This window comes from Netta rufina (genome assembly GCF_964035555.1).
Source record: "Netta rufina genome assembly, chromosome: 1".
Taxonomy (NCBI): domain Eukaryota; kingdom Metazoa; phylum Chordata; class Aves; order Anseriformes; family Anatidae; genus Netta; species Netta rufina.
In genome coordinates, this window is record NC_140123.1 from 20,599,046 (window position 1) to 20,743,224 (window position 144,179).

Sequence of the window (144,179 nt, forward strand, 5' to 3'; positions counted from 1 at the left end):
AAGAAGCACAAAGACTTCTCTGTGAAGTTCTTATGGAAGTAAGAGAAACAGACAAGAATCTCAAATGTTTTAAAATGTTGTTTGTGTTTCCATGTCATCAGATAAAACATTCCATGAGTTTTTCCATAAAATATAAATATAATTTAATCTATAAATGCTCGGTTTTCTAACTCAGAGAAAACAAAAGTCTCAGGTCAAAACTAGAAGAGGAAATAAACACTTGTCTCTACTGTGTAACAGTGTAAGCATCACAGAAATTCAGTCTGCTACTGTTGTGATCATTGTATCATTTATATTAGCTGTGCTTTGCTTTTGTTGGTTTTATTATTATTATTATTATTATTACTAAAAGTTACTTTCTACTATTGAAAGTAACTTTGAGCAACAAATAGCTAATCTGTGAAAGAATCCCCAGGTATGGCACGTATACTGGTGGTGTTATTCATGGATTATGTAGGCTGTGGCTGGAAAGCTGAGGTAGTCTTCTGAACACGAACACAGAGACAGGAACAGAAGCATTTGCCACTAATATTAATAATCCACCACATTCAATTAAGAATATTATGCTATCTGTAATTATGGAAATTTCAGGTCATCTGCAGAAATAAAACTGCCTCCCTTTGATCCTCTTCCATTTGGTTTGCATGCCACTTTCATGTTGTTCTTAAATAAGATGTAGAAAGTAATTTAAATAAGAAGTAGAAAGTAATTAGTATTTAACAAAAATATACATATGCTGGAAATATGTAAGTGCAAAAGTTAATTCTTTGCAGATCAAACCTTAATCTTTAGATGACATTTTCAAGAGGAGAAAAAAGAGATAAACAGTGCTAAGTCAAGATATTTTTTTTTTGCCATTGACTTCAATGGAACTTATATGTGACCCTGAAAATCTATTGCTATCGCTAAAAATATCAACCTGATCTAGGTTGCACATAGGTTTTTCAATCTGTTATTTACAATTTACAGTTTGGAAATAGTTTTCTCTGTAATGTTGGAATACAAATAGTTATTGTCTACCACAAACATCCCATGTGTCATTAAGCAATTGTCATAGTTTCATTTTGAAATATGCCAAATATTGTATCAGGTGATAGTCATATTCTCTAAGTATTTATAAGAAAGGACAATGACATGGCTATAAATGCAGATCTTAATGCTAGTATTTCACAGTTTTTCAGAGGCTATCAATGGAGGTTGAATGCTCCATTGAGTTTTAATGGACTAGAGTTCCATATTAACAAGATAAAAAATAAAAAGATCATTTATGTGTTTTTTCCCGCTAAACTGAGCATTAACTTAAGCCCTATGTGATTAACATTATTTCAAGTTCTTCTAGATGAAGGAATCATAGAATTTCATTAAACCGTTACAAAAATTAACTTACATTTCATAGAATCTTTAAGGTTGGAAAAGACCACTAAAATCACCTGGTCAAGCCATCCCCCTACCACCAATGTCACCCACTAAGCCATGTCCCCAAGCACCACGTCCAACCTCTCCTTGAACACCCCCAGGGACGGTGACTCCACCACCTCCCTGGGCAACCCGTCCCAGTGCCTGACTGCTCTTTCTGAGCAGAAATGTCTCCTCATTTCCAACCTGAGCCTCCCCTGGTGCAACTTGAGGCCATTCCCTCTGGTCCTGTCACTGGTTACCTGTGAGCAGAGGCCGACCCCCAGCTCCCCACAGCTCCTTTCAGGCAGTTGCAGAGAGCAATGAGGTCTCCCCTGAGCCTCCTCTTCCCCAGACCAAACACCCCCAGTTCCCTCAGCTGCTCCTCACAGGCCTTGTGCTCCAGGCCCTTCAACAGCTCTGTAGCTCTTCTCTGGACACGCTACAGAGCCTTGATGCCCTTCTTGTGCTGAGGAACCCCAAACCAAACACAGGACTCAAGGTGCATCCTCACCAGAGCAGAGTACAGGGGGACGATCACCTCCCTGGCCCTGCTGGCTGCACTATTCCTGACACAAGCCAGGATACCGTTGGCCTTCTTGGCCACCTGGGCACACTGCTGGCTCATGGTCAGGCAAGCATTGATATAGCACCCCCGGATCCTTTTTCTCTGCACAGCTTTCCAGCCACTCTGCACCAGGCCTGTAGTGCTGCATGGAGCTGTTGTGGCCAAAGTGCAGGACCCGGCACTTAGCCATGTTGAACCTCATCCCATTGGCCTCTGCCCATTGACCTATCCTGTCCTAGTCCCATTTTCATCTTACTTCTTATGTGTAAATTGTAAATTTTCTTACTGATTCATATATGTATGTATAAATCTTTATTGGTATGTCAAAATCATATATTCTTTGATTTATTTTTTTTTTCTTGTATTAATACTGAGATTTCTGTATAATTCCAAACAGGTAACATGATTTGGGTAGGTTAGGTTTTTCTTTTTTTTTTTTTTCTTTAATAGACTTTACTGAGTCACTTTATACAGTTTATCCATATATCTTCCATATTTCTGATTTCTTCATTGCATCATTATATATGTTTGTTTGATTGAGAAATTTCAGCAGCATTTAGTGCACTGGACCAGGACTAGGCTTGCTTGACACATATTCTTAGGCGTGCCTCTTACTTAACTGTACAACTCCAAGAAAATCATCTCAGTTTCCTTCATTATATTCCATTTACCATTCATCTTTCTCATCTTTTTGAAATACTTTGAGAGAAGGAAGGTTGTTTTAGTACATGTGTATGGATTACAGTCTTGCATCGGGCCATACTTTGTTATTATATTGCCAAATAAATAATAATGTGACAAAATCAGAAGATACAGGTTCACTCCTCAGGTTTAGGTGAATTTTCACAGTCAGCAGTAAGTATAACAGTATTTTTTTTTAGCATTTAGTCAGGTACAGAAGTACATACAGTTGTTTTATGAGTTTACATAACCACTGTTGTATCAATTTCTTTTAGGAAACCAAGCTACTTCTCTCAGCACTAAAACAGAATGCTTCCCTAATTCTCCTCTGCTGATTGTCATCATATACGGTCTGGTCTTCAATGACACACAGTTTCAAAATCAGCTGGAAAAAAAATGGCATAATTTCACACATTGCAAGCAAGCAGTTGCATCTGAACCAGAACAGCTGTAACGTGCGATTTGAAGGAGCATCCTAGGAGAACCCTGAAAAGTGGATTCATGACCTTTGGCATCTTTTTTTTTTTTTTTTTGAAAAAGAACCTTTTATTCCATAAGATTCTCAAAAAGTCTGATGGAGTGAGCTTAAAAGTGTATGTAAATACTGCAAAAAATATAAATAAGTTAGTGTGTTTAGATGGGTGTCTTAAATATGGCTACAGATGTCAGAAGGCCTGGGACAAGACTTTGCCAGTTATTCTGCTTGCAGATTTATGCATGCATTTGGATTTTTTTTTGTCTGGTTCTAGTTTTTAACTCAGTTTCCTGCTGTTGAAGGACTTAAACATTTCTATTTATCCAAGGATCATCTATTGATAAACTGAAGCTTTTATTATATATTACATCATAGTCAATAAGCTAGTTTGGGGAGTTAAAGACTTTGCATGTTACAATATGTATGATTGAAGTCCCTTCCATCCAATTATTTTGTTTGTGGGAGGGAGCATTGTTTTGTTAAATGTAGCAGGAGATTAGCTTTAAATTAGATTAGGTTAATGAAAGTCAGCCGTATAGATAGGGATGTTGTGTTTAATTGGTAGTCCCAGTGTTGGAAGACAGCACTTGTTGTTATAACATGTATCTTTTGGATGTTGAAATATGTGTAATCAACTCACATCAAAATGTCAAACTACAGCAGGTGTGTCATCAAAGTATTCGTAAGTGAGACCTATGACTGATTATTTTTTTAGTAATGAATTATTTTCTGCGGCCAAGCTTCATTGTGACATAATTGACTCATTTAGTAGGCCTTCTTTTCTTTTTATTCATGTCACTGTCTCCTTCTCATTGTAGAATTTTGTGTAAATTCAATTTGTCCATACAAAATATGAAAATGAATTTGTAACATTTTTTAAAGATACTTCTGAACCAAATCCTAGAAGTTATGTGCATGCCTAGTCAGTCATCACCAACCTTCTGCCCTCCTTGTTCCTTAAGATGTTTTTAACTGCAGTTTGTTGTACCACTTCCTATAATACCGTTTGTTCTGCAGCCATTTTTCCCTAAAATAGTGTTCACTTCTGTGAGCAATCCCAGTAACCTCCGATGATTCATTACATTCAACAGGCTCAAACCTGTCAGTTGTGACCTCTAGCAATTATTCTTTAAAAATACCCAATGTGCCTTGACAAAAGCAAAGCAATCAGCAAAACAAATGTAATTTTGCAATAAATATTACTCATCTTTCTGCACATTGTTCATATGGCACTGGAAATGATGAGACCATAGTTGTGTTCCATAATGGAAAAAGGCTTTTGCTTTGAAGCACCCAGTAGAAGATTGAACCTGTGCAAGAAATAGCTTGGCCCAGTGTAGGCAGCCAAAATCAGTGAGCTTATTCATGCATGTAGAAATGTTGAATAACAGTTCTCAAATTCAAACCAAAGTGATCCAACTACATAAGGGTTTTTTTTAAAGTAGTAGGTACTACCATTTGATCACCGACATAGTAGAATAATATGCAGTTATACAAGGAGAATAGTTATACAACTAAAAACTGAAACGTATATATTCAAATAAGAATAGTTTTGAATAATTTCTTTGGATGCTTTTGTACATTTAAGAAGAGTTGAAATATTATTTTTCACTACATTTGCATGAAGAGATGTGTGCTTCTTTGTATATATTTTGTAAATAGAAAAAAAAAAATCCAATGTGCATTTCATTGTATGGCAAGATATTTTTAGAACATGTGGAGATTTAACTTTTCATTAATAACAGTTCTTCAAAAAGCTTTGTTCAAAAATGTTGCCAGCATCTGCCACAGTAAGTATGTTTCCCATTGGAATTTACACTTTGTACAATTGTTTTTGTCCGGCAACTCTAGATGAGATGAAACTACTCATTTCTTCAAATGAGTGACAGATAGCTTGAGAGCAAATTGGGAGGAAAAATGAAGACAGTGTTTTTAAAATATATATGTATATTGTGTATATACTTTTTTCCTTAATTTAACCAAATTGGTCTTTTTTATATTGCCTGTGGCAAGCAGTATTGTACATGCCAATAGAAAACATACACTACCACCGCATTTAGACTGCCCACATATCACATCTAGGGGCTTACAGTGCTGTTTTAATTACTCCTTTTAAGAATGTAAATTAAAACCTTGTATAAATCATTTTGTAATACTTTTTTTTTTTTTTAACTTGTGAATAAACTGTTACATGAATCAGTCGTCGCTTGTCAATTTCATATTAATAATAGCATTCTATACAAAGTTAGTGGTCAATTTTATTATTTTGAGCAGAATTCCATATCGATTTAATTTTATTGAAATTACAGAACAATTTGGTACCTCTTGAAGAAGCAATGAGTTAACATCAAGCTTTAGAGTGACAATACTTCAAAATATTTTCAAAGGTTTTCTTCTCGAGAAAGGACAAAAAAAAATGGTGAGCACCACCTTTAACTGCCTGTTAATGTCTTCAAAGACATTGGTTTTCTTTTCAAAAAGAACGCCACGTACTCCACACAGTAGACTGCTTCTGACAGGTGATGTAAATAACAAGTAGCCGTACTTTTGAAACAGAGAGGGATGCCCCAACCGTGGCACCTGACTACTACCAGCAGAGCATCTGCTTGTGTTGCACTGCAGCAGCAAAGGGTGGTTTCAGACCTTGCTTGAAGAAATAGGGAATATTGATGGACTAATTACCAAGGATTATCTAGGCCATTTTAGAGCATTTTCCAGAATGTTTACATTTAAACAATTAAGAAAGGGATTGCATGGTTTGACAAACAAGAGTCGTGAACTCAGAGGAATGAATGTGAATTGATAATTAATACAACGGTGTGATTTCTAATGGCAAAGACATAAGAGGCAGTGACTGGAAGCTGAATCTAAGTAATAATGATAGGTAATATAAAGTCAGGATATTTGTGGTGGAGAATGTGTAGCACTATTGGTTTTATGGGAAAGTGTGAGATAAACTGAGAGCTGCACTGCCCATCTCCTCAGAAGGGACCTGTTGCTTACTCCAACAAATTTCAGATTAGTTCTTATCTGTGTATTTCTATTACTTTGTTACTTTCTCAATTTTTTTTTAGTCTTAGAGTTCCTTACAAAGCCTAACTAAGTTTTCAAAAGAGGCTTTTTATTTCTTAGCCATTTATAAATATCTTCATGGAGAGAATATCCTTGGAGATCTCTTGGAGGCATGAGCCAGTCTCTGGCAGGCGAAATTAAGCAATTCCAAACTGGGTGTAAGGCTCGTACTTTAACAAGTGTAATTAACATGCAGAGCAGTTAGTGATGGATAGCATGAATTCTGTACCATGTTTTTTAAGATTCACGTTAGCTTCAGCAAAATTTATGGGTTTGATGTGGAAAGCTGAGGGTGAATGTCTACAAAAGGCTAAGCCATGCTGAGACCCACAGCTAAGCTGAGCAAGACAGGTGCTTCGGCTGTATATAAACACAAAGATGTCCTACAAATACTGACTGTAACATGTCTGGGGAAAAAAAAAAAAAAGAAAAAAAAAAAAAAACAGATTTTGACTCATCCTTTTTTCCTGTACAAGGCTGGTCAACAAATTGGTCTGGCCATGTAATGTGCAAGAGATGAGGAAATGGTCTTTACAGGCCACGATAAATTGATAAAAGCTGTAAGCAACACTTCAGTGGAAAGGGCTTACGCTAGCGTGCTCCAAATAAAGGATCCACACAGTCCTGGGATTGCTTGAGCTACTTCTGTTATTTATTCACTTGGCTATTTTGGGATGATAAAAGTTTTTAGGATGATAAAAGTTTTCCAGGTAGCAGAATGAAGATCACAGACGTAGCTGGCAAGCGTTGAAAAGAAAATATTAAAACCAACATCAACAACAGGTAACTGGAAAGTTAGGTCACAGCAAGAGGGTCTGCCAGATCCCAAGCAGCCAAGTACCTGTAGACACTTAGACAAGCAGTGAAATCAGAGCTTGTACACAGTGGAAAGCACATCAAAAAGCAGATCAGTATTTCAGCCGGGGAGATTGACTTAATGGAGGGGATGAGATAACTGAAAAGCCCCGTGACGCTTCGCAGGTCTGCACAAAGCAGCAGGAGGTGTGTTTATTGCTGCTGTACCCCTCTGCACTGATAAAGGCAGCTCCGTGACTCCCAGCATGCCCAGGATCACAGTGGCATCACCCTGCCAAATATAAAAATGAAATAAAGAAGAAAATCAAGAGAGAAACGGGGATTGAAGCAGGTGTTTATGTTATTTGCAAGCAAACTACAAAACAAACTGTGTGTGTGTTCTTAAGACTATCACACACATTTGATTGTATCAGATATAACACAAATGTCATCAGCAAGGCTACACTATTTTAATCCACCCTACCAAAAGAAAGTAAATAAATAAATAAAAATTTTCCTGCTTGCATTGCTTTCTAGTGCAGCGATGTTTCCTGCCCTTTCTGCAAGGTAGGCCAAGCCCTTAATCCAATACCACTCATCCTCGCATGAGTTTAAGATCGCATGGCTTTCCCCTTTGTTGTGGGCTCTTTGAGGGCCTTCGGTTTGCATTCCTGTGAAGTCCCTCCAAGCAACAACCTTCATGCCTTTAATTAATCCTCTCGCTGACTGTGGCGGTGGAGGTTGAGCTCGCTACCTGCAGCACATTCCACTTCAGACACTGCTGCTTTGTTTCGGCAGTACACAAACGAAAAGCACTGAAGCGAGCGAGCGCTGTTCCCGGAGCCACGGAGCGGGCTGAGGCTGCGTACTGCACAGCCATACGATGCCCACTCTGTGCTGGCGGGGTGCAATTTCATCCATATTTAGTTTTGGTGTGAGCGCTGGTAAAACCCACTGGCTCCCCACATGGCAAATGAGCCCTTTTGATGACATCTGATAAAGCAGTGCTTGCAGTAGGGTGAAATAATGGGGGCTGGATGTGGAGCAGGCCTGCTGCCCTCCACAAGAGCAGCTATTGATGGGATTAGTGGGAATGTTTCCTAATAATATGCTGATGGGGGGGGGTGGCTGGTGGGGGCACACTGTGGCTTTTAACTGGTGGGTGACACCACTTCAATGGAAGGTGATGTTGAGGAAGATTTAGCTTTTCCCATCATCTGATTTTTTAGTCCTTCCTTATCACAGTTTAATATTGTTGGTCAGTCTGATAAAGGGGAGTTTGGCTTGTTCAAGAGGTTATAAATGAGATTTTTTCTAAAGCACAGGTGGAAAAGCACTCACAAATAATGCAGCTTGCAGGAAGTTCTCTCTCCGAGCCTCAGTCTTTGCGACGATTTCTGTTGCTGCTGCCCAGCTCCCAGTTTCAGTCTGTGGGTGGACAACTCACCTGCTACGCAGCATGCAAAAATTGTCATTATTGTAGGCTCAACATATCAACCTCCATTCTGTAATCAATTAACTGGCAGCACTGAGTTAAAGCCTGGAAAAAAATGAAACTACTATAGTTCAAGAAATCACATTGATTTGCCCAAGATGTGTATCAGACAGTTCATTGGAACATAATGGTAAATATAAATACAGAATATCCATGTGTTCATAAGCATATATTCTACAGTGGAATAAAATAATAACCAATTTAAAAAAAAAAAAAACAAACTTGCAATTTTTTGCTCTTCAGTGGGAACATACCGGAATATTCACTGAGTAAATGCAATTTCTCCACCAGCATCAGTAGCATCTGAAGACCCTGGTCCATAGGAGCCATCTGAGACGGGGCACACAACCCAGGTGAGGCTGATGAGCACCAGGCAACCCCCCCATAATGGCCAGTGAAGGCAGAAATGTGTATGGCTGCATTCACCAAGTGACCTAACAGCCCTGTCTGCACACACCCAGAGGCTCCCGGCCATCATTTTCACCAGGTCTCTACTGACAATTGGATTTTAAAATCCAAAGTAAAGGCTGAGTCCACAGCTACCTTTTCCCTAACTTCACGTTTACTTAAACTTGCATGAACTCTGCACCTGCCCAGTGCAAATATGTATTTGCAGGAGAACAATGAATTAGCAGAATAGCAGCATTTACTGAACCATTTCAGCTCATACATTGCAAATGTCCTTTCTTGTGTACTTTTGCTGACTCTTGCTACATAAGGTAGCAGAGTTTAACCTGAGGAAATCCACGTATCTGTTGGGCAATTTGGTTCACTCTGTTCCAAGGGGAAAAGAAAGTTGTTGGCCAACGTGATGCCATTCCATGTTGGTAGACCCAACAGCACTGGGTCCTTTGTCATCGATACCACAGATTCAGCTTCACCAAACTTTATTCCTAAGGATGTTCAACAATAAAAGCTAAGGGGACCCCACATCTATTCAAGGGGGAGAAGAGCTTTCTGACTGAGATGCCAAAATAGACATATAATGGTCTACCAAATAAAACTTGCAGTATGTTTTGTCAAAATCCCTCCCCCTTTTTTTTTTTTTGAAGTTTTGAGATGACAAATTGAAATAAATAATAATAATCCTTGCTTGAAAAAATATTTGCATGATGAAAAAATGCTGTGGAATCACATACAAGCATTTCCTCTGTGAAGGTTTGTGCGGCTACCCTCTGTGTTAAACCCTAAATAATTTGAAACCCTCAATATTAATTTAAGATCAATCTTTAGCTACATTTTAAATTTCAGTTTATTATTATTATTATTACTATTATACTTGAAGAGGACTAACCTATTCATGTGGATGAAAACTCCCCAAAATTATTTTCACACATTTTTAACTAGCAGGACAGACAGACTCAGGCAGACAAAACTTTAAGCCTTTCAGATGATAAAACACCTATTGTCTTGATGGGATAAAAAGAAGCAAGCCTGTGGGTTCAGCTCACCCTTGTTATTTCGAACAGGCTCTGAGACCTGCAGGGAAGAGCTCAAGAATGCCATAAGTTACATATCCTGTGGCTTTCAACAACAAATAGATAGCGTTTGAGTTTACTCAAGGCATTGGCAAGTGCTGTATGAGAGATTCCCAAAAATATCTGTCCACCAGATGATGCTTCCTAATGCTCACAATGCCATCGAGCAGGTCTTGTTGCAGTTACAACTAGAGGATTTCTTTTCCTAGAGCAGAAGCCTTTTCATTTCCTTTCTGTTGCAGCCTGCTACGTCCAACCCGCACTGCCAGTCTCCCAGCTGTGCAGAGACCAGCTGTAAAGGAGTTTGGAAACCAAAATACCCCTCAGGATGCAACACTGCACCTTCTGCAGGTGTATCACTGTTGTAATTGAAAGCTAGAAGCAAAAAGGAAGAAATACCTGTTAGTTGGAAAAAAAATAAAATAAAAAAATATATATATATACACATATAAAATTATATATATATATGAGATTTCAAGGCTTTATATATATATATATATATATATATATATATATATATATATATATATGTAAGATTTAGGACTCTGCTTTCTGTTTGCTTACTCACTTTGCCTGTAGTTCAAGGTTTTCAGCTGCTGCAGCTCTGAGGATGTGCCTGCAATCCCCACACGATCCTAGGGAGCAGAAGTTACCTTTCCATCTGGCCTTGTTATAACTTATCTGCAACAGCTGAAGGAGGTGTAAATGCCAGGCAATCTCTGTTCTTTCCCCAGTTACCTCATTCTGGGGGGGACAAAAAAGGATTATCTCTATTTAAATTTTGCTTGTTAAATTACTTAAAAGCTCCCCTTAGTGAGACTCCAATTTTATTTCCTCATGGAATAGAAAAGTGCCTTATCCCCAGGCCCAGGAATCAGGCCAGAAACACCAAAACATCCCCAGCCTACGCCAACAACCCATTCTACAAAAAAATCTGTCCTTGTGTCGTGGTTTATGGGCAGTTCAAACAAAAAAGAAGGCAGCTGGAGACAGGAGAAAATAACTGCGCAAAGATTTACACTGCGGAGACACTCAGCAAAGCTCCCACTTGGGTGTGAAGGTTTTGCCAAATAACCTCGGGCCGCTCAGGGGGAGGCGAAGGAAGGAAAACCCCTCTGATTGCTGCAGTTCTCCTGCCCCTGGTGCATACCTGTCACTGTAGCTCCTTGCTCTTGATGGAGACTCGATTTTGTGAAGCAGGCACACACAGCACTGACCCCTCGTTCCTGATGCACCTGGGTTTGTCTTTGCAACCCCCACCTCCTCCTTTAGGGCTCTTCCCCATCATTCTGCTTTATTCGTTTCCCTGTCACTGCTTCCATTTGCTGGCACTGCTTTGCCTTCTTTTCCCCACGTGTGTTTCCCATTCTCCTGCCTCCCCTAGCTGGTCCCCTCACCTATCACCACCTGAAAGCAGAATTTAAAGCAGGTTTAAATCATGGGGATTTCATCAACCTGGGAGATGTAACACGGAGTGCACAGCTATCTCGAAGGCTTTGTTCTGATGTTGAACCAAAGGAAATAAAAGAAGGAAACCAAAGGAGATACAGGTGCCCAGTGGCAGTGTCAGCTGCTCCCTGTGTGGAGCTCTTGGAAAAGCAGTCAGTGTGAATGCAAAACTGACCTGCCACGAGTCCGGCTGGTTGGGTTCATTCTCCCTACATCAAAAATGAATCTAACAGCTGAGCTTAACAGCTTAAAATGGTGATTTTTAAGCACTGGCCTTAACCGGGATTTTTGTTCTCTGTGAGAACTAGACTTGGGGATTTTGTCACAGCAGCCGATAAGAAAGAGCCAACCAAACGGGTTCATAACAATTGCCAGTATTTTACTTACCATAAAGTGCTGCAAAGATTTTTATCTATTCCAGCAAGGACATGAGGGAATTACAATGGAAACAAAAACCTGCCTCCCGTTTTTGTCCGGAGCTGTCACTTTCTCTTCCCTGAAATAATCATGCTGCAAAATATTGCAGCAAAATGAACGATTGTTGGCATCAGATCTATTTTGTGCGCTCCTGATGCAGCGTTTGCCCTCATGCAAGGAGCAGGTGAGCCAAGTGGCTGCATCCACCCATGGCTGGGATGGGGCCGTGCTCCTGGCTGCCTGCTTCAATCCTGGGTGGTGAGCACAGTCCTGCTACTGTGGCAGCCCGCTGCCTTTTTGCACTTGGCAAACTGTTCTGCTAAATTTGCTCAAATCCTTACAGGGGGTGAGTGGGGCTCGTGCAGGAAGCAGTCTGTGGTGCAATGTGCTGCTGCGTGATGAAGCTTGGCATTAAACAAGTGTTTGTGCTTTGGTGCGTTTGGCTCTGGCTCTTTATTAGGTGATGGAGTGGGAAAGTGCAAAGCAGTTTCAGTGAGTGAGCCCTTTTGTTAGCACTGCTCCTCCACTTCCAGCAGCTGAAGGAAGTACTCCTGGGTGCAATTTGCAATCTGTAAAAACCCAGATTCAGATAGGGCTGGAAACATTGCTGTCACCAGCTCCAAGCTCTTGCAATACCATCCTGCATTAGCAGAGTCGCTTCCTCTGGCTTGGAGTCACAGCTCACGACGAGCCAGCTGGCAGCTCTGAGGGCAGTGAGGTCTCTGTCGTGCCCAGGGGAGCAGCCAGGGCTGCAAGGGCACTGCCAGAGCTGCAGGAGCTGGCTGGTGGCAAAGCTGCAGTGAGAGCAAGTGTGGGTGTTGGAGCTGGTGTACCTGTGTAAGCCCAGAAGAACATATAAATCACAAGGGCTTAGCCTCACCCAGGAATCTGGCCCCACACCTGGAAGCCAATTTGCAACCTGTGTACTTGGAGTAGTGCTGTGAAACCAAAGAGGTGGAGATGCCCTGTAACAGCAAGCAGCCTGTGTTAGGCAGCATGACTGCAACAGGGTGGCTGCAACGAGAGCAGGTCAGGAGCTGGTCCTGGTTTTGCTAGAGCCACCTGCAGGACTTCCCTGGGGACCTGACATTTTCTTTTTCAAGTTTATATATATATATATATATATATGGATATTTGTGGGCATTGGGATTACTACTTGGCTGGACAGCAGACACTTTTCTAACTAATGGAGGTGTCATCAAAGGCCGAGGAAGAGTACATTTTCCAGTTAAAATATGTTGAGCTGTGAAATGAAACTGCTCTACTAGCACCTTCACTTTCCCTTCACAGAGAGGGACAGGACAGCCTGTGGCTTCACTGATGACAGCACAGCAATCCCCTGCATCCTGTGCATTTTGTCTTCCTTTTTAATGCCACCTGTGGCTTTTCTACAGGTGGACCTGAAATTAAAGCCCTTGGCTAATGAAAGTGCAAGGGAAGGGCTGAGTCAAGCACAGCAGCCCTCTCCAACTTGAATTGAACCACCACTGATTGCCTGATAACACTGGCACTGACAGGGTCACGGCAGGGCTGGGGTTGGAAGGGGAAACCCCTGGTGCCCCCCCTGCCCAAGCAGGGACACCCAGAGCAGGCTGCCCAGGCCCACGTCCAGGCGGCTTTTGGAGCTCCCCAAGGAGGAGACCCCACAGCCTCTCTGGGCAGCCTGTGCCAAGGCTCCGTCACCCGCCCAGTACACTGAACACCAGCGCTTTTTGCCTGGGCAGACGACAGCTGTACAGTAGCCCAAACAATCCCTGGGAGGTGCTGCTCTGTGCTGGGAGGCTAGCAGGATATCTGTAACGATGCTGTGAAACTTGGATCAACGACCTCTTTTCTTTGCCTGTGTTGCCACTACAGAAACGCTCACACTAGATGTGTTTCTGGTGCTCTGTTCCATGCCTTCCCCGATATTTTGGACATGTCCCATTACCAGCCCTTTCTGGGATGGTCAGTATCCGGACACAGGGCCACCACACACGTCTGTACTGCCAGCTGAGCTGCTCACGCTGGGTGCATCTGCAAACTCTGTGGCTGCTTATTCTTCACGTCCTTTTCTATATTTAGGAGATCTTAGTGTACACAACAAGCAACCAAAACATGGGAAGAGCAAGCCAACATCAACACGAGTCCTGAGTTCAGGAATCCCTTGGGCCTGCAGCTAAATGATGAGGGTGCGATGGCAGCTGTACCCGCAGTGATTCTGTTCCCAGGAGCAAATGCTTATACCGTGACTTCTAATGGCATATTCAGTTTGGAGTCAGACTCGGTGATTCTTGTGGGTCCCTTCCAGCTTGGGATAGTCAGGTTTACCGCCTTGGGCAGCACTTTTGAAGTCCCACTCACAGCAGAAGTGACTCAGCCATTGGCAGCTCTTTATGCTCCCAAGTCACTCGAAATCTCCTAAATTTAACAGGATTTCTGCTGACAAACCCAATGCTCCTGGCCCAAAGCCCAGCAGGAACAAACTCCACTGGTCCCAGGGACCTCTGGGTGCCACAGGGAGGGTGAAACAGGAGCCCTGCCATGGGGAGCAGGGAGCTCCCAGCCAGGAACAAGCACAACAGAAACACTGAGGGAGCCTTGAAGCAAGAGCTGAAGCTCACAGCTCCAGTGCTGGGTCCTGCGGAGCTCCACAAAGGAGGTGCACATACGGGCACGTGAGGTTTGTAGGTAAATGGGATTTCTGTCCCTGCCTCGGTGAGGTTATCTGACCCTGCTGCAGGTAGACGTGGAGCAACTCAGTCACTGCAGTGCCACTGAGCTGCCCTTTTTGTAGCTTCTGGTGGACTTTGGCTACAGTAGGATAGCTGCAGAAGATGTTAGATGCCAGTGAAGAACAGATTGCTCATTTTAACAACGTGGTTATTAAGATCTAATTGTAAGAAAGTCTCCTATTTTAATGAAGTACAAAGACACTAGAGTATCTTTTGCATTACCCAGATGGAAACAATTCCACTGAGTTCCACCCATCCTCACAGGATTTGGCTGCAAATGCTTCTACGCACTTATGAAAATTATGCAACAATTCAGCCACTGAAATTAAATTCTAGCGCACATCATCCCACACACATTCATGAAAGGGGGACTCTATCTTGCTCTGTGCAGAGACATTGACACAAATCAAATATTTGTCACATAACAGCACTATTTTCACAATCAAATATCGATACCAGATCCCTGCTGTTAAAATCCAAAATTTTTCTACAAGGCAAGCAGGACTCCCTAAGTCCCATGATGACACCCGAGACGCCAGCCTCCTGTGCTCTGGGGCACTTTTGACCTGAATTTTGACTGGCGTTTCTGAAAGTCAGATTGCAAACAAAAACTTCTTTGATACTCTGTAGGTTGTTTGTTTAACATTTTTAATAGCACTCACAGCATCAGAGCAGTACTAACGAAGAGAGAGGTTACAGACTCGCCTCTCCTTGTGCCGATATTTGCACAAATAGCACTGCATAGCAGGGTGCAGTTTTTATGGCAGAGGTAGGCAAAAAGCAAATACAAGGTGGGGGGATGAGCTGAGCTGCCCTGGGAGCTGGGTTTCACCTCGTAGAGCCTCAGCCTTGCTGGAGGGGTTGGGGAGTGGGGCCATGCGATGCTGAGCCTGCAGCTCCTGTCGGGTGCTGCCATCGGTCACCCCGCCACCAGCCTGCAAAAGTCCACGCTCCCTCCATAGCTGTGTATTGAAAGGGATGACAGAAGTGTGCTGGCCGAGCAGAAACTATGTGCACAGGGAATGGTGGTGCTGGTGGCTTCCAGGTGGGATTCCTTTTCAGGGCATGTCAGCCTACATGGGCTGCGTTTACCTGAGGGATTTCCTGCAAACTGGGTATTCCTGGGCAGGAAGGACTCTGATCCTTTCCTGAGTGGATTCTGAAAAGAAAATAAATAAAATGTATTCAGAGGTAACCTAAAAGATTAACAAAATACAGGTTTTGGGTCAGTGGAAGTAGCAACAGCTTAAAAGGGAGGCTCCAGCGCCGCCTCATGATTTGGCATGAGGAGGCCTTTCCTGTGACACACAGGCAGGAAGGCAAAGCTTCTTGCCCACCTCATCACTCGCCCTGACATTTAGAGAGAGGGAAATGAAATAAGACATTTAGAGGGAGATGAAACAAAATCCTAGGACGTTGGCCAAACTGCCAGCTCTGCCTTCGTGTGCCTCCTGCTCTCACGTGCACGCTGCCACCGCCGCCCATGATGGTGGAAAGATGGCCAGCCCAGCTGGTCACATCTCCAGCAAAGCCTCCTGAGAAGTCACAGCAGGGCCACACCAACTGTGGTCCCTCAACACCTCACCAGAGCAGAAGGGTCACAGGATCACAGAACTGTAGGGGTTGGAAGGGACCCCACGGGATCATCGGGTCCAACCCCCCTGCCAAAGCAGGTCCCCTAAGAGCTGAGGAAATGTGGACGTGTGGTGTGTTGGCAGGCCGAGAGCACTGATGGACCATCCTCTATGAAGGGCTGGGGCACCAGAGGGTCCTCACCTGCCTCTGGGCTCTTTGACAGAGGAGGCACTTGGAGCACAACCTTCCTCGGCCCTGACTTTGTGAGGATGTCTCCATCTCCATACCGCCTGTCTCCAGAGGCCCATCAGCTCCTCTGTGACTTTCAGCTCTTTGACAGAATGGATTCAGAAAGCAGTGGATGAAACACAGACAGTGCAGGTTCGAGCACAGCTGCCTGTCCCATTTCTGCAGCAAACCAGCCTAAAAACCAAGGTGAACAATGAAAAAGTAAGAGGAAAGCTCAAAGGTCCTGTTTATTTAAACAAGTCCTGCACATTTCTGGGCTGGTTACACAGAAACGACCTGTTATCTAGGATGTGGTGACTGGAATTTGAAATGCTTTCAGTCGGCATAAAGGGTCCCGATAAAGAGAGAAAGAACTACGATAAGAGCTGAGCTTTTACAGCCTCACAGCATCACAGGGTGGCTGAGGCTGGCAGGGACCCCTGGAGGCCTCTGATGCCACCCCTGCCCAAGCAGGGACACCCAGAGCAGGCTGCCCAGGACCACGTCCACAGCAGGGCCACCACTTGAATTGTGATAGGCAGAAAGAAGCTGAAATGAATCTTTTTTTTCCTTCTAAATGAAGCAGATAAAGCTGGAGGTGCAAGACAGGATGAGAAACATATATGGAGCAGAGCAAGAAGAAAAAAAAATCAGAATAAACCAAGCAAGACACAGGCTTCAGAGCAGCTGGACAGGTGCTTCTGGCAGACCCAGGGAGAGACCTGGAAAATGTAACAGCTTCCTGATGAAATAAGGAATGTTCAAGAGGTTCGATGTCAAATTAGCCATTTCCCTGAAGACAGCCAGACAATGCTTTTTTTTTTTTTTTCTCTCACATATATCTGAGACAGTCAGAAACCAAAAGAAAAAACAAAAAGCAGATTTTGTTGGAAAACAGAGATTACAAACCAAACAAACTACTTAAACCACCTTGTCTTGGAAATTTGGCTTTAAACAGCTGATTGAATGAAAGATAACTAATTTGATTAAGTAGAACAAGTTATCTAAATCCCTGTTTAGGGAGAACCCTGCCAGCAAGCCAGCACTTTGTTCAGCAGCCGGCCTGCAGTGTTAGAGGGTTTCAGCAAGAGCTGTGCTGCAGCACCTTGCGCTGCACGAAGGACAGGCTCAGGGGGCTGGCAGCAGGCCAAGACGAGACAAAATAGGAGAAAATAAGAAGAGAAATTTCCAGGACGGTGAGGGGACAGGTCTGATAGAGCATCACCCCAGTCGAACACATATTTTTTTATATTGTTCTTTTTTTTTTTTTTTTTTTACCCATCCCTGACAGCCAAGTTACCAAACCTAACAGTACTGCCTCTTCCTCGAAGCGTTCAATTACATCTCCAATTCTTACAAGCTTTAAAAGGTGACAAGTTCTTCCTTTTTTAACCCCACAGTGACCGTGCACACTATTTGTGCAGCTGTTCAGAGGCAGTGAGCTGTGATTTAAACTTATTTGTAATGAATGGGATTTAGGCTAGTATGAATCACCTTGATAAGACATATAATTGGTTTGTAGAAGTTTTAGTTTCTTATAAAGGTTGCTATATTACTTGTGTTCTCTAGGGCCTGCTTATAAAATGACAGTGTTACAACTGTATTCTTCTGAAAAGAAAATGTAGACAACTGAATCACATCTGTACATAAAGAAAGGCACTTTAAGGCATTCAAGTCAACTTTACTGCCTTTCTCATTTCCAAAATCCATGAGAAGAATGAGATCACTTCTGGATCCTGCAGCTCAGCTCCTGGGTTACAAGGACAGATTTAAATGACCTTGGGAGAAAATGCTCGACAGGCATGAACACTGCAGGTCTTTAATAAATTCACTGGAGCTTTGGGAATTTATCCTGGAAGAAGACTTGGCTTGTACTGAGAAGGGAAACGTGAGGCTGGGGGGTTTCACCTTCAGGTTTGGGCAACCTGGTCTGGTGGGAGGTGTCCCTGCCCATGGCCGGGGAGTGGAACAGGGTGAGCTTTAAGGTCCCTTCCAACCCAAACCATTCTGTGATTCTGTGAATCAGAAGGAAGAAATTTGGGGCTGCACTATGTGACACCAACAACTCGTTCTGAGTTTATGAACATTTGTTCTTTTGTACAAATTTTGAACAATGGCAGTCGGCTGCAACTGAGCTTTCGGTAAGTACTTCAGAAGGGCACTGTTAATAAACAGACTTTATTTCCAAGCACTGCCCTGCTAACCTTCCTAAAACCCAGGATGTGCTGAAGATTAATGAAAAGCACCTTCTGCAACTATTTTAATAGTGTTACATGATAAAGTGTATTAACATACAAACTCACGCATATGACAGGCAGGAAAAGCAAACAATGGTGACATTTGACTACTGAAGGAATGGTACCTTCAAAAAAAAACAACCCAAACCCACAACAGTAAGTTTGGTGCTTCCAGGTGTTTTGAATTTAAAACAGGATTCCTGACACTGGTATTTTAGCAGACTATTATTCTGGACCCTTTCCGTGCCACCAGTCTGGAAGAAAGCGGCATGGCCAGCTCCAGCCATCTGCAAGCTGCCCCGCAGCCCGCTGCGTGGCTGGGGGGGGGGACACACCCCACCAACTTTCCCCTCTGTTTGTAAAATTATGCACCAGCAGAGCACCGACCAGTTACTCTGTCAGATCTTTATCACCGCTTTGCTTCTGGGTTAAGTATTTTGTCTTTTAACAGATTTTTTTTCGGATGCTTCCTCCGAGCAGCAAGCCGTGAGGATTTCCTACCAGCTCCTTTTCCAGAGCCATCTGGGGAAGAGCAGCCGCAGCAGGCTTGAAAGATAAACAAATCTCTGCCGGGGAAGATCAGAGGGGCCGCCCGGCCGTCCTGCCGGGGCTGATTTATATGGCCTTATCTTTTATCTCCTTCCCCTCCTCCCCGAGCATGCTAGCTGTTCTCCCACGGTGCTTCTCCCCGGGAAACCCGCGCGCTTGCTTTCTGCAATCGTTCACTTTCAGCTCTCAAGTTGTCTTCTGATTTTAATGTAATCTTCCTCTTTTGGCAGGCGGCGAATTTGCCAGGGTAAGGCACTCACTTGAACTTGTTCCCAACACCATGTAAATAAATCCCTGGCTCTGGGAAAAGAAAATCTCCCGTACTTTGCCCGGAAGCTCTCCGAAACGCCAGATGCTCAGAGCCTCCCACCTAAGGAGCAGCGAAGGAAGCGCTTTGGCTCCCACCACTTTTCCATCTCTCATTGACCCTTTCCTAGCCATGAAACCACGAGCAGAATAGGCACACAGCGACTGGGGACCTGCCACCTTCGTGGCACAGCTTTCCTCCAAAAACACTCCATCCAGAGCCCTTAAGGCTGGGAAGACGACTGCCCACTTGACTAAGGCTTTGGGGCTTCTGTGAATTAATCTAAACTAGGGTATATTTTTGAGCAAAATTGTCCATTTCTGATGGGCATTTCTCGTGGTGATCAGCCAACCCCAGCACAGTCCTTTGGGTGTGCTGCAGTGCTGAGGTACCCCTGCTGACAAAAAGTAAACTAAAAATTGGGGGTAAATGCTTCCAATTTCAGCTATTGCCTCAATAGACACTTGTTTGTCAGACTGATGTCCAGACTCACATTTCTGCTTCTGTAACATGACTTAGATATTTCAATCTTCTGATAATCTGAAATGCATCCCTTCTGAGCCACCAACATTGCTGTTACAATGACCCATCCTCTTCATTTCCACCTTAGTATCATGTACAATACCAAGATCCATTATTTTGATAATAAATTCTTTTTTAATTTTTGTACACTGATTTATGCTTGAGCCACTGTACAAAGTGCTATTTAACATCTTTAGAATTAGGAAGCATTTTATCATCAGACAGTAGGAATTCTTCTATCTGGCTTTTCACTGAAGACAGACAGAAATATTTCTGAACACCTCTGCCTTTTTTTGTTAGTGCTGTAATTCCCATTTTAGACTTACTGGTCTGTAAATACATGCAGGAAGAAAACCCTCTTTTAGTCCCCCTAAATCTGTATCACGGAGGTTATTTTGCTTCTGTATCAACCGTTTTTCATGCCTGGTTTCTAATCTATATTCAATTCTTCCTCGCTCTATCTCCTTTCTCCTCCCTGCCCTCTCTACTTGGCTGCTTTCCTCTGCTCCTCTCGTTTTGCCGATCGAGAGAATTCCACGCTGCACCGTGTTTACTGCACCAGAAAGCAATTATTAAGCAAGATTTCAGTCTGCTTTAGGTGAATCGGAAAAACAATCACATCAAACATGGAGGGGAAAAAAAAATAAGAGCATAACTGACACCTCAGACTATCAAATGTAATCCATGTGTGTTTTTCCGGTATGTCTTAATTGCATGTTATTATCTCAGAATTGCATAAGGGTATAATTTCCTCCAAAGATGTTCACTACTTATTTTCTATAGCAGCTAAAATCCAAAACATAGCACACTTTCAGATTAAAAGCATGACACTGAGTTGCAGGGTTCTAAAAGCCGCTTTTGGACGGCCAGATCAGCAGCCCCAGTGGGAAAGTAAGGAATGCTGGAAAAGGATTACAGTGGTTTTTACATTTAAGAGGAGTTACACTGCTGGTCACAAGAGAGATCTCACATTACTGAAAGTACACATATTTGCTGAAAAATAAAAGTCTCTCAGAAAGAAAAGGAAAAAAAAAAAAAGCATCAGACATTTGAACAGCTGGAAGCATTTTTAGAAACTACAAAAAAAAAAGGAGAAAAAAATCATTTAGAAAAACATTTCCCTTTCTGTAGTAAGCATCGTAGTGGTGATATAATGTGTTCTCAAGAGGCTTAATCACGTCTACTGTTCAATCCTCAAAGGTTATTTCATAAAACAAAAATTAGTGGAGTCAACAGAGTTTCTTCACAAAAAAAAAAAAAAAACCTGAAGCTGTCATTCTGACTTATATTTATTTTCCTACCAGCTCCCACCTTTGTTAAATGTCCCAAGAGCTATGAATCTGTGACAACAAGCTAAAATCCAATTTGTTCTGGCAAAAGACAATGTTTTCTTCATTTCTTTGCCTCTATCTGATTTTTGTATTAGGGAGATGTTGTCTGATGCCACTCTGACAAAAACTTGAAAGGAGTGCTGTTTACAGAAGGATCAAATGAGACAGTGAGTTAAGGAAGTAACAGGGGCCACAGGCATAAACCAACGACTACCATATATATTTTGATAAAGTATGTAAACTCTAGAACCAACATCGCTTCAATTTCTTTCGAATTAAAACCCACGGGCAATCTCTTAATTTTAAATGCTCTACTTATTCTGCCAATTATGAGGCATTATTTTCTTTACAGTAATGCTCCAAGGCTCACGCCGGCATTAGGATTTCCTTTTCCCAAGTTCTTTTTGTCACAATGAATCTTTTATCATCCGCCAGCTCCAGATAAACATTATTGGCAGTTTGCTCGGTACAGAAAACACAAAACCAACAACACAGGACTCCCCTGGTGACACCCTTTAATTCCCACACGTCCACTGAGTACTCTATCAAGGGCTGCTAAACTTACCTTTAAGAGTTATTGTTTCCTCTTGTGAACCTACCATCTTCAAAATATGTTTTTAACTCACACTTAAGCTTAAATTTGTTTAGTTTCTTTATTATTTTTTTTAATCACTTGGATTACAGGGAAATACCCACCTAGTTTGTTAAACCAAACTGTTCCCTCTTAAAGACCCACGGCAGATGCAGAACGCAGTCAGACACAAAGCATGGAGGCTTGGTGGTGGCACATCTGAAAATAGGTCAACTACTCTTTAGTCAAAACATATTTAAAACATCTAAAATCGGTTCTAATAAAATGGCAATACTGTTCATTGTCACGAGACAAATTCCCACCATACAAAAACAAAGTGAAAAAATTGGTTAAAATATCAAACAATGTCTAATAGCACAGATTCTGTTAAAAAGCAGTGCCCAAACACCTAATCAACTCCCACCCTCCTTATTTATCTCTTCCCAAACATCCTTTTTTTTTTTTTTTCTCATTAAAGGTTTGTATATTTATTTTTCCCTTGTTTCTCCTCCAGCTAATTGCCCTCATCGCTCAGCCTTGGTTTTGTTGCTCCTTTCACTTGCGCTTGCATGGACACATGAAACTTTTTGTGTCAATCTACAGACAAGGTTGTCTTCTAAAAGACAAGACTATTACTTTAGAGAAAAACTTACCACATTTTCCATTTCAGAATTTACTTTGTGAGAAGAAGAAACCCTCACTGATAGAGTCTCCTTTATCACCCACTATGTAATGTGTAACCTTCAGCTGCTCCAGCTCTCTGGAGCTAAATGTACTGGAAAATATCTTTGTTTCAAGTGAGTTTTGTACCCCCAGACCTGCCTTTTGACCGCTTCCCAACCCTTGTCCACTCATGAAATGGAAAATCCATGTGGACAAAGATGCAGGAACAGATTCAGGCCCCAGCTAAGCAGCACATTTTGCCAACTTATTTCCACAGTATGTTCCCTGCAGTGGAATCACCAAAATGCCTGCAAATCCATATTCACCATATACTTCATCCAGTAAAGCCCTTAACATAACGTACACAAACCCAAATGACCACTATGGAACAAAATAAAAAGGTAGAAGGACAAAAGCACACAGTTAATGTTAAGCACACAGTTAACTTCTCAGAAAACAACTGCGCTCTTCCTGATGCGTGCGTACTGAAGCTCAGTGGCAGATCTGCACAAGGTAAGCCTAGGAACAAGAAGTTATAACTTGGCTGGGTATTGTAGACACTATGAATTCAATAGCAATACCAGTTCTGTGGCACCTTGCAAACTCCATTCTTCCTCCCAACAACTTTGTGCACCTGCTCCAACCCTACAGAAGACCTGTTCGATGGCTTTGTATAACAAAATGATACTATTTTTACTTGCAAACGTGGCCATGCACATACCTATTGGATCATCACAGCATGACTACTTTCCATGTCATCTTCCACTGGGAAACATTTATGGGCTTCCTCTTTACCTCCTTTCTCGTTTTCATGTTGCAAGGTGTTTTTTTCCTTCCCATCCTAACATTTTCCTTCACATACCTGTATGACTACAGCTTTTCTTTTCCCATCTTTTTGTTCCCTATCTCAAATCATTTCTAGTTTTCCACTGCAACGTTCTTTCCAATTTCTCTTCTCCATTGAGAACACAATTTTCTATTCCCCAGTGCAGAACTCCCACAAGGAACAACAGTTAAGAAAGGTTAAAGAATACCCAGGCACGTGTGAGAAGGACCCATGCACATAGTTATGGGTCATGACACTTGACAGTTATGTGCTAACACTGAACCACTTTGTCTACTCAAAGACTGTTTGCACTGCTCCACCCACCCTGAGGATGAGTTCACTTCCCATTTAACCATCTGTTTCTACAAGATCAATTTTTTTACTGGTACATATTATATTCTCAAATTCTGTGCTCCTGTGGAATGGAAAGCCATCATCCCATCATCTTCATAAATGAAACCAGGTGATCCAATGAGATAATTTATTACTCTTCCACCAACATGGATATTCAAACATGTACAAGTGCTCACCAAGAAGCAAAACCAGTCACAACAACATTGTAACCACAATTAAGATGTATGTAATCTTCCGTAAAATAATTCAGTTCTGTTCAATACTTTTATGAGTCCGTGATAAAAGTTTCGAAGTCCTGGTCTAAGTCTGAAACAAGGGCATCCACAAAATCTTCAACTGAAGGCGATTTCTGAAGCATACCTATAAAACCAAGACAACAGACTGTTAGCAAGAACACCTCAAAAGATTAGCCAATGATAAACTAACGAGCTTTTAATGTCACAACATGACAGAAAGGGTTACTGTGTTTGTCAAGAAATAAATGCAATTATACCATACAGGCAGTAATTAATTTATTCAAGCTACCTATTACATGTTATCACAGAATTGACAGGTTTAAGATTGTGAACTTTTTTTTTTTTTATCACTACAATCTTGCTTAGGTTGAGAATTATATCTGTTGTAAAGGAATGTAACCAAGACACAGGCTAGATGCAGTCATTTCCAAATGGCTGGAAGGAAACGTTGATTGAGAAGGATCTAAAGCCTTATCTACTGAGTCTCTAGCCTGGTACAGCCAGAAAAAACAGCATGCTTTCTCAAAGTACTACACACCTTAAAAACATTGCATTTAGTTTTTGAAGTACAAGCATCTCTGAAATACATCACCAGGCATGAAACATACCCAAACACATCACACTTTCAGTGTGCTGCAGTCGTAGTTTGCTTTTTTACAGTACAAGGATTTACCTTTTATTAGGAATATTCACTAGTATGTTAGCTGTGTTACATGGCTATGGAATAACAGACAGGGAAATGAGCACAATGAAGAATCATGTTCAAGTATTCTGTCAGCTAATTCTACAAGCAGACCAACCAAAAATCTCACACCTTCCTCCCCAGCATCCCAGTTTTCAGAGAGCACAGGAATATCTCATGTAAATTATTTTCAGATGTTTCTTTGTAACAAATATTACATTAGTGTTGGGGCTTTTCACTGTTATTAACATTTTCAAGATTATATATGGAAATTTACTGCATTACTTGTAGCAGGGGAAAAAAAAACAGTATGGCTGCCAAATAACGTAGAATTTAATCTTCGTACTTCTTTGATGTGTTCTGTTCTTTCTGTTCTTTCTGACAACTGCCAATGTAAATATAACCTTGTTCTACCCTTTCTGATCAGCGTACCTACGGTACATAATTTTATATTCTTTCACATCCTCAACAATATTTGCTTTCAGTGGAAATTATAATTGCTTGCTGCTAAAAGACCGGAATCTTTTACTAAAGCACAATGATTCAAAACCCACCAGGAAACAGACCGGCTCGAGGTAGTGTTGTTTGAGCAACTGAAGGAATTTTCTTGCTGACACCTCACAGAATCCCATTTCGATCTGTTTTAAACACGTTGCGAATGTCAACACCAACTGCCACGACCCAGTAGGTTAACACTGAGCACTCAGAGGAAGACAAATCTCGTACTAGATATAGGTTGATTGAAATGCTGCTAACTGAAGTCTGCATCAAGCGATTTTCAAAATGAAGGAGAACAGAATAAATATCTCTAAGCACTCGGTAAACTTGTCATCTGCTCTAATGGTAGTAAAATTGCTGTGGAATTTCTTCCAGTTCACAATGAAAGATCACAAGCAACACGTAGGGCTGAGAAACAGATGTGTCCCATACCAGCTGCTAACCTGTGCTCCCCAGAGCACTGCAGGCTCACTCTCCTGGGTTCCTGACTGGGGTGGCTGGGGGACACATATCTTTGCTCCCCAGCAGCCTTAACAGAGATAAACAGTTTAAACCCATAGTATTTTCCTGCAGTTTGCTCAAAAGTGGAGAGAATGCCTTAAGGAAGCGATGCAGATGGCAGCTCACTGGAACACAGACTGACGTGCACGACTACTGGAGCTTCGTCCTTCATGGAGATGAAGTGGTCCAGTCCCAACAGTGCAAATCATTTTGCCTTTTTTTTTTTTTTTGGCATCATTTTACCTCAGACATTTACATCTCAACTAATTGGCTCTATTTCTAGAGACTGAACAGTAAAAAGAAGTTCGTGACTGACAAGCACCTGATCTCTTTCAGAGGCCTACTTTATAATGAGATGAATTGTGCCTACGAAGCATCTATTTTTTTCCCACAGCCCAAAAAAGAAACCTAGATGACCACCTTAGGTATAAAAATGTGAAGTTAGGTGAAATGATTTCTTCCCTGGAGGTATTTAAGAGATGTGTGGACATGACTCTAAGGGATATACACGGTCTAGTGATGAGATGCGGTAGGTCAGGTTGATGGTTGGACCTGATGATCTTGAAGCTCTTTTCCAACCTAAATGATTATATGAGCCTTTCAATTTTTAAGATGTTCTATAAAAGAACCATTTTTCTACAGCCAGTATGCCCTTTTCTACCAATATGGAGGGATGACAGTAGCGCTGTCTAGGCAGTATTTTTCATTGAAGTATAAAAATGGCCACAATTCACACAACCTCCACCTCTGCAAACCCCAAAATACATTAAAAAAAAAAAAAAAAAAAAAAAGAAATCCAAACCTTCAAATACTAAGTTTGTAAAAACCAGTTTGGCTGGATGACATTTAGCTAATTCTCTTGACACTCTAAAATTTATTTTACTGTGAAGAATTCTTAAAGCCCCGATTATCAATATGTCACAAAAGAAGAAAGGTTAACATTACATAATGCTCAGTTCTGAGGTATGGGAAGAGACAAAACTGCTGCTGGGATTATCTTTGAGCAGATTTAATGTCCCTCTTGTATAAAGTTAGCAAAACACAATAAAACCATTCCATCCCTGGATATTACAAACTGAGTAAAATAAACATAATTAACTACAATACAGTCGGACGTGCAGCCAAACACAGTCTTACCAAATCTCACTCAAAACTTGCTGCAAACTATATTTAGTTAGTCTCCACATGGTTTGTTTTAATTAAGTAGGAGAATTCAAAGCCTTTCTGGCAATAGTGATGTCAAATGACCTCGTACCCAGTAGTTCCAGCTGTTGATAATACAAACAGATTTCAGATTTCTTGCATTAGCGGTCTACTGCATTGCTATTTTCCCATCACTGACATCAAAAGCAGACACCAGCAGAATTTGCTTTTGAAAGGGAAGGACGAAGAGTAACTGAGGTCATCAGTGAAGAACTTCTGCAGTAAAATAAGCATGCCCTTATGAAATAAATAACTACAGATTTCAGAGCAGACAACTCCATAAGAAACAGACACTGATGGTATTTCCGTGTTTTAACCTCTTACTCTACCCAGCTGTGCTGAGAATGGTCCACGTCTCCCTTTAAACTCCATTAAAATATATCAAAGTAGGATCAGTATGTGCTCAGCACTTCGGTGTGAATGATTTAGTGAGATGTCCACAACGCCTGATGGTTGCAGTTTTAAAATCTAGGAGTGTGTTTTATACATTCAGCCCTCCTATTTCAGCTCAGTCTCTCCCAAGCCTAAGGCGACTGCATAGCTTATCTTCCCTGCTTTGAAGTTTTCTTTCACATTACAGCGCTGTGGTTAACCACACCCTTTTGAGAGATGGTTAGCTGTAACCTACAATCACTGGAAATTGGGAGAAGAATAAAGCCTGTGGCAGAATTTGGCCTCTGCCCCTTTGGAACACTAATTATTTTGGGTCCGTGTATTTTGAGTTAACATATGTTGCCACTCACACCACCTTTCAGGATTTATGCATGGGTTTTGTACTTTCAAAGAGACAAAATCATTATCTGAAGATCTTTACAGCCTCTTCAAATCATAAGTATTCTATCAAGTACAATTTGAGGCATGGAAAAACAAATTTTCAAACTACACTGGAGCAAATGCATGTTTATTTACAGATTTAGGAGGCTTGATTACTACATATGCACACAACTGAGTATGACTATCTGCAAAACAATGCAGCATTGATCAATCAAGAACACAACCGCACGTGGATTTTCCACATGGGCTTCTTCAGAGACCCAAAGGGCAATCTGCCTGCACAAAAACAGCAGGACAAGCATGCTCCAGAGTCTGTTCCATGCTCTCAGTACCCAAATCATCCAGCCCTGTACTTTTTCCACTCTGCAATTCACTTTCTGCCTATGCACCTGGGTTTCTTTCCAGCCAGGGAGTGCCAAGGGAGAGGGGGAGGGATGGTGCACACCTAAGTCTTGTTCAGACCTGCAGCTGGACCTGGAAGCGACCTGGGTTACCTATCTTTGAAGGAGTTTGGAAGCCCTAATGCCATGCAATCCAGTGAAGGAGAGCCATGTGGCCATCCCACAAGGACAGAGACATCGTGTTCATCTCAAACTGCATTTTCTCCTTAAAGAAAAGAAGAAAACCTCTTGGACAAAGAGTTTTCCACTTTTTTGTTTGTTTGTTTGTTTGTTTTATTACTCCTGCTATCCATATTTGTGACTATTTTTGTATTATCAAAGGGGTAACATAAAAGGGGTCACTTCAGAAAATGCTTTAAAAGGTTTCAAAAAGCCTTTGAGCTGATTTTTTTTTTTTTTAATGGGAACAGGTGCCAATAGAATTAAACCCAAACTCCAAAAAGTATATTGTGTTTTCTAATGAAAGACTAGCCCAAACATGAATCTTGTCACTGACTGCACTGGATGGCAGGTCAGATCCTTTATCTTCCCTAATCAGTACATCTATAGAGTTGTGTGGGAGAAAGATGAAAAGCTAGGGTCATATCCAAGCACAAAAGAAAGACAATAGAGAGCTTCTGAGAAGAAAATCATAATAAAGAAACGGAATAAATGAGATGTGCTTGTGAAGTTATCTGCTATCAAACCATCAATGAATATGGCTAACTTCACAATTGGATACGGAAACACTTCAAGGGTGAGGCCACATACAGAAGTCAGGCTTGAACAAGTGCATGCCTTTATTAAAGTTAAATAAAAATCAGAAAAAAATATAGAACTGTGTTGTGTTTTTTTTTGTTTGTTTGTTTCTTTCTTTCTTTTAAATAGGGTACTACTGAGCACAAAATCTGAAGTGTTTCACTGGAAAATAATAAAATCAACAAGCTGCTACACCCAGTACAATTTGTCTTTAGTCAGGAGTCTGGTCATCTGCTATGGGAGCGTGGCATTGTAACTGATGAAAATCAAGAAAAGATGGAAATCAAGTATTATAGAATATCCATAATGAATAAAAAGGAAAAAATGCTGATTGAAATGGCAACCTAAACAAATTAAAGAACAAGTAGCTGTTCTTAATTTTCTCCTTAAATTCTCAATTCTTCTAATAGATGTGGAGTGTTTGAGTGTAAACATACAATAAGCTTTTCCATCATTTGTGTTCTGTGATTTAATCTCACATAATCCAAAACAAGCAATCAAATTATTAACTTGTCAAAAGGCCTGAGTCACCTGAATTTCAATTTTCAGGGAGTAACTCAAGCTTGCTTGTTTAAGTTTCACACTGTCTACAAATGAACATCACAATGTGCACAGGCAAGGACACTGACAATTAATAAAGGCCCTTTTCTAATCATGTTATGATCTTGAATATCTTTTTAAATTTCTGTCTAAAGTAATATTGAAAAAAATCAGAATACAAAAGTGAAAACAGCTTGAAAACATCCGCTGTCTTAAAGCTGATGCAAAGGAGTTATTGCTGCCTGGTTCTCCTTTACATCTGAACAGACGTACCAGCAGGAGCACTACAGTTACTAGTCTTATAGTGACACACTATAGTAAAGTCAGTATTCTGTTTAGTGATTTAAGAACTTACTGATTTAAAGAAAAAAATGAAAAAAAAATCAAACTGCATATCTTCCATACATAGGTTTCTTTGGTCACATCACAAAGGATTCAATTATTCTACCATTAACATTAACTTGCACAATTATTCCTTAAACATGGCTCACTCTCTTCTTCAAACACCAGATTGCACAGCTGTCACTTCATCATTCACCACTGATACTGAGCACTCAGTGATGAACTATCTGCACTAAATGAGCTGAGGACTTTAAGCATGAGTAATACAAATACTGAAATGCCTAAAACATCTGATTATTGCATTACAAGACAGTTAAACTTATTTGTGTGATTTGACTGTGCCTTTCATCATACTCAGATTTCCTTTAAACTTAAAAAAAAAAAAAAAAACTATAATGCCACTTCTTCGGATCAATTTCAGTAACAAATTTTGTGCAAAAATAACTGATACATACTTTCAACCCCAAGCTGATGGTACCATGTTCAAGTGTATTCGCCCATATGCAAGGGGGAAAGCCAGCAGTACGTCCATAGATTTTTATGTATGTCCACCCACAGATGTGTTTGCACATTTCATTCAAATAATATTTGATTAAAAGGAGCACATTGCCATCAACTTCAGCATAGCCTCTTGGGCATTCCAATAAGACTCCAATAATGCTCAACAATTACAAATATGCCCCAAAAATATGAAACAGAAAAGATAACAAACATAACTGGCATTTTAAAATATTCTTTCTTCTTCTATGATATGACCTACAATATTAACTGGATTTGCTTGTGAAGATGTAAGTTCTTGTCTTGCAACTACTTAGCCCATACTCAAGCTGCAGCTTTTAAAGTTAGGTTACAAACACAGACTCTTCAACAGCAGTAAAGAAAGGCAAGTTTAAAAGATGTAGACTTATGCTGAAGGAAAAATAAAATTGTAGGTCAGAAATAAAAATAAGACTACCCTAAAGATATACAGTTGCCTAATATATGATGAGTCTAAGGAGTTCTGAGGTTATGGCCTCAAAGACAAAGAGATAGGTCAAAGAACTGAATGTTCTAGCTGTGAAACTGTTGAGTTCATGATGAAATACAGACGCATTACCACCGTATTACTTGTCTTTAAAAAAAATGCAATTTCCAGTCATCCAAGCTGAAGTGATCAGTGGCTGATGAATTAATATTCATAATATTAACAACTTCAGAGCAAACTGAAAGATGCTCCTCAGATGAAGTCCTTAACAAGTGCTCTGAGCAGGAATAGTGACACTAATGAAAAATTGTTGAATACTGCAACATAACAGCGGAAGTCTTTATCCCGATCTCATTGACAGATCTGAGATAAAAGTAGTAGTTTCTCAAACTTTTTTTAATTTTCCTGACCTTTTTTAAAATATATTAAGTATAGTATGTTTTCTATAGCCATTAGTTATTTTTAAAAGTTGTTTTCCATATTCAAGAAGTAAATGTAGTACTGAGAGGAATTATGAACCATGTTTCTTTATTACAACCTTCAGACTTCCATTTCACAAGAATGTCTACTGAAAGTACTAATATAATAAAAGCTATGTTGATGATGCTATAAAAAGTTCAAGTTCTTGTGTACAAAATAAGTAGATCTACGAAATTTAATGTACGTAAAAATTATGCATTTTTTGTATCTAAAAACTATAATCTATTTTCTTTCAAATATGATGTACTTATTTTCAATTCTTTAGACTGCTTTGTAATACAACCTCTTCCAACACTTCATCCCAAGTACCTCTGTGTAGGTTTTGTCCTGTGGATCACAAGGGTTCAACTGACCATGACACCAAGTTGACGACCAGACACAAAGTTGACAACCGGTCCACTTAACAAAATAAATGAACAAGTTTTCTTTCACAAATCCAATAAAAACCAAAATGAAACTAGAAAGACCAGACTGGGAAATAAAGCTAAGGTATTTCTTCCTTGATCAAGGGAATCAAACAGTTTTTTTCTACCTTGAACCATAAGTATGGGCTCTTTTCCACCACCGTGTGCCAGCATCTCTCGACGATACCGCTCACCCATCGCCCTGGAGAAACACAGATGTTAGAGTAATCTGCAAATGCAACCTGTCCAGCTTTGTCATATTTGCTTCTAGGATCTCTGCATAACTCAGAGACAGAGCCTAAATGAAATCTTCCACCCTGAAATAATGACTGCCTTGATCCCATGTTGATTCCTCAAATTCAAATTACATTTAAAATTATACTTTAATTAACTGAACTAGGCAAAATTTATACATATGAATATGCATTGATGTTTATGGAAGTTAAACTGTGGATGACATTTTAACCTTCATTGCTCCAAGGGGAAAAGTTACTCTGCTACAACACTCAGGACAATTACCTAAGCCGTAAGAACAGTTAAAATTTTTGATGTCACAATTTACCTTTTAATTTCACAAAGCAAAATGAGTAGAACAGCTGTACTTAGCTTTGAAGTTGGTGACATGAGGCTTGTTTAACACCTGCAGTTGCTTTTGATTTCAATAGAAAATTACAAGTAATTAGGCACCTATGAAAGTCAAGTTCTCTAATTACATCTAAATATGGATTTCAGTGCCTCCCAATGGGCACACCTGCATTTTAAAACATAGACACAAATTCTTTGCATCAATGAACACGTCCCAAAGTACATTTTATATCTATGGCTATTTCCTATTTAGTTATACTCTTAAACAAAAAGGCTAAAAACTATTTGGCGTTAAAAAAGCCCATCAACCTACGTTGCCCCAGGTATAACATTTGCTTCTTGCTTTCCACAAGCAAGTGGCACAACACTTCATCATTTCAATCATCACTGAAAATAAGTTTCTCTGTTTTTACCTATCAAACGGGTCTTGAGCAAAACACTGTTTCCACACCATGGAGGCAACAGCCCTGGACATGAGGTAGGAATAGTATTTGGCACCATAGCCCACAAGATGACTGAATCTCAGATGCCAGGCCTGTAAGAAGAGAACAAAAAACAGAACAGAAGCAATCTTTTAAATTCTTTAAATTATTCTGTGTTTTCCTAAGTATGATGGAAAAAAATCTGTTAGTGTTACAATATGGAATGGTTGAAAAAAGAAAAAAAAAAAAAGCAACCACAACCAGAAATCCCAGAATGAACACATCCTTTACTATACAAAGCATTTTCCAAGCTAAATACCGTATATCCAATATGCTGATTATCATCATTGAAATTATACATAAATAGGGTCAGAAGGAAAGAAAAACAAGAAATAAAAAATGTGGCCAAATGTGATAAAAGCCATGTTGCTCTACTGGTCTCAAAAAGAAAACATAATCACCATATTACACGTAATGCCACATTTTACCATTTTCCATGCAGATAATGGCAGTATCACACTTAGAAAAGTTACATCTAAAAATATTTGCCACAAAAAAAACCAACGATCATAGGAATTTGTATTTAATACCATGCAAAATACAGCCTACCATATGCCAAAAGCCTCATAGGTAGATGAATTACATCCATACACAATGTCATTGTTCACAGATTTGTTTCCACATTCTCGAATGTATGTACATAGCAGATTACCATCTGTAATTATATTCTTATTCATTTTTATATTGTTACTTTATGACTCATTCCAGTGATGGTGGACTTCTTTTATAATCCGCTTTGGTGTCAACTATTTTCTTATGTTTTCTTAGGAGATACAATCAGAAGTATCAGCCTTACTTTCACAGAAATAAGTACATTTTTTCCCCCTCTTTCCTTGACTGCAGCAGAGTAGTTTAGATTGAGAGAGACCTCCAGAGGTCATCTGGTCCAACCTCTGCCCAAAGCAGAGCCAACTTTTATGAGATTTCTCACGGTCCTGTGGAGGCTGAAAAGAGACTGTTTCCCTACAGGCTTACATACTTTTTTTTTTTTCTTTTTTTTTTTTTTAACTGAAGATGATGAATCTAGAGTTGAAGGAGTGAGAAACTTACTCCTGCCCTTTTGGCTTTCTGAGGAAACCAAAGAGGAGTCAGCTCCCATATCTTATTTGTCCTCCTATTTGAAGACAAAGGTCTTAATATTATTGTGATATGACTGGTGTCAAGATTTTTTTTTTAGGTACTATAGGAAACAGAATTTTAAAGAGGAACTGGAAGATAAACAGTAAAGTAGCCTAACAGATGTTTTATATTTAAATCCATAGCCTGTCATATGCTTGTTTTCTTATCCTAAACCTGATGGCTGAAATTCTGAGGCAGCCAAAGAGAAAAGTGAGGGGGTATTAGCAGGTTTTTTTTAGAAGTATTTACCTTTGGCTGAAATTCTTCTTCACACTGTAAGTAACAATGTCTTGACTCCTGGCAGATTAAATAAACTACTTTTCTTTATTCAAGAAAGTGACAATCATCATCTTGCTCTCCATTTGCCAAGACAAAGATGTATGTATATTTTTAAAAGAACAGCAACCAAGAGTATGGAAAAATAAACTATTTGGCTTTTAATCAGTCTTTTTTTACCTTAAAAAAGGTAGCAAACAGCAGCCTATTATCCAGATCATCATGATCTATGATGATCCATGACCATCATCCATGACCCATGACCATCTCCTTGATGAGAAACAAAGCTCTTGGCTCTCTTTTCTCAGGAGCACTCACAAAAAAGTTCTCAGTCAGCTGCAGTTCAGCCATCCAAAGGTGGTTTCCTCCACCCTAATGCAGGTGTCCAAAATACATGGACTTTGCTACAGGTGACCCAACCTAGACTCTACAAGCAGCCTACACAACTAGTTTAAAGCAGAAGCCTAACTTTTAGGGGAGATGAAAGATGTCCCCAGTCCTCAATTTTCCTGTGGGCTTTGTGGCATGATGCAAATGCCTAAGAATGACAGATATTTGTTTTTTTTTCTTTAAAGTAAACTCCAACTGTACCATATCTCACCAGAATGCAAACATACAAAAACAGTCAGCTTGGATACAGATTCTCCAGTTTGCTCTGAAAAGCATCATGTTTGCCGTGTTTATACTTACTGCCTCCAGTTTTTCTAACTAGTCCCTTAATTATAACCATAATCACTAAACTAACAGCACAGTTTGAAACAGACCAGAGAGCTTACAGGAAAATCACGTCAGTTTTTATTTTATTCCATACTAAGTTTTCAAACTGAGGATTCAAAGTTTTGACTTGAGAGTATAACTCTTGCAGGCATGTGAAAAGCTTTAATGATGAACTGGTTTCATCTACCCAGAAATTTAAGTAATTCCCAAATCGATCTGTTCAGTGAAAGATCCAAGTTGCTTTTTCTGCTACAAAGGAAAATACTTTCCATGAGCTTGGCATATACAAGAATATCGCTCCATTCAGAAAGGAATGATTTTAATGCATCATATAAGCTGTAACTAGGACAGTGTCTTTTTCAACAGCCCAGATTACATTGCTCATCTTGCCTTCCCTTACACTGTATCTCTACGGAATATCCTGGTATAAGTAAGACCCTGTGCTATTTCTAAGACATTTAATTCTCTGGGCCTAAAAGAGCTCATCTTCACCTCTGATGGGCTGATGATGGAGTAGCCTGATCAGCTACTCCACTCATAAGGTTTATTGAAACTATCACAAGCAAGCAAGAAAAACAGCTTCTTAGCAGCCTGTCCAAAACCAAAAGCTCATTTCAGAGAGTGCACCTAAAACAGGACTCAGTTCCCTCTGTCTACACAAAAATTTACTTGACTTTGTCTTTGCTAGGTTATTTAAGTAAGAGACTTCACATCACTTCCTTTCAAAACATAAAAGGAAGGGATACAGCAAAGCATGCTAAGGTGTTACTCAACTCTCTGCATTTGGGAAGGCTCTCAAATATGATGAAGCTGAGAATTCAAAAATTCATCGGCGACAAAGTGGTATTAAAATAAAGAGGGAGAGAGAGAAAATGGGATGAGTTAATCTGTATTGAGATAGATGCCTAAGACAGGTATAGTACAGACTACTCTCGCTTCATTGGGAGTACAAAAGGAACACACTTTTAAATACCTAGAGTAATATAAGATAACTTCAGTCTAAAAAGGCATTGTGCAACTGAGATTTTATTCATATTGCAAACAACAATCCAGGAAATCAGATTATGAACACACCATTTCCTAGTGAGGTTTGAAGTCTATATTTGATTTTTAAATGTTTTCATAATCAGCACAGATTTTCTCCACACTCCAGAGTACAAAATGCTCTAGGATGTCATCATTCCCTGTTCTTAACTTTTTTTCAGTCCTCACACAAAATTTTTGATCAGACGCTCTCAATCCCTTCATTCTGTATTTTCAATATTCACCATTACCCATTATCTATTACATTACTCAAGTATATTTTCCTATTTGATAATGTTCTAGTAATTAACTTTTCCAAATTGGACTTTGTTACCTGTAAACAAATATTTAAACATTAAGGTGCTCCCTCTGCCCCCACAAGGAGTTACCCGCCTGCATTAAAAAACTGTTAAAAAATTTATACAGATGAAATTAAGATATATGTAACAAACATGCAAAAAGCCCAAGTAAATAATTGAATCATCTAGGTTGGAAAAGACCTTCAAGATCATCAAGTCCAACCATCAACCTGACCTACCAAGTCCCATCACTAAACCATATCCCTAGTGCCACATGCACAAGTCACTTAAATACCTCCCGGGGACACTTCCCTGGCAGCCCATTCCAGTGCTTGACCACCCTCTGCATAAAGAAATTATTTCTAATATCCAGTCTAAAACTACCCTGGCACATTATGACCCAAGTGCAGGACCCAGCACTTAGTCTTGTTGATACGTATAGACTAGTACTCTTTTAAGAAGTTCTATGAACAATAAAAAATAATCACAGCACTGTAAAGGTATTTAAAACTACATGATTCACCTTTTAGCATAAAATTCTGTTTTATTAAAACTACCTATAGATGAAAAATGTCTTAATTTCTTAACTGTGTTATTTGTATAGCTGAATGACTTCTTCATATATATAAAAATCCTGACATATCAATTTCCCTTTTGGAAAGGATAAAAGCTAGACATGTAGAACTAGGGCACTCTCCTTATTAAATGTTACATTTTTGGTACACAGTTAGAAAGTTAATGAAGACTCTGAGTAATCACCTACTTCAAAAAGTTCCATGAACCCATTCCAGGAGTTTATAAAACAGTGTGCATTTTACAGCATAGCCCATGGGGTATGATAATATGCCATTCATGGGTCATGTTCATGCCTGCTTTTTATCCAACACAACAGGCTGAAATAAAGGTGTGCGACTGATCCACTGCAATTATTAAAAGGGCCTTTTCTTCACCAACATTATCAATCTTCCCTTATAACCACGTCTGAAATGCTTCCAATGTGTGAAGCCTTTCCATTTCTTCCTGTAACAAACAAAAATACCTCACTGATACATGTGCCATACTGATACATTACACCTTCTCAGGAATTTTAAGTAAAGTACTTGTAGGATACATTCTTTGGGTAAGATTCAGTTCATTTTCCTTTAGCTACCTCAGACTAGGAGCCTTGCCCAAACTAGTCACAAAGGCTGCCTTTGTAGTCAGGGGACAGGAATATTTATCTTTTTGCCTTTGGATGGGGATAGGACTACTGCTCTTGGAAAAAATAAATAATTTACTACTACTTTTAGCTTCTATTTAAAAGTTATGCCACTTCATTCCTTTTAACAACATGGTAGGATCAGCTAACATAAACTGGTTTGAAGACTACATAAGCTAATTAAAGATACAATCATTTGATTTCTAAATTTACAAGTGTTAAGATTACCACAAACATCAATTCATACAGGAATTCAGATGTGATCCTAAAAAGACAAAACTGAAAGCAAAAAACTACAGGTAACTCACTACACAATAATCTAGTTTTTGCTTGACTGTGGGTAATCATTATTCATGGACTCCACTAATTACATGGTATAAATGGTATAAAATCCTCTTATTTCCTTTGAAAAGGAAGAGCAAACTACAGAAATTCTTGACTAGTGCTTGGACTTTTCAAAATGCTCTTCAGCAGCTTGTATTGTGACTTCAGCTCTTCCAAAGTATATTTAAGTCCACTTTACTTTGCATCTTAAAACTAAAATCACAAGTGAGGACCTGAAAAGATCCAACACTAAATTAAGAAAAGTATTTACATCATTTAAGTCTTCAAATTACAAAATGCGTGCTACAGTAATTACATCAAGGAGCAAGTTGTTGAACAGTTTCCATGAGGAACAATATATGATGGAGATGATTCGGTGCCACCCCCATCCCCTTTCTTAATTAAATTCTTATTCTGGCAGGAAACTCAACGGACGAGCAGCCAACTTATCTCAGGGGCTACTGGGTGGAGAACCCCTGGCTCTGGCAGTAAGCTGATATTACTGTTCCTAATGCCCTTGAACTTGGCTATCAGCATGGGTGGAAAACTCTTGAGAATCACAAAGAAGCTGCAGGCTCTGGTAACTCGTGAGCCAGAAAAGAACAGCAATTAGTATGGAAATCAGTACAAGCTATTTCCCTCTGCTGAGAAGCAAGGTTTGTCATCTAGTGGGATTCTAGGACAACCCGCTTCTGGCAGGCCAACAAGCACACTGAGAGTGAGCACTGGCACTCCTGCGGCAATGTCAGCCACTCCTTCCAGTGGGAGCTGGAGTTGAATAGAACAGAATATCCTGAGTTGGAAGGGACACACAAGGATCGAGTCCAACTCCTGGCTCCACACAGGGCCACCCCAAAATCAGACCTTATGTCTCAGAGCGTTGTTCAAGCACTTCTTGAACTCCGGAAATCTCAGTGCCATGACCACTGCCCTGGGGAGCCTGTCCCAGTGCCCGAGCACCTGCTGGGTGCAGACCCTTTCCCTAACCCCCAGCCTCACCCTCCCCTGTCCCAGCTCCATGCCGTTCCCTCGGGTCCTGTCGCTGTCCCCAGAGAGCAGAGCTCAGCGCCTGCCCCTCCGCTCCCCTCGTGAGGGAGCTGCAGGCCGCCATGAGGCCCCCCCTCAGCCTGCTCTGCTCGGGGCTGAGCAAACCCAGGGACCTCAGCTGCTCCTCACACATCTTCCCCTCTAGATCCTTCACCATCTTTGTTGCCCTCCTTTGAACACTCTCTGATAGTTTTATGTCCTTCCTAGACTGTGGTGCCAAAACTGCATGCAGTACTTGAGGTGAGGCCACACAAGCTGAGAGTGGAGCGGGACAACCCCTTCCCTCTCCTGGCTAGCTATACACATGAAGAACCCAGAGAGCTGCAGTTTACGGAGCAAGAACTCCACGGCCACTTTTCAGCACACAAAACCAGTAAATTCATGGTGTGGTGCAGATACGATCAGACGCTGCACATCCACCTTTACACATTTCCCATTCTGATGCACTAGCTGTACAGACATTGTTTTAAAATATCAGTGGAAAAGCACGCTTTTAGCAAAATAAAAAACGGTATTACCTCATGACCAGCAGATCTGGTCTCACTATTTACCTTTGACTCCAGTTTGCATTGTCACACTCTTCAAACCTGTATTCTATCCCAGGTGGAAGTTCAATATCCCCCTTCTCAAAACACAAGCAAGATACTCAGGAGGTTTCACCACAAGGACCAGACACCTTGATGCAACAACCACCATTCATCAAGTAGAGAAAACTGAAGTCTCTTTCACTCAAACCCATGACTTCTAGAAGTAACGTGCTAACCTACTTGAATGACTGCCCCTTACTGAATGTCTTCTTTGCTCATTTTTTTTTATTTTTTCCACCTTTCTCTTTAAACTACTAATTTACTTATGACATGAGAAAAGGATTATCACATACATTTTATAGCTTAAAGAATTTGATTCTGAAACAAATCACAGGATTTCTTCCCCTATTGGTTACATAAGCTTGCAGTGTGCTTTGAAGACATTCTCAACTCATTCTCACTTGAAGAAACAATTTAATGAGTTTTGGGGTGCAGATGTTGCAAACTCTCTGTGCCAGGGGCTACCTCTGATGAAACCCTACTGAGTGACGATTCTTTCAAAAGGTATGCATCTGCCTGTTTGGTCAACTTTCTTTCTGTATTTTTGGCCTGAACTCCTCTAAGTTTTATAGAATTACATCATCATCATTCTAGAGTTTCACAATAATAAAAAAATCCAATAAAAAGTTTTAAGGCCACTTCCTTAGCTGCAGTTTCTAATCTTGTTTAGAATAACAGAAAGTTAATTCCAAGAAACCACATTTTATACTGCCCTCCCTAACTTGCTTAATGTCACTACTCCACAGTTTTTCAGAGTGGTGCATTTCTGTGCTAGGAGTGGGAGAGAGCACAAAGTAAACCAACCCAGAGACATCGCTGACATTTTAGAAAGCAAGTCAAGCAAGAGATTAAGAATTCAATTTATAACACTTCTGTGTTTTTATTATAAAATGATAAATAAATCTAGCAAGGCAGGGAATGTAAATATTTTTGCAGTTGTTTACACTAGGGAAGAGGAAAGGAATTTAACATGCAATTAACCACTTAGGTGATTCTAGATATATACCATATGGTCTCTGAATTACTTAAATTAAAGAAAAACATTTCACTTTCATTTATAAACTATTAATGCATTTGAGCTGCTATAGCAAAATCATTTGAAACTACTTCCTCTTCACCCTCTTCTCTCCTCCTCGCAAAGGGACTGGGGGAAGGGGGACATAGGAGACAACAAAGAATACCAACATCAAAAAGTTGTATTTATGATATACATTGCTCCATGATCCTTAAAACATTGATTAAAGGACACAGAGATATGAAAACTGATATATTATGATCTTATTTGGACACACTGAGAGACAGTGTTACCTGTAAACATTTTAACTAGTTTGAAAAGTAAAACAGAAAAAAATGTGTGCCATCAAGAGAATTTCCAAGAGTCCTTACTGCTCTAACACATAACTCCGTACACAAACACACACACCACTCTATTACCAGTGAATAACTTTTAGCACTGCCTAAGTTTTAAAAATTCTTAAGCCCCAGATAACCAGAATCAGGTCACCACGCTTTCCTTTGGGTACAGATTCACCTTGAAGCCCAAGGTTTCTATTATACTTTATCAATTAAACCAAATTTTAAGTACTGCCCCATTATTTTAAAAGAAACATCATGAACTTAAAATAAGCTCTTACAAAAAATATAAGAAATATTTTTAATAATGCTGTAGCTGCAAAATATTATTTGCCAGTACATCTTAATCATGTAAATTATCTGTACCTACACTGGAACATGAAATAGCTAATGTTTTACAATAATGCTCATTTACTACCTTCTGCCAGAGCCATTCCAGACAGGGATATAGGGGATCACGATTCTAATCCTGATCCTGCAATAAAATGCAATATGAACTTGAAGAAACTGCTTTGTTGTCCCCACTCAGTCTAACTGCCAACTCCTAGTAAGGGAGATAAACAGAACTCCTCTCTCATCCTTCTCTGGTTTGACTACGAGCTTTTTTTAGACAGGAGAATCTCCCACTGTGTTTGAACAACATTTCAGTCAGGTTCTTTAGCCTGTATTTATGGAAGTGATACATTCAGTTTTATCTATTCCTATCAAACATAGCACCAGTACTGCAATCCTGGGGGGAAAAAAAAGGAAATGTAAGATATGAGAACAAAAATATGTACAACTAAACAAAGCAATCTGTATTTATATATTTTAGATATCTATAAAAAACATATATGTATCTCAAAATGTTACTAAGCAATGTATGCAACTATTTCCTCCACTGTTCTTTAAAATGCTACTAAATGTAAATACTATCGCTAAAGTATGTTTGAGTTTCATGGGGCTAACACTTGCTAAAAGAATGTCCTTAAAAGTGCTTCATATCTTCTCATATCTGTAAACACTCCACTGCTGTAGATAGTTGCCCAGTGAATAGTGTCATATTTCCACTGGAAAGCAAATCTTCACAATATTTGCCATCCGCTTTTTTTTTTTTTTTTTTTTTTTTATCATAAAATGAACTCAACTCCAGAAAGACAGAAACCTAAACAAACCTTGAAGGGCAACTTTAAGAGCTTTTGAAAGTTCCAACGACTACTTTAATAATGAACTCAGTAGGGCACCAATCTTTCTGAAATGGCTTTTAGCTATTAATTATTTATAGAAATATCACTTCCCCAGAGTTCACTGTGTACTTCTTTATTAATCTTTTCCTCAGACCCAGACTCTTCAACTTGATTTTATAGTATACTTTTAAGAAGGCTCATAAGAAAACTAATCCGGGGATTTGCACTTTGTGTAAACAACTCTGGTTTCCAACACAGCAAGGTAAAAGATTACTTTGAAGGGGTTACACAAACTTCAAGAGGTTGAGTAATGATGTATGACTTCATGTCTCTTCAAAACACTCCAAAAAGTTGAATAAGTGCACCATCAGTGTCTCTTCAAGTAATTGGTTGGGAGAAAAAGTGGAAAAGCAATCCATTATGAAAACTCTCTGCAATTAATATGAAATGTATGTCTCTGTGATCTAGAACAGCAGTTTTTTTAAAATGCCCTATGAAGGAGATCCTAGAACTGCTGGGTGTATGTCCCTCTTCAACAAGAGAGGGACAAGATTAACAAGAGTTTAAAAGATTTGGTGCTAATCATAATCACATTTGTTGTGTGTTAAACCATTTTTATTTTCTACTATTGCTTGCTTGCACATAAAAATCCGTGATCACAGTCTCAGTTCCAATTCTGTGTTTTTCTTAAGAGGTTTTCAGTACCAGAACATACATGTTCGTATGTGCCCACATAATTTTTTTCTTTCCTAGCCAAATAAACTCAGTTTTCTCAACTTTTCTCAGAGATTTCCAAACCTATTATCTTTCCAAATGCTCTCATCTGTATTTCTTCCAGGTTGTCCAAATCTTTTTAGGAGTCATACATCTACTGCAGGACCCAACATTTGGCCACTGCTAAACCCCCAACACCAAATACCAAAATAACCCCACAATTTTCTTTAGCAGCATTCCATAAATAGTGCTCTTTGGGCAGTTACTGCTCTTTAAATATGTATCTAATCGGTTTCCTGATGCACTACTTTGGATTTATTTTGATGGGATGAAATTCACAATATTTTGAACACTTTCCAAATTCTTTGGATCGTTTCCATTACATTTTTCATGATTTCTGCAATCTTTGTCAACAGGAGGATTTCTATAAATCTTATAAGTGAGCTCTCATCCAAATCAAAAACACAGAACAGCAGTAATTCCTAGATAGATGCCTGGTAGCCTTCACTTAAAAAGTCCCAGTCTGAAATGAAACTTTCACTCACTCTTTCAGCATGTTTTCTGCATGTTGCCTCAGCCATAACCCCAAAGCTTGCCCAAATAATTATAATTTGCGAGTGACAGAAAGCTTGCTAAGTCTAGAGTTATGCTATTAACTGCTACCTTCTTGTTCCCAAGGTCAATCACTTTATTAAGATGAAAAGTGTATTTTGCTATCTCAGATGATTCTTAACAAAACCATGAAGTTTTCTTTTACTCACTTGATTGTTCTCAAGGTGCTTGCAGACTCCTTAGTAAGTGATTCTACTACTTTTTGAGTGATAAAGTCTGAACAAGTTCTCCTCCCTTCATAAGAGTAGCTATCATAATAGCACTTCCACTTTTCCTAAGTTTGTGAGCAGTAATTCCTTTAGCTCAGTGACTGCTTTGAAAAAGTTAAATATTCTGACTACCTAATCAAAACTCATTTATTTTTTTGAAAAAAAAAAAAAAAAAAAAAAAAAAAAAACTTAAGCACAGACAGGGAATATTTCTGCTTTCTCTAATATCAGTTATTCCTCTGTCTCCTACTAAATCCATACTCTCCTTGATCATCTCAGTTCTTCAGTAGTTATTTAAATTTTTTATTACCTTTACTGCTTGCATTTTGCAACTCAGCTTTTCAAGCCTTTTTTCTTTTGAGTTCTTATATTCTTTTAGTAATTACCTTTTCATATTATCATCTCTATTTTTTATGATCTTAATAAAGTCTTTAAAGCTCTTGGTTCCTTAGTCCCAAAACTTCTTCGTATCAGGGTAATTTGTGTCATTGATTCAATGCCCTTGATAACTACACTTTGTCTTTTGAATCTTCACACTTATGTATTTTCTATTTCCAGAAAATATCTGGCAAGCTTCCTCTTTCTGATGAATTTTTAAATCATTATTGACTTTTTTGTTTTTTAAGCTGTTTGAAATTTCAACAGTTCTAGCTCATTAGAGCTTATTGTGTCTTCTCTTTTTCACACTTTTACACAGCTTCTGCATTTCCAATAACTTCCTTTTCTCAGATGTTTAACTATACAGGCTTTCCCCCTGCCTTGGTTCTTTTCAGCATTTTGTTGGTAGACACCATAAATGTTATTCCCTCACCCCCAACCCAGTATGGGTGCTTTAAAAAAAACTCTTTGCCAACAGCAACATTTCTACATTTTAGCTGTTCTTCATTTCCTTTAAAACAGGGCATTTAGTTTTGCTTAGGCCCTAAGATTGCATGAGTTTAACTTAGTAAATCTAGGACAAAATTGGGAAGGTTATAGATAAAATAAGTATTACATGAAATCATAGTTTAAGTTTAATAGGTAGCTACTACTTACCCTTTGTTACTAATAATTTCAAGATTCATGTTCACCACTTGAGTCAAGGTTTCAGAATTCAAAACCACTTTTCTTTTCAGAGGTTAAGGGTTATCACTTATTTATCTTAAGACAGCTGCCTCCTCACTTGCTCAGCCTGACTATTCTCTTTTATATGTGTTACTGATATTCACACGAACTGTTAAACGGGACAGCGGTTATGACTACATATTCTTATTTATCACTCCAAAGACCTTAGAAGAAATTGTAAGACAACAGATGCCACAAAGACCCATATGGCAGACTCGATAACAAGATACTTCACTCGAACTGCCAGCCAGCCCTAAGTGAGTTGAGGAGCAGACCTGTTAGGAATGATACTCTCCTCTTCACTACAGCACCACAACTGACAGTGATCGTGACCAGTACAAGACTGCAATACTGAACTTCAAAAAACACATCATCTCCGTGATCTCAATGTCTGGCCTCTGTCTTACTTAACTAAGCATGAGGTCAGGTCACCTCCGAACTCCAAAGAAAAGGCTCTTAGCAAAGAAAATGCATACAGCTCTTTTGCTCTCAGGTGTTCTTAAGCACAATAAAAAGGGGAACTGGGCACGAGGTGACAATGTGTGCTGAAGAAAGATGTCAGAACCATCTCCTCTCTGCAGAGAAGCTAGTTCTGCCTGCCTACTGCCACCAACTCCTCTTCAGCTGGCCAACTTACCAGATTATTTGCATCCCATGAATGAAACCCTTCTGCCCTCAGCACCCATGGGCAAGCCACATCTTCCTGTAGTGCCTGACAGTTCCCACAAGCAAGCACTCCAAACATTAGGTTGCATATCAGCCATTGATTTCTTTTGTGAAGAACACAACAGACAATCCCAGCAAGTTCAAACAAGGACCTAGGTGGAGCTTTCCAAGGTCAGGATCCCTGTCTGGGCAGAGTCCCCACCAGCTGCAGGAAGAAGAAAGCCTAACAACCAAGTTGGTGATACACCAGTTTTCATACCCTTCTTCCCTCTAGGGTATCTATAACAATACCTGCCTTGTTTTCTGTTGGCAAACTTGGCTGGCTAACATATTTGGTCTCACAGATGTTTTGGGCTCTCCAATCACTGGTAACCATAGCCATTAAGAACTTCTTATATTGCCAACTGAAAAGAAAACTGCACTCTGGACAAAAATATATAAGCATAATTAAACCTGTAACCTAATGCAATTTTTAGGCCACCACTAGAAGTGGTCCTTCTGAACTAATGCATGTCAACATGCTAGACCAAAACTTATACTAGCAAATTATTTCATGTTCCAAAAAATATCAAAAGGCTCCTCACACAGCAACACATTCCCTTCTACCGCACGTAATTGCAATGATGTGTGTGGGTTAATTCCAAAACTTATATTTTATATTCAAGTATCACACAAGAAATCCTTCCATGTTTCTAAAAAAAACTTACAGCGACAATCTTAAAAACTGCAAAATGGACTATTTGGCAGCAATCTACAGAAGAATAGAGATTCACTGTGCCTCGCTCTTCAAAACCATTTCTCCTCACAATCACAAGTCAAACAAGCGTCTCCCACCATGAGTAGAATGAAGAAAGGCTATTAAAACAAATGGTTAATATGCAAGTCCACAATATTTTTCTGAAAATAAGAATCAAAACTTCAAGCTACTTCATTATTTCACAAATAAAAATCACCTATGATGATTTGGGCAGCTGGGGTTTGTTGTAAAATTACCTCATTATTAGGAACTCTTTCCTGTAACTGCAGGAGGCTGCAATCTCCGCTATCAATGCAGAGCTTGTTTACCCTGTGTCTCACTTTTTGTTTCCATATTGAACCAAAACCCACAGCAGGAGATAGGAATTATTATGCTTGGCGCAGGACTAACAATGGTGTATCATTAAATTTTGATGACTGTTTCAAAGGAAAGTAGATTTCAAGTCTAAACTTGGGGGACAGGCTAAGTAACAGATCATGGGGAGAAACTTTGATCGTGTCTCGGGTTGATCAAAGGGTCACCTGATACTTTTTAAGAAAGTCTCTCTGGGCATCTTGGAGACAAAGGTAGAAGAGACCAGGAGAGATATTCTGAAAGCAGACAGCGTTATCAATTGCACGGCCAGCCACGGTAAATGGAAACTTCACAATAGATGAGAAATAAGCTATGATTTGAAGAAAAGTTTTGAGTAAAAGCAGAATACTGCATTCCCCAGAGCACACAGATTTCAACACCAAGCACATTCAGGAAGAAGTGGCAGGAAAATGAGTGGTCATTATTATTTAGTTTATCTCCACTTCTTACAAGAGCCAAAAAGAAGATTGCTTGCTTTTAGAGGCATCACATGGATTCAAGAATCCAGCCTGTGCAAAACGTCTATTCATTTTCCAAGCTCAGTAACACAGATCTCTGGCAACAAAACTACCAGACACTACAAAAACAGGCAAACAGATAGATTTCCTTGCCCCCTGCCTGGCAGTCGTCAGCTTCTGGACTTAGCAGCAGAGCAAAGAAATCCCAGTGGAATTTCACTCTCCAGAAGCCAGCAGCAAACTCGGTGTCTTTTTGAACAGATAAGCAACGGCCAGCCAGAAATTGAGATTTGCATTCTTCAGGAAAACAAAGTCTTGTGTAATGCTGTTTCTCTGGGCTTCTGTCTGTGTAGTCTCTGCTCTCTTTCCTTTCTGCTTTGCGTGTGGCACCAGCTTCTGTGACTGTCTGTGTCAACACAGCCAACGTAAATACTGCTGCACACAGTGTCAACCGTCTAAATGCCTGTAAAACCCATCTGAATGGCAAATACAGACTTCTACAGGATTTTCTGCCCAGTATCCCTACTATTGCAGGACAGGATATTTGATGAGGATAATGGTTTGGTTTACCTTAAAACAGGTATCACTACCTAGATACAGCAGCATTTACTTATTAGGTGTAGTTTATGTTCCTCATTTGGAAGTACTGTAACAAAAAGATGCATACAAATGGTCCTGCTATCTGAGCTGTGTCTCAGAAAGGCAGAAATGCATCTGCTGAAGATATTTGCTGTGATTTTACTTCAAAACATGCATCTGCATGATGAGACTGAAGCCCAAGTACATTTGAAGGATATTTACTAAGTTTACTTGCCTGTAAAGAGCTGTAAGAGGGAATTGAGGTTAATTCTTATCAGTAGATAATAATGCATGCTTGTGCAGCCCTGGCAGACAATGTGACTACAGTAAATCACATTAATGCAGTAAGATCTTCATTAAGGAAGAATTACTTTTACCCAGCACCCCTGAAACTTAAGATACACAAGCCTGACATAATCATTTATAACAGAGTCTGAACCTATAGGAAGCAGGGAAAATTCCCATCATCAAAATATTTTTTCTCTGCCAGCCTTGTATGTTCCTAGCAAAATGACAGATGAAAATAAGAGCTGGTTTGTCTTACCATAGCTCAATGTCACACTCTGAATTGGAAGGAAGGAATATTATCTTCTCTTCACTTAAAGAAACCTGTCACCTACAAGGCCTTTTTCTGGATTACAAATTAAACTGCAAGCATATCTTAAGTTTGGAAGAAAAAGCTGCAAAAGATAGCAAGCCAAATTACAGACATGAATTACTCTACAGAGTGCTTACATTTTCATAATGTCTCAGTAAGTTTTACTGAAATTTAAATTATATTAACATTCTTGACTAGACACACTAATTTTACATTCAATAAACGCACAGAACATGGACTTTCTGGCAATTCAAACATTCATAGTACTATTTGCTGGGATGAAGTTCCATGCCAAAACTTGTTATTCATATTGAGGCTAAGCTCATTATGAGATGTTACACTCCTTTGAAGGTAACAGCTAAATAAAAAATATTTTAAATGGAACAAAAACGCAGGCTAACTTCCAACGCAGGGAACTGTTCCATTCACCAGATAACTAACACCTGCAGAGGAATGGTGTAAAGCAACACTTCTTAAAGTGCTAAGATGCCAGACATCTGAAGATACCTTGCTTCCACTCCTCTGGCTTTGCCAGGCCCGCAGAAGCGTTATAGCTTCAATGAGGAAAGGGCTGGATCTGCTAACACCCTTCTCCGAGAATGTGAGTCACATTTTTGGTAAGCAAAAAGAACATTTCCTGAAAAGCAGAAAGCAAAGAAAGGAACTGGGTATTCTGACCGAAGCGTCAAACAGCAATTCAGACTATGCTCCAGCTGAGAAGTCAGCTCCACACAGAGTAGGAAGTCTCACGACTGTAATCGATGCAAACTGCACCTTCAGATGCTCACGTGTAGTACAGGACAAATGCACTAATAGTCACGATGAAGATCAAAACTATGTAGTTCAATAAAATCAAGACTTTAAGGAACACTCTCAGCCCATTTTCCAGGTACAGCATGAAAGAATAAATGACATGCCAAAAATCACAGCAGTACAGTGAGAAAAGCTCACTTTGAAGTCCTGCTCCACATGACTCTCTTTCACATGCTGACATTCAGTATGTAGAAACTTACAGGCAGTACAGTGCTTTGTTGACTTTTACAAACAGTCCTTTGCAAAGCTAGAATAAACACGGTTGTCAGTGCCTTCCTTGATGAGAAAAAAGGAAGAAGAGGTAATTCAGTTCATCATGGTAAGCTACAGTTATACAAAAGAGTTTATATTAAGTAATGCTGATTTTTAGCTAAAAATTACCAACACTCTGGATAAAGTAAATGAAAGAAAGAAAACTTTTTCCACATAACAACACAATAAGCATGTGAGTATTGGGGTTGGGGGCAGGGCGACAAGTGAGGCTATTAATACGCTATTGAAGAAAAGGTGCAGCTTTTGGTTCTGTTTTTAGTTGCTTTGGTATGTTGTTATTGTGCTAATACTCACTCACCGTATTAGGCACATACGGCAATCCATAAAATTTCTCCTGTGTTTCCTTTAAAATTTCTGTGGTTGACTTTTGTAGAGGATGTTTCCCATGGTAGATTTGGTCCAAGGAAGCATAAAAGACCTAAAGAGATAGAAAACGTTTGTCTTTGGCACATGGCTTGGCATTTGACAATCAATCCAATAAATAAATAAAAACACAAAAGAAAGGGAGATGGAGAATAGAGGGAGGGAAGAGTTTAAATCTATATGGTTTTGTAAATCTATTTTTCGATACCATAGAAGGATAGAAATGGGTTTTTGCAGTACACCAGCCCTCACTATCGTGGCCTATCATAAATACATGTTTAGGTCACTGAGACTTAAGCCAAGCTGCTCCAGTGCAAGCTCAGCCTGAGCTCACACTGCAATAGTAAAATATTGTGGCACAGACCTAAGGGCTGTTCACAGGCAATTTTTGTGCACAAGCATGTGAACTCTGGCAGTGCACAGATGCGTGACTGAACGACAGAGGTGTCTGGAGATCAGGAAAGCAGCACAACAGAAAGACTTTTCAGGTCAATTTAGCAAAGAAGAGTGTCAGGCACTTGAACAGCAAATATGAAATAAGATGCAAAGAAGACATCGCCAGGGCTCAATTGGTTCCATCACTGGAAAAAAATGAAGCTTTTTTTTTTTTTTTTTTATGATGATTTCCTGTTGTGTCGAAGTGCTGGAAAGACAGAAGAGGACACCCAGTGCTGTGTAAAACGGTGTTTTGAAGAAGTTTGGTGGATCCAGATACTTAAGCCAAAGTGTTCAGGTCAGGTTATCCTGTGGTAGACAGAATTCATACAAAAATTGACACTAGGAAGCCTCCAAAAACTTTTATGCAAGGGATGAAGCAAATAATTTGGCCAGAGATTTGCGCCCAGTCACACTCCCAGAGAAACTGCAATGCCTTTCCCAATGAGATAAACACATTGCTTGTCTAAGAAATTGCAACCACAAAATGCAGACATTTTATGGAGAAAAGGTTACAGGGATGTTTTATGGGATCTGAAAAATACAACCCCCTCAACCTTTGAAAAAGATTTATTGTGAAATTTGGGTACAAAACCTTTCCAAATTATTTCATAGTTTATTTCAGCTCAACATAGTTTGGGGAGAGCTGGACACAACACGTGCTTAGACCAAAAATGTGAATGTTTCCGAAGGACCATATATATTCCTTCAGTTTGAATAACCCATCTTGATAAATCCATTGGTAGTATTTTCAAGCAACAAGCATGAAAACTGATTTTCAAGAAAAAGTGAGGGTTCCAAAATAAAGGGATGAAGAAACCCCAATATGCAGGAGCTAGTTCTGATTTTTCTGCGTGCTTCCTACATGCCAACGAGGAGAAGAGGTCAGTAAGACCTAAACTCACACAGGTAAGTCATTATTGACATGTTCTGAGGATAATTTCATGAAAATACTGCACCAAGTGGCAAACAATGAGTACTCTTTTTTTCTTTTTTTAATCAAACTTTGCAGGGATATTTTAATTTTTCCATTATATTGATAATACGAAAAACTAAAAATCTAAAGAAAAAAATATACTAACTCATAAAGACTACAGTAGTTTTACTTTTATCTTGCAAGAGAATGAGGTTTGGTAATGTTTTTCCTTGTTCTTTTAACTGTCAAGAGCTAGTCTCCAAAATCTTGGTGTGCCTTTTTTTTTTTAAAACAAAGTTTAACAAGGCTGCCTGCGCTTACAGCAGCAAGGGTGACAGAGTATGACCAACAGTAAGCACCATGAACAGGTCTGAAAATTACCTGAACTAACAGTGCAACAGAACTCATTTTCTTCTGCCAGTCTAGGCTCTGCAGGAGCCGTTTCACGCTGACTTCCCTCTCCTGTCCAAAAACCCAAACCAAATACCAGGAACTTCAGCATCTGATCACTGAATGTGGCATCCTGCTTCAGCCCAGCCTTGATCCTCTTTCTTCCAACTCCCTGCTTCGTTAGGACCTGTTTGCAGTTGCTCCTCTGTGCTCCATACAAGATGGAGTGAACTGTGCTGCACAAGACCTTCTCTAAAGTAAAATTTGGAGTCGAGTAGCTTGTGGTCAGAGAGCTGGAGCAAAAGCTCAACTCACAGCCAGGAAGTGGGGAAACAACAGCTGAAGGCCAGTGAAATGGTCTGCCTAAAGAACAATGTAGTAATAGAGAGCAAGGGAAATGAGTCATTAAAGCCAGCTATAAGCTTTCCCCCGATCCTGGCACATGTAAAGCGTGGGAAGCAAGCTATGAGCCAGGCCACCTGGAAAGCACAGTAAAAAAAATCCAGCCCCGAAAATAAACTTGGATGAACTTTATATCCAAAAGCATTCCCATCTATGAACCACAGTTGTGTGTGTTTATGCAGGCCTTTGAAATAGGAAGAGGAGACACATCCCAGGTCCGCAGGATTTTAGATGATGCTGCTGAGGAGCATGCTAACACTTAACATTAAGCAGCAGTTAGAAGACGACTTCTAATTTCAGTAAAACCCATTTCCCAAAAGACCTAGAAATATAAAAAGGCCATCAAGTAGTTGTCTCTCCACATATAGCCTTTCCATTTTGCAGTGACATTGCTATTTATCAGCTTCACTTGATTCTCCAGTTCCTTCTGACTCCCTGCCCACTCATTAGGATTAACATGTAAACAGTTCCGCATTTCCCACTGAAGTTACTGCTGACTTTCTGAAAGACTCTGGGACTTAATCTGCATGGCAAAAGCTTCATGAGAAGATGGATGGATTCTCATCTCTTTCCTCTTGACTAACTGATTAGTCAAGAGGAAAGAGATTTTTAGTCCATGAGCTGGACAAAACTAGAGACAGAGCTATAATGAAAAACATAGTGTAATTTCTTATTTTCACATGCCAATAGATATATTTTCTGACCAGATGACAAAAGAACCTTTAGGCATTTTCCTCACTGCTGAAAAGGAACTGTAAGCATTTTTATTTCTTTTGAAGGCCAAATCCTGCATATTATCTAGTCGTCAGTAAAGAACATGTTTTTTTCAAAGCCTGGAGAAAAGTTACAAAGAGTCACCATTCGGTCTTTTCAGACTGTACGTTTAGTAGTACACGTGTGCTTGGGCACCTGCAGATCAAAATGTTTTTCATCAATGAACTATTATACTTTTGAATTACCATGAGTAACAATACAAACTTACACAAAAGAACATGTGAACTTTAGATCTGCGATGCAATCAAGTTCTCTGGGACATTTTTTCCTGAATTAATAAAGTAAGTGGCTTTGCCAGCCAGTGTCTTTCGAAATGAGTGCACACTTCTGCAGGCATTTTAACTAGAATCTCCAAAAACATGGTACTGAAAGTTGAAAATGACTAATATTATTCAGTGTGGCATTGTGGTAGCTTGTCAGGGGTTGAGACCAGATAAAGTTCAGTTACATGAGTGTAACTTGAGGGCAAACAGCCTGCTTAATCACTGCATCATTGCCAGCACCAGCCAGTTATGAGGTGCTGCAGGAATCTGAGCCCACCAGAGCTGGCTATTCTCTCCCCACTTGTAAATCTATGGGGTCTGGAGTCACCCAGGGACAGAGCCAGAAGCTACCCCATGGGAGGTGGGAGAAGCACCTGAGAGTTAGCAGCTGGGGGTATCGCCCAGCCCAACCCATGAGACCACCACATTGACCCCTTCCTCAGTGTCCGTCTGGAGCTCACCATCTCCCCTACCACAGGACAGGAGTGTTGTGTCACTTGTTATCTACCTGTGACTCGGTGTTCTTGTTAAACAAGCCCATTTAGTCCACACAGTCAATATGGCCTCAAAACTTGACAGGATTACAGCAAATACATATTAAAAGTTGAAAGGAAATCCATCAGATCTCTATAGAGCTGATATATGGACACAGAATAAAGAACAGGTGCATATGAAGGCATCTGACCATCACTGTGGTGGTTACTAGTCTGCACATTGTCAAATTATTCTTTGTTGGTGGACTTCATGAATAGAGGTCATCAATTAAGCATCCTCAGTATACATTTTATTTTGATCCAGCACTGTTTTCTTTGCCAAAAAAACTCTTACATTGATTAATGGTATTATTGACTATATTCTTTCTGAATTCTCATCTTTCTCTCTAGAAAGAGAACCTTTCAGAGCCAGAAGTGTCACACCTGCAGAGAGGGCTCAGTTATTTTCCTGTCACTGAAGTATTGCTTCAGGTTCACGCTGCCTGCACAGCCAACAGTGGCTAGCAAGGAGGACTGCAGCATTGAAAGCACATTTCACAAATCCGTTCAGTTTCACCACTGAAAGATACATGTATACACCACAAACAGTTTAAGCCTGGTTTTGATTAGTTTAACTGACATGTATACATTTACAGGTCCACACTCAAATATTCTGATTAGTTTTAAATCGCTATAAATTATTGCAGAGAGCAAACTGCAAATATTTAACTAAGTTTTTCTTTTAAATCAACTTCAGTTAACTAGTGCAACTCAAGTTTGTAGACAAGGTTACAAACATTCATGCACTTCTCAAACAGAAAAATTACAAGGGGTTGATTTTGAGAATTGCTTCTTTGCACATCTCAAAAATAATGAAAACCCATTATTAAGGTATGAGCAGAGTTACCTCACCTAAACACTAGGTCAACCGTAGCAAGAAAATTAAATGCTTCTGGCTTAAGGGAAAAGAAAATAAAAAAAAAAAAAAGAAGGAAAAAGAATTACAAAAATCACACAACAGAAGCTTGCAGTATACCAAATGTAGCCAAACTCTCACTGTAAAAAAAACTGGCTGACTGCTATGATGTTACTGATCACATCGGAGAATTACCATAGTAGGACTGAAAAAAAATAAATACCCATATAAGATAATAACCTAAATTCCTTTACTCCCTTTGAAGAAAAGCAATGCTGATAATTCATTTACGGGAACGACTGATCAATAACATCTGCCCTCAGAAAATAAAGACTTTTGAATTTAATTACTGCTCCCAACACTGAGAGAGAGAAATCATAGAGGCCAGAATGCAAAGACTGTACCTGGAGTTGCATATCAGCTGCAGCACACACCTTTTTGGACTCGCATAGTCTTGACACCATGTTTTTTGGCAGTGGCTTTAAAAAAACAAAAAAGAATATATTTAGAGTTGTTACAAAATTGTTAGTAATGTGCTTACTATTAAAAAAGAACAGATGCAAAGAAAACAGACTCAGAGATACTAAAAACATCTTTGAAGAGCTTTGCATTGAGGAATTAGCAATGAAGAAGGAAATCTCATTTGCTAAAGCAATATGGCAGAAATTATCAGCCATAATTTACAAATTTACATAGCAATCAAGTCTCAGTGTTTGCTCTTCTATAAAATGATTCTACACTCCCTTACGTACTTCTTAAAAATATATTATGACTATAATCTTATGACTATAATTAAAGAACAATAGATGGGGTAGCAAAAGTCCCCTCAGGTCATCTTAGTAAATGTCAAAAGTAGATATTACAACAGATTCTCCTGTTGGTCTTCAAGCACGGCTTATTTTGATTTACACAGATGCCCATATAGCTACCGGAGTTTTCATAACTTCAACTGGGGCAGCATCTGTCCTACCCTTACCCACATAATCCTGTTTGGTCATCTTGGACAGTCAGTGTCTACCCTTTGAAATTTTTAACAATGAGCTTATTCCACATCTACAGCAATGAAACTATCCATGCCAATACAGGCTGAAAGTCAGACAGTTTTCAAGTCATTAAGCAAACTCCTTTTGACTTTCTATCCAGATATCTACAAATACATCCAAAGACTGTTAATGACAGATTTTTAAGAGTATCTGGATATGAATGCATGACCTTACACTTCTTCCACTGCTTTCTGAAGCTTTTCAATACATGTTCTTCCTAGTAAGCACATTCTTTTTTTTTTTTTTTTTTTTTTTTGCCAGCAGTTTTATTAACCAAACACATTAAATATGGCTAAAATAACTGTGTTCTTGCTGAAATATTAAAAAAGTTATTACAAATTGTATAATGTAATACAGATGTTTGGTATTATACTGAACTCTAAAAGCATACCTATATTTTTACAGTGTGTTGAAGTGTTTAAGAAATAATACATCAAAGTTTACAGATCTCGATGGCAGAGCTGTATGTTTAGATTCTGTGCAAACGATATGACTTCAAGACAAACAACGTTAATGTTCACAGAATAAAAACCTAACTCCAGGGAAGTTACATGTAAGTGAGGAAAATGTTATCGATTAACTCTGTGGAATCTGGAAGTTAAAGGAGATAAGAAAAACTCTCAAGTTGCACAGCTGTTTTATGCAGTAGCTTGCCAAGTCTTGTAACCTCTTCTCCAAGACAAATGTTAGCTGGGTCAAGAATGGGATAGAACAACACCCACTATTTTGCCTGTCATAAATGTGTGCAGCTGTTAAATTTCAACACAGAGAAACGAACCAATGAACGTAAAGTCTACCCTACCGTGTATCCTTGTTAGGACAGTATTTACTCTTCCCAAATATAAAAACTGTCTTTCAAATTACAGGATGATTTTGTACTAAAGTAAGAGTAACTGAGCAGTTAGTTCTCCATAGTAATAAAGATGTTAGTGGCTGACTACATTGAGGTTCCATACTGGCTTTAGCATTGTTCCAAAAAGTGTTTAATTATGTAGAAAAGTTCTAAAAGCAAGAAGTAAAATAGAAAAAACATTAGAAATGGTAAAAAGTATGTTGGCTGGGCAATTCTTCTCCTGGTTCTATGAACATGTCTGGTTTTATCCCCTTACACAGGCTGAGTGAGGCATGTACTTCATCTTGAAGCTAAGGCATATGTGGGTTTGCAATAACAGCCTCAGCTCTCATGGGAGAAAACAGTGTGTAAGGAAACCTATGCAATTTTGAACATATTTTGTTATTAAATATTGAACCTATCAACAAGTTTTGGCAGCTTTCTGGATGCTTTCATCTCCTAGTGAAGCAGTACAGTGTGGAGTTAAACAAAACTCATTTCTTTGAGAGGCACTTGTATTCTGGACAGTGAAGCTGGAAAAAAATTGTATGGGAATTTGTAGATTGTGACTTCTCAGTGTGAAAAAGCTGAACTTCCAAAAGCTTGGCAATAGCAAGCATGTGTATTTTACACAGTTATAATTTAAGAGTGTTAAAGCCAAGAGCAATCCTACCAGTAAGGTCAAACCAACTCTTTCAACATAATGGATTTTCAACATTATATTTCTGCTATATTAAATAATGGTAAGAGGAAGCTAAGTGTACAGGCTTTCAGCTAGTACACAAAATAAACAGAACACAAAAACACTCAGACTTCGCTAGTTGGCATTTTGGTAAACCACAATCCCACAGATCCTCACTGAATTGGGAAATTCAAGTTCGCAGTTCACTGGGGCACAGAGCAGCAAGGTTCGGCGGGGTGGACAAACGCTGCTTGCTCCCTGGGAGAGCCAGGCACACCCAGCCCTGCCTGAGGAACAGCTGAAGCAGGTCGAATTCTAAGTGCAGACCTGAGAATTTCTTACATTCTCTGCACACCCAAAAAAAAAAAAATAGTAATTCACTGTACTGTACTGCAAATAGCTGACCTCAAGCCAGGGAAGACTGCTGAAAAGGCAGCCTCTGCATTTACCCATTTCTTCCTTCTGTCTTCTGCTTATAAGCATCTACCATGTTCTAGACTGAAGTCCTGAGGGGAGACACAGAAATGATCTTTAATGATTTCAGGGTCCTAACTGAAAGGAATGTTCAAAGCTGCCCAGATGTCTGTGCGTTGGAGATGGCTTAGCAGCACCTGCGAAAGACCAACTAAAACACAGGTAATACCAGAAGGCTCCAGGAAACCTTCAATCTTTATTTCAGCCATATGAATACCAAACAAACAACACAGAATCACAGACCCATTAAGGCTGGAAAAGCCCTCCAAGATCATCTGGTCCAACCGTTGTCTCACCTGTCACCCACTAACCCATGTCCCCAAGCACCACGTCCAACCTCTCCTTGAACACCCCCAGGGACGGTGACTCCACCACCTCCCTGGGCAACCCGTCCCAGTGCCTGACTGCTCCTTCTGAGCAGAAATGTCTCCTCATTGCCAACCTGAACCTCCCCTGGCACAGCTTGAGGCCATTCCCCCTAGTCCTATCACTAGTTACCTGTGAGAAGAGAGAACATAGATCTGCTCTGTCCTGCAGATCAAGCTCTGCAGCCTCAGCAGATTAAAATTAACAGGAAATAACAAATAACTCTTGACAATAACTACAAAAAAAAGGACATGAGAAAGATACCAATTTTCTTTTATTGAAATCAAATAGTGCTAAAGATATAAATGAAAGATACAAATGTTCTTTTGTTTAAGTCACTCAGTGCTAATGATCTGGTGAAAAGTTTAAGGTCTGATCATACTTCACAAGTCAAGCAGAATTTGACACCAGAAAAAATAGTAGCAAAAATTAAATTGAAAGAAATCCTCCAAAACCTACAGGATTTTAAAATTCAAGATCTCAAGGAATACCAGAGCATCAGGCATACAGACACTCTGATGTCTTGAATGTACTAATGAAGATGTACTCTTCTAGCCAACAGAAACTATTTCTCCTTATTGTTACAACTGAGTGAAGAAAAAAGGCATCAGTCGTATTATTTCATCCATCCTGAAAGATGAGTTATCCGATAAAATTAGGCTGTCATCCTCCTTCTGAAAGGAAGGCTTCACAGAACTTTGGCTAAAACTATTTTAATTGAATAACCATTCCATTTTAAAAATTTAAACATTACATGCTTTACTTCGGGTTCCATTTTTCCATCTTTTTATACTAAGTAACCTTAAGACCTTGGCATGAATTTTTCAGCCTGTTTGCCATGGTGGCTAAAGAACAAAATTCCCTGTGTTCTGAATTCTCAAAGCATACTTAACTCCTTACGGCTGTGTAGTAATGGGGACATGTTAAGACTATTTACTATCTGTGGGCTTATTCTTGTAATCATGCTAATACAATGCAGCCTTTGTAATTCCATCTCTGTGAAAAATGAAGTCGGTTCAAATTTGAACAGCTGAAATACTGGCCTTTGTTCAAGAGAGCCTCCAAAGACACACAAGCTTAAAATGATTTAGCGCAACAGACCTACCACATATCTGCATTTAACAAACAAAATTGAACAAACACAGTGGTACCGAATGGTACGCGTTCACCAGATTGTCTGCTGCACATTGTTCCAACCTCCTTCTGGTGTGGCTTGACTTCACGAGCTTACTCGAGTAATTTGACTTGAGTAACCAATTAACACAGACCTCTCTGTTCACTCTTTTTTTCCTCGAGGATTTTTCACTTTGAGTTATCTCTAACATGAAGGGAAAATTAGATTTGCTACTTTCTTGGAAGAAGTGTTTCAGTGCTGGACAGGTTTTTGAACCAGATTCACAAGACCTGCTCCTGCTCTTCCTGCCAGAAGAACTTGCAAGCTTCTGAGGTCCACAGTACGCAGCAGCAGCAGAGCTATCCAGAATGCACAGAAAGTAGACAGGCTTTCTATAAACTTCAACATATTTTGGATCAGATCCTCATGATCCGCATCTGTACGCATAATGCATTAACATCTTTGAAAGCCTAACCAACACATCTTTTTTTTTTTTCTGCAATGCTACTTAAACAGTTTTCAACAGTTCATCTGTTTTTACAATCAAAACAGCACGTCTTTCCCTTCCTCCTCCCCTAAGCACAAGCACTGACCCTCTGTAAGGACTGCAGCTCAGAACCACTCCTTCTACAATTTGCTTTTATGGTAAAGGCAATCAGAAGCTGGGGCTACACTAGAAAGTATTTCTGACATATTTAGTAGGGGTGTTAAAAATGACACCACCTAATTCACTATGTATATGCAAAAATTACAGCACAGATGCAGCAAGAATGCTTTTTCGAATTGCCTGCAATGCTTCCTCGACAATCTAGGTCAGTAAGAAAACCTCTTCTGTCAACATCCAGAAGAGATTTGTTGGTGTTGTTTCTTGCACAGAAAAGCTCAGCCTCTTTATTCATAGGAAAAGTTCTCATACAGAAGAACATTTGGATGAAATGGCTTTTCAAGTTCCACGTTTTAACTGTTCCACCCACCTTCCTTACTCCTACTTGTGGGTGAAGTGGACTCACTTTTCTTTCAAAAAAACTAAAAAACTGGATAAAAAGATGCTGATTAACATTTCCATTTGCACACACAAAAAAAATCAGTCTGGGAATGAACACAGGAAAAGTAAGGCCCACAAGGATTTCTGTGAAGTTGCAAATTTACGAGAGCAGGGATTGTCTGTTCAAAGTACTTTGAAAGATAGACACAACAGATAAAAGTAATTGCTGTAACAATCACTGAATTTCAAGAACAGAAAAATGACTTCAATCTGTTTGTATTTAAATGACAGATACAGAAATCTGGTATCAAATTCTTTTAACTAGCTTAGACGACCAACATAAGCAAAAGCAGATTTATATATGTTGGATAATGGTTTAAAAATACAATCTAAATTCAAAAAAAAAAAAAAAAAAGCAATTAAATAGAAGCAGTCTAAAGCCCTCAAAAGCCACACAGCACTTTCAGACTCTTGTCCTCATCTTCCAGCGTAATCCATTCTTGTACCCCTTCAAGACTCAATTTCTACATTAAACTTCTGAAAGGGCAAGATTTCACCAGCAATAAATATAAGATTTTTTCTGGAAATGCCAAATGGTACACAGGGCCTGGTTCTATGATTATAAACTGCAACCAAACATGGTTTAGATTTGTTAAGCCATTTTGAAAATACAAAGCCATAAATAATGTTTCACAAATCTCTTTCAGATGTTTTAGTCAAGCTCATTCTCTGAACTCGTATGCAATCAGATTAACTCTACAATGTTTAAACACTACTTGAACTTTATAAAGAACACTAGAAAGCAGTAACTTGGTGTGTGGATTCAAACATACAAATGATGAATGCTTTTGAACAGAGTACTTTCAACCCGTGGGTTTCAAGGAGACTTTCCTAGTGTTCTGCAGAATTGATTGCTCTGTAAAAATAAAAGCAGATTTACAGAGCAAGTTTCTCAAATAATATCTATTAAAATAGACATTATGCAACCTATTTTTCTAACTAACTCTTACAGTGGAGGCAAACATAATTCCACTTCCATAATACTGACACACATGGAATGCTTACTATTGGATAAAAAGTTGAAATGAAGTGTAACACTATACAATTTAAAAGGCTCTCTTGGTTTTGCATTGATAGCTAGTGTATTCTTCAACCATCACATTTGAGTATATTTGCACCACTGAAATTTGCCTCAATCAAAAGCACTGGAAAAAGATCTTTGGTTATTGTTTACTGATTTGCATCTTTGAAATGTCTGTACAAATATAAATCACGTTATGCTGTCATGCATAAATAATTAAGCAACCATCTAAAGTCACCTTGTTGCAGACAAATGTTTTCTAAATTTCCTATAGAAAGTAAACCCTCGCATTAGACTGGCACAGAATAAATTTATGTAAAAAGGGATCGGAGTTTTAATGCAGAGATTCATGACTGCCAAAATCTACATATCTAATATCCTAAATAAAGCAGTGCCCTCTTCATCACTAAACATTTTAGTCACTACCATACACTGTGTTAAAAATGGGAGTTTTTTAAATGCTGCAGATCATTTCCATGTCTTGGTACCTGAGCTTTATTTTAAAACACAGCTTGGAGAGTTTGATGTGGAACGCCTACTTCAGTCATAACTTACATCTAATTAAACTAAAGCAAGATACAAACCTTCACCTACTACCCTAAGTTTGTGTAGTGTAGAAGCTACACAACCTTTGTAAGAAAAAAGGTTGACAGAATTAAACATGTTACTAGAACTTCAGCTATTAGGATCTGCTATTATTTTACAGATTACATTTGTCTTTCCTGCCATGAGAACAGTATTGTTTTTTCTGAGCAAGTACAATTATAGTATTCGGTTAGTTTATAACTTGTTTTTCTTTCTATCTTAACAGTATTAACAGCACATGAAAACGTGATTCTTCTCTTGCACGCGTTTATTCCTATTTTCCATATTTCAGACATTAATTTTCCCTACCTGTCCAGTTTTATAATGCCTTGCGAACTGGTTAACCACTCGATAGTCATTTGCAAAGTACTCCATCAAAATTGAGGGAACTTCGGCAAAATCGGTAGAACATCTGGTTCCTAAAGGTAGAATAAGTGAACACATTAGCATTTGCCATTTCCATTAGCACAAATAGTTAACTCTTCCCAAGAGGTTTTGCAACTTTCAGTTTGGACTTTTGGTGAACTTTAATGTTCTTTCATTTATTAAGTCAATATTTTATTTCTATAACATTATTGTACATATTGCCAGAAAAGCTTCATTATAATCCTACACATTTTACTATAAATCACAAAGTAAAACAAAATATTTGAACAGCTGGGTGAGGCACCTTATAAAGCGCTGGATCACACCCTTTTTAAACTAAACCAGACTGCAGCCAAACTGGCCCTACATGAAACACCAAATCTATTTAAGTGTCCTAAACCTAAATCAAACTACAATGTAAATAAAACTCTGCCTTAATCCCATTCACAGTTACAATTTTTGCCTTCCATCTGTTTACTGAGCTTACTTATGCTTTATATTAGCCTCACTTTACAATACAAAGTCATTCATCCAAGGAAAACTCGTGCAGATTGAAGACACGTCCTGCAGTGAGGTAATACCTCTGCCGTTAGGATCTTCAAAAAGCACTCTCCCCAAAACTTTATTTACTCTAATCTTTATCAGCACCTTACACCAGGAAAGTTATTAAGAAGTGTAACACATCACCAAACCAAAGCTGTATTTTTAATTTCTGTATTAAATTTAGGGAAGTACAAATCTGTTCTAATAACAAACCCACTGGGTCATCACATCTATCCCTGTCTGCCAGAGGCAACGTCAACATTTAAAACTAGTCTTAAATGTAAAGTATTTAACTTCTGCTATTCTTTCTTGGAGACTCTTTTTAAAAAATCACTCCTTTGGTCTTTACCAATCTTTCTTTAAGTTTTAATTGAATTCACCATCTGTTTATGTTTTCAGATCCCATGTTCTTTAGTATTAATAGCATTTTGCAGACTATTATTACTTGTTAAATTGACAGAAACTATATTCTCTCTCAGCCATCATTATCCAAAGGAAAACAAAACCTAAAAGAGTATCCATTGACCTGCAGCTCTTCTCTGTATTTGCTTCAGTTTGAATTCACCTTTAGACCAGACATATGAAACTATGCCCCAGTGCTGCATGAGGTTCACCCATAACTTTCTTAAATCATTCTAATACTTAATTCCACTAGAAACACCTCTGATACAGTTTCAGCGCCCATTTATCCCTTTCACAGACACAGCAGCTACTCATAGTTCTCCATTAACACATACAAATGTTTTTCTGTTCCTCTACCACTGTCGAAATATCCATTTGATAGCAGAAATTCTCCTTGAACTCTTTAAATGCATGACCTGCATTGTGTAGATGTGAATTAGAATTTACTTTTAGCAGTGTGGTATTCAGCCTTCCAGCTCTTGTTGTACAATAACCCCATCATTCCTTTGTGCCATTATATTTCATTAATACTGGCTTTTATTTGTTTGAAAATCATTAATAAAAAGCCTAAACCAAGGCCGGTCCCAAGACAAATGCCTACAAAACACCCTAATGCCCCTCTAGCCTGTATGCTTTCTCTTAATAAAATGATAGAATACTTGCAGTAGCCATTAAAGAGAATTAGATTATCTGAAGGTCGGAAAGGTAAAAGGTTGGGCAGTTATCTGGGATAACTGAGTTCTGCTGTGAAACAACTGTAGGTATTCTCTACTGCATGATAAAATTAAAATGGAATAGAAGCAGTGTTAAAATAAATCTTGAACACACAGACACTAAACAAATGATAAATTAATGTAGTAAAATGACAGATTATCTTAAAAGGAAGCACATCTTAAATCCTAAATTTACAATATCGTGCAAGTTTGGGGCCGATTAGTAGCAGAAAGGGTTCCTGTATATTTGGGAATGTTAATCAGAAAAGGCAGGGAGGAGTAAGAAAGGTGTAAAATACTCAGCACATCACTGCTGGAATTTAAAATTTTTGTTCTCACAATAGCCTGTAATCATCTTGTATCCACCCTGTGCCACGCTAGTGCCTCCTCTGGGATGAGCCATTTGATTGTCACACATTCCAATCCCTAAAAAATTGTACTCTGGAGAAACAACACAACTGACCTCTGATGCTGCTTTTGCAATGCTAGCTCTGCACTGAAGTCCCCTAGGAAGCAGGACTGCCTCAGGCAACACTGAAACCCTACACAGGGGCTCACGGAAAGTCTGAGCCTCAAAATGAGCCATTTCCTGCCCCTTCAAGACTTCTTGACATGGTTACGCATGCGATTCACCACAAGAACCCTACCAAAGCAGCTACTTGGGGCATGTATGTACCCCTGGAGATCAGCAAGAGTGAGGCCATGTGTGTGGAAGGGGTGGGGAGAGCAATTAACTGCCTCAAGGCTTCCTATTCAGAGCTTACAATGAAAGAGCATATACAGTGTTTATTTGTCTTCACAACGTCCAGTAATAACATACTTACAAACAGCTTGGCCTATTTTAGTTTTAACTGGAAGATTTAAGAAAGGTTACTTTGTCTTTAGGTGCAAAGTATATGATAACACAGGACGCTAACACAGACTCCCCTTAGTTTCACTTACGTAATATAAAAAAGGTAAAACATAAAATAATGCCTCAGACAAGGCACCTATCATTTCATTATTTTTTTTAATAAATGAATAAATAAATGTCTACTGCAAGTATTTGATTTCCAGCATACTACTACAGAAGATATAAGAAGGTATACCAGGCTGTCTGCAGATAAGAAAAGTAGCATGCCAAGCAGCTTTAGCAAGTACAGCTCTTTAACCCATCTGCCACAACTGCAGGAGAAGGGGCAGGAGCCTGCTAGCTGCCAGCCAAATCACTTCCAACCCAGAATTCATTGTACTTTTACACTAGATACAAGTTTAGTTCAACTTATTTTCAATCTTCTAATTATTCCATTCTTATAAACTCTACATAAGGTGAACATGCAGGAGTGCATCACACCACTACAAAAAAATGATCAGCCAAACAGACAGAAAAAATACAAATGCCTAAATCTTACCAGGAAAGGAAGAATATTCAAGTGTTGTTTTGTTTAGATCATCTGTGGGGAACTGATAATGTATTTTCAATAATGAAAGATGTCGAAGTACCAACATGACTCAGGAATTTCTGGATCATCCTTTTGTTTTGTTTGTTTAATTTACTCTCTTCCTCCAGAAATTAAACATTTAACTACAGCAAAAGATAACTCTACTAAATTTCTTACCGGTGACATGTTGGTACCGAGTTCGTCCCAGCATAGAATGCATAGCATGTCCCATTTCATGGAAGAGATTCTCCATCATGCCAGGACTTAGCAGCGTTGGTGCATTCCTTGTTGAAGGGGGCAGGCTAAGCATGAGAACAACTACGGGCAGCTGGTACTCTCCGTTTTCCCTTAGCCTGCCTCCACGAACTGTAAAGTGACAGTCCTTTTGGAGGTAAAGGAAACATATGGACAGCCAATGTCATTATGTCAATGATGCTAAAACACCGATTGAAGTATTAAATTAGAATTAAACTATTAAATAAAACCTAAACATTTACTTAAGTACACAAGTTGAATTCAATGATCATTAAAGACTTCTTAAATAACAGTATATTGTTTTGACCTCAAACTTTCAGTATGGTTCTCCACCTTCAATATTTACTTCATATTCATATGGAAACTACATTATAGTATAGAAAAGACTGAGCTTCTTTTAGAAAACAAAATTTAATATTTTTGTTTTAGAATTATCAAACCCTCTCAATTTTCCTAAAAAAAATATCACTAACTAAAAGTTCATTATGTATATATAAAAATTATGGACTTGGTACATCAGTGAAGTTTGCTCCTCATTCTTCAGCAGTAACTTCTTTATAAAACACGCTACACAGCATTCACAGGAGCAAAACAGACTATGCTTAGAAAAATACATTAAACTAATGCAGATTTAAAGTTTCTCCACTTACCCCCTCACTCAAGGTGGTAATTTGCTGATGCTTTTACAGAAGTGGTCTTTGTATTGCATTGTGTATTTAATACACTGACACAAGACACGGTCAGCAAGCTTCAACAGTTGGAACCACGTAGAGTTTTAAGTAGAATTTTGAATAAGAATTAGCAGTCATTATGAGCTTTCACCTTTAGAAGCTATTAAAATTTTAAGTTGTTTTTATTACTAAATATTAAGCCAGAAAATAGACATTTGAAAATCTACCATTTTTCTAAGCAGAGTTCTCAGAGATTCATAGTGCCTGTCATTCTGTAGTACCGAGAGTCTGAGTTCAGCCTACCAGGAGATGTTTTTCAAATGAAAAGTTACTCACAAAAATATTTTACCTATAACCACATTTCAAGTTAGAGACTTTCCATATTTAAATTTATTTATTTCAAGTCCAGATATCTTTTATTAAATTCACGTTGAACACAACAGCCCTAACGCAATGGTCACTGCTCAAACCCGTGCTGAAATCAAATCATAAATATTACCTGATGTGGTTTATCAGGTCGTTGAAAGAAGTCACAGTAGATGTACCCTAGCAAACCTTCAGTTTCATGAACAACAGCCTGAGGAAAAAAAGAAGTATTATTTCCACCATGAAAGCACTGATTTGTGAATTGAAGACATAGTATTCTAATCCAAAGGTTTGTAATTTATAAATGAAAATAAACCAGGAATAATCCACGTCAAAGTTGTTGGCAATGTTAGTTGGAAAAATATATACAAAAGATTTAAAGCTTGTCCTTCCAACTGCAGACATTTCTGCATCTCACTCAAAACTTTGCAGTCAGAGTTAGTATTAACAGTACCACTGTCTGTAGCCCCTAAATGACTTCTGAGAAGTTAACAGTGACAGAATTTGATTTATCATGGAAATAAAAATAGGAGACAGTACTTATAACTTGACCCACAGGATATAAAGAACTGTAGTTCTCTGAGGCTAGCGGTGGAAGAGGAGTGAAGATCTGGTTGTCTACACATGGAGTGAGGATAACAAAAGAACCTGGGAATGAGATGAATAAACTATTGCCCAAGTTTTTATTTCTACCATTCATTAAAAAGAGGGCAGAAAAATAAAGAGGTAAACATGAATCTAAAAGTAAAAGTGACATAGGAATAAACATTAGAAACAGACAAATAACTGCTAGCATACACACCTACAGCATTCTAGTTACAAACAGTTGCCTACAAATCATAACTGAAAAAAATAGAAGGGTGCATTCAGAGACCACGTGAAAGGCACAACAGTAATCTCTGAACAGAGAAACTGATTCTGATTCAGGCACCCTTTGCACAGAGACAAATTTTAAAGGCCATTAAACACCAGCCATATAAAAGGTACTTAGAGCATGAAGCCCTTGAGTTCTAGTTTCAACTAAAATTAGACAGAGATTGTATACTTCTGATAAGTACCCAATTAATTTAAGAAATGACTCATGGCTCTTAAAGGAACATACAATTTTGTCTGACTTCCCTTGGTTATTGCAGATGGAACAAGAACACTTACCAACTTTCGAACATCTTCAGACCAAACTTCTCCTCTCTGTGTTTGTTCAGCATAAAGGGAGATTCCCAGGAGCTGACTGAACAAAGAGTTCAAACCTTCCATGCAGGCCCCAAGAGAGAAAAATGGACAGTACAAGCCAGGATCAATGTTGTACCTAAGAACATAACAGAAACCCAAACCAGTCAGTTCCAGTCGTTTAACTAAGGTATGTGAACTGCAGTTACCTCCAAGTCATAGGATGTGACAAATGGACCAGATAAACCTAACAAGAGTCTTATTGAGCATGCCTGGCTTTATTTTTCAACCAGTGAAACCAAGTCACAGACTAGCTATGGCACAGTGCTTCACAATTAACCTTTATATATATATATAGAGAGAGAGAGAGAGAGAGAGAGTTTGGGATACCAGATTCAGCAGATGCTGGCTATGATGTTCAGAGATGTGGAGAACACACAGCTCAGACTGACCATGACCACCGTTATGGGTGGCCAGGCTGGACTTTCTGAGGGCCAGTGGCCTGCCCTGGATCAAGTGCCATTCTCATGCCAAGGCTGTGCCACATGACTGACCAGAAAATGGAGCCGGCCTTGGCTGTGGAGAAGGCCAAGCCCTCAGCTAGGACAGAAAAGCAACCAGAAAGCGCTGGTGAGTTGTCTTTCTTGTCTTGTCTTTCCTTGGAGGAACATCACAGAGACTCAGTCACCTCCAACATATGGATCACACCTCAACCTCCAGGGACTTTCTGAACCATGTAGAAACTATCTTACAACGTTAAGCCATGTGAAGATTTTGCTATTTGACTTGGAGTTCAAACCTGGCCAAGCTTCCTGTGGCTAACATCAAGCAACTCGGTATTTTCAGGACTCTGTAGCACAGAAAACACACGCTGGAAGAAGACACCAAGTGTCTGCATGCACACACATAAAGGAAGAAAGAATGAAAAGCAACTACAGATGTAGCTTAGAGGTGTATGCAGCCAATGCTTGGGCACAAACTTCCCAAGATTCTGACCCTAAAAAGTAAGCAACCTGCGAATGCATCAGGCAAAGGAATGCTTTGCAAACTTAGACCTTACACAAACTGCTCAGAGCTCTTTGGAAACTGTAGTAAAATCAGTACAAGAAACTGCTTGTAGGTATGCATGTACCCTAAAAAATGTTCTTCCTCTCTCAATTTATATACAAAGTCCAAGTCTTACTATGTTCTCGGGGGTCTCAGAGTAAAAATTGTTGTCCTAGCTCTGGAGAATCACAGTCCCTCCTTATCTCCTTTCTTTTTTCATGCTCTAATGCTTGTGCTTCTAAATGGCATGGTAATTAGGCATTGAAACTTAAACATGCATCAGCCGGGCTACAATAGCTGAACACCAAACATTAAAACCACGCTATTTTAAGGCCTATGATCAAAAGGCTTCATCAGAGAAAAGCTGTGAAAGAGTCAGCCAGTCCCTACCCACTTACTTACCCTTCCTCCCCTGCCCACAAAAGAAAAGGGCTGAGAACGAAGCCCATCCATTTGGGATGCTGCCTCTGCCAACGTGCTGCAGCTCCTGCTCAGGATGCAGCTGCACTGCGCCGCCGTGCACAGCAGGGTGGGATTAGCTCCCTAAACCACTGCTCTCGTTCTTGAACCTATCGTTGTGTTTTCTTTTATCTCCTACCCTCCTTTATATTACCTTTATAGCATGTTCTAGCAGCATTTTGCAGCTACTATGGCAACATCTGTTGAAAATTCAGGTATTTTCAACATAACCTGAAAATACAGGTATTTTCAACTTTTCAAAGTTACAGGATTTTGTATATTTTCACACTGCAAGTGCAGGAAGCTAAAGCCTACGTATTTCATTCTAATTTTAATCATATCAGGACAAATAAAATAAAGCAGACTTCGACTCTACCATAGTGACATAACTTCTTCAAGATGTATACCAACACTTAAATACACACTGTACATGTATGCTGTAGCACAAACATTTTCCTCCTTACTCAAGGAAGAGTCATTACACCAAAAGAACAAAAATAAGCATAATATCAATCACATTAAGTTAGATAAAAAGACTAGAAGCACACCTCTAGAAGAAAGCAGAATAGAGGAGTTCGTTTTCCTGTAATAAGCCACAGAAATGTAAAGTACAAAAGACACTGCTTTACATACACAGCCACCCCAGAAGCACAGAATTACAGTGTGTGTGTTGAATATCCTGGGATTTTTAATTTGGGGATTCCTGAGAACTGCAGCTCCTTCAACAGAGGCACTTTTTGAAAAGCTGTACTGGAGAAATCTCAAACGTCTCCAGAACTTTTAAAGCATCTCCCAGTGATCACCTTCTGTTCAGATTGTTACTGTGAAAACTTAAAAGCATCACTAAATGCTGCAGCCCTCATCTCAATCTGCTCTGAAGCTTTCCCCACATACAGACGACAAGATCTGTTAAAATGATCCTTTTTTAAAAAGAAAAAAAAAATTAAAAAAGAAAATAAAAAGTAACACCTTTCAGCAGTGAGTGATGACAACCTCCGTAATAGATTAGGACTGTTCCTGTCACATTACTTTAAAATCTTATACCATCATCCTAAACTGAGTTTCTTGTTTGTAATTCAAATAATTGCTTCTGCAACTAGAGACTGATGACCATAAATGAAAAGTTCTCTAAAAAAGTACCGTCTTGACATAAGTTTACTGTAATGTGAAGCAGGATTTCTCACATACACCCCTCCAAGGTGACATTATCCTCACTTTACGACTTTTATTTCAAGTTAAATTAAGGATGAAATAATAGGCAATTATACTCCTTTTGTATGACTTTAAAAATTACACACAAAGACCAAGCTGTACACCACCTTTAGCCCTCATTTCAGCCTTGAGTTGAGTAGTAACGAGAACGAGATCTCGACAGAGCTAATTGCGATGAGCAGGATTTATTCCTTCTGGCTCTGTGCCAGTTCTGCTCATCCTGCACTGCAGAGCCGTTCAAATTTCACCGTACTTTGTTTTCGGTTCCAGAAAGGTTTATTAATCCAGGTGCAGCACGAGGCGCAGAGATCACAATGTAGCACTATTTGAGAACCAGGGGAGCAATACAGACGTGCTGAAGTGGTTTCACACAAAGGTTGCCGGAGGGCTTTTTTGCAGAGCTCATTTCCATCAGCCCTACCAGAGCTATGCTGACTCTGCAAAACCCATCTCGGAGCTTCACATCCTCCTCCCCTAGGCATCCAATATCATCCAGGGTTTCCCTGTCATTTCCTTCCTGTCAACTTGGAGAAGAAAGCTGACTGAATTAAAAACTTGAAGAAAGAAACCATACGATGAAATTCTAAAAGCATGCAACTCAAGAAATCAATATTTAACTCCACCAGCATCTCACAGACATAGCAAACCAACAGATTTTCACAGCTCAGGAAATTTGAATGTATAATTTCTACCACTGATTTCAGCTGCAGGAAAATAGGGCATGACAGTGTCCAGAAAATCAAGAACAGCACCTTTGAAAAAAGATTTACAAAATTAAGCCATATTTACAAAGAAATTTCTGAAGAGCAGAAATAGCTTCTGACAGAGTAGCTAATTCTACAAACCAATTCCAGGCACATGAAGGACAAGAAAATCATCAGGAATAGTCAGCATGGATTCACCAAGGGGAAGTTACATTTGACAAAACCTATGAGCTTCTACAATGAAATGGCTGGCATGTGAGATGAGGGGAGAGCAGTGGGTATTGTCTACCTAGAATTCAGTAAGGTTTTTGACACCATCTCCCATGAAATCCTCATAGAGATGCTGGTGATGTATGGGTTGGATGGGCAGACAGTGAGGGGTGGATAGAAAACTGGCTGAATGGCCAAGCCCAGAAGGTGCAAAGTCTTGCTGGAAGCAAGTATTTTGTGGAGTACCCCAGAAGTCAGTACTGGGTCCAATCTTGCTTAACACCGTCATTAATGACCTGGATGAAAGGGGAGGGTGTACACTCTTACCAATGTCTATAAATATCTAAAGTGAAATTGCAAAGAGGACAGAGACAGGCTCTTTCTTGTGGCACCCAGCGACAGGACGAGGCAACGGGCACAAAACAAAACACGGGAGGCTCTGACTGAACATCAGGAAACACTGAAAACTCAGTCACTTTCTTCCAGTGCAGGTGACTGGGCACTGGCACAGGTTGCCCAGAGAGGCTGTGAAGTCTCTCTTCTTGGAGATTTTCAAAAGTTGCCTCAACATGGTCTTGGGCAGCCTGCTCTGTGTGGTCCTGCTTGAGCAGGGGTTGGGAAGAGGTCATATGGAGCTTAGGACCAAGAACCACACAACTGCTGAGATAGATAGATTTCAGTTTAATCAGAGAAGCCAAGTTTCATACTAACTGCAAAGGATTAGCATGTTCAGCTGAAATGCTGGATTAACATGTGGTTGCTGAGGGGTGAAAGGGAGACATACTCTGAAAGTATTTTATTTTTTTTTCTGTCAAAGAAACTCTTGCTGATGCATAAAAGCAGAAACATACTAGCACGAGAAAGCAGTGATGTTTCTTCATGAAAGAAGAGCTAACACTGACATGTTATGAGAAGACAAGTGTCTATTTATTCCTCATTCTTATCACTCCATGAACATGTCAACTGTCCCCATGAACTCACCTCATGATGAAGAGGAAGGGAAGGAGGCTTTCTGACCAGTATTTTGTAATACACTGTCACTATCTAAAGTGGGGAGAGAAATCAGCCTGTAAAAATTTTGCCTTTTGGAAAAAGCATAATACTTATCCACCCACACATAAAAATAGCACTAACAGACTACACTGGCTTGAGGCAGACTTCCCAGGGGAAATAGTCCCCTACCCTGGCTAACGTTTGAAGATGTCACAATCTAACATTTCGAGTAAAACGAGGCTCTGATTAAACAACCTCTTTAATAAAAGCTACACAAAGTTACTATCAGTCACTTCTGATAGAACACTGTCAGGATCAAACATACCGCACATCTAATGAAGTATGTGTGTTGTCCTTCTTGCCAATGGAAAATTGCAAAAAAAATTCTTTGAAAAAACATTTTTAATGTGGAATGCCAAAAAAAATGTTTCTGGTTCTGTTCCTATTTATTTCTCCATTTCTGCCTGCCCTGCTACACCAATGCACAAACAAAGATCAAAGATGAAGACTGAAAAATCCTCACATAGCACTAGTGTCCTATGACACAAGTCTGACACTTAAATGAATTTGGGACAATCCTGACAGCAGTCACTGGCAACTATCCTGCCTCAAGTTATCTTACAGTCATAGTTCGGTTCTGTCTGGGGTCTTTGTGTTTTTTTTTTGCTTGTCACTGCAATGTCACAGGAGTTCACAGAATCATAGAATATCCTGAGCTGGAATGGACCCACGAGGATTGTCAAGTCCAACTCCTGGCTCCACACAGGACCACACAAAATCCAACCACGTGTCTGAGAGCACTGTCCAAATGCTTCTTGAACTCTTGAATGCTTCTTGGAGCCTGTCCCAGTGCCCGAGCACCCTCTGGGTGCAGACCCTTTCCCTAACCCCCAGCCTGACCCTCCCCTGTCCCAGCTCCATGCCGTTCCCTCGGGTCCTGTCGCTGTCCCCAGAGAGCAGAGCTCAGCACCTGCCCCTCCGCTCCCCTCGTGAGGGAGCTGCAGGCCGCCATGAGGCCTCCCCTCAGCCTGCTCTGCTCGGGGCTGAGCAAACCAATGGACCTCAGCTGCTCCTCACACATCTTCCCCTCTGGACCCTTCACCATCTTTGTAGCCCTCCTTTGGATGCCCTCTAATAATTTTGTGTCCTTCTTGAACGCATCCAGAGGAGGGCAACCAATCTGGTAGAAGGGCTGGCAGCCACGTCTTGTGAGGAGAGGCTGAGGACACTTGGGGTTGTGTAGTCTGGAGGAAAGGAGGCTGAGAGGCGACCTCCCTGCAGCTCCCTGAGCAGGGGAAGCACAGAAGGAGGTCTCTGCTCCTTGGTCACCAAAGGCTGGGCTCACAGGAATGGCACAAAGCCGTGCCAGGGGAGGCTCAGACTGGACATTAGGAAACATTTCTTTAACGTGAGGGTGGTCAGTCACAGGGACAGGCTTCTTAGATAGGGGGTTAATGCCCTGTGCCTGTCAGTGTTCAAGAGACATTTGTGCAATGCCCTCAGCAATACACTAACTTTTGGGTAGCCCTGAACCAGTCAGGCAGTTGGACTTGATGATCCCTGTAGGTTTCTTCCAACTGAGCTGTTCTATTCTATCCTAATTAATAACACCATTTAAAATTAGTACGGGGAAGCTATCTTCCAGGGAGTGGATAGGACACCTTCAAAATCTTACCCTAATGCCAGTTTACACCCACCAACAAGTAATCATTCTGGACATGAAAATATAGATTTAATTCACAGTTTCTGAACTCAGTCCTACCTTATATGCAAACTCTCTTGTCAAATCAAGTAAGACCAACTATCACTGAAGAAAGTCTAACCCCAAACTTGCATTAATTCCAGGAAAACTTTCTCTTTGGGCTTATTTCAAGAATAGAAATTAGCCAAAACCTCAGCTATCTGAAGCTGATGTCCTATAACCAAAAAATCATGTTCCTGGAATTAAGAGATGATCTTGCCTTTCAGTAGCAAAAGCAAGCATATGTCTGACTCCCTTCTGAGCCCCCACCTCCAAGGTTCAATGCTTCTCACTGCAGAATGGAAGGGGTAGCACTAGATAATATTAGAGGACATTGAAGAAAAGGGAAGAAATTCATTTAAAAGCCTTGAATCCTTCCCAGAAAAAGAATATTCAATAAGCAGAACAGGAAACCCTGCGATCTCTCCTAGAGCTGTAAAACTGAAGTCTGGCTGGACGGTGTGGGTGGAAAAGTACTTGGAAGAGCTTGCAGACAAACTACATGCTCCCTTATTGAAGATTCTTGCTTGATTCCAGGCCCTCCAACAGTAGCAACCATTAGCAACTTCATCATTTCCAGATGACAGGAAAAAAAGCATCTGTTTGCTAGCAAATGATTCCCTAACCTCAGTTATTCACAGCTTCATCACCTTAGAGAAACTGCAAGAACACAACAGTTCTCAGGCACAGTATTTCAGTGTTTAAATCCATGCTAATCTAAAACACCATAGCACAACTTCTTGGCAGCAATGGTGACTGAGACTGTGACAGCAAGCCAAACTTCTCTTCCCTCAGCCCTTTGAATTAATTTTCTAATGCTGTTCAAGGATTTTAGGTTGTATCTTCAAAACACTCTGCGACCCTGGCCAGATTATCTAAAAGACCACATAAAACTCCAAGATGCAGACTTTTATCAATACACTCTTTTAACACTTTAAAATACTCTGTAACAAAGACAGAGCTTGTCTGTGTAGGATGCCGAGCCTTTTTGAGGGCTGATCCAAGACTGTAAAATGAATTTCTCCTGAAGCTAAAGGGGAAACTCAAAGTTCACCATCTTATATCCCAGGTGTGATGCATTTCTTTGATCACTTTTTTTCAAATGTGAAATGTATTTGAAAATGCACACAAAAGCCTCCCAACAAATCCCTACCAAAACAAGGCACTGCACTTCATGTATTTCTCTACAGTTAGAATAAAAGGACAAAAACTTTAGTTAACTTTATATAGTGACTAACCCTATATAAAAAGGAATAGAGTTTCAGAAGTACTTCATCTCAGCCTGCCCCAAAACTGCTCATCAGTCAAAGCAAAGCAATCTTCATAATCTGCACATCAGTAGCCCTAATGTGCACATAATTATCTTTTTATACTACACGTTAAAGCAGCAGCCATTCTGAGAATCACTTTATGCAAGATTTTCAAGCTGTTATCAACTGCGGACTTGAATAGCTGTCTAGCTTTGTTCTTTCTATTTAAAGCAGCTTAAAATTCAAACATACCAGCAAGAAGCAGCTGCTTTAACATCAACGCTTTCTGGTCACTCTTTGGCAAGCTGCCTCTGCATTTCTTCAGCCAAGTTACAACTTTTATCTTCAACAGGAAATGCATTCAAGTATTTTTGAGAAAAGAAATCAGAAAGGAAGTCATTACCACCCAAACTGAACTACACTAACAGGCATTCTGCTACCAGTAAAGTTTCTGCTAAGGGTTACTGCTACTAGCAGGAAAGGTTAATGCTCTGGAGACAGCTAAAATCTGCATTGGAAACCAACGAACAATTGGAGCTCCATTTGGCGACAGAAACTATAGAGAAGTGCCAAAAGACAGGTTTTCTTCTGTGCTGTAATTTGCAGCTTGTTTGCTGCACCAGCTAAGCAGACAGGCAGAATTCAATGGGTAGAGTGATGCACATGGCATACTAACACCACCAGCACAGCATTTCACCTTTGTCTCCAAAGCTGACAAATACATGGAAACACAGTTACAGTACTTCCTAAGGAAAAGAAAGGGTACAAGTCAGCTAAACAAGCAAGGCAAGAACAAAACATCCTGTTTGGATGTCCCGTCCCTTAAAACCTGAGTTCTGGGCCACTTTAAGGTGATTCAGAGTGCTTAAAATAGGCACCCAGGATGCCTGTGTCCCCACAGAAAGGCAGATACAAATATAAGGCCACTCATACTCAGGTATGTCTGAGCTCTTGCTCCTCTCTGGAACTTAGGCTTCTGACTGGTCTGCATACCTGAATCCCAAGATGATGGACAGCACAGCACTTCCTTTGAAAAAAATTTGGAAAATGGTGATGTAAGGACAGCGGTCTGATGCCTCAGAACAGCACTTTGCAGAGAAATACATACTCAGGTCAAAAATTTCCAGTTATGGTAGCTTTCTTCTAGGGTATCTGAGGTCAAAAACACAGGTATGGATTGGTTTTTGATACCTGCAGTACTACAGTTGGTTTTCTGAACCACCGTTGAACTTGAACAATTAAATTTTCTTAAGCTTTTTTATGTGAAACGTAAATGATCTGACTGCACTTCTGAAAGAGCAGGAAAAAGAAAGTAATATTTCTATTACAGACATACTAACTAGAAAACACAGTTATTAATGTGAAAGTTCACTTCCAAAAATGAGGAAGGCATTTTTACATCACCAGATATTTAAAAAAAAAAAAAAAAGCTTACAGTTTAGATGTGGGAAATACTATATTCCCTAAAAAAAAAAAAAAAAAAAAAAAAAAGGGGTGCCAGCAGAGAAATCTTGCTCTGAATGAATCAAAAACATATGTGAACTCATCTTTACAGAGAAAAAGAGTATTTTCCTCTAAGCTAAACTATCTGTTAGATACTTCAGGTTATATATATATATATAAAGAATTAGAAATAGTCCTTTTCATTGTAATATCAACCTTTACTTGGTTGATCCTGTAAAACTGCACAATGCAGGTTATGCTCAAATGTCCAAAACTGAAAGACTGAGACAAAAAAGAAAATGAACAAAAGAAGTTTGTTCTGCTTTCATTTTGTCTTAAACCATATGCCAGTAGCCTACTTCACTCTGAATGTCTGGTTTTAAACCCCAAAGCATTTTTATTTATAACAAACCCCAGAAAGAATGAAAATTTTCTTATGTACTTTATGTCAGAACGTAAGCTCAGAAACTTTACAAAGAGAAATCTCAGTACTCTGCTAAAGAAAGTAGCAGTATCAAAGAAAACAGTAGTTTCTTTGATGTAAATTCCTGCTTTATATTAAAGGATAAACTATGCTCAAAAATCCAGACACCTTACTTTTGCAGTATGCAGCCTGGCAGTATTTTTAAAAGAAGTGAAGTAGCCAAACCGATTTAAAAACCAATTTTAAAAAGTTAACTGACACAATGAGGTTTGGTTATTCTTCAAGAACTGCAAGCTTCAAACAAAAAGGCTGTGTCCCTGTGAAGAACAAAGATGTAGTATGTCATTATAAATAATTATTTCTAAGCTTGTATGACTTCACTGAGTCTAAATAAAATACAGACTTCTAAAATCACTTTCATTTAAGCTGTATATTTGAAAAGAAACTAAGACTGTTTTGTGCAGTGCAACTTTAATCTGTTTTATTAACAATGCTTTGACAAACTTGGACATTAAGGATAGTTAAGTAAGAATTACTCTTCTACAGAGCATAAGGATTCAGACTCAACAATTGCAAATTAGCTGCTTGGCAAGAATTCTTATCAGTGGCTATTAAATGTGGTCCTGGATATTTCCTTTTTTTTTTTTTTTTTTTTTTTTTTTTAGAAAATCGTCCTGTTGACATCCATGAAAACACAGCGCACTCAGTTAACTATCTCTAATAAAACAGATTTTCTCAAAACTTTCAAAGAAACTTGAAAAAAAAAAAAACTTGTTAGTAGAAGATAAAAGTAAGATTAACCCCTCGGGTTAACTTAGAAAGATCAAGACAAGGAAAACCCCTTCCAATTTTCACTACATGCCAGACTATGAAATTTAATTCTTTACCTGAAGGGAGATTCTTAAACATGATTTATAGAAGACTCTGGATTTCTCAAAAATTATAATAATAATAATAGAAAATCTTTGTACTCTCATCAGCCATAAACTAGCACCTGTATCTTACCTTATCCTTTTTCTCTGCTGTTAATTGTACTTCATAGGATATTTTAGAGGAGGTCAGGGGGTAATTCAGAATATTGGTTTGCCATTGACACTAGATGTGACTTTTAGATTTGACTTTATTTTCAAATCAATAGTATCTTTGTCCTTCTACAATGTTTTGAATAAACAATTCTTGAAACTTAAATTCTTCTTTTGTACTACTCAGCATGCAAGTAATATATCTGAAAGTCAGGAGGAATGATCACTGATTTTAAAATTTTTTACAGTGTTTTTAACAAATATGCTTTGCCTGTATTATGTTAACTATTTCAAATACTTCTTAAGAGAATAAAATAGCAAACTAAGTACTCAGCAATAACAGGAAGAGCAAAGGTAGCAAATTACTTGTGAAACTCCATTACTAGGATCCTTCAAAACATTTTATATAAACCACCAACAAGTAGAATCTTCTACAGTATACAGCAAAAGCAGTCTGAATACAAAGCATAACTCACAGTTTTTGGAGCCTTTCTCATAATCACAATATGTATTTGTTAGATAACCATTCTACAATGAAAAACGCAGCAAGGCCCTTTCGGTAACTTTCACATTTTCCTCCAAAAACTTTAGTCAACCAGCTTAGTGACTGGTAAGTTAAATATACTTTTTACAGTTATACTAGTTGATTTGATAGAAGACATATCTTGCCGACAATTAGCTAGTTAAAGAATGTTTTCCTTCTTTATGAACAATTTGTTTGAACGATTTCCTGTTTCTTTTTAAATTTTGCAATATTTTTCCATTTCAATGTTCAGAAGTAACAGTTTTCTTACAGACTCCACAAAGTGTCTGAGCTATTTTTCCATATGGCATTCCCAACAAAGAATGTTCTTTTGTAAAATTAAAAATAATGTAGTGGCGGTTCTTAGTGTTTTTAGCCTTTAGAAACATCCAGAGCCTTGTTCAGGTACCTTGGTACTACCCCTGCTCCTGAAAAACCAAAGTGCTGTCTGCTCCCCCTCAAGCATGTACAGTCCCAACAAGAACAGAATTATTCCTAGTTTCTGCTGAGCTCATCACCCCAGGATCCAAAATGCCTCTAGTTGCTGTGGTGGATTCTCTTTCCTACGCAGCAGGAAACTGGCTTATTTTGGTATTGATTTGTTCTTCCCCAAGGCCAGTCTTAATTTATTTCTGCAGTCCCAAAGCAACGGACCAGCACAGAGTACAATACCCTGCGAACACATCCCAGTTGCTACTTGAATCAAGTCTTTGACAGTTTGGCAAAAATCCCAAAAGTGAATTATAGCCAACCAAGTCAGCCCAGCCTCAGAAGCAACAAAGGTTAGGAAAACAGGAGCCAACACTGCATATTCTAAGCTCAGCACTGATGATTCTTAGGAACAGATCTGTGCCTCTGTCAGAAGCAGCTTAGTACAATCAGCCCCACCTTCAAGACACATAGCTGACCGTGAAAGCTCTCTTCCATCCCTTTTTTTTTATGACCCTAAAGAAGTCAGAAAGGCTACTATATCTTTGCAGGATCACAGCTTTGAGAATTACTTATAACTGCAGTAGCACTCACTGAGAAGTAATGGGATTTAATTAATACTCCGGTACTTGCCTGCACTAAAACTCAAGGGTACTATTTTATAATATACATTTTAGACAGACATCTTCTTACTTGTTAGAGGCTGAAGCATGTTCAAGCATTTACTGTTTTATTACGCTTAGCCTGCCAAAATTCTTGAGGTTCTCCTAATTACTCTATCTTCTTTTAAGATACTACTACCATGGATTTTCAGACTTTTGTCTCCAGTTTCTGTCAAATGTACATTTATACTGACATCTATTTTCTCTGCCACTTAAACGAGAGCTACAAAAACATCGTGCTGTTTTAAGTGTGGGTTTAAAGCCAGAGAGGCTACTTAACATAATTTTCAAAAAAAGAAAAAAAAAATTGGAAGTAAACTATCCTGTTACCATCAATGGCAGACTTGCTCTTTGAAGTGGGATCAAGTTTCCAGGGAAAAGACTTGGTGAAAGCTGACAGAAACAAAATTTTTGTGGATGAGTTTATAGAAAGAAAAACGTGCTTTGTGAGTTAAGTCTGGAGCTCCCCCTGCTGTTCACCCCACAAAACAGCAGGAATATTGCATAACAACTGAAGAAATAGGAAGAAAATAGAAGCAACCTGGTATGACAGCAAATACCATCAAAATTCAATAGTCCAAGTGCATGTAAATATCCTACATTCTTCAGAAGTAAATATCCAGCTCTTAAAACTAATTCTGAGGAATCTAACAAAGGATTTGTTTCCCTAACCTTTTTCTAATACAAAATAAACATGTTTAGACTAAACTACATATACATACATTTAAAATATACAGCATACAGATAAAAAATAATCACATTAGCAAAATATCATGAATTTTAGTGTAATTTGAGAAGAACTGATGTAGCTGACCAAAATCTGGAGAAGAAATCAAAAAATAAAGAAGTAATAGATCATATCATGATCAAATTGTCGTCCAGTGTTTCTTTACAAGTTTGTGTGAAAAAAATGCTTGTACAGACCAAAATAGGGAACAGTGTAGCTACTTCAACAGACATAGGCACTGTCCCATCTCATATTTCTTTCATCCCTTAGAGGCACATGTGACGCACTAGAATGTTGCCAAGTTACTTAATCAAAAACTAAAATCCTGTAAAGCCTTGGCTTTACACCTAGGTTGGTAAAGATTGCCATCTTACGTACCGGACAGTATCTAGGAAGCTGGTTCCTTACATTAGCTGGAGCCACAATGACAAAAGAAACACCCAAAAGCATGCATTTGCTTCTTTTTAAACAGAAACATTTTACTAAGAAAGGCAGAATATAAAAACATCATTTTGTAGAGACATCATTTTGCATTACAAGTTAATTGGCTCAGTTAGGCAGAGTAACAACAAATAGCCAAATAAAACTCCTGCCAGTAAGAAGCTTTGTGACACATGGCTCTCATCCTGCAGTTCCTGAAGTGTTGGCCTGAAAATACCATAACATCCGAGGGGAATTCAGGAAAGGGTGTCATCAGAGGTAAGTACAAATGCAAGACAAAGAAGGTGTAAGGTATAAGAAAACACTTAAATAGATCATAAGTGGCAAATAAACACATTAAGGGCACAGACGTGAAACAGCATGTCCCTGTCCTCTGGTTGTTGCATGACTAGTCTCTAATTCTTGGCTAGTTTCATTCATAAAGCACAGCTACTGATAATCTGCAACGAAGAACTGAGCTTTCCTGTTAGGGGCTGATTATCTATTAGCCAGTAGGTTAAATATCTACAACAGGAGCAGAATGAATGTGAAACATTGTTAAGACACTGTCAGATCAGAAGCTTTTCCTGAACACACAGCACTCGGGTAACAGGACTGTGAAAGACCAAGCTCTTGTTTTTTAGCAAAACACCACTGCATGCAATGGAGAGGAAAAGTGCTTTTCCTTCCCTGACTTGTAGATGCTTGTAACAGCTTCCAGAAAAAATACTCCTGCCCAACCCAGAGGGAGAAAAAGGCTGGGCCCCAATCCTGCATTGTAATCAGGGAGGAACTACATGTGTTTAGGAGATTCTTCACACAGACCCGGCTGCCAGACTTGCTGCCTTAATTAATAAAACAGCAAATATACACTACCAATGTCCTGGTCTGTTTTAACTCCCTTCAGAAAGCTACCAGGCTATTCTTGAAATAAAGTATCTTTCCTGGATCTTTCACAAAGCTCCACAAAGAAAGGAAATGCTTTTCTTCCTAGTGCCAAAGTGGGCAGAATAATCTATTTGTAATCATTTGCAACTCAATTACAAAATGGCTAGCTTCATTAGAACATCTAGGAAGGACCGTAAGATGGTAACAGAAGGTGCTTCTCCCCAGGAGGCGAAACAAACTCTGAGACTTCTATACACTTCTAGTGGTTTAAGCAGCCAGTTCCCAAGCCACACCATAAAAAAGCGATCTGTGCATGTGCTGTGGAGTGCTGCATGCTCCAGGACCAGCTCCAGTGAGCTAACTCAGCAGCTGAACATCCCTCACGCTCCCCTGCATAGCGAGGTCCATGCATGTTGCAAGGACGTGAATGTTGCTGCACATAAATATATCAGCTCCCATCTGAATGTGTGGTAGCTAAAGACAAATCAACGTCACACCTGCTGCTCATAAAACTACTGCCTTGGGATCAAAGTACAAGAAAGCCATGAATCCAACAGTCAGGACAACTGGTGGAAATCCTTTCATAATGCCACGTCTTTACTATTGCAGCTTTCTGATTCAGAGCAAACTTCTTCCTTTATCAGATTCTTCCAGACTCAGTTTATTCAAAAAACAAAAATGTACAAATCTGCAACAAAGGCAAGATTTTTCCTCCTCTTTTGCAAGAGCAGCACATTTTAAAATTATCTTTTATAACACAAATCTGAAAGGTCACCACTGTTGATCTAATAAACACAACATGTAGGGTTCATGCCTTTCAGAGCTGGCATCTCATTACTTGCAAGGACTATTTAAGTTTGTGTTGCAGACTTATTCCGCAATCTTTGCAAGAGAGATGAGAATGAATTCTACCCAAGAAGAGTGAAAATCTACTCAAGTTTCTGTTCGAGGTCTGTAGAAGATGCAAGAAAATAGATGCAAGCTCAGCAAAGAAATAAAATACGATTATAATATGAAGAGGAGTTGGATTGTATTCTCAGTGATTCAAAATTTATTTTTAAACATAACTACAGCTCAGCTAGGAGCTAAAAGCATAATGAAAACAAGGCTTTTTCTATCTGCTCTGAAACTGTTTTATCCTCTTGTATCTTCAAAGGCCACTACTTTCCCGCAAAACAACAGAGGAGCCAAAACCTCACAGGCATTCCAACGCTAAGAAATGTTGCAAAGAACTGCCCCTTTGGATATTCTCTATTTTTTCATATTAAAGTACATCTTCAAAGAAGGAAATCCTGTTTACATTGAGGACTTTCATTATCCTCAGTGAAATGAATGAAATAAAGACACTCATTTACATTACAATCAGGAACATAAGGAGCTTACCTCTCAGCACGGAGGACGCCACTGTAGTAAGGATGATCCCACGGCATCAATTTCTGAAAGAGAATTCCAGCTTATAATTACAATAATGAACAGCAAGTGAACCCAAAGTAAACGTTTTGTTTCCTTTGCATATTTTTGCAGTTTCTATAAGTCACAGAACTTTAAAACATAGTGGAAAACATTCAGTGCTAAATTCATCATCAGAAATAATATCATATTCCACAATTTGAAACCTGTTTTGTTTTTGTTTTTGTTTTTTTTTTTAATTTGCTTTCACACCATATTTCTTATTCAAATATGCAGCAGGACTTTATACCAGATTACAAGAAAAAAAGAGTCCATTATTTTTTTTTTTTAAAAAAGTATTACCACTTTGTATAAACCAACTGCCATCCTGCACTCAATGGCTGTTTTTAATAGTAATAGCAGCTAGGAAGTCAAAAACCATTTAAAACAAGAAAATGGAAAGTACCTCTTTGCAGTCGTGGTACATGTTGTACACTAAAATTCAGCTGATTTTTCATGTAAAACAAGGTTAGCTTATACTATATTAAAAAAAATCAACGTAGATGTAAATTTAACTTACTGAATTCCGGGGGTTAAGCTTCATTTTCATCTTTGTCATCATTTCAAAGTCTTTTTGAGTTCTGAAAAATATTTTTATGATGAAAGTGATCAGGAAAGATTTTTGAGCAATATAATACAACGTAAAAGAACATTCTGTCCTAACAAAAGCCTATCATCAAAGACTGTTACTATGCTATAAAATGAAAGGCCCTTACAGTAAAAGAACTTTTCCTTTTTGGATCTCTCATTCAGGTACCTTCAAACAAGTCTCTCTTACTCTGGTTGCGCCCATCCCAAGCATTCTCTTTCTGACAATACACCCCATTAATACACAGTGATGAAACTGTTTTGTGCTGTGTGGAATTAAAGGAAGCAAGCAGTATAAACAGAAATTTGCTCATGGATGTAAAATATATCGAGTTGTGCATATGGGGAGAACACAAGAGGTGTCCTTTAACACTTAAACTTCTGTGCTGTTGCCTGAATTTCTTGGCACATCACCTGTATTCAGTCTTGGCTGTTCTCTGATCACAGAATTTATTCTAATAGCTCTCCTCAAGGCTCTGAGAAAGTTTTGCTTTTTATTCCAGCAGAATCCATAATAAGCAGCAATGACTGACTTTTGAGTACACAGAGTACCTCTGTTCTGGGAATAAAACTATGCTTACAAAGTAACTTAGTGAAAAAGACATACCTTTTAGATAACTGGTCAGAAAGCTTCTCCAGAAACTGTGTTACTGTCTCTAGAAGTAAAAAAGAAAAAAAAAATAGAAAGTGACTCCATCATTTAAAAGGCGTTAAGTTCAGATCAGAACATCCCGAACAAAACAAGTGTCCCTAGAACAAACTACACTATTGACCACTATGTCATTATTTCAAGTCAATGCAGTACCACACTCTCATTGTTATACGCTGGAATAATGGAAACTTCCTAATCTAAGGAGTGAACACTAATTCTGAATAAAAGCACTGATCCCCGCTTGGTAAGTACTGCCATTTACTGAAAACATGAGTACTTCCCATAGCTAAGTGTAACTGCAACGAGAAACTTCACAGGGACAAATATGTGTAAACTTAGCAAAACAAACGAGCAGCTTTTAACTTCATACCTAACACAGAGCATTTGATTTCTCAGCATATCCTTCCCCATACGCCTTATACCTGGATTTTTGGCCATTGTTCCCTGAAGAGCCCTGTGGGCAAAGGTGTCATACCCAACCAGCTGTGCCAGGCTGTTTCGGCTAGCAAGCAGTTCCTCCAAACGGCTCAGTTGCTCAGCATTTGGGTAAAGAAAAATCTTGTAAGCAGCTTCTCGCACCTAATATGAAAGAAAAAAGTCACACTAGTACAGTATAACTCTTAAGGAAACAAGCAATGACATTGAAGATCCGGCATTACAGCTGTATTTCATTGACAGTGGTAAGAAAAGGCCTACAACTTTTTAATAATGCTAATTACAACTGCCTGACAATTACTGCTTTCCTACCCCTCAAAGATGGAATGAGGAAATGCAATGAGACAACCTAACCGTTCAAGTCTGCTAAAAAGGGTCCTGTTCTCTACTCCTGTCAACAGTCCCCTCTCTGCTCATGGCCTCTCTCCCTGTGACAACATCTGTGTTCCTCTGTGAGCTGCCTTAACTCACTAAAAGCTCTGAAAATAAACTCGAAGAAAGCTAAATTGTCCTCTGCATGTCAGTTAAACTGGCTCCTGAAATGATCTGATAAGAACCAGAGACGGGGGCAGGGGACAGAAAGAAGAGGAAGAAAAAAGCTTTATTTCTTTTGAAGCAGCAATCTATTAGTCTGTCCGTCTGCCTACAGACAATCCATCTTACCCCTATTTCATGTTATTGTAACTCTCAAAAAAAAAATCATCTCAAGCCTCAGCAACTGTGGTAAAATGCTTTTGTATTTCACAAACCAATTGAGGAAAGCCTTTATTTTGTACACAACAAACAGACTTAAGAAAGACAACAACAACTTATGGTTCCTTTCCTTCAAAATAAGCTTCTCTTTTAGATCAAATACTCAATAAGAATGCAGGCCCTGGGTTTGGAATTGCCACATCACAGAATATCCCAAGCTGGAAGGGACCCACAAGGATCATGGAGTCCAACTCCTGGCTCCACACAGGACCACCCAAAATCAGACCTTATGTCTGAGAGCACTGTCCAAATGCTTCTTGAACTCCAACAGGCTCGGAGCCATGACCACTGCCCTGGGGAGCCTGTCCCACTGTCCGACCACCCTCTGGGTGCAGAACCTTTCCCTAACCCCCAGCCTGACCCTCCCCATGCCATTCCCTCAGGTTCCTATCACCATTTACCAGAGAGAAGAGATCAGCACCTGCACCTTTGCTCTCCTCTCATGAGGATTCTGTAGACTAAATACATATAACAACAGTAATTCACAAGTCATTTTGTACCTATTCTCTTCCACCAGTCTTTCATTAAAAAATGCATATAAAGTGAGATACTTCCCCTTCCTTGAACACTGCTGTGTGCCTTTGTGGCTAATGTCAACAGCACGCTGAGCTCTGCTAGGAAGAGTACAGACCATGGAAGTGATTACTTCTCCCTGTTTAGTACTTTTCAGACTACATTTCAAGCACTGAATTCAGAGTTGTCCCCAGGACAAGAAAAACACAGACAAAGTGGAGTTGGTCCAGCATATGGTCACCAGTACATGCAGGGGCTGAAGCACATGACTCCGAAAGGAGGCTGAGAGAGTTGCATTTCACCAAACCAAGGAAGAAATGTCTCAGGAGAGATCTTAATTTTGAACTACTTGGAGGCGCAGAACAGGAGGATGAGATGTAATGGACACAAGCTGGCAGGTAAAAATTTCTAATTTAATACCGGGAAAAAAAAAAAAAACAATGAGAGTGGTCAAACACTAGGGTACGGCTTGTCCAGAGATAGTGCAGTCTCCATCCCTGAAAAGCATTCAAAACTCACCTGGAAAATGGCCCTGAGCAACCTGATCTGCTTGATCTTGCTCTGAACAGGATCAAGCTTGAACTGACAAGTGTCATAGATCCCTTCCAACCTAAATTTTATGATTTCCAAAGAGCTTCTCCAAATACCTGACTCAGAGAACTGCATTCTTTAATTGATGTATTACTTGTAGCTTCAGTAGCAATTCTGCAGATCATACCATTTCCAGGGCAAGTTTATAGATGACTTACAGTGAGTATTACTCCTTTATCTACATCCCCTCAGTGCCATAATTTTAATTAAATTTTCATTTCCTACAGAGAATAAACACTACAGCTTGGGTTCTACCACAGTCAGCTTTTCTCTTTTTCATGATAAAAAAGATTTCAGAGTCACCCTAATTGCTTTATGGAAATGAACACAGAACACTGAAGAGTTGTGACTCAAGGAATGTGCAACATCTTGAAGACTGAAGAACCACTGCCACATTTTAAAGAGTCTAAGTTCATTTCCAATTTATGAACACTTTCTAAATGAATTCCACCAATTTATGAACACTTTCTAAATGAATTCCATTAAGAAAAGCATCATCAGTGATAACTAAAATTGTCAGATCTATTCCTCCTAATCTGACACAATGTGCAAACTTGGTGTGCAAGCAGTGTCACCTCCTCTAGGTCACTGACAAAGATGTAAAACAGGACAGGCCCCAGGAGAGACCCTGCAACACTTCTTTCATTACCAGCCTTTCAGGAGAGTATAACACATTAATCACCACTCTGAATCTAATCACATCATTAATTTTTTACACATCTGGTTGTCCATCAATACAGACTAATCTAACTTGGATTGCTCCTTGATCCATCTTCCCAGGGACCAAAGTGAAGCTAAACTGCCTGTAGCTCCCCAGATTGTTCATTTGATCTTTCTGAGTTTGTTGTGGGTGGAACATCTCATTTCCACAAGTTACTGGCGTTCTTCCTTGGTCTTCACAGCCTGCCAGGGACATCAAGCCTTTCAAGGACACCGAGCCAGTTCTCTCCTAACCTTTGGATGCTGCCCGTCTGACCCCAAGGACTTGTGCAGGTTGAGTTCTCTCAAGTCATCCCAAACTGGGTCCTCATCTACAGCTAGCTGTTCTTCTCTCGGAACTCTTCCAGTAAGTACAGAGGCTAGGAAGACCTTGTTGGTGAACACTGAGGCAAGGAAAGCAATTAGCATCTCAGCCTTATCCGTGTCTACTGTAACTACGTCACCTAACTCAGTATTAAGGCCACATTTTGCTTGTTCAGCCTGTTGGAGCTCAAGCAGCAGTAGATGCTCTTCTTGTTGTTTTTGATGTCTTTTTCAAGTCTCCACTCTAGTTGAGCTTTGGTCTTCCTAATACCATCCCCACATGTACAGGCAGTGTTTCTAGATTTCTCCCTTGTGCCTTGTACCTGCTTCCACCTCCTGTCTGCTGCCCTTTGGAGATGAAGCTCTGCCATGACTTCCCTAGTGGCAGAGCCTGGCTCCTGCTAAGTCTGCCTGGCTCTCTAATTCTCAGCATAAGCTGATAGCGGGTATCCTCGTATCATTTTTGTCCTTGGATGTTATCTTTAAAGAACTGACAGATTTCCTGAGCATCTTTACCTTTCACAGCTGCATCCCATGGGATCCCACCTCCCAGTTTACTGAATAAACCGAAGCATGCTTGCCTGAAATCCATGTTCTGAATTCTGCCTCTCTTCTTCCTTAATCCATTCAGGAACTTCACCTCCACTATTTCATAGTTGCCACAGCCACAGCTGCCATCGATTACCATATTCTAGAACAGTTCTTCCTTGTTACTCATAACATCATAGTCATAAACCATTTGCATTTGCCTGAATAACAATTAAAAAAAAATGGTATGCACTATTGCTATAGAATATGCCAAAGCAGACTTGGGAAGTACTCACCAGATCGTCAGAACAGTCAGCGTGCAGACCAGCAACTTGCAAGTAATTGCCCTCAGCTGTAAAATTATACCGAATATGCTCTGGCAAAACGTGCTTGTCAATCTTATTGGGAAGGTGAGTTCCTGTCAGAAATTCATTACATAAATCCAAGATTCTGACGTTGAGGTTGACTGCTTTTTTACGCTGTAAGAGAAATAAAGTACAAAATACGTAATATCTTCAGGCATGGTTCAAACAGGACTCAAAAGTTTCCAAAATCTTAACCTGCCCAGAAATTATGCAGAAAATACTACATTTACAATTAGACCTACAGCATCAACAAAACCCTAAGGTACAGCAGAAGTTCACAAGAGAAAGATCAGATATATAATTTCATACAGAATTGAAATTTAAAAGAAAAAGTCTATGTTTCAACAATAAGAAAGCATATAGTGGAGTTTAGGTAGAATTTACATAGGCTTTGCTAACTACTTGATAAGTGCTTAGAAAACTATGCCTAACCTGATTGCCATGTAAAATATCAAGGAGAAAAAATTAAGCACATTGAAGAGGGATAAATCCTACCAGCATCCTGAATAAATCTAAGTAGATACCGAATTACAGTTCTCTTGTTACTGTTTGTATTGCAGTATTTTCTGCAGACCACAAGGCATTTATGTTATTTCAACCTGTCCCCGAGGAATTTGTGATTTAGTGTTTTAACACCACCAGTACAGTATTTCACACATTTATCCCTACAATCAAAAACTTCAATTGCTTCAGTGAACGGGCTCGTGTTAGTAGAGTATGCTCTCTGTGGCCTGTGGGTTCATAGCTCGAAAGAAAAGGTGGAGAGTACAGACACAACATACTTGGTAATGTGAAAAGAATGACAAAACCTGCAGACCTGTCCTCTCATTTTTACTCTTTAAGATACATCTTTTAAGTTTTATTTTAAAAAGCAGAAATTCTCTGTAACAGAAAAAGTAAATTTCAAAAAGTAAATTTCAAGTTATAAAGGGATTTTGCAGTCTGAAATGAGAGTGAAAAGAAACACTGAGTAAAAGTAATAGAAGAAGAAAAAGTGGAAGAGGCAGGGGAAGTAGAGGAAAATATGCAAAAACAAGGTGCAAGTGAAATTGCAACTGGAGGGGGATAAAGCAGCACAGAGACGATTGTCACGGTAAAAAAAAAAAAAAAAAAAAAAAAGACAAATCAAAAACAAAATCCAGAGTACAGGTTTCAGAGTTGTTTGTTGTACAACGTAATTGTAAGGAACATATTCTAGAAGCACATTCAGTTTGCAAACCACCATCACAACAATGCTTTTTAGAGTAACTTCACCACATAAATCTGGTAAAAGAGTCTTTGTACAGACCTTTTTTGAGGGCATACCTCAAATAAATAAGGTATTAATTTACACAGGGATATGAGCTATGAACAGACACCCAGCAGAGCATCCATACCACAAATCACAGTGAAAGCTGCTAGTTTTGGCAAATCCATCATTCACTACTGCAAAAACATGTAAAAGCTCCAAGAGAAATAATCAGACCATGCCCAGACATTCAAATGCGCATTAAATTTGCAACTTCTAGTTATGTTAGCTCTGGCTACCACACACCTGATTCCTTCTAAAATGCTCTACTTGATTAACCTGTCATCACAGTGCACGAGGTGCTGCATTTCTCCCTCTAAATGAGCTGCTCAGACAGCTAAGCACTTATTTTAAATATCTGATGCAGACACCAGTCAAAGGATGCAGGTTCCCAGGACTTGCTTATAACTCTCCTTAACAGAGAAAGGAATGGTAAGGGCCAAACTGGAAAGAACAGCCAAATAACATCTAAAACAACATTAAAAAGCACTATAAAAGTGACTCAAAACAGACAAAATTCACTACTTTTGAGAAGACAAAATTCCACAGAGGACAGTGTGATTCTTGTATCAAATCGACCCAGAATCACGATTCATGCCCTGCAGATTTCATTACCTGGTCTTTGATTGTCAGGCAAATTTCTATTCACATATTGTAGCAAAAAATTACCTTTTCTTCATCCAAATGAATGCCACTGATCTCAAAATCAAACATAAAAAGTTCTGCCACTCGCCTAAAAATACAGTAAATCCCTGTTAAAACAGCCTCATTTGATAAGCATAACTTCTTCACAGCTTTTACCTTTAGTAGTTATGTTTGACATCTTTTACAGAGGATACAATTATTCATTCCACTGTTATGAGTACTGTTATTATGGACACAGAACTCCTATGTTTTAGGCCCTTAATAGTTTACTCAGTGACAGGATTTTTCTTTTGTAGATATTTCTGTCATCCACATTAAAAATATTTTTCAAAACTAATTCTACAACATTCATATAGATGGTTACCCAATTTGTGCAAATTACCTTTTTAATTTTATACTTCATTTATTCTAAATAATCAGAAAATGACCTCTTCAAAACTACTACCTTTGATTATTGGGAAAGAAGGTGAAGAAAATAACTTACTCTTAGATGAGCAAAGATTAGGCATTAAGCTTGTCTAACCATGTCAGGGAAAAATTAATTCAAAACTATAACTGAATAAGCAGCTAATAAAACATGCTACAGCAATCATAAAGTATGGTTTAAGGAAATATTCTGATAATCTGATTGATAATCTTTTGAAAGATAAAAATTCCTCTTCAACTCACAAGTTCCAGGAATAAATGAGTTCTTATTTTTTCCTCAAGTATCAATGATGGCATTATGCATTACAAATTTTTCTAGAGGACTCCAGACTATATCTAAAAATCAAGCATTACACCTGATATTCTCAGGCTGAATAAAGCCCACTGATTTCAGTTTACTCAAACTGAAATTAAGTTATTTAAGTCTGTTCCCTATGTTTATTGTTAAACACTTTGACATACACACCACAGAAGAGCATCTCATTTTCAACAAGATGATATTACAGAAAATCTTAAATTCTATTTTTTTTTATTTTTTTTTTTAAGATCTCAGTAATGCAGTTTAAATATATCTTGTGCTCTACAGTCACAGAGACAATTCTTCAAGACTGCAGAACTACAGACGTCCTAACTCATGTACAGGTGATTTAGTAATAACTAATAAATTTGTGACAGAAATACAGTATGCTTTCCAGCTGTATAAATTAAGTGGATAAAACACAAACTATTAGCTCAGTAAGGAATGATATATAGTATCTAAACATCTACATCTATGAACATTATTAGTAAGTACCTTGTTTCTGGATCTAGGGAATTCATAATAACTTCATCAGCTAGCAGCTGTCTCAAACTCTGGCACAGTTCAACATCTGTATTCAATCTGGAAAGACAGAGTAAAAGAATCATCCATGAGCAACAAAATACAATTCAGTCTCTTGATATTACTCATTCAAAGTCACAGAATCACAGAATTGTCTAGGTTGGAAGAGAACTTCAAGATCATCGAGTCCAACCTCTGACCTAACACTAACAAGTCCTCCAGTAAACCATATCACTAAGTTCAACATCTAAAGGTCTTTTAAAGACCTCCAGGGATGGTGACTCCACCACTTCCCTGGGCAGCGCATTCCAATGCCTAACAACCCTTTCGGTAAAACAGAAAGTCAGAGCTTAGTATTTACTGAGACAACACTAAAAAAAAAATGCATTTTCAAAACGTTTTCCAGTTCACAACAACACTGAAAAACTACACAATTAACATACAAAGGATGTGTGGACAAACTGGCCTGGAAACAGGTCTTGTTCTTCTAACAGGAAAATCCTTCTGGATGGCATTTTGTGGCAAATACAAGCAAGTCTGGCAGATTACTTTCCACACACAATGATAATCATGGTGAGAGCATGAAGGTGTGAGAACTGTTTTTGATCCTTAGATGTTTTCTATCTGTTTTCTATCCTTATTTTGAAACCTGTGCCCAAGCTTGCCATCAGGTAAATGTTCTGGCTGCCACTGCTGTAGATTGAGAGCTTACCATCCCCAGAACATTTCCAGCTGCTCACTGTTCTGTGCCAGAGTACTACTTCCATCAGATTGCTGGCTGGTTTACTACAGGCAGGTATACTGACCTTGATTACCGGGTCAGAATCGCAGTATGGAATGAAGGATATGCACATACACACATCAGCATACCCACAGAAATTAGCAACCCTCAGCCTGCCAGCCCCAAGCACTAACTTCTTAAATCAGTTGAGGTGCAGGAAGCTTCTGCACCCCCACATCCTTCTGGTGCTGGGGGCCCCAGCCCTGGACGCAGCACTCCAGGTGGGGCCTCACCAGGGCAGAGCAGAGGGGCACAATCCCCTCCCTCCACCTGCTGCCCACCCCTCTGTTGGTGAAGCCCAGGACACAGTTGGCCTTCTGGGCTGCAGGCATGCACTGCTGGCTCGTGTTGAGCTGTTCATCCACCAGAACCCCCAGGTCCTTCTCTGTAGGGCTGCTCTCAATGAGTTCTTCTCCCAGTCTGTGCTCATGTCTGGGATTGCCCCAACCCATGTGCAGCACCTTGCGCTTGGACTTGCTGAACCTCATTAGCAATAAACCATAGGCCCATTTCTCAGGCTTGTCCAGGTCCCCAGGTTCAGCTGACTGCCAGGAGCTGCTATGGTCCATCCAGCTATGATGGAGAGAGGCTTGGCAAATGAACGCTCAGCAATAGCTAGTTTTCAACTTTTACAATAACTTACGCATCTCTGAGTTTCATGTTAATTTTGAATATTTTCTCCTTTTAACCAATTTTAAATTGGAAGTAGCATTCGGATGTTCAAGTCACGTTGTTACAGATGGTGTGCTCAACCTAAGTCTTGAAAAATCCAGCTGCAAGTGAAAGGTTTCCCAAATACAATGGCAAGACTAAAGCAACAGTTTTGCTGAAATTACATCCTAGAATTCTTTTTAGCCTCTTCAGTCACAAAGTTTACCAGCTGATGCACTGCTGGATCACAGAGGTAACTTTCAGAATTTAGATTTTGAGATATTAAAAAAAAAAAAAAAGAAAAGAAGCAAAGGTCCAGAAGCAGGGCCAAACTTCAAACACGGAAAATTTTAAGAATAAGTTCTATGAAACGGACTTTTACAAGATCACACACACCAAGGCAGACCAGGCATATATCACAGCCCCAGACAGTCACATCCCCAAACACTCCATTTAATCGGGCTTGTCTTTTCCCCATTCACATATCCTACTCACAGGCTGAAATTCAAAGGTTCTACAAACCAGAAGAAAAAATGTTGTGAAATACAACAGCTTAAAAACAAATTAGGATTTTGTTACATATGCTTTATAACAGCTAGCTAACTGCCATGAGTCTTAGAAAAACATAATTTTAAGTCCTTGACGGGTTTCAGTAACATGGAGTCAGTTGATAACCTACAACCTGTTCTGAAGGTAAAATGAAACAGAATAACCTTTTACTAGATACTGTAATGACACTAAATTCTTGAATATCTGTAACAGCAAGACCGACACTTTGTTTCTTATATTTTTTTTTGATCCCTGTTACCACAGATGATCATAGGGCAAATTTTAAAATTGCATGTGGCAATAGCAAAATAAAGAAAACATACTTCTCTACCATAGTACCAATGTTCCTGCAAGCTTCTTCAGCGGCCTCTCTGAATGCAAAGTCAGGATGGGCAATTTTCACAAAATCAGCCTGAGAGAGTAAAAGGAAAAAAACAGTGAGGCAAAAAGACAAATTTAAATCTTCAATTATAAATACAGTTGCACTGAAGTAGTACTACTTAATTATTATGTTTATTTATACAGTTCTGTGCAATCTATTTGTATAATTTGCATATTTTTTCTCATAAATAAAGTTTATTGGAGAACAGTGCTGACAACTTTTAAACCAGATGGTAAATGTCGCTTTCCAAAAAATAGCTTTAATCTATACACTTATTAAAACTGTGTTAGTATGGTGTGTACCTTAGAGTCCTTCCAACACAGAGATACTGCAAAGGCTTTAAATGTTATTATAAAAAAATTTAAAACGAACCTTCACAGATATGAATTAAGCACACTGTATTCAATACACTTAAGACTTTCACTTTTTAGGGCAAGAATGCCTGCTTAAAATCCTGTATAGTAGTGACAGAGTAGGTGCTGAATAGTAGATCTCAGAAGTCCTGCCAACAGAGAACCATCATCAAATTGCTTCGAGATACAGCTCTGCAAGCATAGGCCATCTTTGAACATGTACATTTGAAAGTAGCACATAGGAGGAACCAAAATAATTTTAGCTCAGCAAGCCAATACAAAACTATGACCATTTAATTCTGACATCAGTGTTTGAGTTAGATATTGATAGATTAAGAGGAAATAGTCATAGTCCATATTAAAAAATAAGAGAGAAAAGAACATTAGTGACTTGGCAGAGTGCATAAGTGCTTTCAGGAAGAAAAAGCGCCTGGCACAAAAGAGATCTCGAATATAAAAAAAAAAAAAAAAGAAAAAAAAAAAGAAAGAAACAAGATTTGAAAACTGAAACCACACAGAGAAATTCAAATATGAAAACCAATATCAAAAATTTCAGTGAGATATTTACTAACAACTGGTTTCTGTATGATGGTTGGGTCTGCTCTCTTCATATGAAGAGTGATGCTTTTCTAAAAGATATGTTTATGCCAATCAGTTTAGAAGAAACTGCTTAAAGTAATAATCAAAAAAGTAACTTACCAAGTCTGCTACCCTGCACAAGGCATCTGAAAGCTGATCAAAGATCTTTACAATCTCAGGTCCAGGTGGTGTTGAACATGCCTTCTGGACTAGCTGTTCCGATTCTTGCAAGGCTTTGTCCTGTGCTTCTTGAAATCCTTCTGGACAGCTCAGTTCTGGAACACCAAACAGACCCTGCAGTGCAGAACCCAATGGAAACACATGACTATCACTTTCCTTAATTTCTGAATGACCCTACCTACAGTGGCACTTCCCTAAAATGTGTCCACAAGTGTCCTTGTAGAGCGAATAGCCACATCAGTTAACAGCAATCTTTATGCTGGCATCACACATCAACATCTTCATTTCTCAGCATCACTCTCCAGAGCACAATCTCACTGGAATTCTTATAGCCAGGATTCTTCTCAGCAAGTGGTAAGAGTTCAGCATCAAATCCTGAGAAATTTTTCCTGTTCCACCCCATAATCTGCTATACTGTCCTTTTTTCAAGGATTTTTTTTTTTTTTTTTTTGCTTTGCTTCCAAAGCACAGGCGCAAGACAAATTATAGGAAGTCTACTTGCATCCTGAAATTAGGGAAAAACATCCTTCTGAAGCAAAGAAACATCCAGGAATGTGAAGAGTAAAGGGAGTGTCAGAGCAGTAAATGACTTGACCAGCTGCTGTGGATATTCACCAGTGATCTTGGGCTCATGAAATGAGCCTCAAGTACTGCAACCAGATGTCTAAGGAGTGACAAGCAGCAACTGAAGAATATTATGGTATGAACAGTGTTCCTGAAGTTCTTACCAAGCCTTAAACAGACTGAGCATGGCTTTGGCAGTGCAGCCATGGACACCTGTTATGTTCTGCATTAGCAGAAGAGAATTTAAAAGGTCCTGCTGCAGATCACACAAAATTGCTAACACTACCTGCTGGAAAAGTACCACAATATAGGCCTACAGCATATATATATATATATATGTAAATATATATATATATATATATATTATAAACCAAACAGCAGCTCTGCAAGTAATACACTCCCTTTGTAACTGCCCAACCACAACATGAGCATCTCATTACCTGCTAATTACAGCAGCTAACAGTACAAGGCAGATGATTTCATACATCCATCTCTTCCCAAATTTAACCTCAGCATATAAAAATCCCAATCTGGATTTGAAAATCTGTGGGCCTTTACAATGTGCCTTCTGTAATCCCCTTGATATAGCAGTCAGTTACAGGTTTGCAGGTAGTTTACAAGTTTTCAGTGGAAAAGCTATGAACTGACCGGTTGTCTGTCAAAGCGCATGTCCTGAAGCAAAAGCATCATCTCGGATGTGTCTGGGACATTCCCAGGTGCTTTGCCCTATTCTGCCACTGCAGCTAATGCTGGCAATTTTGGAGCAAGTTCCTCATCCCAGGAAGGGACTCCAATTCCCTCAGTTCCCAGCGAGCTGTCCTCAAATCCCATCAGGCAAAGAGGCTGTATTTCAGAGCCCTAATTTCCACCCCACACTGCACAAATACGTATTCCACAGAACCTTAACAGGCTGGAAAACTCCACATCAGGCTGGACAACTCCCCCTCCCCACAGCCGGCGCCAGCCCGTCCTCCCCCTGCCCTCCGCTCACCGTCTCCCTGCCGGGCGCGCTGCCGCGCTGCTGCTTGGCATCGAAGGCGGCACCCACGGGGCTCCAGCTGGTGCTGACAGCCCGCAGCCCCAGCCCCGATCCCACTCCCAGTCCCGGTCCCGGTCCCACCGCCCGGCCCCGCAGCGCAAAGCCCCGCAGCGTGAGGCCGAGGGCCCGGCGGTAGCCGGCCAGCATGGCGGAGCGGCCCGGTGGCTCTCGGCGGCGGGGAGGGAGCCGAGCGGAGCGGCGCCGGGGAGGCCGGGAGCAGGGCGGCGGCAGCACCGCCTCCCCGCGGCCGGCCCTGAGGAGGAGTCGGGCTCCGCCATGGCGCTGGGCGGCAGCGGGCCCTGAAAATCCGCCGTTATTTTAGCAGTTTAAGGCTTCATAGTGCCTTACAATGACAGAAATTCCTCATAAATAAATGTGTTTGAAAGCATTTTTGTAGTCTAGGTGTTTCTGTGACGCAAACGTACAGCCTGTGGCTTACAGGGCAAAGCACCCCTTATCGGAAAGCTCACATAACCCTTTCCCTCATAATAGTTAAACTGTCAAGGAAAGGGCTGAAGCATGAGTGTGCAGCCATCCTTCTTCAAACTCATCTCACTGTGTTCATTTTAAGTTTATAATGCAAACTCTAGGCTCAGTGACATTACGGAGACTTCAGTGACTATCAGGACTATCAGTGACTTGTCCACTTTTCCTTGCCTCCTGTAGTGTTAGAAATTGTCAGAAGTTAGACCTCAGTCTTCTACACTGCATTTACACATAATTTTGTGACACCAACCATGAAATTGGCTTCTGCCGGTTGGCTTCTCTGCTTCATTCACTTCTAAGGGTAGCAAGTGCATTTTAACAGAATCTTTTGTATTTTTAAGTTTTATGACAAGAGGGGGGAAAAACCCAAGGAAAACAAACAAACAAAACCACAGAAATTAAAGCTTATTATTCCTATGGGATAACCTGTTTTGCACCTGTGGATTCTGAATTACAGCAACATCATGCTGTGTTTTTGCACTGGCATTTAATATCTGCCCCATGCCAGAAAACTCACGTGGCATTTCCATCTATTATGCCATTTTGCTATATTTAAGACCTTCAGCTGCACAGAGTGCAAAGAACCATATTTAAAAGTTGTCTTTAACATCCTGCTCAGCTGCAACAAATCTCATCTGTTACACAGAATAAGCAGGCTTTGTGGAGGTATCAGACAATGCTAATTCTAAGTTAAAAAAATATATATTATTTTTGGATGCAAACTATCCAAGTTACAAGTCTACATGTGCCACTTAGATATGAACTGGCTTGCAGGTAACTACTGTTTAATACTTATACAATATGGCAGGGGTCTACCTAATTCCAGAACTTGAAAATGTGTCTTTTATTTTGTCCCACTTTCTTTTTAAACAGTTCTCTTCAGGACTGGTGTATGTACTGCTGTAAGTTACCAACTCAGTAATGCATCAAGCCCAGCCCTGCAGACCCTGAAGAGCTGCCCTCTCCTGTGCAGATGCCAATCACAAAAACCAATTGTACTGGAACTGCAATCATAAAAATTATTTACGCACATTAAGAATTTTTTATTTTGTGTTAAAAAAAAAAAAAAAAACAAGCTGATAACAGTAGATTAGGACTGCTTAATAAATAAACACCTGGAACTTGTGACTGGAACAAAAAGGAGTCTAATACAAACCCTTCAGAATAGGGCTATTTCTACAGTCTTGAGCTGTATTTTAACACTTGGTCATGAAAACTACTACACAAGTTGTTTCTTGAGCAGAAAGCAGTTGTGTGTGTTTGGTGTGTGTTTGTATAGGCCTGGTTTCCTATAGATCCTACTAGTGTGACCCTACACCTTCTCAGTCTAATAACTTCATAGAGTCAGAGAATCACAGAATGATTTGGGTAGGAAAGGACTTTAAAGCCCATCCAGTTCCAGCCCCCTGCCATGGGCAGGGACACCTCCCACCACACAAGGTTGCCCAAAGCCCCATCCAGCCTGGCCTTGAGCACCTGCAGGGATGGGGCAGCCACAGCTTCTCTGGGCAGCCTGTGCCAGGGCCTCACCACCCTCTGAGGGAAGAACTTCCTCATAACATCTAAATCTCCCCTCTTTTAGTTTAAAACCATTCCCCCTTATTCTATCTTATTCTATCACTGTCTGGCTCCAGATGGGTTCTCACAAGAGCAGAGCAGCATCCCCTCCCTTGCCCTGCTGACCACACTGCTTTTGATGGAGCCCAGGATATGGGTGTCTTTCTGTGCCGCAAGTGCACATGGCTTGCTGATACTTGTTTTTTCATCTACTAATACCTCTGAGTCTATCACTGCAGGGCAGTAAAAAAACAAACAAACAAACAAAATAATAATAAACTTTTACAGAAATCTCTACCTTGTCCCATCCTTTCCTGCAGTCCTAGATCTCCTGATTAGCTGTTGGCATAACTCCCTGGATGTTTTCTGTTCTCCACTGGATTCAGCTGAAATTGGACAGCAGATTTAAACCTTATTAGGGAGGACTAAAAGACACAGACATACTGCATTTGTGGATAGGTTTTATTTCCTTTCAAAAAATGCTCAAAAGGCAGGACTGGAACTACTATTAGTAGTAATTCCTACTGAAGAAGAATACTAAGCAAGTAAACCAGCACTGACTTTCATAAAGCACCTTACAACACTCTGAAACTTGGATCGGTAGGAAGCAAACAACAGTTCACCGGTGTCATAGATTAACAGAGAATGGATTTACGCTGCGGGTGATGGCAATGGGTCCAGCATGTCTGAGATGCTGAACAGTAGAAACCCAGTGAAGGTGGTATCATCATCAGCATCTGCAAACAGCCCGTTGAAGGTCTCTCCTCGGTGAGCCTGAAGCCACACCTCGTCTCCTTTCTGTAGCTCAAGGATGGCAGCTCCTGACGCCTGGTCCTCAACACCCTGGTACCCGTCCACAGTGTGCAACATCTTGACCCCATTTTTCACTAGAGCTACTCGGACGTTCCTCGAGTAGACGGTGATATGGTAGGTGAAATAGTAAACACCAGAGAATTTGCAGGTGAATTTGCCAGTGATTGGGTTGTAGTCGTTCAGACTGTTGTACAGCACCTTGTCAAACTTGATCGGCTGACTGTGAGAAGGAAATTTGGTGGCAACCGTAAGGCCGACACTGAAAGCGCTCCTTGGCAGGACTGCTGGGGCACCTATGTTCCCCTTATCTCCTCTGTCACCTTTCAAGCCTCTTTCCCCCTGAACTCCTGGATTACCCGGTGGCCCCAGATCTCCAGTGTTACCTTTAGGACCTGGATTACCAGTGGGGCCAATTGGTCCTGGCATACCAATTCTTCCAGGCTGGCCGGTTTCACCCTTTGTCCCTTTTGGACCTATAGGCCCAATGTCTCCTTTCAACCCCTTTTGTCCTTGAAGACCCAGTTCTCCCTTCTGGCCCTTGTAACCCACTGACCCTATAACTCCTTTTGGTCCTAGCTTCCCAGGTCGTCCTCTTTCTCCTTTATCTCCTTTGTTCCCCTTCTCTTCAACAGTCCCATTGGCTCCTAAATGGAGGTTAAAAAAAAAAAAAAAAAAAGACAGGCATTCTTGTGATTGTCCAACGGATTACTGAGACACAACAGGAGTTTCAGCACAAAGACACGTAAGTATAGCTGTATGTCACCACTGTTCATACTGTGCTCCCTGTACATACAACGTTTCAAACATGTAAGTTCAGGATGAGCCAGAAGAAGCTGCTATTGCCAATAGAAGACAGGTACCCTAGCTGAAAGCAGCAAGAATAAGCTCAAAGAAAGGAGGGTGTGACTTTTCTCTAGGATGGTGATAGCATTGACAGCTCAGATCATCTCATGTACAAGCAGCATCTGTCCAGATGCTTATTTTCAGCTTTTGGTGTAAGTGAAGGAGATGGTTCACAATTTAATCAGGCAAAGTCTTCTACTTTGGCAACATCCAGACCTTAACTGCTACATGTTTCTGTAATTTCTTCATGATGGGACTTTGCTTGGGTTACCTAGATTGTGCTGAAGTGCAATGAGAAGCTTTTTGATCTTGGTATTTGCAGCCACATGCTCTATTTATTCTTCATTCAGACTTGGACTGAAAGCTCAAAGCCTTTGAAAATCCATCTGCACAAGGTTTTTGCTGGTGAAGGTCCCCTGATGTGAAGGGAACATTAGCAGCTGATAGACATGAATGCCAGAAGATACCATAATGCTCATACATGTATACTCTGTCAATCATTTCTGCATAAAATCTTCTGGCTTCTGATCTTGGTAATAATGCTGCATTTTCACTTTACAGTTCTCAATTTGCAATTGATAGTATTTAACAGCAGCAATGAGCTAAAAACAACTGAGATTATATAGTGAGCCTTTGGGAAAAGCAGCACAGATCCAAGAGGACAAGGACACAGGAAAAGAAGGTAGCTTTGGTAATATTAAATGTTTGTGTCCTCGTGTCTCTTTTTCCTTCCAGGACTGGGGACAGTCTGTGGAAAAGTCTGAGGTATGTAGTGCAACTTGTTATTACACCTGTGCAATGCATATACCATTTGTTATTTTTCAGGGTTATTGTAAGGATTTCAGAGAACCTTGACACAGTGTATTTGGCAGGTTTCCATGCTTTTGGAAACACAAATTTACCCATGCACAGTTACTCCAAGGATGCACAAGTCCATCATTTCTGAGATTCTGAATTTGTGCAGAATGATGTGACAGAACTTGCACAATGTCTCATTACCTGCTTTTATGCACAAGTCACTCTACATATGTACATCCAGCTGACACAGGAGGCTTTCTGTATGTGCATAGTTTGGCTAAACAGAAGAAGCATACGTTTCCCAGATCTTCACTGGTTGGGCACTTACAATTGTGGAAAAGTTTATGGTCACCATGACAAGACAATAAAAAGATCACAATAGTATGAGAAATGAGATCTGAGATGAGTTGACAGTTAGATAGGATATCTGGCAACCCTTTATTGAAAGGTCTTGGATGCCATTTTAAACCAAGATGATGGGACTAGTGTCTCATGGGCGTATATTTTAAGATACCACTAAGGCTGCTGGCTGAGCTCCAGACTGTCTGTCTGAGCTGTGATTACACAAAAACATGGAAAACATGCAGGGGATGAATCTTTTCTGTGTGTCTTTTATGTGTTTCACGTGTATTTACTTTAGAAATACATGTAGATGCCTTCCCTTGTCAGATTTTGGGTCTGGTACCTGCTTGATTCAATAAGATCAATCCTGTTTCCTGTATTTTTAGGCGTATACTTCATGTCTTCTGTAATTCCTTTTGAAGTATCTTTCCCTGAAGTTGCACACATAGCCACAGGAACCTCATTTTCCTGAGGTAGCTGCAGATGTGGCATCTTCCTCAGCAGCTGACAGAGGGGTGAGAGAAGAGAAAGGTGAGGTAAAGGGCTGAGCAGACAAGTTGTAGGGCATCAGAGGCAGAATAATAGGAGACAAATTCCCCTTGTATTGTCACTATGGTTGTGCAGCCTCTACCGCTTCCGAAAAGGTTTGTTGTCTTTTTTAATCTCAATGGTACTTTCACTGCAGGTAGAATGTATAGCATGTCCAGCACTCACAAACCCAACAGTTGATAGGTGTCTAATACATTGAAATACTTCTCTGACCTTTTTGGCCTTTTTCTCCATTTATGCCATCTTTCCCTGGAGTGCCAGGAAGTCCTGCTTCACCTAGCACAGAAGAGAAAAACAGATATTCATTAAACTATTAAATTACCAGAAAATGGGGTTCAAATCCTGCTCTGATCCTTCCTCTTCAAGCCTGGCTAAACAGTAATGTAAACAGTAGTCTTATTCCTGACTACTGGGTGCCACTGCTGATGTTTTTATTTCGTGGGGAGACTTGACAGGGAGTCAGAAAGTAAGGAAGAGTAAGGAAGCTGCATTTAGAAAGAAGTTTTACACTGACAGTAAAATTCACATGTAGTGAAACAATGATAAACTGTCCCCCCCAAGAAAAGACACCTGCAGGGGTTTACCAATGGTGATGAAACATCACAGGGGAATAATGTTGCCTGTAGATCGGAGGGAAGTATTCACTCCTGATTCCTGTATCATGGCAATTGACTGTACCTGCCTATTAAGAAGCTAATGGATTTTTTTATTGGTTCCTGGATTTTAAAAGATTTCATTTTAAGCAAGACTAGGGCACTGAATGCAGAAGGAGCACAGAAGTGATTGCTTGACAGAGAATTCTGTAAATTGTTTATAAAACAAGAGAGTTCAAAGTAACTCTTTAGCAGTCACTGAGGAGAGTAAAAGTGGGTAGATCTGACTTTCAGTGCTCCAGGGCAGGCAGGAAGCAGCGAGTGACTCTTTATTGTCCAAACTGTAAGTCCTGGTTATTTTTCAACCAATCCAACTCACTGCATAGCCACACAAAGAGTTGTGGTGTACTGAAGAGAGGAGTGGAGAGGTGGCAAAAGGCTCTAGCAGAGGTTCCTGCTTATGCCAGTATAACCATCAAAGAAATGTACACCAAGCTACACCTTCAGCACTGGTTCTGCAGAATGCACTTCCTGTGGAGGTGTAGACTTCACTGGTAAAGAAAGTGATAAAGACATCAGGTTTTGTCTTTGTGATCACACCAGCAACCAGGTCTGTTAAAGGCAGACATTTCCTTTGGATTGAAAGTCACGGTGAAACACTGTAGGACATTTTAAGGTAATTTCTTTCTGACTAATGACCTGATACTGGTTTAAGTACTAAACTATATACTTTACTGAAACAGGCTGATTCACAATCTGCAGGATCAGGACTCGGTAGAAGTGTTTACGTGATAAGTACAAGTTTGATCTGGATAGATTTGTGCACACAGTAACAGTGTTTATTAAACACTCATGCATTAAACCATTACACCCCCTGCATGATGCCACAGAATAGCTGACCTGACATATACTCTGTTGGGGAAGATTTCCCCTACAAAAATTGTGAGCAAGTTTGAAGTAGCAGATTTGCTTTTGTCCTGTCTTTTGCATGCTGGGCTTGTGACACTTGTGATGAAGTGTTAAATGTCCGCATGTCCACAGGTTCATCACCTGGTGTAACCCTGGCCTTGATGTTCCAGCAAAGGCCACCCTTATCCTGAGGCTCAAAGTACACAGCAGTTATTACCTTTAGGTGGCTGTGATGATTACCTGTCTTCAGTATCATATGTAAATCTCTACTACAGCCTGTTACAGCAGACATAAATCCTACACTGCTTTTTCAATCGTGTCCTCTCCTGAACTTCACTGTAGAGGTGCTCGAGTTACAGCAAGTAGGCACACTCAGAATCAAGTCATACAAACGTAAAATCTAGGTAAGAAAGAGAAGTCTTATTACTGCTGGACATTTCCTATCACACGGTTGTTGTTTTTTAGCGGGCTTGAAGTTGTTTACAGAAGTATAGTTACTATCAGTTTTCAAATGGACCTGAAAATGCTCCCAGAATATAAAGTAAGTAAAGTCTTTCTTCTTTTAAGTTGTTTTTATCCCTTTGACCCAAATTCTCTGTAGTAATAGCTGTCTTGCTTTAATTATTAGGTCTTTTCTTATATTTTCATCCTCAAACAAGTAAGTGATGAGAGTTTGAAATGTTTCCTGGAGGCTCGGTGGAATGATCCACTAATGCAGAATGACAGACATTGTTGGGAACTAATAGGAAAACACTCCATACATCAGATCATTTACGCTGAACACAGTACCTGTATCCCCCTTGTCGCCTTTCAGGCCATCGCGTCCATCACGACCTGGTACGCCGTTGTGTCCAGGATTGCCAGGGATGCCAGGATACCCTTGGGTACAGACGTCCTGCTTTTCTGCCTCTTCTGTGCTGACTACAATAGCCAGCAGTATGATCCAGCTTCTCATTCTTTAGATAGGTTGTATGATTTTGGCTGAAAGATTTAAGATTAAGGTGTCTTTTTCCTCATATTTAGCTTGTGAGCCCAAGAAGAGGATGCAGGGTTGGGAAAGCAGGAAAAAAGGAAATGGGTTTTCACCATATCTATTGTTTTGTTTTCTTTCATTTACAGGTGTCTGTGTAGCATTAAATACAAGCTGGGAATCTATGGGGCACTATTTTGAATACTAATTTATTGGGAATATCAGCCATAGCTTCATTAGACTAACAAAATTTTAACTCAGCTTTACAAAATTTACAATATACCTTAATTCCCTATAATTTGGAGCATTGGGTTCTGTTTGGTATTTTTTTATGCAGTGGGATTTGTGGAAATAAATAACTCTGCAAAGACAGTCCACAGAGGTATTGATGCAGGTAGCTGGCCTACCACTTCCAGCTCCCTCCTTCCTTTTTGAAAGACTTGCTACAAACAGTACCCTATGCATTTCAAGTCTGTAAGGAAATCCTTCTTCTCTCAGGTCTTCAGATCAGATTGTGTTGGCCATTAATAATCCAGTATTTATCTATCATCTTTTTTAAGGAAAAAACATCCTTTTAAGAGTCAAACGGCTCACAACTGAGAAGAAACAGCTCTCCTCCACTCACATGTCTCCCTGTGCCTGCTCTTGACTGTTTGTACCTCTCATCTCCCACAAACTGGCTGTGGTTCCTGCAGGAGGTGAACTAAGGCAATTCAATACACTAACTCAGCACAAAGCAATCATGTTTTTTTCTTCTTTTATTGGCATTAGTCTTTTTCTGGGTTAATAAGTTGAATGACCTCACAGAGGGTCAGAGCTGGAGCAGAGCGAGATGAGGGCAAAGATGTGAGGAATCAAATAAGGACTCAATGAGTCCTTAGTTATCCAGTCAAATGAGGAATCAAATAAGGACTTTTTGGCAAAAATAGGTCTTTAGTCTTTTTTTCCCCCTCTCATGCAACTATGCTACATCAAAACCATCTTATTTTTATCCTTTCCGTGGAGAATCCTTATTATTTTATAACTTTGCATAGAAGTCCACTGAAGTACACAATTCTGGATGCTTCTGGTATAAGGCGGTGTAAGAGTAATTAATGGGAAGAGGTTAGAAGAAGGGACAAAATGAAATAAAAACAAAATTAATGTCTATTCTGTTTGGAATTAATGTCCATAAATGTCTAATGCACAGAAGCTTAGGCTATAGAGGTTAAATATGTGTACAGATAAAAACAGTAGCCAGAATGAGTAAATTTTACATATTTGGCTTTTAAATCAGTTCTTTCATTAATGAAAAAATAACACTAAGATCAGTATTACTTTTCAAATACTAGCTAGCATTGCCACCATCATTTCAGAGTTACAAAACAAGTAACACAGATACCACATAAAAAGAGAGACAGATTAATATCTTCTCATTAAGAATGATTGCACCTTTATAGGAATATTTGATTTAAATATTCTTTTAACTTTATTTATAGGGTAGGACCTTAGACCTTGGGGACACATCCTTTAATATTTTCCTTCTGCCTTCCAAAACATTCCCAATTTTGCAACAATTACTGGAAGCGTTATTTATGGTGCCTTCACCAGCAATCTACAGAGAAGTGTTTGCTCACCCACCAGTAAAATCCCTCTTCATCTGCTGCTGGTAGTTTGTGCTAAAGGAAGTTGAAAAGTTGAAAATACATCAAACATTTTCTACTTCTGAGCTATGTAAACATTTGCTACCTTAGTCAAAGGACTCTAGAGGAGTGTAAAGGGAAGAAGTGGTCTGTGGGATGCTGTTAGGATTTGATACACCCCATAGAGAAGTCTGACGGTCTTTGTACCCCGACAGAAAACCCTATTCCCAGTTGTTTAAGAGGGTGTTTCTTGCTTTAAAAATAGGTATCTGGTCCCCATATATGCACTCCTCGCCACACAATGACAATATCATCATCATCATCATCATCTCTCTCTACATATAGGATCTTTGGTCTTACCTCATTCACTTTATTCTTGCAATGATCTTGGCCATCTTTCATCAGAGCATAAAAGCTTCCTGTAAAGGAATGCAAGCTCCAAACATGTGCCTTGAGGACAAGCACTTGTTTGGTCACTAAATTCTCAAAGGTCAGTGATTTAATTTTGAGAGCTGTTCAATAATTAAAACAGAAGGCTAAACTGGAATCTTTCTATTTATTCCGGTAGTAAGCTGGAGTGCTCTGTACTTTGGCTTTTACCACTGTTATGTGAAATAAAATTGTTAAAATGAATTAATAAAGCTTTGATTTATCTGTTCCATTACACAAATATGTTATACAGTTGCTAGCTTGGTTGGTTTTTAAGACAGAAGGCAGTTCTAATGCCATTATTGTGCTAAAAAAAATGTATAAAGTTAGTTTCTGTTTCAAGCAATTTGTAATGGAAGTAGGGAAAAAAAGAGTATAGAAACTAAAACCTAACAATACCATGAACATGACATTACAAATATTATGTGATTATGGAAAAGAAGTAACAAGATTGAGTTGACGTAAATAAAATGAATGATAAAGAGCTTTTTCATGTGTAATTAGCAAGTGCTCCATCTAGCTGCTCAAGCATCAGTCAAAGCTCTTGTGCCCCTAAATTTATTCTTGGCAACTAAATCTGAAGAAGCTATAACTTGATGCTTCACTGCATCTTCCTGAAATTGCTGCTCTCTAAGGACTAGCAGAGACAAAGCAACGAAGAGTGCCAGCTCCATAAATACTGATTGGGAACAGTGAAGGATAAAAACCAATAGCAAAAGGAGCTAATGTGTTATAAGAAGTGGCCTTGATTCACCCTGGTTTCTGCAAGTGATTGAGAACCCTATTTTTTTTTTCCTGAAGAGGTTTCCGACACTGCAAAGAGATGGCCTGCACGGTCTGTGCATCAAGTAACATTTTTAGTAGCATAAAAAAACATCAGAACAACAGAGCAGTGAGTAGTGTTCACTAAGCTCTTCACCACCACCCTGTGGTAATACAAAATACTGCAAAAGAGAAAGAAAGGACAACGGGCAGCAATTAGCTGCTCTCCCTCAATGAACTTCTGTAGCCAAATTAGCAGCACCACTGTGCTAATGAGAAGACATGAAAGCCACGACAGCAAATCCTTTTCTCCTTACCCATTAGACAAACAGCGTTAGTCCAGTGTGATGCTTTTTTTCTTTCTTTTCTTTTGTAGGATTTTTTTTTTCTGTTGTAGGAATAGCCTCAAAGACAAATATTACCATCAGCCATTTTCTAAGAGTTTCTTGTCTCGTCACAGAAAAATGCATTGGAAATAAATGCACAGAAGCAAAAGTTCACCGTTTTCTCTTAAATAATGTTGCATCTGAATGTCAGGAATAGCAGCATTTTATTTTGTTTTGATAGCTGTGCTAGTTACCTTTGTTAGGAGCTGAACATGGCAGTAATGACCATGAGATAAGTGGTTATTGAGCGAAGCTATATCCAGCTGTATTAGCAGTGCGTCTTTTAGATATTTCATCAGCCCTTCACAAGCAGGTATCTCCAAAGTCTGGGGTACGCTCATAGGTTCAGGCCAAAGCTAACTGTTCTTAGCTAATTTACCTACTGAAAGTTTACCTTGGTGCACATACTGGGCCTTCTGCCTTATTCCCCATGTCCCAGAAACAAGGAGGAATTAGCAGTGTCCCTGGTTCTGTCAGCAAAGTCCCTCGGGAGCACCTGGAGCTCTTCCTTCCTCCTGAAGCAATTTCGTCTTTCCTAAAACCACTAGAAGAAATAGTCAATAAATCCCACATCATCCTGGCTTTTCTGAGTGAAACTCAGCCCCTGAAGGGCACTGGTGCCCCCTTTCTCTCCCCTTTTGAAGACTGCTGTCATCAGACCCCAGTAGTGCCGATGTATTTCAACCTCTGCTTGTCTACAGAGCAATCCATTGGCCCACTCTGAATGCCTAAAATATTAAAGTAACTCACCACAGACCAAAAAATGTTGCCCAGACCTCCCGCAGGAAGATGCACAACTGTAACAAAGGTGTGACACAGGCACACGAGGAGGTGCGGTGGGCGTGGGTCACCTGTGTGGTGCTGCCCACCCTAAGTGCCAGCAGATGTTATCTGGGGATGCCACACGGAGTCTAAAGAGAGGTGTGTGTAAATAGATATGTGTATGAACATATGCTTCTTTATTTAAAAGCAGAGCCTAAATATTTAATAGCAGATGTGAGTTTCCAACCCTATGTACTCACCTGGATGAAGAGAAGTCAGTCCTGGCTGCAGTGAACTAAACCTAACACAGATATAAGGTTAAAAAACACAAAACCACAACAAAACCCTACCCAGTTGTGCTGCAGTTTGTACAGTTTGGACACTTTCTCACAATTACATGTTCTCCACCTAGTTAGGAGAGAATCACTGAGTTTTGAAGAACGTGCAGGAACACACTGAATACTCGTGCACTTTCATTATAGACTACATGACAAGCAGTTTTGCATGGATGACTTTTTCATTTCTGCTTTGATACTGTAACACAGAAAGGCCTGAATCCTCATCTTTGTTAGCAAGCACAGGTCACATAGTGCCCTTTACTGTCTTTTAGGAAAAATAGTAACAAAAAATTAGAAAAAAGACAAGCAGTGCTGTCTGTTTGTGCATGAACTAAAAGCTCCACCTGATAGATCAGCTCTTGAAGAATTTAAAAGCACTGTCTACAGGAATGTTAAATAAAATGCACAGATGAGGTGACCGAGGCCAGATGAATGGTTTAAGTTGGAAGGGACCTCTGGGGGTCACCTGGTCCAACCCATGGGGTCAAGGAAGCCTCCGGGCCCTGACATTGTACTCCAGCATTTGCTCAAGGTGCTTTTTCCAGACATCCAACCTCGCTAAGTGATCACTGTGCCTTTTGCTCTGATATCTTAGCACTCAACACCAAACCTGTGCAGCACTTAGAGGCCTGGGAAACTCCCAGCTGTGAGGTGAACCAAGAAATACAGATGAAAGCATGGACACTGACAGGAGGGAGAACGAGTCAGCAAGCCCAAGTCCAATTATTCTGCCAGCGTTTGAGCTCACGAAAACATTTTTCATGAAAAGATTTCAGCAAAATATGTTGTTTTGTTGAAGCTACTGTGTCTCAGTGAAACATAAATGTTTAACACAGCCTTCAGCAGGAGGAACTTTTCTCCACCAGCCAGAGCAGCGAGCTGAACCTCCAACTTTTACTTCCAAGGGGTACTGTAGAAGAGAACAGCTAGGACAAGGTAAAGCACAATGAGAATAGCTGCTTGTTGCTGGGACAGTAACAAGGATGGGTTTTACCTAAATATTAGAGTTCAACCCTGGAATGGGGTTCAGTAGTTTGCTAAAGTGGATTTGTGCTGGGAAGTACTTTAACTGTTACTGGGAAATCAACAGAAGATGGTGTAACTTTTTTTTTCTTTTTACAATAATAAAATAAAGATGATAGTTGAGGCATGTTTGCCTCACAGAAGAGACTTTGTAGACAAGAAAAAAAAATCCAACACTTTTAAAACTGTACAATAAAGTTTTATAAGACCCAGCTGAGGAACTTCAGCTGTACATTATTTAATTAAAACATGTACAATAAGAGAAAAATAATGGGAATGTAAGTTCGTACTTATTTCCAGAAAATAGATTCATTTGACAATGTTCCAAGAGTAAATAAATCTTGTAATGCAATTACTTCAGAACAAATACACATCAAGTTACTGCAGTCCTATACATAGTGTTTCAGCCGTCAACAGCCAATTCATCTGCTCTGTAGCCAGGACACTTGATTTACAACGTGTAACAGCACACAGATGGTAAGATGCACAAAGCAATGGATGCAAGATAAAATGTTACAAAACACTTGTCAAAATAAAATACATATGCAAGTCTTCCCTAGTATTTACAACCAATCGTTTTAAATTAGAGATCATTCAGAAAGCATCTCCTACAAACAAATGCCACATATAGAAAAAAAAGAAAAAAAAAAGCAGAAAGGCAGTCAAAGAAAGATACTGTGTTAGTTACGGCTAAAGACCTTTGGCTCCAAAACTCTGTTATAATTATTTTCAAAAGACAACTAAAATGTGGAACATTTGAGTAGTCTGTCTTTGAACTCCTTTATTACACTGACCACTAAAACTCAACATGAAATTTAGCATGGCAAGAGCCACTTGTAAAACAATCTTATTATTTTATACATCAAATGCTCTGAGTTAGATGCAATTATGGTTTGGCATTCTCCTAACTCAGTGGGAACACATTTGAGGACAATTATATTTTACTGCATCTCATGCAAAAAGTCTGAGGTTTTCTGCTCAGCAGGCCATCAGGAAGGCTCTGGCTGTGCTTTAGCTAAACGAGGCACAAATATGCTTAGTAGTTGCCCTAGAATATTTTACAGTAACTTAAAGCATGCAAAAGCGAGAGGAAAAGACACCTTTTGAAAAGTTTTGTCATCAGGAGGATCAGGACTTTCATGTTCTGCTCAAGGGAAGAGGTGCTAGAATACAAACTTTTACATTTTATTTGCAACTCTTTTCCCCAGAGACTCTGAAGTCAGGCCGACCCCCAAGTAAATATTTGCCCTAATTGTTGGATAATTTAATTGTGTGTTTTCATTTAATTATAATTTGATTAAAAGATAATGGTGTAGTCTAAATTTGACTGTTCTTATCATATTTTATCAGTCTTGCTGCATAGCCAGCACATTCCTTGACCAATAAACATATAGCCCAATAAAATGCACATTGTGTTGGCATCCTTGATCTATCGAAGATCAGACTGCAAAGAAAGACACAGAGAATATTACAAAACAACCACATCTATATGTAGGGCACTACTTATAAAACGGTCCTGAGTAATCTGCAACATGAAACATTTGCTTTTTCTCTGAAATTAAGTTCTCTTTGTGAAAAAACCTGCTGCATCCAAAACCATAGGCAAACATTTCTGTTCATTTTTAGGGCTAAGGCACCAGCACTACATGGGAAGAGCCTTTATGGGCACTGACATGTCAGAAGATACATCAGAAAATCTTTCTTTCAAAGACAAATATCTAAGTATGTGTGGATCTCATAATGTCTTCAGGTCAAGCTGGGCAAGCTTCTGGGTGTGCACTGCAATCCAATTTTTTTTAAAACCTAAAACAAATCTTTCAAAATGGGATTATGAAAAAAAAAAAGTCATCTCCACTTCCATGGTACGTGCACCACTTTGTTTTGCAGGCCTGAACATGGCAAGTACACACAAAAATGGGTATATAAGAAACACAAAAGGGTTGCTCATTTCAGTGGAAGAGCATGAATCTGTTCCTGCATTTGGAAGTCTGCTTCTTCTGTTTAAATTGAGTATTCAGAATTATTTAAAAAAAAAAAATTTTTTTTGAAAGGAGATGGCTTGTTTTAAACATGAAAAGGAAAACAGAACCCAGGCAGCTCTTTTTCACTTACTTTCCTGTGCAGTTTCTTTAAGCTGAGTCATTGAAAACGTCAGTGCATATTTCCAGTTCTTAGCTGTTTCAGGTCATCTTCCATTGCTATGGAAAAGCACAAGCAACAAAGTTCACTACGCAGTGAACGATTTGGCTGAGCATCACCAGACTTTGCATTATTGCTGAGCTATATACACAAGGCATTTGAAATGTACAGTTGTCAAAGATGTCAGTCAAAACCAAAACTAGAAACCTGGGCTTTGCAGAAGTTGCCACATAGTTATCAAATCACAAAATCATCAGACTAGTGGGCTTCACAACACTGACTATAAATAAAAATAGAGAGGTAACAATAGTAGTAGGAACAAATACATATTTAAAATAAGGCTTTTTTTACATCGTTTTTAAGATGCCTGGCCTCTAGCCCATTGTTTGTTCTTCATATATTACAGATTCATGACAAAGCTGATTGTGTCCCTTGTCAAGAGAATACTCTTGGATCTATCCTTATCATCTAATAATGCCCCTAATCAGCAGCATAGGATATCTGAAAGACATTCATAACAAATCAGTTCTGAAACATATGGAGTTTTTCTTTCCTTCCATATTACCAGCAGTCTTGTCATCCTTAGTGAGTTATCAAGCAGAAATGATCAGTGCTGAAAATACCGAGATCCTGTTTTCTTCTTGGTGGCATTTTAAAAGTTAGTCTACCAAATCAACTTCATGTCATGGGCCAATTATTTCGATGCAGATCAGGTATTGCAGATGCTGACCAGAGCTGACCTTGCTCAAGTCAGGTCCTTCCCCTTCCAACACAGACTGATGATTCTGACACAAAAATCCATCGCAGGTCCCTCCCAGTAAGAACTTCTCTGTCTTAGTGAAGAAATAATTGGTCACAACCCACTGTTGATTGCCCATGTAGAAGAGTCATGGATCCAGACTGCTTCAAGAACTTAATGGAGATATTTACATTACCATTCATCCATTTTCTAAGTGAAGCTATATGAATAAAGAGTATAAAGCGTGAGAACTATGCAACACAGGCAGCAGTCAGAGGTCAGATCGTACTGTCTCAACTCTGACTTTGTACATTCACATTATCTCCAATAAAAAAAAAAAATAAACAAAAAATACTTTTTTTTCACAGAGAAATAAGCATACTGGAAATACAAAGAAGCGTCTTCCAGGCTAAGAGGTGAGCAAAAAGTGATATAAAAGCTCTATACTGAAGAGCATACATGCAAGCAGTACATTGCTCTGACTGAAAGAAATCAGAGATGCCCTTGGCTCCTCTTGTTTGCTCCACCTGTATGCAAGAAATGCACACATCATTGCAGTCCGTTTTGCACTCTGTCCATGTTTCTACATGACAGAATAAAATTTCCCCGTTCCAATCTGGAATATGGATAAGGCCTTGTGGGACGTTCTCCTGCCATTTGGCAATTTAATAGAAAAAGAAAGGCAGGGTTAGGGTCCACCAAATTCTGCATCACTGTGCTAATCATATGGGATCTGTCCACCCGATTTTCATGAGTGGCCCCTGCCCAGTTCTCCAAAAGGAGAAAACTCTCCCAAGATTCCTTGCTGACATACCCTTAAAGAAAAACTCCTCCCTATCCGAAATTTGGCCATCAGCATAAGGTTAAGAAAAATGAAATGTTGCAATGACCTGCATGATTCCATCATTACTTCAACCTAACTAAGAAACAGATCCAATACTACTGCTTTAGAGTAACAGCAAGTTGTCTTTGTCAGAAGGGGAACCACTCTTCATTAGCAATGCTGGCACCTGGCAACATTTACTTCAGAGCAGTGCTGAGGAACTTCATTCTTCTTCTAGACAAAGGTGGTACTTCTGGCTCAAGGGAGCCTAAGGTTTTTCCTCCAAAACTGGAGATTCACGGAGCTCAAATAAGCTTAACTGTGTCTCCAAGGTCCTTCCTTGGAATAAGTCTCCCCCTGTGCTAGTGTCCTTCCTGGGCCCCCGGCCTCTCACTTTTTGAACGGGGTGAGCTTGTTGAAGGTGTGCCAGAAGAGGGATGGCTTCCGCTTGGGTTCTGCCAGGGCAAAGACCTGCTGCTGCGGGATGCTGGTAGGCACGGTGATGTGGCGCTGATGGATGGGATGCAAGCTTTGGTGTGGAGGAGGCATAGGACACCCGTTATAGCTTACACCTGCAACGGGAAGGAGTTAAGAAAGCGTATGAGACAGCTAGCACAGTGACCAATATGGGGGGAAATTCAGCATGGCAGCATGGAACAAAGCCAATAGTCAGTAAAGCCAGAATAAATTTTGCCATGATGTTAAATGAAAGCGCTACTAGATGTTACCTTTTCTGCCATTACACTTTTCAATTGCTGAACTGATTTGTCTTAAGAAGAGAGTAACACCAGTACAAATAACATTACAGGATTACCAAAAAATAGGCAGCAGCTTCACAAAGCCTGACAACATTGTTTGCATGGGTAAATTTTGATATTTCAAAAGAAAAACATTTTTTAAAGCACATCCTTTTACTGTAGTTAGTTCTAGGATAAGGCTGGGTAAAATACTGCTGCCAATGAAAAAGCATTTCTTCAATTTGGAAAATATTTCTGCAGGCTAAGGTTCTTAGACTTTGACCTTGGATATTCTGAACAGAATCTACTGATCACAATTTTTAGCCACTCCCCTAATAATCAAGACAGGTTTTTACAGATATGCTGTGATTGCAAAAGAGAAAATGCTTTGATAGCATTAATCCCAGAGAGTAGGGATAAATTAAGTCCTTTACTCCTAAATCCTGGCTTGGTCTGTTCCCACTTGTTCTATTTATTCTCTCACTAACCTAGAGGTTACCCAAATGTGACTTAAAGATGGAAAGACAAAAATCACGTTTTCTAAGAGAGGAAAAAAAGAAAGGTTTCCAGAAAAACAAGTTTCTAATCCATTACTGTACACTTTTACCAAATTAGCAAGAGAGGATAGGAAGAAGCCATTTTGAGTGTGCTATCACGCACTCAGCAACATGCAGCTAGCAGAAAGGACATGAGAGCATTTGAAACAGAAAGCATGGTATGACTAAAGAAGAAAAAGCTGTCTGAGTAAAAGCAAAGGAAGGAAACTGTAACCCTCATTTTGAATTTAATCTCTGCGAGCACTTTCTTACAGCCTTAAACATAACACTTGCTGTGCCTATTGTGTTTCTTCTCCAGTGAAGTGATAATACTCGCTGTCCGAAGGAGACGGGGAAGCTCATTTCATAGATAGTTTACAAAGGTATTTGAATTTGAAATTAAAATATGAGCTACTCTGAATAATTTGAACTCCATGTAAACCCAAGACAAATTTTTAAAAGATTCAGGAATTCAATCATTGCACTTTTCCCCAATACTAAACACACTGGAATAAAATAGGAGTGTGAAGCTGCTCTTAAATACTCACCTTTCATTTTTCCATGCCTTGACTTACGGGCATTCTGCATGGCTTGTTTCTTCTGGTTTTCTGAGATTTCCATTCCTATGCAAAAGAGTAAATTAGGGCAATGGTATAAAAATATTTCAATCTAATGTTTGATTACATTAAATCAAAACTAATAGGTAAACTATTTTAACCGTTTTTTAGTAATTCCAAGTAAATCTTAACTTTGGTAATTCTAAGTAAATCCTTGGGTAAATTTTAACCCAAAGTTTTTAGACTTATGTTTTACTTCACCATGTAATTTTAGCCAGTTTCACTGGGATAAGAATAAGAACATGAATTTGCCAGTAAATAAATAGCAAAAGTTTGCTTTACAAATTCAAAAATGGTCGTCACTAAGTGCACAAAAAAATTCTTTCTACAGATAACTACAGATGGGAAAAAAAAAAAAAGAATAAATTAGCAAATTAGCATTTCTGAAAGCTACAAGCCACCCAGCATTAGAGCACAAATACAGATTCTGTTTCTTTTTTCAGGCAATTTGAGCTAACTTGGGGTAACAAACTGAAGTCACCGGTACTGCAGTAGTACAAAATTGGTCCAAGTAAACCCCTAATATCTTTATGTTTGAAATACTCAGTCTTATGGCAAACCTTGTATTGTTCTGTAAGGGGATGCAACCTACTTTCCTTCCACCTTCTCATTGCTTCACCCTCTGTGTTTAATGTATTTATTTGCTCATCCACATGGAATAAAAGATTAGATTTTAAAAAAAGCTAGCAAAGCTCTCTGTGGGCTGAACAAACTCCACGATATTATCTCACATCAGTCTTCATAAACTCTGTACTTTTGTGGGGCATAAAGCAGAAATTGTTGTAACTACTTTGCACAACCCTCGAGTGAACGAGATACCAGGTGGACATTATCTTGTTTATGGTGTGCCCAGTGTATGCCAAGGAACTGCCGTTAGCAGCACAGACATAGCAGAAGGCTGCGGAGGGCAGCATTCCCTCAACCCAGAGGACTCAGCCTCACGTCCTCTGCCAGACACCAAAGCAGGCTGTGATGTGGTCGTGGCTGCCATCAGACTGGGGCTGGATCCCACACTCTGGTTTCTCAAGTACTTGTTTGCATAGTTGCATGACTTATATGATGCTATAGTGTGTGGCCAACCCTATGCTATATGCTACCACATGACAAGTGTGACTGATCCGTGCTGAGTACAGAGAAGCCAGACATCTGCTAGGAAAGGTAGCCAAGTGTCTGGTGTCATCTGGAGCCCACGCACAGGCATTCTGCTTCCCTCTCCCTGTGTACAAGACATCGGCGATACATGGATCTGCTTTGTTAGCACAAGCAGACAACAGGGGGCATGGGCTCTCACTCATTTCACTCACATGCACACAAAGAACACAAAAACTGCAACTCCAAAGTAGAATAAAGAAGATGATTTGGTTCCATTTTGCATTTGCCTGCATATCTCCATACTTTTAAAATTCCTTTAATTTTTTAACATGAATTTACAAAGAAGTTACTACAAATGATAGCATCACAGAATGGTTGGGTTGGAAGGGACCTTAAAGGCCACCCAGTTCCAACCCCTGCCATGGGCAGGGACACCTCCCACCACACCAGGTTGCCCAAAGCCCCATCCAGCCTGGCCTTGAGCACCTCCAGGGATGGGGCATCCACAGCTTCTCTGGGCAGCCTGTGCCAGGGCCTCACCACCCTCTGAGTAAAGAATTTCCTGCTTATATCTAATCTAAATCAACCTATTAACTTAAAATACAACAGCATTCAGCCATAATTTTGGGGTAGCAGAAGTTTCTTTTATTTTATTCTGCAATTCTTTCCTTTATAGAAACAAGGAAACGGACAAAAGAAATGAAAGCAGTTTCATCAGCACAGATCAGACCACTGTCGTAGGGTTACTATTAGTGGCTTGGAGAAGGATTTTCTGGCCACGGCCTTTTCTTCACATGTATTCATAAAAGCTAAGAAAAGCTAGATATGGTTTGGGAGACAATGACCTGACCAAAGTGGTTTTGAAAATAGAAGTAAAATGCCATTTGAAGAGTATGTGTTTGTTCTCAGAGTGGTTAGATTAGAGGCTTTATGCAAACTCCAGCAAGATAGCTCACAAAATCAACAAGATAAATTTAAACCTGAGGTTGAGAATACTGGAGCTTTTCCACTGGTTTTGGCTAAAGGAAATGTTCAATTATGCCAAAAAGAAGAAATTTTATGGAAAACAAGCAGTCTTCTGGGTTGTGGAGAATACATCCAAGCTACTGAAACTCACAAGACCGGATGGACATTGGCTATTACAACTCAGCTATGTTTCTTCTGGTTCAAGACACCCATACCAAAAATGGTACTACTAAATCTGAATAATGAGTATAATTTGAAAAGCAAGTTTCCAGCAGGATGGATGTTACATGGGCAGAAAAGGCTGCACACGCACGTGTCTTCACCATAGTGCAGTCAGTGCCTTAAGAACAGAAGCACTGGGGACCCTCCCTTGCAATCTTTGCTCTCAGCACCATGGAGATTTGTGACCTTGCCCTAAATAAGGGCTAGTGCTATAATGACAAATCTCATCCTTATCACTGCCACCACTGGTGAATGGCTGCCCCTTCTGAGTGTCGTATCTTGATTCTCATGAGTTCCGCAGTAGAATCTCATGAGATCCCAGTAGAATAATGACATTTATATAACTGCAGTTGCTACACCTTTGCAGTTTCCCCATACTTGGGGTTTTCTGGAAGTGTGGCCTTCCACAAACGGAATGGGAACACCCCACTGCTGCACAAGACAGACCCACTGCTGCCACCAGCAAGCACTGGAGTGAACCTCAGAAGCATCCCAACACACAGCACTCAGCCTCATCAACATACTTGCCCAGTGCTCCATAAAAAAAACACTGCAGGAAGAGGTGTAAAGATTTGAAGAGCTCAGGAGCATCCCTCAGACGGAATAGGAATGAAAAATGCTTAAATTTTATCTTCTTTTGTTCAGCCCTCTTCACCAAAGGGCAAGAGCTGTGATTTATTCAGTGCTTACTGATCACGTTGTATGCTGGAGCTGAGGTTTTTAATAACTTTTGTTAAAAGAGGGATTGTTTGGGCATCATCTGTGTACTACTCTAGCATCTTCAAATCACCTTCACCCTTTTGCAATATCCATATGATTTTAAAGTTCCATTTAGGTGAACTGGTAAAGGCAGCCAATACCCTCTCCCAGGAGCACAAGATGTGTGAATAAGCTCTACACAGAGCAACTCATGAAAGTCACCTGTGTTGTGCCCAACAGGACCATAATATGATGAAACAGGGCCTGGAGCATCTCCCCTATGAGGAAGATCTGAGAGACCTGGGTCTGTTCAGCCTTGAGGAGAGAAGACTGAGAGGGGATCTAATCAATGTTTACAAATATCTTAAGTGTGGGAGACAGAGGGATTTGGCCGACCTCTTTTTAGTGGTTTGTGGGGACAGGACAAGGGGCAGTGGCCACAAGATGGAGCACAGGCAGTTCCGCACCAACATGCGAAAGAGCTTCTTCATGGTGAGGGTGACGGAGCACTGGGACAGGCTGCCCAGGGAGGTTGTGGAGTCTCCTTCTCTGGAGATATCCAAGGCCTGTCTGGACACCTACCTGGGCAGCCTGCTCTAGGGAACCTGCTTTGGCAGGAGGGTTGGACCCGATGATCTCTCAGGGTCCCTTCCAACCCCTACAACTCTGGGATTCTGTGCTAATGTCACCCCCTGATGTTCAGCACAAGAGAAGTTTGTTTTAAGATGTTTGGGAAAAGTTTAGCTGTGGCTGCTTCATTACTTAGTCCGGAGTCAAGGTGCTTGGGGTTAATTGCAGCAGCTGGTGCAACAGAAACAAGTTGAAATTGGTTTTAGAATATGAATTGGTAAACTTGAAAGTGTTTTTTTTAGCTTGTAGATGGACCATCTACAATATATTTGGACGAGATCTTATTTTTGTCATTGTTACAACAGTATCAAACGGGAGAAATCCTCTAAGATTAAAGGGTTTACATTTGCAACCTAAGGTTTATTCCTGTCTTCCTATTCTTGTGGCCAGATGTTTTGAGTGAAATTGGAATATGAGATTTTAGCATCTTGTTTAAATTTTATGAATTTCTAAATTGTATCATCCACTTCAGTGCACTTCCAACTCTAATCTGCTGCCATCCACAGCCTGAAGAGCATTTCTTATGAATTATGCCACTCTCTTCCACATAAAGGTAATGTCATAAAAAGAAGTACAAATCTACAACTACTGCTGCTTGGCTTTATAATACAGTGTCCTTTAAGAACAGATATTTGGGCCAATAACTCAGACATAGCTGCTGGGATTTTGGTTGGATTTTTATTACTGATAGGTCTTTGTGAGCTGCCTGTTGTCATATCCTACATATCACTGTACTCCACAATGCCCTAGAATGACATAGGTTACACTGTAACTCAGATACCATTTTTAGCTGCCCTGGACCTTTGGCCCACAATGACAGGACAAACACACCTGAACAGGCTTTGCTTACACAGCTAAAAGCCGTGTCAGGTAAGAATGAGGCAACAGTCCCGGAAAGCAGAGTGCACATCTGCACAAAGCATAAAAAAGGAGTGGAAAAACAGCAATATTCCCTCTTTGTTATTACCACCTTTTAGAGAGGAAATCCCTGCACTCACCCATTTCCTTATCTTCTTGAACTCTCCTCCTTTCGCTTTCGCATGCCTCCATCCATCTCTTCTTATCCTCTTGCTTTTTTGCACAGAACAAATGAATCTCTTCTGTTGCTCTGTTTATTATCTTAAAGGCATTCTTGACATTAATGTTAAAGTCTTTGTCTCTGCCATCTTCAGCATCTACAAGTTCCATCTCATCCATGTCAATACGATCCTTATAATACAAGATGTCCCTCCTCAATAGGTCCTTCTTACAGAACACAAGCTGATGGTCAAAAAGGAAGAAAGTCCTCTGCTGGCTTTTGCCTTGCTTTGATATTTTGGTCAGTTCTCCTGAGTGGATGAGTTCTGAGCTCCTGGCTAACACATCTGGGCCCTAAGAAGATATATTATACATGTAGTAAGTAAATAATATTTCAAGATCTTACTATGTGCCTAACCAGTCTCATTTTACTAATCAAGTCTTAACTGTATTCCATTTTCTTGTACTTTTATTATTAGATCTGAAAATGCTACAGAATGTAAATAATTTTACACAGGCAAACTCAATGAATGTGATTCCGTTCGGCTTTATTTATGCATAAATCTGAAGGACACTTATTAAAGTCACTAAAGAGGGTTCAAGTTCTGATAAAATTACCATAAATCCAAGTAAGATTCTACAGCACCAGCATTAAAAAAAAAAAACCTATTGGTGTAGTCACCATCGTTGGGGGTGTTCAAGGAAAGGTTGGATGTGGTGCTTGGGGACATGGGTTAGTGGGTGACAGTGGTGGTAGGGGGATGGTTGTACCAGGTGATCTTGGAGGGCAGTTCCAACCTTAACAATTCTATGATTCCTACATTCCAGCATCATCTCAAAGATGTGTTCGCATACTTTGTGCTGCTCTTCCCGAGTCAAACAAGGTAATCAGTAACACAATCACTGCAAATGAATGCAACAGGACTTTTACCTGAGCAGTGACCAGCTGAAAAGTAGACACTATAAACTACCTACTACGCAGAAAGATATATCCAATAGAGGACATGAAGTACTGTACACAGCACCTTTGACCAGGAAAGGGTCAGGCACTTACCTCCCAGTCTACTATAGACACTTGCCAGCGCGCTATCTTGTCTATGCTTTCCAATCTTCGTTTTCGCTCATTGATCAGGCATGCTACATTCTTCATAGCCTCATATGCAGCTTTTATGTTGTTATAATCACTGTGAAATGTAGGCATGTTTCAAAGATCACTTATGCAATAGGAATGATGCAATCAGAAGCTGTGACATGGTGCTATCGGCCTGCATTACCCATTTAGCGCTCTACTTAAAGTATTTAAATAAGAAACAGCTGATTCTCAGCTATCTTCAAGCTCACATAACAGTCTGTAGAATTCAGTGTACTGCTGTATTTTGTGCAGGAGCAAATTACTAATCTTGTAAGGAGGCAGAAAGAGTAGATCAATTAATAGAAATGCTGTGTCTACTGAAAACAATGGTAAAACTCCCATTCACCTCAGTGATTCCCACATTTCACCAAAATAATTTGTTTAAAAACAAAATCTGATGGGGATTTTATTGTGAAGGACATCCCTTTAATCGTGTTTAGCACCTATATTTTCTCCTTCTCATTTCCAAAGGTTGTGTCAACAAATGGGAACAGAGAACTTATGCAGGAAAGATACCAACAGCAACCTTGAACAGGGTGAGTAAGGCACCCAAGAACACGAGCACCAAAGAGAAAAATTAAAGGAGACAGTACTGTTAAAGTAGCCCAATTTTATGGAACAAGCGTGCATGAGCCGAGGCCATCACCTTCCCCTGCCTGCTCCAGATGGAATGCAAGTCTCCTGTCCTCCTTCCACTGCCCTGCTTCCCTCCTTCTTTCCCTGAGCTCCTCATTTGCTTTTGACTGTACCCAGCCTGTAGGCAGGTTCTGGTTCCCCTTTGTATAACTTCTCTCCCTCCTTCACCTTCCTCAAATGGAGTCTCTGAGAAGTGGGAAGGAAAGACTTATTTCTTGCCTTATGAGTCCCAGCTGTCTTCAATCCTTTATCACAATGACTCTTGCAGAAAAGGGAGCCAGAGGTAGAAAACAGTATGAGCCAGAAATAAACCCTACAAGGGGGTCAGCCTCACTGTCCTCTTTATCTGCTTCTGTCCTGGTTCCTATTTTCATCTGCCGCTGCTGATGGATGCACTTCCCCTCTACATCTACACATTGCTCTCTCCTCTCTCTGTTTATAGCTCTGGAAACCCTTTTCTGCCACCCTGTATACAAAAAGTGAGATTAACAATAACAGGATCCGTCTCATGTCAGGGAGATGTCCCACAGGGTGACCGCATGATAGCCACACTGCTACTCTTATCTCAGTTCCTCCTTTGTGGGTGTGTACGCCAGTCCTCACTTGCTGCATAAACTGTGGCCTTCACAGAGGGCTGTGCACATCTTCAGTCGTGCTACTTAAAACAAAACAAAAAGCTCCGAAAGAATAAGCTGACTGGAGCTGTGCCAAGGCTTTGCATGAGTGCAGGCGAGCATCTCTTGACACCGGGAGCACGGCCGTGTTTGCAGGCACCTCCGCCTGCTGGGTCACAGGTCAGGAGGGTGGCCACTGTGGGTGGAAGGTGGCAAGAGCTGTCTGACACTCCACCTACGGATTTAGTCACTCATGGAATAAGCTTTCGGAAATTAGCAGCTGGGAAACTGATAGCTGTCTCAATTGTCATTGCAGGGCTTTCCATGGGGCTACAGAAATGAACCCCTGAACGTCAAAAGTCCACAATCCTAAGGTCCCTAGCAAAAACACCATTGTTTCCAAGGGGAATTTTCTCAAGGTTAAAGAATTGCAGACTTCGGTCCATGAAGCATTGCCTCAGGCTGTGCCTCGACTTCAAGCACAGGGGTCACAGTGGAACATTTTTCTTGCAATTGTACCAGGTAAATAGGCAGACATTTAAAGATAAAATCTTAATTTAGTCAAAGAGTTAATCAGTCATGGGGTATACTAGGAAGGCTAATTACCTGCAACATCAGTTCTTACTTATCCCAGCAGAAGATCTAATGTCTGAACATTTTTTTTTGCAAACAAGTGTTTTGGAGGAACCTAAATAAATTGCCCCTTCTAGTATGCAAGCTTCCTAGCAGACACCAAACAAAAAAGTATTTCTTGTGGGTTCAAAATATATCTGGTCACTTGGATTTCAGTTTAGGTTTGTATGTTTCTGTGTTCTTCATACATAGCCAATCCCAGATGGTTTACCAGCTACAATTTACAGTTGCAGGTAGTAGAAAAACATTAATTGTTTAAATTAACAAAAAAAATCTCAAAGAAAAAATCAAATTCTGAGTTGCAGACGTTACAGTAACAATGTGCCCTGTACCCATTCTGAATAATACTTTTGGTTTCCTGGTCTGTGGTAACACTTAGAACATGTAACATCTGAAGACATCATACACATTCTACAGGTTAACTGTCTAACAAGGGTTATTATATGTGTCACTCTAATGGAAGAATTCTTTAATTAACTGATAATTTCTATTTTCTGAGAAGCTGTTCTTCCACACTACATCTCCTGTCCTGTTAAGGTCTCCACCCAGATTTATATTTTTCTCTGATTTTCTTTATTGGCATTATTACAGTGAGTGGTAAAGACCCACCTTGGGAAGAGAGGTAAAAGGGAACATTATGCTTGGGTCTAGTGAAAAGTTCAGTTTTGAGAGACTGGGATCTTTACACTGAGATGAAAAACAAACAAACAAACAAATAAAAACTGAACAGTAGACCTAGCACATATTCAGAAAACCCGGTGAAGTAGCTCAGATAGGAAGAAGTTTACAATGAGTGTAGATTACAAGAACCCTCAAAGCAAGTTTTTATGGAACTGGTATGGAAATACTGATTCTCAAGTATTCTGTATTTATTTTGGGGCAATAAGCATTAGTCTTCAAGTTACTGGGAGTGCACAAAAAATACCTTGGAAATCCCTGAACAACAACATTTTGCTAACACTTTCTTATAAAATTTTGTTAACATTATTTGCTGTTTCCTTTGATTAATCATTCTTTCTTAGCTTTTTCCCTCTTGGTTCTCCCTGTGCTCTCACAGTTTGTAACTACATTTTCTAGTGGGTTCAAGAACGAATTCATTCTATAACACCTTTCCTCTGCAGTGTTTATTACTAGTAAATTTCAAAAAACATTACTCTCAAATTTGCTCAGATTGTGTTTTTGTTCTAAGGCCCTCTGCCTTTTCATGTATCCACAACATTTATGCAGCTTCTCCCTTTCTTCTGTGGACTTCCTTCTTCTCTTTGACACAATGGCTTTTTCACTGATTTACAAATCCCTCCCTCCATCCTATTTCAGCACCTTCCTCCTTTCCTTTTCCCTCTTTCACTTATTCCTCATTCCATCTTACACACTGACAGTCCCCTGCGCTACGTTTCAGATTCTGTTTTTGTTAATATTGTTATGGTTTCGAGATGCCAACAGGAGCTCCCATCTGTGTTGTGTCACCCAGAAGGTTTCAATAATTACATGTTATTACTGATTTAAGATTTATCTTTTTAATTCTCTCACCTGTGCTCCTGAGTGGTATATTTGAGCAATTCTGCAAGCTGCAGAGGGTATTTGCAGATTTTCTGTACAGGCGTGAGAAGAAAACCATCAATGGCAATGTCAATCATCTGCTGGAGCAAGCGACAGGCCTCAAAGAAGTGACGGTATTTGCCCTGTTTCATTAGCTTGGAAAGTTCAATGCAGGCACTGGGATGATTGTTACAGTATTCTGAATAAATAGCAAAGCCTTCTTGCTACAGGAAAAATAGAAAAAAAACAATCAAAGTTTCAACTAAAGTATTTGACTATAAAGAAGAGAATTTTTTTAATACAGTAATATACTTATTATATCTAGTTATATTAATTAATCCATTTCCTATGTGGTATCCAAACTCAGTAACAAACGGCTTTGAAACTATATAGCAATCTAATCTGTAACTGTCAAAACTATGCGCCTTCTTTGTATGAACAGAGACAGAGGCCTTTGTTCAGTCAGAATAATCAAGCCCAGTACTTCAAGAAATACTTTGCCTTCGGAAAAATCTTGGAAATCAGAAGGCCTCAACAGCTATAGGTTTAGCAGGTGTCTAACATGAATTAAGACTTTCTCCCCACCACTTTCTATCCTGATATTCTTTAGGAAGTTGTTGCATACCCAACTAAGCAATCTAAGATTATTGTAGATATTCCAAATCATCTGTGATCACTACAGTTTTGAAAAGAAAACCTAAAATTGTGTACAATGATACATGCTTGCTAAAGATAAGGAGAAATCTGAAATATTTAAATAATCATTTAACTTAGTTTTAAATAGTTTACATTCTAAAATGTAAGATTAGTACACTTAGATTAGTATTTGATTGGCACTTGTCAAACCTCCTAACACCCTAAGAGCATTTTCTTATCATGTTTTATTTGTTTCATAACTAAAATCAACTTTTGCGACATACATGTTGAAGAAAGCATGATCCTATCTCACTCAGATGAGGTTCCTCTTTGTTGTACTGTTTCTCAAGATCCTTCAGAAACTTTCTTTGGAATTTGTAAATATCCTCAATATTTCCAAAAATGGTGCTTAACTGGGCTGTGGTGAACATTCCTGTATGTTTGCGACACTGACGAATATAACCCTAGAAATGAAACAAAAAAAAAAAAAAAACTCTTTAGTTTGAAGATACAAAAACAGATTCTACCCTGTAGCATCCCACTGAACTGGCAAAACCCTGTGATCTGCAAGCACAAGTGGTTTCCCAGCCATGCATAAATGCCTGGACAAGCAATTTCAGATTTATGCCCAAATTGATTGTTCCAATCCAATTTCTGTCTCACAGTACAGTAAATGCATCAGGGAACCAGATATCTGCACCACGGGTAAAGCTCATGGCAGGACCCAGTCTAAGCCATAGAAGCACAATTAAGAACATATTATAATACTGCCAGAATGCTACTGGTTGTCAAATCCAGATAGTACTGGTGAAGAGGTAACAATACAAGCAAGACTTGTGTAAAAATATGATTCCTTTTTCCCTTTATTTTCGTTACTTGCAAGAACATCACATAGGTCCAGTTCCTTTGTATCCAGTGTAAGCAGATGCATAACCAAGTCCTTCATTTCGAAAATGCCCTCGAAGCAAATTCTACTCTGCTTTCAGTAACCAATATCAGATCCTATCAGCATCCACATAGCAAGGAGGCAAAGATGAGGCCAGGGGCCTCTTACAGGCTCCGACATTCAGCAGCTGCCACCACACACAGACGGGAAGTCCTCAGGTACCTGCTCCACACAGCTGAGAGGGGAGAGGAGGATGCAGAACAGCAGCTGATATGGAGGAGCACCAGCTGTGCTCAGATTCCCCTATCAGTTACAGTGCCTGGGTGCAGATGTGCCCACAGGGTAACTGGTATGATGGGGGTTATGTGCCAGGCTCTTCCATTTGGCTGCTTCCAGGTTTCTCCCAAATCACTCTGGGAGTAGGCAGCTGTAAAAAGCCTGCAGCTGCTCCAGTGAGGTTTACCAGGAAGCATCCCTGAGCACTGCTGGTGCTGTTAGGAACATCCATGTCTCCTGCACAGCCATCTGCTCTGAGTGCTGTGCAGTGGCTACACTGCATGCCAACCATCACCATCAGGAGGATAATTCCAGCAAGAAGCAGGAGCCTCTGTGCAGCTCTTCAATGTGGATGGCAGGCAATTCGTGAACACAACTGGTTTTTCTGGGTTCTACCAGCTTTGTGATTCTGACTGCACCAGCTCTAGTGATTCATTCCAGTGCAGGCCTGGCACATTTGCGTTATTATCTGCAGTAGCTTTTCTGGCTCAGTCCCAGCCCTACCTGAGTGTATTTTCAGTGTTCTGCTTGTACCACCCTACAAATTCACTCAGAGGAAAGCAAACCACCTTTACCCCACATGCTGAGCGTGCAGCACCGTTTCTCTACTTGGAAAGTTTGTTTGCTGTTCTGTACTAAACTGAACTGAAGAGGCATGTCTTTAAAAAGAAGAGTTATAGAAGATATGTATTAGAGAGATTTAATCATTAATAGCAGTCTAAAAATTAATAGGTTAGTAAAATACGAAAGCTGTGTCCCAGAACTCAGCTAACCATGGCAGCAAGGCAGCTGTGTGTACAAATTCCTCCCTCATCTTCTAGGCACCCAGTCAAACTTGATAGCGTATGTAAATAGTGAATCCAAATGACAAAACTTAGATTTAATGTTTTGTTTTTTTTTAAATAACCTGCCAGCTAGCAACAATTTTTTGTCTTCTTGTCTTCCCATTTATCTTTCTTCAAACTGCATTAAAAAGGCCTGATCCACAAAGAGGAAGGAAGAAAAGGAAAAAGAAAAGGAAAAACAAAACAGAAAAACAACACTGTTGTCATGTCTACTTTGCTGTCCATGAAATAATCTAATGAGTGGCGGACTAAAGGATGACAACATGACTAATACAGAGAGAGAACCAGTAAACCAAGTGTAGAAAGAATATTTTGATAGGTTGCTTAGCACCCATTCAGATGGTCAGCACAAGTACACGTCAAATACAGGGCAAATGCATCACAGTCCACATCAGAAAAGGCAAGTATCAGTGAAAAGTATTAAGAAGCTTCTTCTTGACTGAGTGCAGTCTTCCAAGAAAGCTTGAATAAAAAGAAAGAAAAATCACTGTGTTCTTGCTATTTCACAGTTCAAACAAGGAAATTAGTTCTAGAACACCTTGAAAGACTTCATAGCTCCTAAGCATCAACAAAAGTCTCTTTGCTGGAGAAAACAAAAAAAATCTTGCCCAGCAAACTTTCTCTTTGCATGATACTTTCATAGAGCTTAGTCTATGAACTGTAGCAGATTTTATTAATTACTGCAAGTCTTCTATCTAAACCAAGTGATAAAATGTTTCAAATAAACTACACTTCCTCTCACTTATTTTTATGGAAATAGCAGTCAGACAAGTGAACTATTTTTTCCATGTCTTTTTTTTTAAAAGACATGGAAAAAATAGTTTTTTTTTCCATGTGGATTTTTTTTTTTTTTTTTTTTAAAAAAAAGGAAGTGGTGCCTTGTGGCAGTCTGTGGAGAGGAAACCCTTATGAGGGCATGACAAGGTTCTGACTGGCAGTGCAATTGGGAATATTATGAGCTGCAAAAATACTCCAGTTCTTAACTTAGATAGGATGTTTTGTTCACTAGGTCAGCAGAATGCCTTCAGGTTAAAGCATGTACCTCACAGATGTCCTTGAGATGCTTGATATAGACTCGTTCTGTGTTCATAATTTCCTGTATAACATTGGTTCTCATCTGATCCTTGTTTTCAGCTATTTTCTGACGATGCTTGCTGATATCTGCATCTTGTTCTTCATCCTGGATACTACTACAATTCTCCGGCAGTTCTTCCTGATTGACTCGCAGCTGCAGCCAGAACAAACAAAGCAAACTAGAGTAAAACAGCCAACTTCTACAGAGCATGACAAGACTGTTACAAAGTTGTTACAATTAAGAGAGGACATGTGACACAAATGTTCCCATTCCTGCCTTACAAGGGGGGGTTCTGCAACAGGATTTATCTCATTATACTCACTGGATATTCAAATCAAGTGCTGAGATTTGTCTCGTTGGCTAAATAAATGGCTTCCTACTCCCATTTTCTGAGAGATAATGTTGTGCTGCCTGTGTATTTTACAGATTTATTTTGCTCCCTTACTAACAGTTTATGTATTATTTTGGCCAACTCAGCTTATAAGCAAAAATTTCAAAAGTAGACAATTCATTCAAGTACTTCTAAATAGTTCCCCTCTGCCCCAGCTGCCTGTCTGCACAATGTGGATAACAGCACCTCCTTTGTCCACTTTTGTCTGATTGCCCATTTTGGTTGAAGAACCAGGAATAGTAAAGGCAGGAGCCACATTTTGCACTTTGTGTAGTACTTAGTATTTTGTACCCCAAGTTTCCTAATGGGCTCTCAAAAAGTAAAATAAATTGTGAAATATATTTCAGTGTTACATTATGTCTGACTAAGGAGTTCAGACTCCTACAGAATTATGTGGTAATAAATTTTGCCTGTTTCATCAAGAAATCCCTGCAGTAACAGAAGAGAGCACCACGCAGCACAGCTTTCCCATCTCTCATACAAACTGCTGTGTCCTCTCTGTATACACTGATTGCTTCTGGCTGAGCTTCCTGCTGCCCTCATTTCTACTTGTGAAACTCCTTTGGTTACAAATGGGACACACAAAAGAAGAAGTGAGAATAAAAGGTGTCAGGAGCTAGTGGTGTGATTTTCTACTGCTTTATAACTTGTGAAGTCATTAGGAGTTACACCACTGATGTTCAGATGCAAAAATGCTGATGATCAGGCCCTTCATTTAGATTTAATGCCATGGTCATTGCTTCATTCCATTCTACTATAAGGAACCTTGCCTGACAATGGTGCAAAAACAACAGAGTTACTCACCCTGACAAAGCTAGCTGGAAACCAGGCTTCCTTGTCTTCAATTCTTCCCCACCACCAGTCTTTGTTGGAAGCTTCTAGAACTCTAATGACATCTCCAGCTTTGAATCCCAGCTCTTGATCATCCATAGTCACATGGTCCCAGAGAGCTTCTGCATGGACAATGCTGCCATCGCTTATCAGCTGAGATGGGAAGAGAAAGAGGATGTGAAGGACAAAAGATAAACAACGAACTATTTATAAATTCCTAAAAAGACCAAAATGTCTCACTAGAGTGCCTGAGATTAATCCTTTTACAAGATGAAATTAAAACTTCTGGATCTTCAGAAACCCATGCATGCATTTACTAGAGTAAGAATGATTAGAGTCCTACTCCAGAGTAGTTAGATAGTTAACAAGTTAGGGTCTCAGCAAAGTGCTAGTCAGCATCCTTTTCCCTTGGCATCTGCTCTGGGACTCTGTCAGAGGCAGGATGCCGCTGCTGCTGGATACTTCATCATGACGCCTGCAGTCATTACTCTTTTTATTAATAAAAAACCTCAGGCCTGAGGAAAACATGCACTCCATCCCAATAACAATGCAAAGATTCACCACAGCAGCTTGCAGCCCAGGATGTTACCTCATTAATAGCAAGCTGTTCCCCTCCAGGCTGCAGGTACCTCGGCGTGGCTTGGCAGAGTTCCTCGTAACTGTAATCTTCCTCGCTGCCATTGTCATCCACCAACGCCGAGGATTCGGTCCCACCATCTGCAGCAGCTAAAACAAAGGTGGAACAGCTGTTTGTGCAATCATTTTTATACAGGCGCCTATTCCAAAAACAAAACAATGTGAAAGGAATTGCTTAGGAGTTGCCTTTGTTGTTACAAGTATAACAATAACAATGAAAGTGTAGGGTTCTCAGGAAAGCCACTTTTCTCTCGTGAAATACTTTTTACTCTTCTTTGTAATTTTCTCATTTTGTATGGGATGAAACAGAAATACTCTCTTTTGTCTGTGTTAAAAATAGAACTACAAACTTTTGTTTTGTTTTGTTTTGTTTTGTTTTAATGCAGAGGAAATGTAAAACAATCTGAACCAGAAGAGAGGTGTTGGTACAGTTCCCCACAGCACAGCACGTGAGAGCTCTTGTGGGCTACCGGCAGCCAGAGGGGGCCACTGCCAGCCCCCAGCTCTGTCACATCCCTCTGCACATTCCCACAGGGATACAGTGGGATTGTAAGGGGTGGGCACCCCACGCCTTGTAAAGAAGCACAGGTCAGAGCTACGATGAGCTTCATCATGTCTATACAGCCACATAAGCCATCGAATATCATCGAATGAGAAGGACTGATGTGGGGAGCAGTAATACCATCTGACTCAGATCCACACACCCAGTGCTAGACCCTTTTATACCAGGCTTGCCTTTGAAAGCCAGCTGTAACATCCAAACCAGATCTGGGGAAGAGCTAATAACCATGAGGTGTTCATGGCCCAGTGCTTGAGTGCACCCTCTGGTCCCCCTCAATTTATCCTTAAAGGTCTATTCCTGCAGCTGGCCCAAGCCACAAATAAACATTGTCTGAAGATCGCACAGTGCTCAAGTATTCCAATCACAAATAATATTCGAAATATGCTGCTAGTGCTTAACTCCCTTTTAAATGGTTGTGGCATCCCAGATAAGCTCCCATGTGGACCAGCCAGCACAGCATCCCCTTCACTTTCAAGGGGAAGGGACCTTTCGGATGCATTCTTGAACCTGCCGCCGCCCCCTGCCCCTGCCTCTCTGCCCTGCTCTGTGCCGGTGCTCTGACTCTGGGCTCCAGAAGCATGAACATGGCAGGGAGATGGCTTTGCTGTGCCCCACACCGTGCCACAAGAGACACGCTGCAGCCTGTCAGTTATTTGCTTTACGGGCAGAACCACTTCCACCCCCCGCCTCGTAGGTGCTCATACCATTGCTAGCATCTCTGGTCGTCCCTGTAATCATTTGCGGAAGAGATCAAAGCTGGCAGCTGCACAAATTAACTAAAAAGATTTTTGTTTTCTTTAAAAGTGGAAAAATATGCCATAATCTCGATTCCACTGCTCCATTCTACCCCCCAGCATTTTACACAGGCACTCACGTTAATGGCATAATGACCTAACCGGGGAGGATGCCGAATCCCTAATTAAAAAAATAAATAAATAAAAAACTTTTTCCCTAAAGACTCATAAACCTGAGCACTGACAAACTTCTCAAATACATCCCGTAAAACTTCCTGCTACTGCTTTATTAAAAAAATCTGCAAATAAATAATTCACAAAAATTGATTTTTCGCTTGTAAATCATCAACAACAAAAAAATCACCCCAGTGATTCTTTATCCATCCTCCCTGCACCATCAGTGCTGCCTGCTGGTTTTGTTCCAACACCGGTGGCACATCAAAACGCCCTAATTCCTTTAGCTCCAGATGAAAAACGAGTGGAGTTTGGGGACCGATCGCTGCTTGCTGTTCCTCACCGAGCGCACATGCCTGCATTGTCTGTGTAGTCTCGCTCGAGCGAAACGCAGCCCCCCTGTGCCTGTTCCTCTGCCAGCAAGCGGCAGGGATGGGATGCAAAAACTCACAAAACTTAAAGGGACGATGTGGGACCGACTATGTCCCCTGTCACCAGACCACCGCCGCCAAGCCCCCCTCCGTCGCAGCAGACCCCCTCAACCCACAAAGCAAAGTGCTCCCAGCACTTCATACTCACACGTACCCATCTGCAGGCTCTCCAGGCTCCAAAATCTCGCCATCCCACCGCGGGCTACCATGCTGCCGTCGCCTGGGGCCTGGCGGGGAAGGGTCTCGCCTTGCCCCCACAGCCACCTCACCTCACCCCGCTGGAGGCCGGCCCGGAGGGTCCGGGGGCGACACGGATGGGATGTGGCTGCAGGGCTGCCGGAGGCTGCCGGGTGCTGGCAGGGAGGGAGGGCCGGGAAGGCAGCAGGAGGCGGCTCCCCTGGTGCCGGGGAGGGCCTTGGGTTGTCGGCAGAGAAGGGCGAGCTCGGTGCCGGGTGTAGCCACCACCACTCAACGGGAACAGCCGGAGGGGTGTGGGGTGTTCCTGGTGTTGCAGCAGCGGGTATCAGCCCGTCTCTGTCTCGTTACGCCAGCTACAAGTCCAGCAGGGAGCAACAAAGGAGTTGTGTTTTTTTTTTTTGATCGTGTTTTTGTGTGGCTGTTAAAACTTCTGCCGTGCTGCTAAATGCTGTGTCATTATGTAGGGCACGGGCAGCAGAAATGCCAAGGCTGCGGCAGAGTGCCCCACGGGAGAAAGGGGAGGGGGAGTGGAGGCATTTTCTCACACGAACCTCAAGTAGGGAGTGAAAACAGAGTGCCCAAGCAGCGGGGCTTCAGTGCCTCAGCTCCTTTGCTTACCCCAGCTCAGCATTTACCCCCAAACCTCCGTGCTGCTTCACCGCTGTGGGTGGGCGAGCAGATGTGGGAGCTCCGCAGCCCCCGCTGCACCCCATGCTCGGAGGTTTTCCACGCGTGTCACAGCCCTCCAGTGACGAGCTGGGAAGCTCCACCACCTTCATGAATCATCCTCCACCTGCACGCCGTGTCGTTGCTCACCTCAGCCCGTGCTTTAGCCGGGGCCTGCCCCCTCCAGCGGGACGCTGGCTGAGCCATTTTCGCACTCAGCCATCTCTCAACACCCACCAACAGCCATGTGGCTTCCCACAGCCTCGGAGGGAGGCTGACAGGCCAAGCATCACACGGCGATGTTAATGCCATCTTCTCACAAAAATCCAGACTATGCTGCCTGTGACCGGGGACCGGGAGGAATCCCTTTCTGAACTGCCCAACTTCCCTGTTATTTCTTGCTGCAGGCAGGCTTGGTGGATCGCACAGTAAGCTACTACGTATTACAAGATGCTTACTCACATACCCATGCATTCTTCTCAGAATCGGTAAAACACAACTGAACAAACAGGAACCAGCTAAAGAAACACTCGTGTATGTCACTGTGAAGTGCCGACCACCCTGGGACCTGCAAGTGAAGGCTTCGCGCGTCTCAGCAGCCACAACACAAGCCCTCAGCCATGTCAAAACCCTACTTGCAGGGGAAAAAACGTCTGAACCGCCATGGGAAAACCAGATCGAAAGCCACGCCGCTCTTCGAGAAGAGACATTAAAAATGATCTGTGAAAACCAGTCTTGTGGCTTGACTGTCGCAAACTGGAGTGGAACGGGTGCGTTTGCCTGATGACTCACCCAGCGCGACCGTGTGGGCCGCTGCCAGGCAGGGAGAGCTGTTCTGCCTCCTCTGCACGCTCACAGCTAGCGATTGTGTGGCCCTAAACGGAGCTGCCAAAGTGCTCGCTTGGGGTGAGCTGGTGGAGGGTTCATGTCCTCGCCCCATCGGCTGGGGACAGGCGGCGCGGGCTGTCCTTGGCAGTGGCAGCCCAGCTACCGTGCCCAAACGCACGCTGAGCAGCCTTGCCCGATGCTGAAAGGGCTGTGGAGAGTACACACTAAAATACCAAAAGCTAATTCACCACCTGGTGAATATCTGGTTGTAGATACCCCTCTGGTGACCGATCCCAGCTCAGCGGATTGAGAGCAAGCATGGGAAGCTGAAACACTGCTTTTTGTTTGTCTTAAAACAATCTGCGCAGACTGCAGGAAGTACAGAACATGTAATAAATCCTAACATCACTCTGAGCATGTAATAAGCCCTGCTTTATTCCTTCCTCAATTTTCAAATGAGGCTTTACGTATGAAAATGCCATGTCCCCATCCCAGGGCAGACCAAAGGTCCCTCCAACCCCCTGCTCTCCCTCTGACAGCAGCCAGCAGCAGATGCCCAGGGAAGAACATAAAACCAGACGAGGCATGTAATGGGGTTTTTCTGATGTACTTTCCTACAGCCCAGCTATCTGCAGATCAGAGGCAGATTCCTCCTGGGGCAGAAGTGATATCTCGGTGTTTAATGAGCTGATTTTTTCAAATCACTTTCAGAATTTTTGCAAGCTTCTGGGATCCGAGATATCATGTGTAGCAATTAGTTTCGTAGTTTAATTTTACAGAATATGAAAACCATCTTTTGTTTTGAACTTACTATCTGGCAATTTCATTAAGCTCTTACATTACTGGAAACAATAACAATTATCTGTTCATTTTTCCTATGCCAATCAGTGTATAGACATTTTTTTCCACTATTGTTCTTTTGTCCAAGCTGAAGAGCCCAAGCCTAGTTAATCATTCTTCACACGGAGACACTGAATAGATTTTCTTATCCTCTTTGCCTTTCTCTGTGTCGTCCCTTGTAAGAAATGCCTTATGAGGTGGAAAGGAACGGGTAGATGGCCCCCCACACACCACACCAACGGCACAATCAGGCTTTCTGCTTTGTTCTCTGTTCCCTTCCTACAAACTCCTGCCCTTCTATTTACTGTTTTGACGGTTACTATGCACTGAAATGACATTTTAGTTATCTATTACAATTGCTAGAGCTTCTCCTGAAAGGCACCTAGTTCAAAGTCCACTCGTCGGTACGCACGCCAGGCTTCTTTTCCTCCATGTGCGCTACCTCGCCTTTATCAACACCGAGTGTCACCTGCCACCAGTGAAAAGAGCTGTGCCTTCCTACTGTGAAATCCTCCTGCAACTGTTCAAGCAGCTTATGTTTTCACTGCTGTGAATAATTCAGCCCACAAGCAAAAACCGTAATTTCATTCTGCACCTCCCTCCCTTCCCACGTTATCTGCGAAGACGCTGAACAGCAGAACACCAGCTCTGTCCCTCACATCTCCACTTGTGGCCTCTCCCCTTAAGAAAAAGAACCACTTTCCTCCTCTCTTAGTGCTTCATCAATTTGATCCTCCTGTGCAGGAGGATCTTCCTTCTCATCCCAGGCCTCTATTAAGAGACCATGTCGAAGGCCTTTGGAGGGCCCATGTAAACTATACACACTGCGTCTCCCAGTCATACCCTTGCTGATTTTTTCAGAAATCCTTATCAATCCATGGGGCACACCTTCCCTTTACATAATGGACATTGACTCTTCTTCACCCTAAGGGTCCACCACTGTTGTGGTCACTCTCTGTTATATTATTCAGGTTCTAATTACATTATTTTTATATTTTATGTACTATTATGTCAGGCATATTGGTCTACTGCTCTCTGGCTCCCTCCTGGTACTTCATGAACGGTTATCCCATCACTGCCTTCCCCCTGCCTTCCAAGCCAATTTTAAGCAATTAATCGCATGCTGGAGACAGTAGCTCTGCAATGTCATTCTTAAATCCCTGACGAGTTCTGGCAATTTGTTACTATTCATTTAGTTACTCTAAAACTTTTACTGACATTTTAGGACAGATCGCTATCTAATTTGAGCTCAGGTTTTATTTCACAGTCACTGACAAGGCCTTCAAGCTGTCTGGCAGTCTGCTGGGTTCTCACATTTTTGAAAATGGACTTCATTTTTATATCTGTAGCAAACTGTTTCTAATTTCATGTACTTGTACACCAAAATCACCAGTTTATTTTTTCTATTTGGATACAATTCAGCAATCTGAAGGATGCCTGCTTTTTCTTCTCATTGTTTCTTTTCCCCTCTGTTTAATGACAGAACCCTTTTCTGGTATTTCCAAATTCTGTTTCGACAAGTGGCATGAATTTGCTCCAAGTATCTAATATGCAGTCCTTGAACACTCTCCATGCTGCCTGCAAGCACTCACCACTTTTGTCTACTCCTTTAAATTCCTTTGCTACATGAGTGACTTCTCATTTTTAATTCCTTTCCTTTCTTTTAAATTAAAACACATACTGCACTGGATTTTTTTTACTCTCCTCACTCCTGCAAGGATATTGGTTTAGAGTGCATTATGGATTCAGAGGGCAAGATTCAATATCTGTCTAAATTTGGTCAACAAACTGCACTCCAAATTCTCTGTGTCCTCCAATCAAGGTCAACAAGCTCAGCTGTAGAAGCATCCCACCCTCGCAGAGTAGCTCTTGTGTGATCCTGCACACATACCTCAGGAATGATTCAAGAATTGTTTCCCTTCCTGTAGGTTTCCTGGTTAGCTACACCAAGAAGTTATTTACGGTACACCTAAAAATGTAGTTCTGTGCCCCATTACATTGCTTAATGCAAACAGCAGTGATTTAAGTCTGGTTTTATGTTTGCTGCCCTTGACACTTCTCAGATTTCCTTAGTTTGTCACATTTACTTTTGATTTGTCATCATTAGTGTGATCTCAGGTGGTTCATAATTTAATCCCTTTACTATACTTTTGAGTATTTCCAGACCATGGATCCTGTACCACTTGCTGATATAATTAACTTGTTAGCTTTTCTTTAATACATTAGAAACACTCTTTCACTGGCACAACCTATATTCCTATTAATTAATAACCTGTTATTCCTATAAAACTTGCACAATGATAATAAGCTCCACTGGTTATCCTCCTTCGACCACATTTACAATATACCTATTATGCCATGTAGGTCCTTTAAAATATGTGTATTTCTCCATCTCACTCTTTAAACCTCTTTAAACCTCAACTACAACTGGCAGAGTTTCCAGTTGTTCTAAATAATTTTTAAACAACACTTGTCCAATAGCTCGTGATTATTTTGTACAGTTTTGCTAACTTCTGCCCCATCCTTCGTTTGAGGAAGAAGTGATCATTGACATTACCTGTAAGGATGCGTTGTCCCGTTGTGTATTACTTCACTTTGCCAGTTTTCCCCTAATTCTTTGTTTAGAAACTACTCTATAATCTTGTGATTTGCATGTCAGCAGCCTGCTTTTGTTTTGGCTTACAAAACAAAGGATCTTTTCATTTCAAATGTTCCTCAGTTCATAAATAATCTAAATCTCCCTCTTTTTTATACCATTTTCTGCAGGAAGGTGCCTGAAGGTACAAAGGCCTCTCTGTCCGACACCAAGCATGGTATTGGCAGCATTTTGGACAACTTTACCATTGGGCTCCTGGTCTTCTAGTTTCTACCCGACAGCTTCAGATCTGCCTCCAGTGTGTCCATCCCCAGGGCACTCACCTGCTCACTGCGACCAGCTCCCCTCCACAGTCCTGAGGACTGCCCAGACACACCAGCTCCTCCCTACAGATGTTGTCCTGTTTGCATCACCAAGCTCAGGTACCTGTCCAACTAACGATTCCATCACCCACCAACACAGATTTTACCTTCTGGAGTCAATTGACTCCCATCCCTGAAAGGATCAGAGCCATCACCCTCCACTCCAGAGGCTTTTCTGTCCTCTGCAACACTGCGACTGCCTTGCCTGTAGGAATGGATTGTGTGATGCCCCTTAAACTCCTGTCAATGAACCTTTCTGGTCCCCAGAGCTTTTCAGACACCTTGGCTGCAGAATACAGCAACTGGCCTCCAGCTGCCACTGAAGAAAGTAATAGGTCTCCCATGGCTCCTCTGCCACATCTGTCAGCCCTATGCAGATATTCGGGTATCCCACACAGTACTGTACACCTGGGGTGGGAAACTGAATCAAGGCCTAGACCACCACTGCTTGTGATGGCAGTTTGACAGTGCAACTCTTATGTAGGTACCCATATTTAGACTAAATTTAGGTGACGTAAACTGAATTCCACCCCTCCTACTTGGAGCTGAGGCTATCCAAAGTTCACGGATGCATTTAGCCAAATTCAAGTCCCACACCACAGAATGTGAAAAAGACATCGTTTTAAAGATGCTTATACAAACTTCCTCTATTGTGATAAATTGGTAACCTCTTTAATATAATTTAAACTTGTAACCCTGTAAGCACAAGACTAGCATTATGAGTCTCAAGGGAATTTTCCCTTAGGTGCTGGCTGGTTTTGTCTCCTATAGTTTGACGATTTGCTGTCCTGTAACAGCCGTTTTCTAAAAATTTATATCTCCAACTCTACCTCCTATTGTTATAAAAGTAGCCATACAATATATTAGGCTTTAGCAAGTCACTAAAATAAGATACCACTGGTTTTCAAGGCTTGGGCTTAGAATTTCTGCCTATAATAAAGGGCTTTTGTGTTATCAAATTTCACTGTATATGAGCAAACAAAAAACTCTCACATGTTCAAAGACAAGGAAATGCCTTGTGAATTTAAGAGAAAAAGGAAAAGAGATCAGAATGTGTGTCACGGGTCACTTTATTATTTTCTACTAGAGCTACTTAAAAGATCTCTGCAACTGCCCTTAAACTGTGAAGCCCGTGATATTCCCCATTTGCCTTCAGGGCTTTGATTTAAAAAGCTTTTCCTGTTCAATGCCTATGTTTATCGTAACAAGTCATGAAAGTCACATCTAGCATAATCAGTACTGCTTTGGCTTCATTGTCTTGAAAAGCGGCAGAAATCTTGCTTTGTGCATTTGTCATCATGATGCTTACATTGGGAAGACCAGTTATTCTAAAGCTACATACCTGGAAATATACTACTCTCAGGCAGTTGTCTAAGGTTAGCTAATTAATATCATTTCATGTGGTTTCCAAATACAAAATGGACAGGAAAACTAAAAATAAAAAACATAAAATTCCTACTCTGTGATAGTTAAATAATTTCTTTTTTCTAAACAAGCTGGTGACAAACCTGGTCATCTGTGGGTAGCCCTTCTCAAATCATGGACTGAGATACTGTGAGAAGCAAGGGTTTCAGAATTAGATGTAATTTACCTCTACATCTAATCTAGATCATTAATTACACCAAGGTACCTAGAGCAAGGACACATTCCAGACATGGGTTTTAAAGTAGTTCCCAATATTTTCCTACAATATAAATTAAAAGGAAAACACTGATATTGTATATATAATGTATCTCATTGCTATAGGTAGAAATTATGAACTCTTTTTCTTGGAAAGCATGTTCCAAAAAAAAAACCTGCCTAATATTCATGCTCTATTTTGGGCTGGAAAATGCAGTTTCAAAATGTTCCTATATAAATTAATTTGTAGTTGACAGATTTTTTTTAGCAGAATTTGTATATTATTAGACTAAAACTTAGAATCATATAAGCCAAGTAAACATATGTATCACTTTAATACAGAAACGTTGAAAATGTTATTTGTTAGGTTCCCTGCTTCAGTCATAGCAAGTCCTCATCCAGACATCTTTACTGATTCTGTGCACAGGGAGGCAGAATGAAGGCTCCCAGCAATGCTTTTTTCACTATTATCAGTGAAGGATCTAAAGTGAACACTTTGCCATTTCTGACACTCTTCAGGAAGGCACAAGTAACTGTTCAGATTACGCTCACAGTGAAAGAACATGAATTGCACTACACCAGACTCTTCTCATATCATCTGCCAAAAAATGTTCCACTAATACTAGACACGACTTTATATTAACTCCAGATAGCTTTGCATGCTAACAGTAAACAATTACAGAAAAAGCACACAGGACATATCAGAGGCTGATAAAGAGTACTGCTCTTTAAGCAATCTTTTGCTTAAATTTCCCTGAAAAGGCAATCTTTTCCAAGAATCTGTTAAACCACAGATCTGTTAAAATCTGTTAAATCTGGTTAAACCACAACACCGTAATGCACCTGAAACCTGGCTGGGCTGCATTTACCCAGAGTGAGCAACTGCAGCTGCACACACTTCTCTGAACCAAATTGTTGCATTATTTAAGGCTTTTCTACCTAGGAAGTTAAACCAAGTGCATGACAAAAAATGTAAAATACATGTGGTGTGTCTATGAACATGAGCACATTACACCTTATTTCCTTCATGTTCCATTATTATCTGTAGGCAAGTATGTGGACACTGAGGATGGAAAATACAGGAGCACAAGCAATATGGTAAACTACAGCAGTGTCACACAGCAAGTGTGAAAAACAGGTTTTACATGGGCACAGCAGGCTAAGCTACTGATGAGAAAGATAAAGAACCGAGCCACGTAACCATGTACTACTTTGCCAAAGGGTTTGTCTGCACCCTTTCCTATTCCACAGTGATCTATTTGCTGACCAAGCTGGCACAGGAAGCCGAGACCCAGAAAGAGTTATAAGGACTTGCACGTCTTACCATTAGATGTTCTCATCTGCCGCCGTCGCCCAACACGGTCCAGGCCGATGGGGGTGCTCTGTGAGAAGGTGAGTGGGCGAAATCTGGCTGAGACAGCTTTGTAGGGGGGCACCTGGTGTGCAGGAACCGGTGGCCGTGTGGCAGGCTGCAGGGAAACAAGAGAAGATCAGGTCTCAGTAAACAACCTACCCACCCGTCCAGCTTGGGTGCAAAGTAGAGTCCCTTCAGGTAGTCCAGCTAGTTACAGAGGCAGTGAACACTCCTACTTCAAGCACCTGTGATGGTGCTTAAACACCATATCATGTACCCACCATCATCATGGTAAATATTTTATAATGTTATAGCTTTCTATTAAATTAAAAACGCTATCGCCCTCTCTTACAATCAGGTATGCACTATAATTTTCATCTTGTAATGCTCCATCCCTAAATGCTCTGAGATCTAACCAATTTCAGGCTGACATTGTAAACACCCACCTGAATAATGGCAGAATAACCAACAATTAATTCTACAGCTGGAAGTTGTGTTCATTTACTGGGATGCTTTCTTACTTCAAATAAACATATTGCTTTCAAGTGAAATAAACTTGTTTTACAAGACCAAAATAATTGCCTAAATGATCCCCTGCTCTGAAGATCCCAGGATTCACATTAAAAAGAGGTAATACTTAATTTACTTATAACTACATAGAAGACATTTTCTTTTATCATATCATTCATTTGCTTAATTATGATTGTACCTATTTGCAAATTCAGTCTAATTTTGTCATCCCTGAACAATTCCATGCTGAACAGCAAAACCTCATCATATAAACTTCAGAGAAACACATCTTTAATCTTCCCTTATCTTTCAGCCATTACTGTTCATAGGCCCTTTATCGAGCAATCTGAAACATCGAGGCTTTTTTCATGACCTGTTGACACTCTGCTAGGAAATCAATGATTTAGTATTGTTTGAAAACTGTTTCTCACACCTAAGCTGCCAGATGAAACAAAACACAACAAAGGAAGAATTAACATTATGCTTCTAAAATATTCCCTTGGGTATTCAAAGCTGCTAAGAAAAAAAAAAAGCAGCAAGGTGAAGATCAGTCCTTGAAAATCCCATATAAAATACTTCTTTCTACACATGCATTCCCAGTTCATTATTCCTGTTTTTTCATTTCAGCTACAAATTTACTAAAGACTTCCAAAAACCCCAAGATTCATTCATCTCCTCAGTACTCTAGCAATATCTCAGGATCCTATCACTAAGTAACAACAAAGAGTTAAGTTTAATATATTGCATCAAATAGCTAATAGAAGTAATGCTAATTACTGTAGACAAGTAATTGGCCAATTAAACAACAAAGCTATTTAGGTCTGGGCAATTAATATTTTCTTGGAAGGCTTTAATCCAGACTCCTCCTTCCCCAGTGCTGTTACTCAGTGGTAGGCCTGGAAGGCCACCATTTGGCTTGATAATGTGTCCCTCTTGGGAACGCTCCATAGCTTTGGTTTTGACCACAGCAATTTCTTCTTTTGTTGCTTCATTAACTTGAGAACTGCTTTAGGAAGGAGTCCTAGAGCATTTATAGAAAGTGGAGGATACCTTACCAGCACTGCGTTACAAAAGCCTTTGAGCCCAAAGCCCTGTAACCTCCTACAGGACAGGGCCATCACTACTAAATACACAGATTTATGACACATAGGTGAGCTCTTATAAACCAATATGAGAAGTAACGACCATTCCAAGAAAGAAACAAGGTAATTTACGATACAAAAAAGATTATCCCAAAGTGAGTATCAGGTTTATTCCATGCTGGTTTGCTTTTTAACAACAAGACAAAGTAATTAGTGACAAGGAAAGCAGAATTGTAAGTATATGAAGTCAGCTTGACAAAAGGGAAGGAAGAAAAGGAATCATCCATTCTATTTTCTATGTTGAAGACAGAGACAAGGAAGTGAAAGGGTCTTTTGCAGTCTGCAGAGAGCACATCTCTTAATCTTACTTGTGTCAGCAGACCTTCAATTTCTTCTGCTGGACCGCTTCCATAGAAATTGACCCCACCTATTACAGAGATGGGTCTTCTTTTTCGCCCTCTGTGGTAGCCTACTGTATTGCTTTGGACCGCAGACCCAACAGAAGCCAGTGGTGGCTGATTTTCTCCATCCGTGCAGTCTGTCTTCTGTGACTCCACAGCAACTGCATCTTCAGGTATAGAGATACTTCTGATTGACATTTGGCCATAGTCTGAGAGAGGTCTGGGCCGAGACCTTTTTCCAGAGCTCCATCTCCTGGGTGTGACCTTCTGTGTGTCTGTCTTTTCTTCATCCTGGGATGAGGACTTCTTCCAGTGGTCATCAGAAACAACCTTTTTAAATGTGAACAAGTCAAATAAGCCACAAAAATTTTCTTATACTTAATCATTTGTGAGTTTTTCATACGGCAGATCAACTTAACATTGCTAAAGAGAAAGTGTTACCACAAATATGATAAACACAACTGACAACTCAGGAAGACAGTATTTCCTTTGCAAAGTTACATCATATACTGTTTGTGCTAAGTAAGGTTAACACTACATCATCAGCACCTCTTAGGCAAATAACATCACTAATACCATTAATATCTCACCTACGACCTCTGCAATAGGAAGAGGATTTATCATAAACATTACAGTCACTAAATCAGGTCTGGCACTCAGTTCTTCATGTGCACAAGTAATATGACACATAACTTCTGGAAAAAAAAAAGCAGCCCACACATATTCCTCTGCTTTACCTCTACCTGGTGATGAAAATGAGCAGTGAGGCTCAGTTGGATGGTTTGCTGATGCCAGGTAACTGTAAGCTGATACCACAACAGGCAGTCGTGCTCCCTCCTCCCACCTACCCACACACCCTCACTTATGTCAGATCTAGAGACTGCGTGGCCCTGTGTGAATCAGTTGAGCAAGCTGATTCATTTTGGAAGGGAGAAATTAATTTTCTCCCTGATCAGGAAGGTTATAGTCAAGCAGAACAGAACCAGTGATACGACACTACAACACAAATATGGGGGAAATTAATCTTTTCAGAGAGGAAACTTGGAAAACAAGCATGTCATTTGTATTTAGCAGCAAATTTGGCCCTATAGGTTAATGCCTACAGCTATCACAATTGTACTATTGTAAATTTAGAAATAAAAGCCTCAACTGAAATACTTATCCAAGGCAATGTTTAGAAGGATTTCAGCGTACTTGGGGTAAAACTGCTGTAAACTTCTCTAGCAAAACTCCCACAGTTCTTAAGAAGAAAATATTGCGCATAGAAATTTATATTCACTTTTCCCTCCAATTTCCAAATTCTCAGCGTTTCCTTGGCTTTTCCTGGCTTCTTTATAGGGAGTGTCTCTAGGCTGGGTTTGCACGACTGCCTGATGGGGTGAGTAACTAACTCCAATTCACTGCTGAGCAAGGGAACCCTGCAGTAATTTCTCCTGTGAATTACAAACTAATTCTGACTTTTTGTAAAAAAAATCTGCCAACATCTTTATCAAGATATTTTTAGACTGCCCAAGTGCATTTATGACAATGTTCAAAGCTAATAAACGTTCCAAAAGGAGAGGCTACATTTTGATTGCCTCTGGCTACAGGTTTCTCCTCTGTTTTAGACCAGATGAAGGCATTTCAGGTGCTGCATTGTCAAAGCAGCCATTAGCCCAGAATTAGCCTTTTACAATGAAGCCTGTACAAGACTTCTCATCCTCTGTCACCTTCTGCTCCACATACCATTTTCAACCAGGCCAGTACAACTCCAGTTAGCCTGATGCACCTGATAGAGTGGGCAGGTTTTGCTATTTATTTGAAAGACAGATTAAGAGAAATTTCCCTGTATGAAACCACTTTAACTAGCAGGCAGAGTTAATAAACAGTCAGCATTTTAACATGATTACTGCAATGGAGGTATGAAAAATGATCCAGCTCCTTTGTTCTACATTAAGTTCCTCCACTTACAACGTGAAATTTCATCTGAATAGAGCACTTGCACTGATTTGAACTCTGCAGTGCCACACCTGCCACTCGAGAAAGCTTCAGCTTCTCTGCAGGTTTTGGCTCGTGCCTCAGTTTCAGGAGCTGAAGAGGCTCAGCAGGAGCGAGCACCCGGCTGGCACAGCGACACGGCTCCCTGCAGCCCAGCGGGTGAAGCTGGCTGTCAAACGCAGCCCCTCAAGGTCAGAGCAGCAAAAGCACAGGTTAAGCAAGGTCCTTACC

At 40.1% G+C, this 144,179-nt stretch overlaps 3 protein-coding genes across 4 annotated transcripts; all 3 read right to left on the reverse strand.

Annotated features, from left to right (window-relative positions):
- Positions 1 to 22,014: 22,014 nt before the first annotated feature.
- Positions 22,015 to 96,260, reverse strand: MIPEP (mitochondrial intermediate peptidase). The gene is made up of 19 exons (XM_084301841.1): positions 96,037 to 96,260; positions 94,422 to 94,595; positions 93,311 to 93,399; positions 90,980 to 91,066; positions 89,785 to 89,848; positions 87,759 to 87,941; positions 84,042 to 84,198; positions 83,575 to 83,623; positions 82,900 to 82,960; positions 82,314 to 82,366; positions 66,762 to 66,915; positions 65,743 to 65,820; positions 64,495 to 64,699; positions 61,182 to 61,291; positions 54,115 to 54,189; positions 49,077 to 49,196; positions 32,464 to 32,585; positions 31,594 to 31,667; positions 22,015 to 24,062 (listed from the first exon to the last, which is right to left on the reverse strand). The coding sequence occupies exons 1-19, from the start codon at positions 96,229 to 96,231 to the stop codon at positions 23,968 to 23,970; spliced, it is 2,145 nt and encodes a 714-aa protein (XP_084157967.1). The 5' UTR covers positions 96,232 to 96,260; the 3' UTR covers positions 22,015 to 23,967.
- Positions 96,261 to 98,778: 2,518 nt separating this feature from the next.
- On the reverse strand, positions 98,779 to 103,929 carry LOC311222161 (uncharacterized protein; the record flags this gene model as incomplete). Its single annotated transcript, XM_084306297.1, has 3 exons — positions 98,779 to 99,584; positions 101,686 to 101,748; positions 103,764 to 103,929. The coding sequence occupies 3 exons, from the start codon at positions 103,927 to 103,929 to the stop codon at positions 98,779 to 98,781; spliced, it is 1,035 nt and encodes a 344-aa protein (XP_084162423.1).
- Positions 103,930 to 113,357: 9,428 nt separating this feature from the next.
- Positions 113,358 to 131,723, reverse strand: SPATA13 (spermatogenesis associated 13; the record flags this gene model as incomplete). Of its 2 annotated transcripts, XM_084292835.1 has the most annotated exons (10): positions 113,358 to 113,539; positions 114,789 to 114,863; positions 119,465 to 119,837; positions 120,538 to 120,667; positions 124,029 to 124,261; positions 124,958 to 125,137; positions 127,723 to 127,908; positions 128,951 to 129,130; positions 129,567 to 129,703; positions 131,669 to 131,723. In XM_084292835.1, the coding sequence occupies 10 exons, from the start codon at positions 131,721 to 131,723 to the stop codon at positions 113,358 to 113,360; spliced, it is 1,731 nt and encodes a 576-aa protein (XP_084148961.1). The 2 variants fall into 2 exon arrangements, with proteins under 2 accessions (XP_084148961.1, XP_084148962.1); XM_084292836.1 differs by lacking the exon at positions 127,723 to 127,908.
- Positions 131,724 to 144,179: the final 12,456 nt, after the last annotated feature.

Coding starts and splice junctions, on each gene's coding strand:
- MIPEP (XM_084301841.1), bottom strand. CDS start 96,231: ATGCTGGCCGGCTACCGCCGGGCCCTCGGCCTCACGCTGCGGGGCTTT. Junction 83,624..84,041: donor AACAATGGCCAAAAATCCAG/GTATAAGGCGTA, acceptor TTTTACTTCTAG/AGACAGTAACACAGTTTCTG. Junction 49,197..54,114: donor CAGCTGATATGCAACTCCAG/GTACAGTCTTTG, acceptor CTATCTCTTTAG/GTCTTTTATGCTTCCTTGGA.